This window comes from Centropristis striata, chromosome 9 (assembly GCF_030273125.1).
Source record: "Centropristis striata isolate RG_2023a ecotype Rhode Island chromosome 9, C.striata_1.0, whole genome shotgun sequence".
Taxonomy (NCBI): domain Eukaryota; kingdom Metazoa; phylum Chordata; class Actinopteri; order Perciformes; family Serranidae; genus Centropristis; species Centropristis striata.
In genome coordinates, this window is record NC_081525.1 from 5,897,307 (window position 1) to 6,041,485 (window position 144,179).

At 39.3% G+C, this 144,179-nt stretch overlaps 4 protein-coding genes across 6 annotated transcripts in view; 3 read left to right on the forward strand and 1 right to left on the reverse strand.

Moving 5' to 3' along the window:
* Positions 1 to 5,092, forward strand: part of dab1a (DAB adaptor protein 1a) — a 118,610-nt gene extending 113,518 nt beyond the window's left edge. The window contains exon 17 of the mRNA XM_059340817.1: positions 2,996 to 5,092. The gene's annotated coding sequence lies outside the window, so the exon portion shown is untranslated. The remainder of the gene's footprint in view (positions 1 to 2,995) is intronic.
* A 12,715-nt stretch (positions 5,093 to 17,807) lies between these two features.
* Positions 17,808 to 25,517, forward strand: LOC131977496 (uncharacterized). The gene is made up of 10 exons (XM_059340824.1): positions 17,808 to 17,849; positions 18,222 to 18,256; positions 18,882 to 18,960; positions 19,554 to 19,588; positions 22,611 to 22,686; positions 22,777 to 22,848; positions 22,967 to 22,986; positions 23,697 to 23,733; positions 24,136 to 24,232; positions 24,315 to 25,517. Coding segments are annotated over exons 3-9 (324 nt in total). The 5' UTR covers positions 17,808 to 17,849; positions 18,222 to 18,256; positions 18,882 to 18,958; the 3' UTR covers positions 24,218 to 24,232; positions 24,315 to 25,517.
* Positions 25,518 to 32,304: 6,787 nt separating this feature from the next.
* On the reverse strand, positions 32,305 to 49,931 carry prkaa2 (protein kinase, AMP-activated, alpha 2 catalytic subunit). 2 transcript variants are annotated; one of them, XM_059340821.1, is made up of 10 exons: positions 49,832 to 49,931; positions 46,730 to 46,871; positions 41,605 to 41,698; positions 39,785 to 39,929; positions 38,293 to 38,380; positions 37,139 to 37,363; positions 36,285 to 36,447; positions 35,214 to 35,552; positions 34,996 to 35,122; positions 32,305 to 32,685 (listed from the first exon to the last, which is right to left on the reverse strand). In XM_059340821.1, exons 1-10 carry the CDS (start codon positions 49,929 to 49,931, stop codon positions 32,435 to 32,437), a joined length of 1,674 nt encoding a protein of 557 aa, XP_059196804.1. In that variant the 3' UTR covers positions 32,305 to 32,434. The 2 variants fall into 2 exon arrangements, with proteins under 2 accessions (XP_059196804.1, XP_059196803.1); XM_059340820.1 differs by lacking the exon at positions 49,832 to 49,931 and having other exon boundaries at positions 46,730 to 46,878.
* An 8,303-nt stretch (positions 49,932 to 58,234) lies between these two features.
* plpp3 (phospholipid phosphatase 3) lies at positions 58,235 to 101,421 on the forward strand. Of its 2 annotated transcripts, none has more exons than XM_059340823.1 (7): positions 58,235 to 58,717; positions 80,360 to 80,514; positions 83,399 to 83,491; positions 84,423 to 84,610; positions 85,062 to 85,119; positions 90,756 to 90,932; positions 99,217 to 101,421. In XM_059340823.1, the coding sequence occupies exons 1-7, from the start codon at positions 58,579 to 58,581 to the stop codon at positions 99,343 to 99,345; spliced, it is 939 nt and encodes a 312-aa protein (XP_059196806.1). In that variant the 5' UTR covers positions 58,235 to 58,578; the 3' UTR covers positions 99,346 to 101,421. The 2 variants fall into 2 exon arrangements, with proteins under 2 accessions (XP_059196806.1, XP_059196805.1); XM_059340822.1 differs by lacking the exon at positions 80,360 to 80,514 and adding an exon at positions 80,833 to 80,990.
* The last annotated feature ends 42,758 nt before the right edge of the window (positions 101,422 to 144,179 follow it).

Here is a 144,179-nt window from a genome sequence, read left to right on the forward strand (position 1 = left end):
TCAGATAGACGCTGATGCAGATTATGCAACAGGTCGGGTTTTGGTGTGTTTTTGAAACACAAATTTGCCTTTTTCTTTGCATCTCCACAACATATATCAAAATTGTGACATTAATAGTGCTGTTTAACAATAACTTCTTTTTTAGATTTGTTTAAGTAACAAAATAATATTAGATCAATAATAAAAACAAGCCTTTTTTGTTTTCATCTCCATAACATATATCAAAATTGTGATTTTAATAGTGCTGTTAGACAACAAAATAATAATAAATCAATAATGAATAAATATAAATAACACTGCCTCATTTGAAGGCTTCTCAACAAGCTACTGTAGCTTTAGAACACTGAAAAACAGACTTATGTACTTGAAAAAACATACATGAACATTACTAGAACATTTAAAACGTTTGTGTCACCGTGGGTCCTTATGGGTTAACCCCACTATAGTGTTCAGATAGACGCTGATGCAGATTATGCAACAGGTCGGGTTTTGGTGTGTTTTTCAGCGTGAAGCAGCACTTTTGAATGTCTTTTTTTTTTACCCAGATGCCACCTGTTCAAGTACGAGAGCTGCATTCAGACACAACATGAATCAAATCTTGCTTCATTTGTGCAAATCGGAACATAAAATTGATTTCATTTATTTGTGTTATGCCCACAACCAACCAATGGATAACCCATAAGAACCCAGACCCAGTAATCCTTAAAAAGGAAAATTATGGGGGTTATACCACAGACCAAGTGGACCACATAGAACACATTTCTGATGTTTTAAAAAAAAAATTATACCCCTTAATGTCAAAGATCTGTAATGTGACATAAACGTTATATTGGCCGTTTATGCTATTTATGTATATGATATTTCTTATTTTTAAATGAATAAACTAGATACATTTTCTGCTTACAGAAACACAAATTTGCCCTTTTCTTTGCATCTCCACAACATATATCAAAATTGTGACATTAATAGTGCTGTTTAACAATAACTTCTTTTTTAGATTTGTTTAAGTAACAAAATAATATTAAATCCATAATAAAAACAAATAACCATTTGTCTTTTTTGTTTTCATCTCCATAACATATATCAAAATTGTGATTTTAATAGTGCTGTTAGACAACAAAATAATAATAAATCAATAATGAATAAATATAAATAACACTGCCTCATTTGACGGCTTTTCAACAAGCTACTGTAGCTATAGAACACTGAAAAACAGATTTATGTACTTGAAAAAACATACATGAACATTACTAGAACATTTAAAACATTTGTGACACCCGTGTCACCGTGGGTCCTTATGGGTTAACCCCACTATAGTGTTCAGATAGACGCTGATGCAGATTATGCAACAGGTCGGGTTTTGGTGTGATTTTGAGCGTGAAGCAGCACTTTTGAATGTCTTTTTTTTTTACCCAGATGCCACCTGTTCAAGTAGGAGAGCTGCATTCAGACACAACATGAATCAAATCTTGCTTCATTTGTGCAAATCTGAACATAAAATTGATTTCATTTATGCCCACAACCAACCAATGGACGACTCATTCAATCAACATCTGCTTTAACAGGGCTGCAGTTAGCCATTTTCATTATTGATTAGACTGCTGCTTATTTTCCAATGAATGAATTAGTTGTTTTCTCCATAAAATGTCAGACTTATAATTTCCCAGAGCCTCCTGTGGCCCAAGGCGTGGTTCCTGCACCAAACTGCATAGGATTAGCATAAAGTGGTAATGTCTTTAAATAGGAGACTTGTGGGTACCTATAGAACCCGTTAAGTTATCTTGAGGTCAGAGGTCAAAGGGCCCCTTTGAAAATGTCCGTATTTCCCTAAATATGGAGCATTATTTTACCCCTTTCCCGACAAGATATCATTAAATGTTTGTTACCAAAGGATTTCTTGGGTCTTCTAGTTTCATATGTTTTTCTCTCAAGTGGGATCAGACAGAGCGATTTCTGTGAGTGAAGCTTTTTACACTCCAGTGCTCATCTCCTCAGGTTTTTGCCAGAGCGCCCTGAATGCCTTGAGTTGAAAAATCCTGTCCTCTGTCTACTCTGGGCCTTAAACATTCCCACATAGATGTCTTTACCTCTAAACGTCTAAACTTCATGGGCAGCAAGCAGTGGCAGCAGAAACTGTTGTATCAGATGAAAATTGAAAAAAGGTGGCAGATTTCACTTTTGAGATCCCTCAGAGATCCCTGTATCTGCAGCCAGCTCACATCCTCAGTTTCCATGTGATTCTGTGAACATTAGGTACCGTCTCCTCATGTGGCAGCTACTGGTAGACCCCAACTCTCTGCACAGAGTGAGAGACGTCTCCCAGAATATAATAGGCCAGCCAGTAGACTCCAATCAAGTTGTCTGCATGGCAGATTGAGTGGCTGGCTGTAATTATGTGTACGATAATAACGGGCCCATTGTGAGTGACTGCAGCAGGCTTGGTGCTCTGACTGCAGGGTGTTCCATCATCTGCTGTTGTCTTCCGGCTCAGTTGGGGAGAAATACAGACATGATGACTCATAACTGGTCTTTCAAGGCGCTAGTTTATACCTCTGATTCATACTGGTCCTGGAGGGAGCCCGGAGTGGGAGAGAATATGCATGTGCGCGCGCAATGACACACTCCGACACAATAACTCACACACGCACACATATAAAAAGGTTTCGGCAGTGAGGGGGGACTTTTTCAGTGACTGCTCTGAATGGGGTGAGAGGAGAAATGATTGGACTGCTCCTCCAGAGCGGTGTGCTACTGCCACCTGGTGGTCCCTAATATGGACAGGAAGTTGGAAACCTTTGCAGATCTGGATCGTACTTGTCAGGGCTTGCAGGTGATTCTTGCAGTTTAGACAGTTGGGAGAATGAATCAGAAACTGGGGTCCTCCCTTTTAATTGTGCATGTTTAAATGAACTGCTGAGGACAACCACTGTAAATCAGGTTTATGATTAAGAGAAGTCTGTTTGAAATCAATGATGTTTTTCTCTCTCCTGCACAGAAGGGGAAGGACCCTCTCTACGCCCAGATCAACAAAGGGAAGAAATAAAGAGACACAAAGGAAGACAGACCTGACCAGCACTGAGAGAACCGGAGGAGAACCCTCAGCCCATGCGTGTGTTTGTGCGTGTGTTAGTGTGTGTGCATGTGTGCGTGTCTGGCACATCTCCCTGCCTGGCCAAGCCCTTCTCTCCTCCTCAAGCTAACAACCTCCCAGGAGGAGCCTCCACTCTCCCTCCTCCTCCTCCTCCTACACCTCATGTGCTTCTCCTCCTCTGCAGCCTCTTCTCCTCCTGAGAGGAGAGAGCCCTCTTGGTCATTCACTCCAGGCAGGAGGGATATCAATCACCGAGACGGATCCAGTTCTCCCTCCACTGCGCTGTCTTCTCCTCTCCTCACTTCTCCCTGTGGCGACTCTCACACCCAGCCTTACAGACATAACCTGCTCCTCCTCTCTCTCTGTCTCCCTTCTTTCCTCCCTCCCTCTTCCTCCCCTGTCTTCGCTCTCACACTCCTCCCTCTGCCTCCTGTGTCTGGCCAGAGACTGTGCTGCCAAAGGAGGGACTGAATCAAGCAGTGCCTCCCTGTCTCCGACACACACCCACACACACGCACGCTCGCTCGCCCATCGGGATCAGAACTAACATCTTTAACGGACAGAATCTGCATCTGTTGCGAGGAGATCCCACAGGAGGAGCTAGACTCTTAACGAGCCTATCAGGGATGGCCCGTTACTGGGATCACTGCTTCTGATTGGTTGCTTGGTTGGTTCGGGCGTTGTCTCCCCATTCTTGTGAGTGTCTGCTGGATCACTATGCAGAAACAGACTCTCTGGGAGCTACTCACACACCGACTACACACACATTGTGCATATAGCAATCAGTCTACATATACCACACACACACACACGCACACACACACTCATCTCTCACCCTCTCTAACATGCATACACACAGTAATTTGCCAAACGTCTCTCCTCGCAGACAGACTCACACAGAGGCCAGAGGACCGGACACACTGAGGAATGGACCCTGAGAGGGGAAGCGTTGCAAGTCCAACAGATTCTGTGATCGAACTGTTCATTCTCTATAGCTTTTGTACAATACCGATTTAAAAAAAAACAAAAAAGAAGAAATTGAAAAATGGAATTTTTATTTTATAAGTCAATCAAGCCGCTGGGGTCAGCTCTATAGGAGTTATAGAGTCAACATGGCTTTAAGGCATCTGATCGTTGGTTTGCCAAACTCATTTTGTAAATAATGATAACAACAACCATTCTGTCCACAGGACTTCTGTGCCATAAAATAGGAAGGCTTCAGTTATGCAAACTCTTGACTTTAACCCAAGCAATACCAACATATATTTTCTTTATCCTGTTTTTTCCTACTTTGTTTCATTGACCTCTGATATTGTTTTTTTTATCTTGTGCATGGATGTTGTGAGTCTCTGTCTTAACCTCACTTACTAATCCTGATTCACACCTCGTCCCTTTGGTCTTTTTAAGTCCTTCCCAAACCGATGAGCTTTCTGCAGTTTATGTTAGAGTCGGCCTGTGTATGCACTATAGCCGCCCTGTGTTTCTGCACCGCAAACCTACTCTCTCTATGTTGCAGACACAGTCTAACTCACTCCATCCCATTTCCCCAGAATAGTCTTTCAGATGCAGCGACGCTCTGCCCATCTGTCTGTCTGTTGGTCAGGTGCCAAACTGCTGCTGTCCGAGCGTCTGTGTGTGGACTGCAGCAAACCTCTGCTACAAACTACATCAACTGTGATGCCAATGACTCCCTATTTTATGGCCAGAGTCCCCATGTCACTCGAAAACTCTTTTGGACTATGATGTTGATTAACTTAAAAATTTGACAACTAGAAGATGAGCAAAGAATAAAAAGGGAAACGTTGCTGTTTGAGTACATAACATTTCTAGACCTATTTTAACTTTACCTCAGCTAACAGTTTCTTAATGTAAATTGACACATTATTTTTATCTTTATGAATATGACATTCTACAGTGGGTTTTTAGATGATTTTTTGGTTCTCTCTTGATTTACGTATTCCACCATGTATTACTGTTACAAATAAACACATCCCAAATGACTGATATGTCTATTTATGTGTTGTAATCTGACTTTGCGTGTGTGTGTGTGCGTGTGTGTGTGTGTGTGTGTGTGTGTGTGTGTGTGTGTGAGACAGTGAGCCTAATGGTGTGTGCCAAGCAGAGGTGACCCCCAGTGAGTCTTTAGTTAGTGTAAAGCAAGCGCCACAGTATTTTTGTTGTAATTTAACACGGCTTTAATGGCCTGTCACATACTGCTACACTGGCAGCCTCTAATGCAAACTGTCATAATTAGCAACCTGCTGCAAAACAACAACTTGAGCCTTCTTCTTACTTGCTCCTCCACTTCTCCATATGGAAAAACATACAACTTAATTACACTTTGTTAATTCATATTATACAGGAGAGAGTAGAACCAGTGGTAATCCACTGGTTGCACTTTCAGTTTCATGAGAAGGTTTTTGCCACCACCCTGTGCAGCTGAATGGAATTTTGTTCTTGCTGCTCATGGCATTGAAAAAAAATAATTTGACAGCAGTGTGTATTTCCAAAAACCCTGTCCCAGTTACTGGATAATCCACAAACCTCACAGTCAGCCGTTTTCTTTGGGACTATTCCTCCTGTGAAAGCTGTCAATAGTGAATGTGTGGATTGTCCGGGATCACTGCCACATTATTTTTGGAGTTGCAGTAGAGTATTTGCTTCTTGTTTCCACTACAGTAAGTCCTATATATTAAATTATGTTCACCCACATTGTATATTCCCTATACCAGAATTTTCTGATCTATGTCCAAGTGGAAATGTGTCTTTTTGTAGGTAAACTGACCTTTTAGCATATTTTTTTTAAATCTAAAATCCAGTTTCAAATGGTTTTTAAAGCACCAATGTGCTTCTACACAGACCAGACTGGTGGGTTTCTGTTTATTAATCATGAAAACAGGCCTGTAAGTCTTACAACAACTATTGTATGACTTACTAAGCTCTGACACACCTGCCAGTACAAGCTCCTGTTGGCATTAAGACAAAATATCCTCTAAAAGTGCCTTATGAAGGCTGTGTGCCTGTAGCATGTGGTGTATTTATGTCATATTACAAATGCCTGTTTAAATACTTTTGTATTCTATGTGACAGGCCTGGAATGCTGAAGGACCTCTTTTGTTTCCTTTTCCTCTGTTTACCTCTAAGATTCAACTTAAGCTACAGAGCACACACCGTGTATCTAATGACATATCACCTGGAGACCAACAAACACACGCTGCTTTTCAAAGATTTTACTCTTGCAGTATGAAAAAGATCGAGGGCTGAAAATTTAACAGTTATAAGAAAAACAACTGCAAGGTTTCATGGCGGTGAGTCACATTCACGCGTACGCGCAGTGCCAGCCAGGCGACATTCCTGAAGGATAAAAAAAAAAAAAATCCATGAGCTGTTGAGAGTCAGTGTGTTGCGTTAAATGCTCAGACCCGTTTGACGAGACGGACTGTTTTGTAAAGATGAGAGTGAGTATTCCCACTCGACCTCATTCCTCCACTGAAACCATCTCCTGTGCGCATGGGACGCACACTTGTCTCGATCAGCGCGGAGCAGAAACACGCAGCGAGTTCGGACGCTTCGTTCTAAGTTGTTTGTTCACTTTTAATCGGACACTATGATGATGAGAAGCTGATGAAGAAACTCACTGGAGTTAACTTAGTTGACTGAGACGGGTTTTTTTGTCGTTTCGGTGGATAGTAAAACACAATGGATCAGGTATGTTGACCTTTACATCCTCAAATCTTTCCGTAAAGTCTGTTTAGCGACGATTTATTCTAAAATAACGACACGATACTCGATAAATATGATATTTTAGATTGTCTTAGCAGGTTTAAGTCTACTTCCTGTCAAAATGACATCACATAAATCTATAATAAGCTCTGATTGAGTTTCTGTCTGTGCGTTGAACAAACTCATTTATCCACCAACTATATTTATTATCCAAATTGTGTTGAAATTCAGGCCACAAATCAGATCCATACAGAAAAACAAAAGCAGTGAGTTGTTTTTGTGAACTCAAACATCAGGTGAACATTTAATTTGTTAATTTTGTATTTACCTGGTACTAGTATCAGTCTATTGCGTTGTGTGATTCTTTCATTAGGAGGTCACAATGGATTTTAAGGCCCTGAGGGCTAAGTTCCAGGAGGAAGACCCCCTCCTGAAGCAACCCAAAATCAAACCTGCTCTCCCAGAGAAACCTAAGGTTGTCCCTCCTCCCCAGAGCCCTACTCACTACCTCCCTGCAGGAGCACGCCCTTCTCTGCTCTCCTCCATCAGCCAGAGCCTGGACGGGAAGACGGCCATTGCCCCCAGAGTGGTCTTCAAGGATGACAAGAAGGAGAGCAAGAAGCCCCTCATCTCTAAGAGCAAAGACAAGAGTGAAGGGAAGCTGAAAAAGAATAAAGACAAGACGATGAAAGGAAGTAAAGAGAAGCTCGATGGCGATTTGGCAGATCAGAAGCAGAAGAACGGTAAAGACAAGAAGCTCCCACTGCTTCCTGTAGCAGCCAAGGAGAGCACTGCAGAGCTGGTGCCGGCCACGCCCCCACCTAAACCCACCACATCAAAGAAGAAGGGCTTCATGGGTTTTAGGAAGTCCAAAAGAATGTCAGTGGAGACCCCAGATGATCCCATCCTAGACTCCCCCAGCTCAGCTGTTCCGGGACATGCTCCACTTATCCCAGTCCCGTCAGCGTTTGGTGACGGAGCAGCAGAACCTGAAATCTCTGCACCTAAGGCTCTTTTCCCAAACATCACTATACCTGACTACAATGCTGCGGTGGAAATACCCCCACCCTCCACTATCCCAGCCTCTCCCGCCTTCAACCCACCACCCGCCTTTATTCCTGAGATCCCATCTCCTGTGGTGGCGACCCCAGAGAGTGAAACTCCGGTGGAGATAGAAACCCCCGCCCTGCTTGTCTCCAGGCCTGCCAGCCAAATTGAAATAATCCCAGATCCACCCAGTGCTGCCCCGACCCCTCCACCCGTCTCTGGCCCTCCTCCTCCAGTGGCCTCCACTCCCTCTCCAACACCTCCTGAGCCTGAGATTGCAGCCGAAGCCGCTATAGAGGCTGTGAATATCGCCGCGGTGGAGACGCCTCCTCCTACAGTGACAGACCCTGCATCCATCCCTCCGTCTCCCAAACCGGAGCGCCCCATCTCAGCACTCTCGGCACTCTCCAGGGCCGAGGACATTTTCCCAGCGAGGAAGACTTCACCGTGTGACCAGAGGATCTTTGCTGCTCTGGAGAAAGCGCGCAGGAAGGCCAGGTAAACAACACTTCTTTAGCGGAAGTTGCAAAGCATTGAGTTTTCAGATGATTTGATGATTTTCAATTAAAGTCGACTTTTTTCTTATCTGGTTTCAGCCCGCCAACAAACCCCAGCCCATCCTACTCCATCACCCCACCTCCTGACGAGTTTCCCCCGAGTCCCACCCGCTCTCTCCCAGAGCTCCCACCCATTGACTATGAGGGGAACGCCTACCCGAAACCAGTTAACGGCTTGGACCACAGTAAGTCTGGACTCTTCTCTCTGCTTCTTGTTTCCAACTTTTACATTTTCTTTCACTGAACATGAAATACACAGCAGCATATCTCATCACCGTGGCATCAGGTACGTACAGTGCAGCTACAGAACAGCAGTTGTTGGTATAGGGTTTCTGCTATAGAGAAAATCTGGTATGTATAGAATGGTTTATGCCACAGGGTTGCCTCGGGTGTTGGTTTGGAGAAGCAGCTTTATAGACACACACACACACACACACACACACACAGACACACAACGAGAACAGTCCTGACATTCCTCTGTTGTGCCAGAAACAACTGAGCAGCAGGCAGGGCAGAGCTGCAGAGGTATGTCAGCAATGATAGAGAGGAGGAGCAATGACAGGAGCATGTCCATCATTATGACAGAGAGCTGCAGTGACTGACACTTTAATGTCTGTTAAAGTGACATGAACGGGATGAGAAGTGGGTCTGCTGCTGTTTGGAGTGGCTTCCTTTACACACTGCTTATCAATTGTGCATGTTTGTGTTCATGCATGTATCAATTTTAAATAACTGCATTCTGTTTATCATGTCATTATGTCTGCTGTCACTTAAAGTGAAGAAATACACTTGCATATTTATGCTAACTCTCTGTAGAAATGCTCTTTCATAATGCAAGATGATTCTTTTTTAACACACATCTTGTGCAAATGAAAGTGATTCATTTTAAGGACAGTTTAATGTGAAAACAAGTTGTAACGTATATATTTTGCATTGAAAGGAGGAAAAGTAATCTAATTTAATTATATTACACCTTTCTAGAACACAGTGCTTTACAAGTCAGTTCGAATAAAAGAAATACATTCAATTAAAGAATTGTCTTTAAGAAAAGCAAAGTTACAGAACTAATACAAAGAAGATGTTTTTTAGTGAAGTGTGCTGTACGTTTTTTCATTAAACTGTTCAGGGTTTTCACTTGTAATTGCATTATCTCCGCTCTGCAGAGTTATTTCACAACAACCTCCACACAGTGTTTGACTGGTTTGGTCTGCTCACAAATCAAATTCTTCCACTCAGCTTGCTCTTTCATCCCTCCTCCGCTCTATTTGGAAACCTTCTTCAGGTGTTTCAGATGAAGCGTTTCTTACTTTTTCTTTTTCTTTTGTTAGTGTGGCAAACGTGATCAAACAGGTGTAGCAAAATATTCAGACTGACTTAAACACGAGACACATGAAACAGACTTCATGATGTGAAAATGGTAAAAACAGGTTTTTAGTCGTTGTTTTTGTTACTGGGAGTACTGTAGTGTGTTGTGAAGTGTGTCATATATTCAAATATTAATAACTGTGATCAGAGAATGTGCAGGTATTTGCGAGAAGGAGGAAGAGAAATAAATAAATATTACTATTTATTTATTATATTATATATTATTATAATAATGATGCTGATAAATAAGCTAAATAACTACATACATAATATAAAAAGAGAGTAGGAAAAATAATAATAAAATAAACATAGAAATAAAAAATATAAGTAAACAAATCAGTAAGGGAGGGTTAATTGAGCCCTTTTCTTTTTTTTTCTCTCTCTCATGGGTGTCATTACCAAGACCTGTAAGAGGAAACCAGTCCATTATGATGGAGTTATTATGTTATTGTTATATTTCTTTTCCTTTTAGTGTTAACCCAGCCCTCACCCATGTCACCCACATGCCAGACTGATTCAATAAAACTGAAGTGTTTTTTACTGCAATGTGTTCAAATACTAATCCTGGACTGAAAATGTCTCTCAAACTGCAATATATACAACTACTTATTAACATGTTGTTGTGTTTCGCAGGGCAAGCCTCTCCACTGTTGGAGGGTATCACTGAGGAGGGGTCTGACATTATTCCAGAGATGTTGGTGGTTCCACCTCCTCCCCCCAAGAAGTCCCTCCCAGACCCTGAGACTCTGGGTCCTGCTCCAGAGAAACCAGACAGACCTCCCTCAGTCAACCTGAGTGACTTCATCCCTCCTCCTCTGCTGGAAGATAACGGTGTGGTAACCCTTTATTACACCGTTTATTCTACTTACAGCTTCATATGTAGACTGTAATTTTGTAATATACATGGTAATTGTATTTATGTTTATAATATTTATATATATATAGTAATTTACAATATACATGTATAGGTATTCACAATGTAATATAAATTGTTTATAGTATATGTATATATATAATTATTTATAATATTTGTATGTGACTATATCGATTATTCATATATGTATATACTGACCCGTTAAGGGGTAGGACTAGATACGTTTTTTTACTTCTTCCTACCCCCTTTCGAGCTTGCAGAAAGTGTCTGTTTTTTTCCATTTTTTTGCTTTTTTGTTTTGTTTTTTATTCATTCATCTATTAATATTTAAACTTGTTTTTTTTTATTACCTGCATGTTCGAAATAAAGAAAATCAATCAATCAATAAAAATCAACTTTAAACAACCCTCTAATATTCAAAAGAAGAAAATGCAGGCACTCTGGTGGATTGGTGGAAAAGTTAAAAACCCTTTATTTAACATGGGTGTATACACCGACATGCGTTGGTGTTTTTTATATGCAACCCATGTAAAATAAAGGGTTTTTAACTTTTCCACCAATCCACCAGAGTGCCTGCATTTTCTTCTTTTGAGTTCACTGTTTACCCATTGCAAGAGCACCGGTGTATTTAGGGACACCAGCAGCGCTCCTGTTTGTCTGTTTTTGGAACCCTCTAATATTGTTTCATATTGTTTTTTCTCCTCATCGTCTGCAGAGATCCCTGTTCCTCATGAGTTCTCAGAGACGGACACCACAGATGTCCCAGAGTTTGACGATGTGCCCTCAGGTGCTCACTCTCCAGAGCTGCCTCTGTCTCTGGCTGAGTCAGAGTGGGTCAACGGGGACTACACAGGTCCAGAAACTCCAGATGGACCAAACCTGCCAGAGGTTTATGGTAACGTGCCGTCTTCTCCAGGAGCTCAGGTCAGCACCGGACCGGTGTTTGAGAACGGGTACCAAGATGATCAACTACCAGAATCTTCCTTCGTCTCCGTCTCTCAGGAGCCTCATCCTCTGCCAGAGTAAGACACATGAATAACCCCGCTCTCTCAGATTTCAACTAATCTCTGATAACTTCATTTATAAGTCCTTCCCTCTGACTCAAACAGGGTCCAAGCTGACATGGGCAACGGTGTATATGAGAGTACAGAAAATGTCTATGAGGACATTACTACGTCTGCCACCAAGAAGAAAGGAAAGGGTGACGGTGGCAAGAAACGCAAAGGCCCCCCAAAGAGTAAGGACTCCTTCAGTTAACACATTAGCAATAATAAACGATAAATTAACTACATTTAAATAGCGAATTTTGGTAACGCTTTATATTAAGGTCCTTGTAATAACCATTAATTAACAAGTAATAAGGCCCTTGTAAGTCCTTACAAGAGGCTTATTAACATTATTGTGTGTTTATAAGCTTATATAAGTGTTAATAATGGCATTACAAACACCCATGACCCACCCATTATGTCTTTGCCATGCCTTTATTAATCTTATTTAGTTTGCTTATTGATATTAAAATATACTTTATTGCTCATCTATTATAAGTTAACTATAAGTTATCTATGCTTTTTGCAACTACCGGATCTAAAGCGAGAACAATGCCTTATTACTTGTTAAATGGTTATTAAGGACCTTATTATAAAGCGTTACCCAAATTTCTACTTTACCAGACGATGCACTTTACAATTTCCCTCTATTTCACACACATTTTCATACGCTGATGGTGGCAGAGCTGCTGGGCAAGAAACTGGCTGCAACTTTCAGTGCTTAGTGTCTTGTTCAAAGACAACTGATGATGAATCCCACAACTTTTCTTGGCAAGACCCGCCCTGTGTTACACCCGATTGGTGTGCAGATCAGTCTATGGTGCAGATCGGCAAATTGACAAATCTGTCTACCAGGAAGATTATCGGGTTTCATAATAACAACAGGAAGAGCCTTGGATTGAACTGTCTCCTGTAGAAATTAGACTTTCTTATCACCAGATATAATCACATTAGAATGTTTATATTGATAAGATATCTAAATCACTTAACTAATTAAAACTTTACTGTATTTTCGTATATCTGGCTGTATAATAAGGCCTCCATTTATGTGACATTTAACTAAACTCTCCAGTTCTAGAGATCAAGTTTAACCTATAAGAACCCAGACCCAGTAATCCTTAAAGGAAAATTATAGGGGATATACCACAGAACAAGTAGACCACATAGAACACATTTATGATGGGTTTTTAAAAAAAAATACTACCCCTAAATGTCAAAGATCTGTGATTTGACATATATGTCACATTGGGCGTTTATGGTATTTATGTTTATGATATTTCTTATTTTTAATTGAATAAAATCAACACCTTTTCTGCTTACAGAAACACAAATTTGCCTTTTTCTTTGCATCTCCACAACATTTATAAAAATTGTGACATTAAAAGTGCTGTTAGACAACAAAGTCCATTTCAGATTTGTTTTCAGTAACAAAATAATAATAAATAAATAAATATAAATAACATTGCCTCATTGGATGGCTTCTCAACAAGCTACTGTAGCTGAAAAACACACTTATGTACTTGAGAAAACATACATGAACATCACTAGAACATTTAAAATGTTTGTGACACCCGTGTCACCGTGGGTTCTTATGGGTTAAGTAGTGCAGAACACAATGTGAGATTCTATCTTGATTGTATAAAAACTTAATATTACTGTTTATTGTTTCCACATGTTCTGAGTTGACTTTTTAAACCTCTTTTACATAACTTTGTTTCCACAGATCCGTATGCTGAGGCCCAACAGGAAGCAGTAAGTAGTTTGACTCACTTTTCAAATTAAATTAAATTAAAAACACATTTTTCTTCATGACAAGTGTTGGAGATCCAATGATTTAGAGTGAAATGAAGAAGCCTTATCTCTCTTTCTTCTGTTTACAGAATGAACAGAAAAGCAAGACTGGCAGGTTCGGCAAGTAAGGCCTTATTTTTTTTGACCCACTTCTCTTTTTTATCTCAGTTATCCCCCAGACACTGTTAGCGATGAGAGTTTGGTCCACCATTGTTTCCCTTATAATCTCCTCTGCCATTTAAACACGTCCCTTTCAAACACGACCGTATCCTTCGTTCTCTCCTCCGCAGGATTGATAAGAAAGCCGCGGCAGAAGGGCCAGATGAGAAGGAGCTAAAGAAGAAAGAGAAGCAGCGCTTGGAAAAGGAGAAGAAGGAGCTGAAGGAGAAACAAGAGAGGGAAAAGAAAGAGCAGAAAGAAAAGGAAAAGAAGGAGAATGAGATGAAGAAGAAATTCAAAGTGAGTGATGTTTTTTTGACGGTGAAGGGAGGTATGGAAGGAGCAGCGGGGGAGGGTGGGGTCTACGCCTCGCCATACAAACCTGTCTGGATTCATTCCTCACCGGTGGAAGAGTTGAGCTGAGCAACATGTGCAGGCTCAATGGAATCTGAGTAAACACTGTTTCATTGTTAGGGAATTTTCTGACAAATGATCCATAGACTTCTTTTCTTCTGCAATATATTATATTAACCCTTAATAGGGCACTCATTGAAATACTTGCAAATTCCAAATTTCAAATATTGGAGGATATTACATACAGCCAGAATGTGGAATATGTAGAGGGGGGTAATATTTTGAGAAAAAAGTTTACGAGATTAAAGTGGCAAATCTACGAGAATTTTTTTTTGCAGATTTCTGAGATTTAATATGGCGAATCTGCGAGAATTTTTTTTGCAGATTTATGAGATTTAAAATGGTGAAGCTGCGAGAAGAAAGTTGCTTTTTCCCTACTTTTTTCTCGTAAATCTGTGACTTTTTTTCACGCAGATTTTCCACTTTAGATCTCTTAAATCTGTGACTTTTTTTCTCGAAATATTACCATTTTGGATATCCACTGATGTTACCAAATATGGTTCCTCGCCCGATAAAGGGTTAACATATTATCATATATGATGCCACTTTCTCCAGAGGGTCTTGCAACATCTCCAAACAGAAAGAATAGGACATATTCAAAGAACTAGCAATGCTGTAACTTCACTATTCATGTTCACTCTTACAGCAGGCAGCTGTTCTAAGCATACAAACCGCCTGTTCACTACCTGTCCAGCACCAAACTGCACACAGACACAGTTAGCACCTATCTGGTGAATATAGTGGAGCATTTAGCAGTTAATGAAGCAGATATTTCCCTCAGGAACAAGTGAATGTTGAAGAAAAGGCAGTTACTGTAGGTTTAAACACCAGCAGTAATAGTATATTGCAAACAATGCGTTCCACATCGTAATAAAACATTGATGTCATTAACTGTGAAGCCCTTAAGGATGTTTTTCACAGCACACATTCTTACTTGTCAGAAGGAAAAGAACAGGTGGAATTATTAATGATGTCTCAGTTTAAGAGGACATATTGTGCAAATGTTCTGGTTTATACTTTATTTATTATACTTTATACTTTATGTAGTTTTGGGTTTGTACTTTAAATTTACATGCTTAAATGTTCAAGAAATAGATCTTTTATCTCATACAGTCTGTCTGAATATACAGTACTGTGTAAAAGTCTTGACAGGTGTGAAAAAATGCACTCACTTTGCATTTTGTTAATTGATAAAAATGAACTATTAACATTTCTACTTTTGAAAGCATTCTTATTTAACAGCAGTTTTTTTTTTTTTACACCTGTCTTAAACTTTTGCACAGTACTGTACCTATGTTCAGCCCGTCTGAGTGGCTCCATATTTGTGCCTGTCTCTTTAAGTCCTCCTCCCAAAAAAGGTCTGCTCTGATTGGTCAGTGTTTCCAGGTATTCTGCAGCACTGTAGTGTCATTTTCTACCTATAAATTGTATAGTTGTGACATCACAGCCTAATGAACCTTACCTTTATAGACACCGTTTGTGAATAGAGGCTGTGTGCATTTCTCCCCAAATTGAGCATTTTGATATTTTCCCAGTATTTACTTTATATAGCGGTGAGACAGCACATCTTCCCCTAAGGTGAAATCAGCCATCATTAATGTTATTAACCCTTTATTCGGTGAATAACTATATTCGGTAACTTCAGTGGATATCAAAACTGGGTCCCCATGTGTCTCTGTGAGGTCGTGGAACCACATGGATTTCTTCCAGCTAATCAGCAAAGATCAGGCTACGTCACAGACGTAGATATTTTGAGAAAAAAGTTGCAAATTTACTAGATTAAAGTGGCAAATCTGCGCGAAAAAAAGTTGCAGATTTACGAGAAAAAAGTGGGGGGAAAAAACTACTTTTTTCTCGCAAATTCACCACTTTAAATCTCATAAATGCGCTTTTTTTCTTGTAAATTTGCCACTTTAGTCTTGTCAATTTTTTACCATTAATTTGCAATTTTTTGGTCACAAATTTGAGATTTTTTTCTCACAAATTTGTAACTTTTTTTACCATTAATTCGAGATTTTTTTTCTCTCACAAATTTGTAACTTTTTTTACCGTTAATTTGAGATTTTTTTCTCATAACTTTGTAACTTTTAAAAAAAAAAATACCCCCCTCCCCCGGGTCCGTTTGTTTTTGTTTTTTTTACACATTCTGGCTGTATGTAATATCCTCCAATATTCTCTAGGGTTGAAATTTGGAATTTGCAAGTATTTCAATGAGTGTCCTATTAAGGGTTAATTACACCTGTGACAGAACGTCTGCTGAGAAACCCCTCATAGCAACTACTGTATATGTGAGCTCAATCTTTTTCCGTTTGTGCATTTGTACTTGTGTGAATGTCTGATGTTAACTTGCCTCTGTATTTGTTAGATCACTGGGCAGGAGGAGGCCATGTACCAGGCAACAGTAACTGTAACCACCAAGGGACGTAAGAACGATCTGCCCGTCAACAGTGGCGACAACGTCAGCATCATCAGAACAACCAACTGTCCCAAAGGCAAATGGCTGGCCAGGGACAGCAGCAACAACTGTGAGTTGAAAGCAAAACAAAAAAACTATTTTACTATCAGAAGAAATGTGTTCACCTCAGTGGAAAGATGGTGCATGAAGAAAAGTATTTTTGCATCCTCTTATGCTGCCCTTCAAAGCCTAACTGCAGTAACTACATTTTTGGTCTAAATTGAGTTCTAACTAAAAATGAACTCCTTGATGTCTGTTTGATCTTGTGACAAAGTTTTAGATTTTAATTTTGCTTTATTTCAGAGAAATAATTATATAAAATTTCAGTAACTACAAAATCCAACTCAAAACCAAAGCAGACTGCAGTAACTTCACTTTGACTGTGATACAGTGAAGCCTTGTATTTCTTCATGAAATAGTGAAGACAAGAATAATAGAAATTATAAGTTTATTTGATAGGGAAATTATTATCTAGATTGTGATTAAGTACACACACACACGCACAACCAACAAGAATGGTCTTGTCATATTTTTCATCTTTGTTTTTTGTATTTGTAATATTTGGAGAGTCATGATCTGATTTAGCTTTTACCAGCATTGCAGAACAATGAAAATTATTTCAATTTAGCCTTGCCACACCCCCCCTTTTATAACCCTGGGCCCCCCCTTGGGGGTCACGCCCCCCAGTTTGCGAACCACTGCGTTATGATTTTAAGTCTAAAATAGACAAATCTTTGAATAGAGTTGTTAAACACTTTTAAATACATTTATAACAAAATCAATTTGAAAATGTTTATTCACTGAAAACAAAATATAAAAGCTGAAAGAAGACAACAACATTGTAGTTACTGCACTCTGTTTAAGCATTACCATTAGAACCTTTTACAGCAAAATACGAGTGTCGTAACTACATTTTTGTGGTCAAAGGTCAAATAAATTATCATGATTTTTATCATAAAAATTACATCATCAATACATATAGAAATAAGTGTCATATCACTTACCTACTTATAACCAATTTGGCTGGCCCGTAAAAAAACGTTAAAAAACTTTAAAGCCGTTTTTCTCAGTTTTACCCTTTGTGTAGTTACTGCACTTAGGCTCTGTAGGCTCTGCAGTATACATAGCTAACTATTGAAGTGTAGCTTTTGAACGTGGGTCCCAGCACTGACTGTGTGAGTGTTGCAGACGGGTATATCGCAGTGGATCATGTGGAGCTGGACATCAAGGAGATGTTGGAGCTGGGAAAGAAGGCTGCCATCACCCGCAAGAGCAACGTCAACAACAACAATGTTCCAGAGGAGGAGGTCACCAGCACGGGGAGCAGGTATGTGTGCACAGTGGGCAGCTTATATATGTGTGTATGTATGTTTATATGTGTGTATATGTATGTATGTATATATATATATATATCTATATCTAATTGCACTAATGTACAGTTAGATCTGCATTTATTTATTTTTATTATTTATTATATAATCTATACCTATATATACTGCATTTTTATTCAATTCATTCCTGTATATTTTGCAATATGATTCACAATTACTGCTTAATGCACCTCTGGTTAGATGCTATCTGCATTTCGTTGCTTTGTACTTGTGACATGTGCAATGACAATAAAGTTGAATCTAATCTAATCTTATTCATAACACTGGTAAGTTAAAAGTATGATTTATAGCTCTTTTTCTTTCCTCAGGGCCTCAAACCACTATCCATTATCAGCAGAGAGCTGTAAGTATTTTTTTTTTATTTTTTTATTTTTTTTATTGTTGTTTGCACTTAAAAAAAACATACAATCATAAGGAAATAACAGTACAAGAAACAGTTAAAGAAAATGCAGGAAAGATCAAAAAGCCCAAAGGGCTTATACGCGACCCTCCCTCTTAAACCTATAAGTAACTATACTTTACTTAAATTACATAGCTAGATGAAAATAAAAAATATAAACAAAATATAGACAAAACAAATACAAAGGTGTAGAACATCTGTAGGGATTTTTTGAGCTTGGTCTTAAAAGTATTTTAAGAGGAACATGATTCTGTTAGATTTTTTTATGTCATTCCACAGCACCTTGATAAACAAATGAGAATTTGGCAAAAGAGTTCCTACAGAAAGGAATATGTAAATCATTCTTTCTTCTTGTAAGATGTGCATGATAATGAGAATTAAACTCAAAGTAACTATGAAAAAAGTTAGGTAAAGATGCAGGAAGGCAAATTACTTTATACATAAGAACCCCCGTTTGATACTTATTGACCTCATAAATTGTGAGCAGTTGCAATTTTTCTGTTCTTAATCCTAATAATACCATCAAATGTTAAATTTTTCTACATCTGTTTGATATTGATGCCTTCAGTCACAGACGACAGTGAGGAGTGGACCGCTGATGATGAAGAACTTCATTCTCCTGCTCCCGACACTGTAGATACACAAATGTAGGTAAATGTTAGTTAGTCTAAATCTGCATAGAAATGTTCAGTATTAACACTTTATTTTTAGACCTATCACTGACATTAAAAGTAATCTCTGATTAGTCATCAGGGGCAAAGTATCTTGATAACACTTTACAATAACCATCATTTATAAATGGTAAACAGATAGTTTATTGATGTTTAATCATCATTCATAAACCGTATATAGGGCATTTAGAATGGTCAATACATAATTTATTAATGCTTAACTAACTAGATAATTTATAAATGGCAAATAGATGGTATATTAATGTAAGTTTATAATTAATTTACCATTAACAAATCAATAAATTATAATTAATAGTTTATCAATAGTTTTAGTTGCACTCATTATAACATTTTAAACACCATATTGTTAATGATTTTGAAATGATTCATATACCTTTAAGAAATCGGTTGAAAATATTTAAAGATTAAATATGTATAGCACTTTGTAAATGGCTAATAATTGGTCTATAAACCATCTATAAACATCACTTAGTTGGTTATTGTAAAGTGTTACCAGTAATTTTTCTTAAGACTAATGCCTTGTCTTGTGCATGTCTTTTCCTCTGCAGGAGCCACACCAGGACTCTTTCGATGCCAGATATGGGTAAGAAATTCCAAACAGACTTTTTTCAGCAAGTGTGTGAGACAAATATTTACAGTATTTGTCATGTTGTGTCTCCTCCATGTGTTATCTTGATGAAAGTGTGAAGATACAATAGACAAGTGTTACTATAAGATCCTGATTTTTAGGTCAGATCAGTTGATAATTGGTTTACACAAGTGTAGTATCCACTCACCAGCATCTTAAGCACTAACTTCTGACGAAACGACACTGTAGCCGAGATTATAACCTCCACACCAGTTCATGCAAACACTATTGTAGAACCTGATAATGTAATACATTCCTGATAATGTAATAAAGTGCATTTCCCAATAATGTAATACACTTTTTACCAATAATGTAATAAAGTATAACATTAATGGAAGGTTTTTGATCAAATCAAAGATAGCAGAAAATCCAATATGGCTGAAAACCCCCATTGAGCACGGATTGGCCCAAGGGTTCCAGTGATACCTCGTTTGTGAAAAACGGATGAACGGGTCAAAAGTTAATAAATTATTACAATTATTATTGGGGAATTATTAAATTATCAGGACTTGCTAAATGAAGGCTAACCTGAAAATGTAATAACCTCCCATTAATGTTATACTTTATTACATTATTGGTAAAAAGTGTATTACATTATTGGGAAATGCACTTTATTACATTATCAGGTTTTATTACATTTTCAATGGACTCAATTGCAGATTTTTATTACATTATTGGGAATATATTGCATTATCAGGTTCTACAACTCTTCTCTTTTGTGACATATCAAAACTGGGCTGTGTGTCACAGATTGTTTCTGTAAATAACAAATAAAAGAAGGGTAAAACTGAGCTTTTCCTCTGAGCTCACTCTCAAATCAGACTAAATCAGGGGTTTTACAAACTGTGAGGCATGCCTGATGTGGAGAGAAATGAGGTAGGAAGGTGAAAGGGACAGGTGCACGCTGACATTCTTAAAGCAACAGGCGGTTATTTATTGCAGTTTTTGACCCATTTATTAACACAGTCAGCAGTCTGAGCAGCAGCGGCTGTGACACGCAGCTCATGGAGACAATTATGGGACTTTAAAACTTACTTCTAACTCAGTCAAATCCAAACACACAGATATACAGTACTATACTGTAAAATAAGAATGCTTTCAAAAATAGAAAGGTTAATAATTTATTTTTATCAATTAACAAAATGCAAAGTGAGTGAACAGAAGAAAAATCTAAATCAAATCAATATTTGGTGTGACCACCCTTTTCTCGACACTTGCCCAGGACTTTTGCATAGTGCGTTACATATTTTAAAGTTTTGCATGGTGCGAAAATAAAGCCCTAAAAAAGACAGAAAGCTTACCTTAAAATCATGTCCAGTGACAGCTGTCTGTGCATCCAGTACACTGCAAACAGGAACTGCTTATCTAAATTACCAAAAATAACAAACAAACAGGTTGCAGGCAGCCAGTAACTAATTAACTCACTAGACTTCCTTCATTCCGTCGAGGATCGTTTCTCGAGCATCATTATCTATTATTAAAGAGTAATAATAGGTGCAAAAAGAAATCCATCAATATAACTTTTTTATATTGCACTATAATATATTTATTTTGTCTGATTTTGTCAATGACTAAAATAATCCTGATTCATTCCAGTTGTAAGCATTATATAAGGGCACAATGAGTAGGATTTGTCTGTTGTGGTGTCTAAACACAACATTCAATGTAAGCCTCTCCTCCACGACTCAAAGACAAATATCCAGGGAGTTCAGATGTCTTCGGTCTTGTTAACTAATGCTACCTATACACCAGAAGACTTTGAAAAGATTTGGAAAAGACTCCCGGGAACCTATCAGCTCACACCTGCTCACATCTAAAGTCAAGTGTTAAGAGTTTTTAGTCTCAGACTGAGATTTTAGACAGACGGTGAATCTTGCAGGGAAACTATTTACAAGACTACAACTAGATTCTTTTAGCAGGAGAAGCAGCTTTTGGCTCCAGCTGCTCTAGTGTGTGCAGTGGTTTGTATTGAAAAAAACAACAACAACAACAAGAGGAGAAGACGCCACAAAATTCCCCTCACAAAGCTGAAAAGAGGTTTCTGTTTTTCTGACATGAAAAGTTGACTATTTTACAGTAAAGGTTTTTTATAGTAACAGTAATGAATTCATGATATACATTTATGTACTATTTAATTATAATATGTTTAATTGAATAATTATATTTATCAGCTCTATCAACTTTCATTTAGTTAATCATACATTAATCATCAATTATTTATTACTTATTTATGTATACATTTATTTATACATTTTTACTGGGTCTCCTTACTTTTCTCTTTACTAAGAAACAGCGCCCCCAAAAATCCCGCTTGTGGCTGTAAATATATGACATCACTATATTTTTTATTTAGGACTGAGCTTACTAACATTATTGTGATGTTACTTTTTCCTGTGGAAGTGGTTTTACTTCGACTTAACCATGGAGATGGCGGGAGCGCCGTGACTCCAGTAAAACTCCTAGATTCACTAAAGACTTCCAGTTTTTAGTCTGGGACTGTGAAATTTGTTTTGTGTAAGCCCAGCATAATAGGCATGATATTTGTGTCCAGCTTCCGACTCAGATAACACTGATTTAAGTGCCAGCCAGGCCACGCCCACACAGTTCCTGAACACGACAACATTTAAAGAGAACATAGAGTCAGAGGACAGAGTCTCTGCAGGTACAGACATCACCACACACTTCTAGTGGATCATACCTGATAATTGAGAGAGACTATTCTCAATCTATGCATTGTTTTCAAATGGAAAACGCTACTCATTGTGCCTTTAAAGACTCCCTGACCTCTCAGTCCTGTGTGCATACTTCACCTGGTGACTCACTGCATCACTAGGTGAGCAGGTTGTTTGTGTAAACAGGAAGAAGTGTGTCAGGGCGAGCCGAAGGTTTGGTGACTTCAGTAACAACACCTGGTGATTATGGTATGACTAATGTTGTTGATATTATATTCATCTGTGGAATTTATTTATTTTCTCAGGAAACAACTTACAAGACCTGAGCATAAACCACCAGCACAGTCAAAGTGACATCAGCGCAGATGGCACCCATGCCCAGTGAGTTCACACACATACACACATGCATATATTTATACAGTAGAGTGTGAATATACAGTATAAATACATGTATACTTGTGTTTTGATCAGAGCAAGACATGAGGCACTTCAGAAGTTGGCCACATTTTTCCATTCGCCAAAACCTGCAGAGCCAGCTGCCAGGTAGGCACGGTGCATAAACCTCTGCACCTGCTCTAAACACACACGCACATTATCTCACTCTAACATACACACAGATAATGTGATTTCAATTTTTGCATTTCCTTCTTTTCTTGTACAGCAGCAGTGAACCAGAGACAAGTAAGTGATGCCTGAAAAATCTAAAATCTACAAAAAACTAGATAGAAGTCTTGTATGGAAATGCACAAGTGATGTCTGACATTTTAAAAAGTATATGGTGTGATATAAATGATATATCGTTAGCATCATAGCATATTTGCCTAAGTCATATTTGAACGTTTTCGGAAAACAAGAAAAAACAAATTTTTTAGTAAGCCCATTGGTATTTTTAATTGATATTGTAACAGTAAGTTCAAATAGAAGTGTGGACAAGTTTGCATAAAAAATTAAACACATCGTTTTCATAACAGATAAAAGTGACTTAGGCAGATTATGCCCTGACTAAGGCAATTTTTCTCTTACATAGAAATAATGTAGTTTGGTTTGTATGTAGCGGCAAAAATGCCTGAGTCAAAGAGATGACTAAGGCAGAAAGTGATTTTGGACTCTAACAAGTGTTCTGATAGGGAGAACATAGGCAATAAGGCAGAAAGATGCAGCAGTGGTAGGAGAGTAAAGTTAGGCAGATATCACAATTTGGCCAAAAAATGAGGCAATTATGCTATGAGGCTAACAATATGTAAAATGGTGCGCAAGATGATTATTCCATTTTTATAAAGTTGATAGTATTATAGTATCAATTTCATCATTGAAAAGCATAAAGCGTTTCATGTGTTTGATAAATAGATTTTTGAAACTGAACACCACACTACTCTGTTTCAAAAACTCAGGTCCTGAACCTGTGAAGGAGGAAGCAGCAGCTCCCTTGTAAGTATGCTAATAACACACACGCACACACACACACACACACAAAGAAAAATTCAGAACATGTTGTGCAACCTGTAGACAGACATGTCCTTTTTGCATGGAAAGTGTTGCAGGGCTTGAAAAGAGTGAGAGTTTTAGTCTTTTTGTGTCCCGAGACAGAGAGACAGACGTGGAATCTACTCCTCTACTATCAGGAAGTTTAGTGGGCTTGTGTCTTGGTAGGCGAACGAGTTGGTTTTTCCCTGCGATGGTGTCTTATTCACTGTCAAAATGAGGTCACTCTTTTTAGTCCGTGCTGGTTACAAAATGTGCAACAGTTTCCAGACAACAAAGGAGAATGGACGGTTGTAGAGAAAATGTTGAGTAATTTCAATTTGGTTTGCTTTGTTGTTTTTTTCAAAGGCCTGAAGTTAATTCACCTCCGGAAGTGGAAACGCTCATTTTACCTCCTCCTCCCCTGTATGCTGACTTGACTGTGGAGTAATTATCATAAAATAAGGTAAGTTTGACTCACCTGGACTCTCTTCATCACTCATCAATATGCATGTTACATACTGACGTGTGTTTCCTGTTTGTTTCAGCCGGATAAACAGCAGCCAGGCAGAGGAAATAAGATTCGTCTACATTGTTATTCTTCACACTGTGACCCGTGCTAGTCACATAATACTGTGACAGTATCTTCATCTTCTTGACTATGACCTTATTTACCTGGTGAATGCATTTATGGATCAGTATGATGATGATGATGAAGAGGAGTGAGATTTCTCGACACCATCTCAGCCGCTAGAACTCTTTAAACATTTTTTTTTTGTTAAGCCTCAGTGAAAAACCAGACTAGAACAGTTATCCTGGTGACTCTGAGTGACTTTTTAAACCTTGGACCTGCTGATTCCAGGAGAGGACTTACAAACTGTTGCAGACACAAACACACCCTGGAGGCTTTTGCAGGGAAAATTTCACACCACAAATATATATATATAAGGCACAATAAGTAGGATTTCTTAAAAACAAAAACAGACTCAAACAAATATAATCCCTCTCAGTCAACACGTATAACCCACTAGAAGTGATGTCTGTATTTGCAGAAAAAGTGCCCCCTGCCTGTATTTTCTCTTTGTGGGTGTCAGTCTTTGGGCACTGGGTGTGTAGCCCTCAGACCAGGTGCCAGATCATAAACATCCACTAGAAAATGGCAAACACATAACCAAAAGAAATTGCAAATTTACATACTAAGGTGAAATAGCAAGCTGAAAAAAGCTTGTTCCAAGTGCATTTGGTGCCTGAAACGGTCAATTCTTCCTACTTATTGTGCCTTTAAATTGGTGGAAATAAGAGAAGGACAATGGAAAGGTTGAGACACCATCCTGAGGAGAAACACCGGCAGTGGAGAGAGGGGGAATTGTTTTCTAATCCTTTTCATCCATGCTCCAGTAATCTGTAGTTCTTCTCAGGATCAACCTCCAATCCACCGGGGTTTTGACATTAGTTTACCTGTTACCAGTTTACAGTGTTGGTAGCAAAGGATTGAATAGCATTATAGCTGATAGAAATGACCAAAGTCTTAACGGAGTTTGGGTCTGGTCATCAGAAATAATTATAAACCCTGTGTGTGGCCAGCTCTACCCCACAAGTGATGTGATTTAATTTTTTTTTATAATTCTATACTGCATGCTGGGGTTGGGCATTATGATGACGTATATTGTCAAAACAATAGGAAAATGGGTAACGCTTTATATTAAGGTCCTTATAATAACCATTAATTAACAAGTAATAAGGCCCTTGTAAGTCCTTACAAGATGCTTATTAACATTATTGTGTGTTTATAAGCTTATATAAGTGTTAATAATGGCATTACAAACAGCCATGACCCACCCATTATGTCTTTGCCATGCCTTTATTAATCTTATTTTGTTTGCTTATTGATATAAATATATACTTTATTGCTCATCTATTATAAGTAAACTATAAGTTAACTATGCTTTTTGCAACTACCAGATCTAAAGCGAGAACAATGCCTTATTACTTGTTAATTAATGGTTATTAAGGACCTTATTATAAAGCGTTACCGGAAAATGTCTATCATATATATTTTATTCAGTTTTTATCATTGTGATAGAAAAAAACGATAAAAAAACAGCTGCTGAACTGTGTTACAGCAATATTTTTGTGATTTGGGCGAAGCTTAATGTTCTGATCTTTGCACATGTATGGAGTTTACAAAATAGGCTTTACCATGCAGTTAATTCACAGACTATTTATTTGTGGACTTACTATACTGTATTAGATATAGTTATCAAGATATAATTACCTCTATATCACGATAGAAGCCTTACATTTATAAAACTCTGATTAACAGTTTCCTCCTCCAACTCCAATATTTACCTGTTTGTTGTTCAGTTTTTACAAATGTTTGTATTATTGTGTTTTTTTTTTGTATATGAGCATCTTTTTCTACTTTTATTTACCTTGATTATTTTGTGAAAGATCATTATAGATTTTGCAATTGCTTATGTAACTGCTCTTGTCATCGTATTTAAATGCCAAGCTTTTACCATATTAGGTAAAATAATTATCTTTAATGGCATACCAATAAACAACACAGAGCGTAATCTCATATATAAAATGTACAAATTTTATGGTCGTAGTTGCACCTTCTGGAGAGAAGCATCATCCATAAACTTTATTTTCTTTCTTTTAATTTTTATGGAGCGGATGTGTGGCAGGTGTCACTTTTATTCGCCGCCTTTCCTTCTACGACTTTCCCTCAAGCTGAAGAATAGTAAGTGTTACAGAAAGACAAAGTGATGATCACCCGAGGTCGTTTTCATGTAAAATACTGTTGTTGACATCTAAGGGTGCTTTTTTGACTGGAAATGAAAGAAAAAAAACCACAAAACTAATCCTCTGTGATGGGTCTGTGTGTAATGCTGACAAAGCCTTTAGGACAGGAAGGTTTTTCTTTTATATGTTTGTTTATTGTTTTTCAATAAATACTCATTAAAGTGCAAATCATAACAGCAATATCATGCAGTGCATAACAAGAGAAAATCCAAACCCCAATCAGACAGACAGAGACAGGGAGAGAAACACACTGTCACACTCACACAGAAACACACTCTCATACACAATAACCAGTGTGCACACACACACACACAACACACATACGACACACACAGGGGTATTTAAGGTTACACTAATCATAAGAACCCCTCCACAGATAAACAGAGAGTTGAATACTCACTTTGGTACAACACGTTTAAGTCTGGTTTTGACTCCCCTGGCGTGTGTTTCCCAGCTCTGACACATTAGAGTTTACATGACGAACATGCCACTGGTAGTTGCATACAGTTGTAATGATACAGTACTACATCTGACAGTAAATACTGGTTATAACACGACCCATGACCTCTCCGAGATAGTGCACTTCATTGATCTGTGTTTTTCTATCGTCGTCACGAGCAGCAGAATCAGGAATGGATGCGTAATGTGATCCTGATGTGACCAACGTAGCTCACTATACAGAGGACAGATCATATAAGACACGGCAATAAAGTGTAGTGTAGAGGTTTGACTGAAGAATGTGGATTAGTGTTTATAAAAGCTGTGTGTGCAGTGGCATGTGTCCTGCAGCAGAGAGCACACTTCCTCCCTGACATCAAAGTATATTCACAGACAGAAAGACAACCCTACATAGAGAGATAAGTCGTGTAATAAAGGGTTTCAGCAGAGTAACACACTGTGGCTTTTACTGTTTGAACCAAAAGTCTTCACAACGCTCTTATAAGGCAAAAAAATGACTGACTCCATTTCAAACAATGCAGACGATATGATTCAGAACAACAAACTAAAACCTCTGTCTACATCAAGTTATTGTAGGTCCGATAAAGTTCTCAGTGAATACTAACTGGATGAATATTCTGATGTGAGTAAACCACCAACATGACCAAATTATTCCCATTATTTTGTTAAGTAAAGACAGTTTTATCTCAAATCCCCAGCCCCTTGGCCTTCTGGCAACAACTACCACAAGCCTGCTAAAATAAAAATGATAAATAAAATATTACTAGAATGGCTCTCAGAGAGTGCAGACCTCCGCCAAGGCCATTCATCTTCTCCTCTGATGGTCCCATTTCCCATGTTGGGAAGTTGTTCTTCCGACTTTGCTCTGAATTTAGAGCGAGTTGTTGTTTGTTGTCAGCAATGAACAGAAAAACTCAGATTAAAACACACATGGAGGAGGCAGGGCTTCCCTCTCTGTTCAGAACATCATTACCACACTATATCCTAAATACAATTCCCAGAAAGTTGGGACACTGTAAAATCTAGAATAAAACAAAAACAGAATGCATCAAATTTAGAGTTCAGAGTGACATTCCTATTCATGTTCTTAAAGTGGTGTAGAACCTGATAATGTAATAAGTTCCCGATAATGTAATAAAGTGCATTTCCCAATAATGTAATACACTGCATTTCCCAATAATGTAATACACTTTTTTACCAATAATGTAATAAAGTATAACATTAATGGGAGGTTATTACATTATCAGGTTAGCCTTCATTTCGCAAGTCCTGATAATGTAATAATTCCCCAATATTGTAATAATTTAACAGCAGACCACCCATTACTTGGGTTCAAGTGGTGATACTGTGTATCAACTCTAGCTCAAGAGCTCTAGCGCCACCAACAGGTCAAAGTTGAATGTTTATTAACTTTTGACCTGTTCATCCGTTTTTCACAAACGAGGTATCCATGACAACGAATGCATTCAACAGCTTCTTGAAGTCTAAAGGTGCTTGGTGTTATACTTTATTACATTATTGGTAAAAAGTGTATTACATTATCGGGAAGTTATTACATTATCAGGTTTTATTACATTTTCAATGGACTCAAGTGCAGATTTTTATTACATTATCGGGAATTTATTACATTATCAGGTTCTATAAGCCCCTTTAAGGCGTGATGTGGAAACATTATGGACGCTACAAAGAAGATGTGTTGTATTTTATTGCTCAGAGCTTTTAAACAACAACTTGATAACTGTTTTACAGTATTTCCGTGACAATGGCACAACAGCAAAGGAAAAGGATCATGTGAGCCAAGCGAAGAGTACCAAAACTTTGCCAAACTTTTTAAAGTGTTAAAGCGAATTAATGGGATGTTCACGGAATTTCTCCATTTGGGAACTCACTGTGACGACATATGAATGCAGCAAAAATGGCCTCACGTGTGTTAACACACGTGCAAAATAATGACTGTATCCGCCCTGTGATTTGGACCTGCTCCAAATGGGTTCTTCCTTGGCCCATGCTTCACCTTTCAACAAAGTTTCATGAAAATTGGACCAATAGTTTTTCTGTAATCCTGCTGAAAAACAAATAAACCAAACCAAAAAACATAACCTCAGAAGCAAAGGTTATAATAATAATAATAATAATAATAATATTGGCCATTTTGGTGGTTTCCTAAAGTAGATTGCATACTATTCCTTCTAACCGCTGTTTTACTGAGAAGAGTAGAAAGGCAACCTTCCAGTACTTTCCATTAAAGCAACAATTCAGCTTTAAAAAACTGAGAACAAACCCAAAGAAATAAAAGACAGAAGGATTCATCCGAAGCACCACTTTCACTTTACATTCAGTCTGCAACGATTTAGCAAAACTATCGTATGACAACATCAATAACGATCTGACAGGACAATGCTGAACATTTATAAAAATAGTAACACGGTGGCAACGTAGGACCAGAAACACCATCAGTAAAGCTTGTGTATCCACAACCAGAGTGTGATGCAGTAAAAGTTTTAAAGTGCAGACTGAAACAGAAGAAACACACACAGACAGCAACTTATGTTATGTTTTGACCCTTCGTCACTTTCTACCAACCACTTCTAAGATCCTTCAAACAACGCCAGTAAGAAAACATGTGACACACTCAACTCTTCTGATCTCCCCTACACACACACTGGCTCACACACACTCGTTGCATTCTTTAAGGCAACTGGAGAAAAGGTTTCTGTGGCTTGTACTGTCCTGCAGCAGATACACACCATCTCACAGGGATTTATCATCGATTATCATCATCACCTCATTATCTATTCACCTACAAGGACGCAGGGTTAATTAAGTTTATTACTGCTCAAACGATTAGCAGCAATTTTGAAAATTGACTGACTATGGAGGTAATTCATCAAGGAAATTAAACTCAAGACCTCACATTGGACTCTGATTCCTGATGCACATTTTTTCTATATTTTAGAAGACTTAACCCTTAATAGGGCACTCATTGAAATGCTTGCAAATTTCAAATTTCAACCCTAGAGAATATTGGAGGATATTACATACAGCCAGAATGTGGACTGGAAAAAAGTTGCTTTTTTTTCACTTTTTTCTTGTAAATCTGCAACTTTTTTCGTGCAGATTTGCCACTTTAAACCTCTTAAGTCTGCAATTTTTTTTCTTGTAGATTTGCCACTTTAATCTGTTTGTTTGTTTTTACTCTTCCTGTAAGTCGCTTTGGATAAAAGTGTCTGCTAAATGACTAAATGTAAATGTAAATGTAAATTTGCACCTTTTTTCTCGAAATATTATTTTATCTATTACTCATTTATTACTCATTTTAGATATCCGTTAAAGGCATACTATCCAGGAATAGTCACTTACAGTTTGTTAACACAACCCTCAAACTTGGCCCCTCCTCCCCGGCTCAAAGAAAGGGAAAGCAAACCCCAGATTACAGAGTTTTTCGCCTCGCTGCATTTTAATTTTTTCCATTGTGCCTTGTATTTTTGTAGCTTTGTGCCCAAAGAGTGATGACCAGAAATATTCTGATACATTGATTTTGTTGTTTTTTAAGGAAAACCCTGCATAGTAGACCTTTAATACCTTCCATAATTATAGCCGTATAAATTCCTACACTCTACAAACAGCACATGGCTTCAGTCTTTTTCAGCTGACTACATAACCGACCAGCTGCCATGACTGTCCTCCTGATATCACAGGCCTGCTTGCTTTTTAAAATTAAGATTCTGTGCATGCATGAGTGAGCAGCATATTAACAGTTGCTCAGCTTGTCATTTGTTAAGGACCGAGCTGAAGCGGGGTGCATATTTATGAAAGTTAAAATAACGGTTTTGTGGGTGAAAAATCGAAGGGATATTTACGGTTTGCACAGCATTTCTGAAATGCATAAACATTTTTAGAGAATAAGGAGTTTGTGAAAATCCCAGATGTGAGATTGTGTGTATCTGTGCTTCAACACTAAATGCAGGACTAGTAGGTTCCATGCAGAGTATTACCGCCCCACTATCCTGCTGTCTATCAAGGTTCATTAGTCTTCTATCATCTATTCAAAATTAGCATAAAACTCCACGCTAATGCAGTGCTGAAATAATACAACTATAGTGCCTAAAAAACTATCTCTCAAAAATAAATATGGATCTGATATCTAAATAATAATTATCTTCTTTATGGTGTATAAAGTCTGTTATTTGGTATACGTTAGTCAACCTTTTCAGCTACGTAATATGATTGTAGTATAAATATAATATACATGGATAACAAAAGCTGTTTCTTTACAAACCATAAAAGACCTGAAATTAAATTTTAACCCTCAGACACAGATTAAATGCCAATTTTAACAACCACTGCCTTGATTAAAATATAAAACAAGAACTGACCTCTGATCAGTGTCTGGGGCAAACTCAGCAGGATTTCCCACCTTTTGGTTTAGTGGTGGGTGATGACATTTCAGCAGTTGAGAATAGATTGAAGTGAACTGTGATCCATTGCCTCGCACCAGAGCCTGGATCAGTTTTCACAAGCTGCAGCCTGACGTTTACACTCAAAGACCCCAAAAACTGTGTGAAAACAACAAAAAAAGAAGCTATTGATCTGACTTTCTTCCTCTCTATGTCTCCTTAATCTGAGGTGACAGATATTACACAGCAAAACCGGGAGTGTGAATTCAACTCACAGAGTGTTAAATTTAACACTTTTTCTGAGTTTATATAATTCTCATGGATTCTGAGTTAAAATGACACTTTGAAAAGTGTTAATATTTTAACTCTTTAATAGTGTGAAATATTTGACACCCTTGGTGTTGTTTTATGACACCACATAAGTGCACTTTTAACCCGAAATTGTGTTATTCCTTTTCCTTTTTGTTAATTTTTAACGTACATCTTGTTATTTTATGACACAAAGTGTAATTTCAACACTAAAATCGTGTTATTCCCTTACACTGTGAGTGTTAATTTTTAACATACATTGTGTGACTTTGACACCTTACAGTGTATATTTAACCCTAAAATCATGTAATTTCCTTTCACTAATGTGATAATTAACATTCATGTTTTGTTTTACGATACATTAAAAGTGCATTCTGTCTTTAACCGAACACACAAGTCACAAAATCTGAAAATCAACTCCAACTGAAGTGAATCTAACTCAGGTGTTAACATGTAACAACGCTGGCAGAGCTTTTTGATCACTACAAGTGTTATAACAACTCCAAAATCAACACTCACCAACTCAAAATTATCAACACTGAAAAACCAACACTACAGATTTTGCTGTGTCCAATACCACTGAAGTGGAGATGGAAAGGAGACAGAGAGAGGAAGTCACTCTGAACATCTACACTCCCTACGTCCCGGATCAGCGCAGACATCCAGGTTACAGCGAGGTCAGGAGTCGACGGGCCTCAGCGCGCCAGCGTGGTGATCAGACTGGCGCACATTTCAAAGAAGTCCATGGTGTGTGAGCCCTGACGAGGAGCGAGGAGAGGGTTGCTCCCAGACAGGGATCCCGGCAGGGAGGAGCTGAGTTGTGGCAGATCGATCGCTGGACTTGCGGAGTCGATGCTCAGTCTGGGTCTGTAGAGACCGGCCGTGGAGCCGGACCTCTGAGGGGTGGATGAACCCGATTTAAAGCCCACCGCCTCCATGATGTCATCTGGGGGGTTACACCAGCAGAGGATAGTAGCATCAGCATTCACAGAAGAGTATGTCATAAAGTGTTTATATAATTATTCTACAATTATACAAGAATTGTACTACTGCTAAAATAAATTAGTTTACATTTTTTGCATGTGCATTATGAAATGCATTTACAACAAACTCCTATAATGTCAATAAAGATTAAAATACTCCAAAGCAGAGTTATTATAGTCAACAAAAAGTAAAACTAAAACTAGCAGTGAAAAAAATAATTGGTGACACTTTACAATAACCATCTAAGTGATATTTATAGATGGTTTATAAACCAATTATTAACCATTTACAAAGTGCTATACATATTTAATCGTTAAATGTTTTCAACTAATTTCTTAAAGGTATAAAATCATTAACATACTTAATATGGTGTTTAAAATGTTATAATGAGTGCAACTAAAGCTATCAATAAACTATTAATTATAATTCAATTGTTTGATATTGGTAAATTAACTATAAACTTACATTAATATACCATTTTTTTGCCATTTATAAATGGTGTAGTTAGTAGTTAATATTAATAAATTATGTATTTACCATTTTAAATGGCCTATATACGGTTTATAAATGATGATTAAACATTAATAAATTATCTGTTTACCATTTATAAATGATGGTCATTGTAAAGTGTTACCAGTGTTTATATAATTATTCTACAATTATACAAGAATTGTACTACTGCCAAAATAAATGAGTTTAAATTTTTTGCATGTGCATTATGAAATGCATTTACAACAAACTCCTATTATGTCAATAAAGATTAAAATACTCCAAAGTTGAGTTATTATAATCAACAAAAAGTAAGACTAAAACTAGCAGTGAAAAAAATAATTTTGTTGTCTATAAAAAAATATAAAAACAATGATTAAAAGAAAAAAGACTAAACTAAAAAAAAACTAAAGAGCTGCTACAATTTTTATATTTTTTATAACACTTCAAGTAAACTAAAAACTAAACTGAAATCAAAACTGAAATTACAGACTGCTTCAAAATAATTACTAATACAATTTTCAAAACCATAATAACAGCTCCAAATTTTTTTCGCTTTTAACCAGTCAGGAAAAGTTAAATATCTCAAAAATAGAAGATAACAACAAGCAGAGGGAGAAGGTCACCTCTCCAAAAACCTGGCATCCTATCATTTTGAATCTGTGTGGAGGAAACAGGTTTTGTACAAGTCTATTTAAATCTGTGCCAAATCTTAAAACGTAGGCGAAGACATATGAAAGTGAAAAGCTCTTTGTGCTTGTATTTCTAGAAGAGTAGCCTAAGCAGACTCAAATGGAAAGTCAATGTTTAGGCTAAAACAAGAACCAGACCTGCCACCTGCCACCTGATTTGCATAAACACCTGCTCAGCTGCTTCAAATCCACCAACTCATCTGTGCTATCACCAAAACTAAGGCAGAGCCATGTAGAGTGCTCATTAAAACAGCAGAAAAAGTTGCTTTCATAGTGCTTATGATAGTTGCTTTGATTTGTCTTATTGCCAATTCTAAATTCTGTAGTGGCAAGTGCCATTTTCTTTGCAGCCATCAGTTGGGGCAGCGGCGTAAGGGCTTGGGACTCTAAAAAGCTTAACAAGCTGATTAGGAGGGCTGGCTCTGTGCTGGGGACTGCTGTAGAGTCCCTGCAGGTGGTGATGGAGAGAAAGATGGTACAGAAATTGTTGAGTATTAGGGACAATAACACGCATCCTTTGCACAGTCTAATGTGTAATGTGTAAAAGAGTGTTTTTAGTTGGAGGCTACGGCAGCTAGGCTGCAAAAAGGACAGATTTAAGAATACGTTTTTAGCTACTGCAATTGCACTTTATAATGACTCCCCTTTTAGTAAGGACAGAAGATTATTATTATTATTATTATTATTATTATTTATTTATTTATTTTAAAAAAATATTTATTTAAACTTTAGCTTAAGCTGCCTATACTGTATGTATCAAACTATATATTTGCACACCTGTTTATTAACACACCTGTATATTTGCACACTTGCTGTAACTGTTATCTATGAGTAACAGCTACTAATGCACGTGGACCATCCATTCCACCTCTTCTATACTAGGCTATGTATTCGGGCTCATGTTTTGTATAGATGGAATATGTATGTATACATGTGTTGTGTTGTGTTGTGTTGTGTTGTGTTGTGTTGTGTTGTGTTGTGTTGTGTGTATGTTAGCTGCTGGAACACCTACATTTCTCTGCTGGGATGAATAAAGTATATCTTATCTTATCTTATCTTAAATGTTGTGAGATGAGTTTTGTGTCATTCACCATCGATGCTCTTGAAGTCGAGGAGGTAGGATCTGCTGTCCACCTGGTACAGCTGCAGGCTCATCTTCACCAAGTTTCCCGTTACTGGATTCTTCCTCCGGACCCGCAGGTGATACGGGTTTACCACCTACAATACAAAATAACACACAAGCTCCTTCATATGTAGACCCATGTTTGCACCTGTATGTACAGTATCTGTGTATGATGTATCACATTACCTTCCAGTCAAAGCTGAGTTGTCTCATGGCTCTGTACACTTCAGCCATGATGTCATAAGGTCTGCTCTGACTCCTGATACCAAGGTGCCACTTTGCCTTCTTCACTGCCAGAGGTTTGGGCCGAGTGGTGTTGAGAGCATCCAGAGGACAGCGAGACTTGGGGCTGTCAGCCAGCAGCGGAGGCATCCTCTCTGGGTGGGGTTTGACCCCGGGGGGCAGCGGCATGCCCTCCTCTATGAAGGAGCCCTGGGGAGGGCTGGAGGCCAGGTAGAACTCACTGGCCTGCGTCATGATGCGCCGGTTGTCTATTATAAGGTGATAGGCTACTGCCAGCTGATCCTGCATGGTCAGAGGGAGAATTATTAAAACCTACAACAACTCTAATGTTAGTCTTTTGGCTAGTGTTGATAGCAGCCGGCAACCTCCGGGTCTGAGCAGGGAGGCAAACCAGGAAGTGCCTTAAGCTGCATTCTACCAACAAATTCCAGCAGGGGGTGCTAAGTTTGGCTGCAAAAACATTTCTGTCCATTCATTTCAATGCAAAATGAGAAAACTTCTCACTTGATTTATTACCTCTGAAATTTTTTTTCACTATGGTCTCAATCACTAGTACAAAATCTTCTTCAAGACAATTTCATGTTAATAGTTCAAACAATGGCCCCATTTAGAAGAAAATAGAAGATAAAGAATCGTATGATTTGGGGCGGGGCTACCTTTGATTGACAGGTCACTAACAAGGCGAACTGTCATCAGGAGAGAAGCAGAACAATGCGTATCCATGGCAATGTGTCAATATATAGATAGTTATAGTTATATAGATATTAGAAAAAGGATGGTTACCGGTTTGGTCTGATAACTTTGACCCTTTCATTGTATTTTCACTTAATGACAGTAAAAATGTCTTGTTCAGCGTTTTGGTTGGACTAACAGACACTCCAAGGAGTCGCTGCTCATTTTTCTGAGGTAAGTAACATACATTTTGTTTTTGTTCTTTTGCTAGCCAAAACTAACATCCCATTAAACTGATCAATGCTCATTTATTCCTAAAAAATGAGAATGTGTATAGAGTACCTGTGGATCCCCGCTGTAAAGGCTGGATATAACCTCGGACTCAGTGCATTCAAACTTGTCACACACTTCCCTGACGGCCTCCTCGTCCAGGACTGAAGTATCATACGAGGGGTCCTCAGGGAACAGGTAGCCTGGCAGGTCCTGCTTAAACCACTCATGTTCCCTGTGGAGGACAGAATAGATAGTCAAAGTTATAGCTCTTAACTTCAAAACCAAACCTAATGGTGACTGATTACTCTCTACATGTCACAGCAGTACGTGACATTTAAACTTGAAGCATGAAATCAAACTGTTGTCAAACACAGCAGTGTGTTTGTGTAGTGACACTTCTGATGGGGGACCTTTAACCCTTTATCAGGCAAAGAACTATATTCGGTAACTTCAGGTAATATTTCGAGAAAAAAAGTTGCAAATTTACTAGATAAAAGTGGCAAATCTACAAGAAATAAAGTCACAGATTTAAGAGATTTAAAGTGGCAAATCTGTGCGAAAAAAGTCGCAGATTTACGAGAAAAAAAGTGGGAAAAAAGCAACTTTTTTTCTCCCAGATTCACCGAATAACTTTCTTCAGTCTGTTTTTTAAAAACAATAATCATCTGACAGTGTTAATGAGTTGTAGGCAATGCAGTATTGAGGGCAGAGAAAAAAGCTGCATGAAAATTGTGCCTGGTTGGGACAGTAATCCTCAGCACAGTACAGCCACTGAAGCCTGTACAACACATCACAATCATTTCTCTTGTGTGACCGTGTCAAAAATCAACAGGGAGAAAAAGGAACAAGAGGAAATTAATGAGCCAGAAGATAAAGGCGGGCACTAAGAAGTGTCGCTTGAACTGACAGCGTAGGCTGAGCACCTGATGTCTTTGATGGTGGCTCTCTTCAGAGGGTCCACCTGCAGCATGTGCATGAGCAGCGAGGCCACCGAGCGAGTCAGGTACTCTGGGATGTAGAAGACGCCTCCTCTGATCTTCTTAAACAGCGTGGGGACGTGTTCGTCGTCGAAGGGTAGAGTGCCGCACAGCAGGGCGTACAGGATCACCCCACTGCTCCAGATGTCCACCTCTGGGCCTGCGTAGAGCCTGACACAGTGATGAGAACATGTGACATGTGACAACAACATGCACTGACTGTAACGGCACTGTAGTTTTACCTATATATAAGTCCTGACAGCTTGTTTAAAGGCACAGTTTCTGAACACAGGTTGTCTGAGCGTTTTAATACTTTCATAGTACAGGTACATCTCAAAAAATAAATGAATATCATGAAAAAGTTCAATATTTTCTGCCAATCATTTCAGAAAGTGAAACTCATACATTATATAGATTCATTACATGTAGAGTGAAATATTTCAAGCCTGTTTTTCTTGTAATTTTGGTGATTCTGGCTTTGAGATAATGAAAACACAAAACTCTCAGAAAATTTGAATATTGTGAAAAATTTCAATATGTGAGTCCTGGGTCAGTGGTGGTTTGGGGCCATGTCCTCTGCTGCTGTTGGTCCACTGTGTTTTCTGAAGTCCACAGTCAACATAGCAGCCATCTATCAGGACATTTTAGAGTCTTCATGTGGAGATGCTGGTTTCATTTTCCAGCAGGACTTGGCACCTGCCCACACTGGCAAAGGTACCAAAAGCTGCTTCAATGACCATGGTGTTACTGGGCTGGACTGGCCAGCAAACTGGGCTGACCTGAACCTCATAGGAGTCTATGGGCTGTTGTCAAGAGGAAGGTGAGAGACACCAGATGACCTGAAGGCTGCTATAAAAGCAACATGGTGCTGTAGGCTGATCTCCTCCATGCCACCAAGTATTAATGCAGTAATTCATGCAAAAGGAGCCCAACAAGTATTGATGTATAGAAATGAAGATACTTTTCAGAAGCATGACAATTGTGTTTAAAATATCCTTTTTCTTTTATGATCTTATGTAATATTCTAATTTTCTGAGACATTGAGTTTTGTGTTTTAAGTAAGATATATGATTGTCATTGTAACATGTGATCACACACACCTTCCTGAGATAACTTCTGGAGCAGCGTAGTTGGGTGAGCCGCAGCTCGTCCGTAGGAACTCCCCATCTGACATCATGTTTGACAGACCTGTTGACCAAAAGACACATTAACACCCTTCAGTCTTCACTGACAATAACACAGGCTCATGAAGCAGTATGCTATTGTCATATTATTGCAATTGGAACCTGGTCTCACAGGAATCCGTGAAATAGCCACGGGTTTGCCTAACTCAAAATCCGTGGAATAGCCACGGAATAACTCAAATTTCCGTGAAACTGACACGGATTTCTCTACAATGCAAGTTAATGATTATTCCATGGATATTTTTTCCTATTGGTTTGTTCCAAGTCACGTGACTTTCAAGGTCCCGCCGGTCAGGACAAAAAACATGGCGGACAGTTCACTCATTTTTAGTGAAAAAATCAATATTTTGACTTAGTTTCTGCATAAAAATGGATTTTGACCACATTTCTAGCGAGAAATATATGTTTTATTTTCTAAATATTCACTCAGTGAATGTACAAAATGACTTTGTATGTTGGAATAGCCACGGGATATGACTGTCATTAACTTGCATTGTAGCGAAATCCGTGTCAGTTTCACGGAAATGAATCCGTGGCTATTCCACGGATTCCTGTGAGACCATCTTGTCCAATTGATCCTTTGGTTGAACTACACATGGCCCAGCAGAGGGAGGGTGAGAGTTATAGACTGTGTACACCGCTGATATCTTTATCCTCCTTTACCCGCCAAGACTCTAAGCTCTAAACACAAAGCTGATCTAATTGGATGAGCTTCTCTCTGCCTGCCAGGGCCAAACGCTAAACACCAGACGCACTGCGATCTGCTGACCTTCCCTTTTATCTTTTATCCCTGTGCCTTTAACACTGCCTCTACAGTGTCTGCTGCTCTCAGCCAAAACACTTCTCCTGCTGTACACCCCTCTGCCGCACCCCTGTGATTCCTTCCCTATCAGATGACACTGGGCCTCAAGGCTTCCTGCCAGACATGATATGAGACCTGGCCGTTGCTAGGGGACCTCTCTCCACCACACACACCCTGCTGTGCACAAGGGCCTTCGTCTGTTTGTGAAAATATTTCTCTATTTCATGGCCGATTGCATCAGGCACGGTCTCTCGGCCAATCAGCTAGAACAATTATGCCAAAACCGATAGGAAACTGTGCTCAGTGCGAAATTCATTTTCATCTAATAATGAGGTTAACAGGTGCATGATGGTGATTTCACACTTTTCTACAAGTGTATAATTAGGTGTATAATTACGCTTTGTCCTATAACTCTGCAGCAAATGTTCACTTGTCTCTAATCAAACTGTCCAAGTACTGTAATTCCATTCAGCTCTGCCTCTTTGTCCTTCTTATTCCCTCATAAACATATTCTGTTATACATTCTCTCTTAAATGTCCTAACAATTGTTTTGTCAATCCTTCCATCTCTTCCTCTAACTGTGACTCCGGTCTCTGATGATCCTACCGAAGTCGGCTATCTTGGCGTTCTTGCTGGCGTCCAGCAGGACGTTCTCAGGTTTAAGGTCTCTGTGGACCACCATGTGCCTGTGACAGTAGTCCACAGCTGAGATTATCTGCTGGAAAAGACGGCGAGCTTCTGTGTCCTCCACCTGAAAGACACGATGTGAACGGACATTGGTTGGACTGAGTATTTTTCGGATTGTGTGGAAAGAATGGTGTGTTGTGTTGTTAAGAGCAGATGTATCATGTTCAGGGTTGGTCATGGGGTTGTGATGGCTCAGGGCCCAGGGAAAGTTCAAGTCGGATTATTCTATTAAAATAAACAGAATCCCCAGGAGAGGTCATCTCTATGTAGCGGGCAGTATCTGGACTGAGTGAGTGTGTGTGTGCGTGTGTGTGTGTGTGTGTGTGGGATACCATGCTTCACTTAAAGTTTAAATCACAAATGTTAAATGGTAAACATTGACTGAAAGGTGCAGCTATGATGGTGTGCAAGAACACTGACTGTTGTCAAACTAATTTTCATGATTTATGAAAGTATCCAACGCATTAATTAAGTTTACAGCGAGAGAGAAAGAGATTTTTTTGCAGTGAGGTTGTATGAGGTTCTTATCCATAGGCAGTGTGTAATATATATATATATATATATATATATATATATATATATGTGTGTGTAAATATAAAAATGAAAATGAAAAGTAAAAAGTGACATACATTTTTTTTTCCGTCAGTTGCTGCCCCCGTCCAAGGCAGTGCATAGCTTAGTTTCTCTTCTCCAATCTACTGTAGGTAATAAACTGACTATGGATACATACCCAGTGTTTCTCCTACGTACGAAATACGTTTGCCGTTGCTGAAATTTCACATGATCACTTATATCAATGTGCCACTAATGATTTCTACTTGTACTGTGTGAGCACAACAACACACAACGTTATTTTCGACTTGTTCTGAGTCATCAACGAGCGCATCAAATCCTGTCGGACCCTCTTAGGACATCAATGTAAAAGGTAACGTTCAAGCTAGCGACTTTGCTGCTAGATTAAGCGACTTTTCAGACCCCCTAGCGACAAATCTAGTGACTTTTTCTGGTGTTACTGGAGACTTGAAGCGGCCCAGTCCTCCCGCAGCAGTCTCTCCCAGCTGCAGTCACAGAGCCGGAGGGGACGTTAACCCCTTAGCATCCAGTCTGCAAATCGCGCAAGCGCGAAGTCGCCGCTGGCTGGTTTACAGTCCGTGTCTCTTTTGGGTCACTTTAGCCGGTCCCAAGGCCGGATTAAGGAGGAGGGTTGAAATTGTGACAGAAGATAGTGCACTTGCAGTTCTAAACATTTTTTACGGTGTTTTTACTCACTTTTTGTCTTCCCCACAACATTATTCCTCTCTCCTACAGCGTCCATTACAAGTACATGCACATGGTAAATTATGCAAATTAAGCGATGACTAGCGACTTCTAGGGACTTTTTGGACAGCCAATAGCTACTTTCCTTACTGAGGAGTGAGCAACACTGCTCATGGCCACGGACACAGCAGCACTGCTGCTGAAATTTTTTTTAGGGGAAACAATGCATACCTCATACAACCCCACTTTAAAAAAATCTATCTCTTTAAAAGGCGGAAAAAATACATACTATGGTGCAAAATATAGGTACATCCCTGATTTTAAAAAATGGGCATAAATACATTTAAATAATGTGCATAAAGAAAGTGCTTTGATGTCTCTACAGAGTAAGAGTAAATCCATAAAGTTTTGAAAGAAATCATAAGGGCTTATACAACTTATTGTATTTATAAAGTAACATCAAAGAGATTGAAACGTCTTACCCGTCCATTCTTGCAGATGTAGTCAAATAACTCCCCTCCAGATACATACTCCATCACCATGAAGAAATCTGTGGGTGTGCTTATCACCTGGTACCTTAAACACAAATGAACATATTGTACATTAATTAACACTCGAGCGTCTATTAGATCATATCCCTAAATCCTAATTGAACTATTAACACACCAACAGGCTTTTATATCATCAATAACCAAATGTATTTACTTCAAAACAACCACAGAATAAATAAACAGAAACAAATACACAGAGAGGAGAGGCTAAGCTGTGATGTATGGCTGCTGAGTGCGGGCATTATTTTCATAAAGGTCAGGTATATTAAAATGCAGGCCCAATCTCATGAATGGCTGCTCTTGTGAGATTCGGTACTTTATCATAATCTACTTCATTCCTGTTGAGCCGGGTGTAGCACAACACAGTCAGCACCGTGGGAGAAATAAACACAAACAGAATCACAATTTCTTTCTCTTTCTGTGTTACACACACACACACACACACACACACACACACACACACACACACATTCTAGGAAATCTAAACAGTGAGAGCACTAGAGGGAAATGTTAAGACATTTATTCTAATTCATTCCACTTCATGCTGGATTTGCAAACAGGGATAATATATCACACAGTTGCTTTGCTCAGCCCAGTGTCCATGCAGACAGACAGACTGTGTATCAATCAATCAATACATACAAGAGAAATGTAACACAAAGTGATTCACATAGAAACAAGCAAACACCCTCCATCCACCCATCCCATTAAAAACAAAGCGCCATCTCAACGTTAAGCAGTGAGGAAACACTGGAGGCAGGTTAGAAATGAATATGATAAAATAAATAAAAATAAAGTAAGGTAAGATAAAAATTAAATAAAAACAAAAGTAAATAATAATTACAATAAAAAGTAAAAAAGCTACATAAAAAGATGAAAAGAATAAATAAATAATTAAAAAGTAGAAAGTAGAGCACGATATATATATATATATATATACTATATATATATATATATATATATATATATATAAAAGAGAAAATGTTGTAACACTAAGATGCATGAGCAGAAAAATATTTAAAAATGGTTCAAGTAAAAGCCAAATTAAAAAGATAAGTCTTAAGTTTGCTCTTAAAAATATGAACTGTGTTTGTGCCTAAAATGTGTGTGAATCAAGCTGAACATTCAACCACTAAAACTAATTTTTCTGTTATGAAAGCAAGTAAATAACTACCATTTGACAACTTAATCCAGAAACAATGATGCACTTTACTATTTTTAAAGTTTTTTTTATAAAACAGTAACTTTAATAATTAAGATACCGGTAATCATTATAACTATATTTTAGCACTAAAAATATCAGTTCAGTTAAAGAGCTTCTACATACTGGTGTATTAACCATTACAGAAACACAAAAATGATTTTGGTTACTGCTAATGCTGTTAATTTAGGACAGCTGTGGCACAAACCGGTGGTCTAATAAATGTGCTAAGCATTGTATATGTCAGTGACAGACTGTCCCCACAGTGCTGAAGCTTATGAGCTGAGAGCTCACATATCTGCCGTAGCTCACAGTGGACTAACCCTAACCTAAAAATAACACAGAGATTGTTGAAAGAGACATGGACTGACAAGGAGAAAGAGGCCAGGGAGACAGACGGAAAAGGACTGAAAGAAACACAAAGTCAGAGAGAAAAACACAAGTAGGGCCAAGACACCTGGACGAAGAGAAGGATTTAGTAATGCAGGAACTAAGGCAGCTTTATTGTCTTAACTGAGAAAGCAGAAGTTAAAGTGCATTGGTATGTTTATGTGTTCTCCCTCCTGGGAGCCCTATGGGCATGCTCAGTGCAGCCCAGCTGTAGTAAACAAACAAGAACACGCAGAGCATGCCACAACAGAGGAAACACAACATAGCAAAAGGCCTGTAGAACCTGATTATGTAATAAATTCCCAATAATGTAATAACCCCGATAATGTAATAAAAATCTGCACTTGAGTCCATTGAAAATGTAATAAAACCTGATAATGTAATAACTTCCCGATAATGTAATAAAGTGCATTTCCCAATAATGTAATACACTTTTTTTTTTGCCAATAATGTAATAAAGTATAACATTAATGGGAGGTTTTTACATTATCAGGTTAGCCTTCATTTCACAAGTCCTGATAATGTAATAATTCCCCAATATTGTAATAATTTAACAGCAGACCACCCATTACTTGGGTTCAAGTGGTGATACTGTGTATTAACTCTAGCTCAAGAGCTCTAGCGTCACCAATAGGTCAAAGTTGAATGTTTATTAACTTTTGACCCATCCATCCATCCATTCTCGTCCGCTTATCCGGGGCTGGGTCGCGGGGGCAGCAGGCTCAGCAGGGCATTCCAGGCGCCCCTCTCCCCAGCCACAACGTCCAGCTCCTCCTGGGGGACCCCGAGGCGTTCCCAGGCCAGGCGAGAGATATAATCCCTCCACCGTGTTCTGGGTCTTCCCCGGGGCCTCCTACCAGTTGGACGTGCCCGGAACACCTCTAACGGGAGGCGCCCGGGAGGCATCCTTACCAGATGCCCAAACCACCTCAACTGGCTCCTTTCGACGCGAAGGAGCAGCGGCTCTACTCCGAGCTCCCTCCGGATGTCTGAGCTCCTCACCCTATCTCTAAGGCTGAGCCCAGCCACCCTACGGAGGAAGCTCATTTCGGCCGCTTGTACCCGCGATCTCATTCTTTCGGTCACTACCCAAAGCTCATGACCATAGGTGAGGGTTGGAATGTAGATGGACCGGTAAATCGAGAGCTTTGCCTTCAGGCTCAGCTCCTTCTTCACCACGACGGTCCGGTACAACGCCCGCATCACTGCTGACGCTGCACCAAACCGCCTGTCCATCTCACGCTCCATTCTACCCTCACTCGTGAACAAGACCCCGAGATACTTGAACTCCTTCGCTTGAGGCAGTACCTCTCTCCCCACCCGGAGGGGGCAGTCCACCGTTTTCCGGCAGAGAACCATGGCCTCAGACTTGGAGGTGCTGACTCTCATCCCAACCGCTTCACACTCGGCTGCAAACCGCCCCAGTGAGTGCTGGAGGTCCCGGCTTGATGAAGCCAAAAGAACCACATCATCTGCAAAAAGCAGAGATGCAATTCTGAGGTCACCAAACCGGATCCCTTCCTCCCCCCGGCTGCGCCTTGAGATCCTGTCCATGAAGACCACGAACAGAATCGGAGACAAGGGGCAACCCTGGCGGAGGCCAACAGGGAACGTGTTTGACGTTGTGCCGAGTATGCGGACACTGCTCTCACTTTGGTTATATAGGGACCGGATAGCTCGTAGCAACGAGCCCGGCACCCCATACTCCCGCAGTACCCCCCACAAGACTCCCCGAGGGACACGGTCATAAGCCTTCTCCAAATCCACAAAACACATGTAGACTGGATGGGCAAACTCCCATGCCCCCTCCAGAAGTCTCGCAAGGGTAAAGAGCTGGTCCGCTGTTCCACGGCCAGGACGAAAGCCGCATTGTTCCTCCTGAATCTGCGGTTCGGCAATCGGCCGGAGCCTCCTTTCCAGCACCCTGGAGTAGACTTTCCCAGGGAGGCTGAGAAGTGTAATTCCACGGTAATTGGAACACACCCTCCGGTCCCCCTTTTTGAAAATGGGAACCACCACCCCGGTCTGCCAATCCACAGGCACTGTCCCAGACCTCCACGCGACACTGAAGAGGCGTGTCAACCATGACAACCCAACAATGTCCAGAGCCTTCAGCATCTCAGGGCGAATCTCATCCAACCCTGGCGCCTTGCCGCCGGGCAGCTTTTTAACTACCTCGGCGACCTCCGCCAGGGATATTGATGAGTCTTCCCCTGAGTCTTCAGACTCTGCCTCCTCTACGGAGGACGTTTTGGCTGGATTAAGGAGTTCCTCAAAGTGTTCTTTCCACCGTCTAAGGACATCCCCAGGTCGGGTCAGCAGGTCTCCTCCCCCGCTGAACACAGCTTGGGCCAAGCCCTGCTTTCCCTTCCTGAGTCGCCTGGCGGTTTTCCAGAACCTCTTTGAGGCCGACCGGAAGTCCTCCTCCATGGCCTCCCCGAATTCCTCCCATACCCGAGTTTTTGCTTCAGCGACTGCCACAGCTGCAGCCCTTCTGGCCGAACGGTACCTGTCTGCTGATTCCAGAGACCCCTCGGCCAGCCAAGACCGAAAGGCCTCCTTCTTCAGCTTGACGGCCTCCCTCACCGCTGGTGTCCACCAGCGGGTTCTTGGGTTGCCGCCACGACAGGCACCGATGGCCTTCAGGCCACAGCTCCTACCAGCCGCGTCAACAATTGAGGCTTTGAACATGGCCCATTCGGACTCCATGTCCCCAGCCTCACCCGGGATGTTGGAGAAATTCTTCCGGAGGCGTGAGTTGAAGACCCTGCAGACAGGCCTGCCTGTCTGCAGGGTCTGCAGGGTCTGCAGGCCTAAGGTCTGCCAGACGTTCCCAGTTCACCCTCACTATGCGTTTGGGTTTGCCAGGTCTGTCTAGCATCCTCCCCCGCCACCTGATCCAACTCACCACCAGGTGGTGATCAGTTGACAGCTCTGCTCCTCTCTTCACCCGAGTGTCCAAAACATGCGGCCGCAGATCAGACGATACGATAATAAAATCGATCATCGATCTTTGGCCTAGAGTGCTCTGGTACCAGGTACACTTATGAACAACTCTATGCTCGAACATGGTGTTCGTTATGGACAATCCATGACTAGCACAGAAGTCCAATAACAGAACACCACTCGGGTTTAGATCGGGCAGGCCGTTCCTCCCAATCACCCCCCTCCAGGTATTACATAGTAATACCTGGAGGGGGGAGGTGTAATAACTGATAATGTAATAACTGGTATTACCAGTTATTACATTATCAGGTTTTATTACATTTTCAATGGACTCAAGTGAAGATTTTTATTACATTATCGGGGTTATTACATTATCTGGAATTTATTACATTATCAGGTTCTACAAGGCCCACATTACAACTGCCACTAATTTAACAGAGTGAAGTTATATCTCTGTGACAGCACCGAGCACGGAGTTTTACAATCTGTCAGAAGGATGTGTCGTCTTTCCCTACTTACAGCTTGATAATGTGAGGGTGTCTGAACAGTTTGAGGTTCTGGATCTCCCGTTTGATCTTCCCGACGACATCGAGGCTTCGGATCTTCTGTCTGTTTAGGATCTTTACAGCCACTTTATGGCCCGTCAGCTGATGCACCCCAACTGAAAACAAGAGAATGCAGATATGAAGCAGACAGAGCACACAGAGGTTAACCCTTAATAGGGCATTCATTGAAATACTTGCAAATTCCAAATTTCAACCCTAGAGAATATTGGAGGATATTACATACTGCCAGAATGTGTAAAAAAAAACATATGGATCCGGGGTAGGGGAGTAATATTTTGAGAAATAAATTTACGAGATTAAAGTGGCAAATCTATGAGAAAAATTGTGCGGATTTATGAGATTTAAAGTGGTGAATCTGCGAGAAGAAAGCTTTTTCTCCCACTTTTTTCTCGTAAATCTGTGACTTTTTTCACGCAGACTTGCCACTTTAAATCTCTTAAATCTGCAACTTTTTTTCTTGTACATCTGCCACTTTAATCTAGTAAATTTGCAATTTTTTGGCGAAATATTTAAATTTTTTATTTTGGATATCCGCTGAAGTTACCAAATACACTTCTTCGCCCGATAAAGGGTTAAAAACCACATAGAGGCTTAGGCACAAGATATATGGAGGATGGTTAAAGTTTGATTTGGATTATCTGTTGAACAGCAGGCTTAAACTAGGGATGTCGAGATATACGGATCATCCCAATAACCATGACATTTGAAAAATGTAATACTGAATTAGGGCTGGGTCATATGGACCAAAAGTCATATCCCGGTATATTTAGGCTGAATATCGATATACGTTATACATCCCCATATTTTTATCGCAAAGTGAGAGCAAATGTTCAGTCACAGTCAAATATATGACATGTCACAAGTCGTTTTAATGAAACCGTTTCTTTAAGTGAACATAAATACTGTACACCAACAGGAGTACCTTTTTTTTTTTTTTTTTTAAATCAAAGCTCCATAAAGTTCACATTTAAATAAATAAAAAATATCTTAAATAAAAACAGCCTATGAAATAAAATAGGCCAATCTTTTTCTGAAATAAATATATTTATAAGAGAAAAAAATAACGAACATTACAAAAGAACCAAATATGACAAACCCTAGTAAGGGCAGCATTTATATATAAAGGGGGAAAAAAGAACTATATCGATTTTCCATATCACCTTTAAAAATATATCAACATATTTTTTATATCGATATATCGGCCAGCCCTATACTGAATTAATTTCCCTTTCTCCCTTTTGTATGCTATTGTAGACATCTGTTTACAGACAAAACATACCATAAACAAAGATTAGTTTGACTGGAGATTTTCAAACTTTCTGTAGATATCTTGATAATATCGTTTTCTTCTGCCACAATAACTGTGTTGTTATAATCTGATATTGTGACAGCCCTAGGTTCAACAAAACAGTAAATTATTATTATTATTATTATGATGTTTGCCCTGTGGTTTTAATGCTTGCCCTACCATAGCCCTTGTCTTCTTTCTTTTCTTTTACCTGCTTATTGATTTCTTGTTATAAATATACAAAGATGCCCCAAACAAAATAAGTAGATTAATTATGATTAGAAGATAGATACATTAAAATAAAAGTACAGCAGCAAAGGGCTACATGCAGCTAATTCAGATAATAAAGTATGCATATCAATTTCACTGTTTAGGTGACAACTTAAGTATCAATAACACATATAAGAAGATAGATTTAGATAATAATAATAATAATAATAATAATTAAAGGAAATAAGAAATAGAAATAAATAAAAATAGAAATAAAATAATGTAATATATGTAAACTCCCATATGTAATAGGGTTGTCAAAAGTATCGATACTCAAAAAAGTATTGATACTAAAACGTTGTATCCGGATACAATACTCATTTTCAAAAGTATCGAGTATCTGAAGCTTGTCATAATTCAAATCAAATCAAATCAAACTTTATTTATATAGCGCTTTTCATACATAAAAATGCAACACAAAGTGCTTTACAAAAAAATTTTTGCAGTTTAAAAAATTAAAAAATTAAAAATTGCAGTTTCTTTTTGCACAACTGTTTTTTATTATAAATATTTAACCTGTGGTACTGTTAATTTTAACATGTTGCATTTTTCTTGTTAATAAAAATATTTCTGTTACATTTTGGGGTCTTTGTTTTTATCATTGTGGTATCGAAAATGGCATCGAGTATCGAATATTTTCCTGAGTATCGGTATCGAGTTGAAAATTTTAGTATCGTGACAACCCTAATATGTAATTATTACAATTAGACAAACAACCATTCCCATCAGTAAAACCCAATATAGATTTTTGCGTGGATTTTACTACTTGCTAGGATGCAAAAATGATCTCACTCACTCATCTCACTCAGAATTTACACCTGCTTAGAAATGAAGCCCTGACTTGAGGTGTGTTTAAATACATCCCCCAAGCTGCGCACACCACACACAGCTTTGACTTAAAGCTCACAAGGTCATGCCCGAAAACTAGCAAAGAAAACTGAGATGTTATCCTGTGGCAGGCCTCTCCAGGGAAACTTTACTCCTGTGAAAGCTTTTCCCGACTTACTAGACACTCCACATGGTAACACCGGGAGAAAGTGACAACATTTGAGAGCAGAGACCCGTTTATAAACATTAAGTCAACACTCAGCTCACGCGGTGGGTTTAGGGAAAACTGTAAAGCTTCACGTGCGTCCTTTACTGCAACACGAGGCATATAACCAACATAAACTCCTCCTTGTTTAAATACATAAACGTTAATATGACTGTGCATTTCTTTGTAGCTGTTGTCCTCCAGGTAGTTTCACCTGCCATGGCTGATAACAGTAGCTACAGAGGGGGCTTCGGTGACTTTCAAGCTGGCAGATTCTCGGAGTACATTTACGCTTTAAATCCCTTCCGTCGCTTCCGTTAAACCGGCCAGCTGCGCAAACTGCGCACTGACCGCCGGCAAGTTGAACACAGTCCGCTGAGGGGGGAGGCTACTTCACGTTACTCCAGCTGAAACACGCAAACGCACACGCTAAGGTGGATATTGACAAAAAAGCATGACTTAACTCTTCACTTTCCCGAATGTTCCCACTCCGAGCGTGTCTCCCAGGATGTAGTGGCCGATCTTTACCCTGCCTTCGTGTTTCTGTTGTTGCCGCTCTGCCATCTTCTCCGTTACCAGCGGCTGGGCTCGCGCGGTGCGGCGGCTGTGCTGCCTGCCTGCCTATGGAGCGCAGAGAGGGGCGGGGCACTTCACTCCTGTCACCGCGAGGAAGAGAAGAAGCACCTAAAGCAGGGGTGTCAAACTCTGGCCCGCGAGCCAAATTTGGCCCGCAGTGTAATTTTATTTGGCCCGCAAGGCAATACCAAATTATTATATAATTATTGTACTATAAAAGCTGACCTGCCGGTATTATACGGCGCATTTACTGCTAATACTAGATTTATTATTGTTATTTTATTTTTAAATGTATTAACCTGTTGAAAAACTTTATTTTGATATTTAAATCAGAAGGATGCAAATAGAAAAGAGGCATACGATTTTTATTTAATAAATTAATGACATTGATGTGTTTTTTATTTGAAATTTGATTTTGCATGTCTGCACTATTTAGTTATATATTGTATGTTTATAAGCGTTGCTGGTTCCATATTTAATGTTAAAGCAAAACATGTTTGGTATATATTAAAAGGTTAATTTGTTCAATGTTGGCCCGCGATTTTATTCAAGTTTAAAATTTTGGCCCATTGTGTATTTGAGTTTGACACCCCTGACCTAAAGAGACTCGACCCCGTTAAACACATACTCTCTTTTACTCTCTTTTGTTTATGGTAAACACTGGAGCAGGAAAATGTAACTGTTATTCTGGACAACATATGGCGTAAAGCAGAGCCTGTGAGGCATAACCGGGACTGACAGGGCCGGTTCTAGCCCATTGGCTGCCCTAGGCGATATTGAGATTTTGCGCCCCCCCCCCCTATATGTATTATGCTGTACACTAATATTTGATACATGAACTACAGGCAAGGTAATGGTCTCAGAACATTTTTATTTTTAGAAACTTTGGAACTTTACCAACAACAACTGAATTGAAAATACGAATAAATAAATAAGAAAACACAGATCTTCATCAAATTAAGAATGGCAAAGACTGAAAATAAATAAAATGTAGACATACAAATGCAATAAAAATAAACATAAAAATGAAATTTAAATGTACATTTATATTTGATACATGAACTACATACAGGCAATATAATGGTCTCAACATTTTAATTTTTAGAAACTTTGACGAGTGACGGCACCCATGCACGTATCATATTTTATATAATATAATATTACATTTTCATTCGAAATATGGGTTGGGGCATGTTCATTTAATTCAATGAGGGTTTTATTGCCCATGCTTTTTAAAAAATGTTTCGTTAATCAATGTTGTTAAAACAAAGATGTATGCTTAAGGGCGCCACAAGGGGGCGCCCCCTGCCAATTTGGCGCCCTAGGCAGCCGCCTTGGTGGCCTGTAGGAATAACCGGCCCTGGGGACTGAGACCAATGCAGCGGCCTCTCATATCCACCCTGCACGGCGTGCGTCTCCCACCGACCCGGTGTTATGTCGAGTTTTGCACCCCAGTTAATTACCCAGATAATTAGGCCTGCTGTAATAGTCTAGACGGATTTCAGAAAAAAAGGTCTACTATAAGAAGTGAGAAGCATTTATGGGTACAAGTCAGGAACCGGCCTACCTGACATATCTCAAGGGTGCTGAGTCCCAAAAAAATGGTTCCCAAGCGAAATTTTTAGTTTTTGACCTTCTAATTTGTATATCAAATGGCCACCAAATTGCCCATCTTGCACAGTCATTGGACCATTTCCCCTTAGTTTTTTTGTAAGTAGGCAATCAAAAATGAGCAAATTAAGTTTCTGGATCTATAGTCTAGGGTCAGAGCAAGGATATGGAGGCTCAGTGCCTTTTTTATGTATACATATATGCAAAATACCAACTGGAACATTTAAAAGTGATATTGATTGAATATTTATGTCGGCCTTAAAAAACGACACAAATAATGCTTAATTTCACCTTAAAAGTTGGTATTTTGCATATATATATATATATATATATATATATAAACCTTTTTTTTTTTGATTCAGCACCCTTGAAATAAGTAAAGTAGGCCAGTTCCCGACTTGTACCCATAAATGCTCCTCACTTTCACTTTTTGGACAATTCCGTCTATAAGACACCTAGGGTGATATCAGCTACATTGGGCCACTTTTCGGTAAATCGCTTAGGACAATGACACAATACCATATATGCCTTTTCCATGTGTTTTTATGATTAATAATGACTGTTTCTGATCATTTTATGTTGAAATTATGTAATAAAATATAATTATTTAGGCCCTACAGTTCTTAAAAGGTCGGTTGTGACAACTTTTTTTGCATGAGCAGTTTCAGGTAAGATGGGCCAGTCAAACTGCAAAGGGAAACAGTCATTTATCATACATTTTAAAACACAATTGCATACAGCCACATAACATTTAAACTGCATTAGACAAATTATAGTGCCATTAAAACAAGAACAGCATAGATCAGTGAACTACTACTACTACTACTAGTGTTGGGTCCGAACACTTTGAAATGTAGTCACTTACTACATACAAATTACATGGCAATGTTTCTAATCAATCAATCAATCAACCAAATGCTATTTAAATGGCACCTTTCAGACTAATCCAGTGTAAAACAACAACAACAACAACAACAACAACAACAACAACAACAACAACAACAACACATTTTTAATAAAAAGGACATGGAGACTAATGCATGCTGAATAACAGAATATGAGTGAATAAAATTATAAAAGATAAGAGAATTAAAATAATAATTTAATATAAACCATAAAAATGTGATAATAAGATGCTAATAATAAGCATATAGTAACCCAATCCATTGGATTTGTTTAAAATAATAGGTAATCTAATCTGAATACTTTTGGATTACCTGGATTGAAAATATTGCACAAAAAAAAACAGACACACCCCAAAAAATTTGAGTTCCAAAAAATATAATTTTGTCTCTTTATACATCTTAAAACATGTTCACTGCAAATACAATTTCATTTTGCACATGCAGAATTTACAGCTGGCCCAATAAAATTACACAAAATTGAACAGAAGCTTACTGGCAAAAGCTACACAGTGGCTCATAAAGTTGGAATAAAATGTTGTTTTTTACCTCTTTCCATGAAATGATTGTGACAATGTGATTTGTTCTTGACAGATAAAGGGCATATCTTTTCAAACTTTATTAATCAATCTCTTCCAAACAATGAAAATGAAACCACAATAAACAGAGGATTGGGTCTGAAAACAAAATTATTCCAACTTTATGGGAGACCCTGTATTTGTATGCCGTTCATTTTAAGTTTATTTATCTATCCATACACCATCAATAACACAAACAACAACAAACAGTTATAATTTATAAAACTGAATGATAATAATAATAATAATAATAACAATTGATGTAATAAAGTCATCCCTGACAATGTAAATATATTCTTCTCTATTCATACTTCACATTTCTTTTCAAATGTCAACAGGACTAATTGCAGTTTCTTATTTTAACAATCTCATTACATAATCCAAATGAGCTGACATGTAATCCTCTAATACCGAACCTGAACTAGGACAGGTCTGATTCACCCTACCGATGTAATTAGAGTAGCCTAACTTGCTGTTACCCGCACGTTAATTACATTTGTTGATGCTTTGGGTTATAAATAGTAGGTGATCAGAGCCATATATCATTAGACTGGTCCTTCTAAGAGACAGCACCCACTTTTAGTGAAATGTGGAATAAAATGTTAAAAGAAGAGAAATACATGATTGAGTTCCTGTTGTGTTTGGGTTTGCATCCATAGAGCAGCTATTCTCAACCTTGGGGTCAGGACCTCAATTGGGGTCACGAGATGATTTCTGGGGGTCGCCAAATCATTTTGTAAGTCAGCTCTGTCTCCACATGAACTGTGTTCATGTGTTAATGTATTTTAGTCTTTTTGGTCACTTAATGTCTTTTTTTGGGTGATTTTGTGTTAATGTATTTTAGTCTTTTTGGTCACTTAATGTCTTTTTTTTGGGTCAATTTGTGTGTGTTTTTTTGTCATTTTGTGTCTTTTTTAACCTTTTTGTGGTCATTTTGTGTCTTTTTTGGTCATTTTGTGTCTTTTTTTGATCATTTTGTGGTGAATTTGTGTCTTTTTTGGTCATTTTGTTTCTTTTTTGGGTCATTTTGTGTGTGTTTTTTTGTCATTTTGTGTCTTTTTTGGTCATTTTGTGTCTTTTTTAACCTTTTTGTGGTCATTTCGTGTCTTTTTTGGTCATTTTGTGTCTTTTTTTGATCATTTTGTGGTGAATTTGTGTCTTTTTTGGTCATTTTGTTTCTTTTTTGGGTCATTTTGTGTGTGTTTTTTTGTCATTTTGTGTCTTTTTTGGTCATTTTGTGTCTTTTTTAACCTTTTTGTGGTCATTTTGTGTCTTTTTTGGTCATTTTGTGTCTTTTTTTTTTATCATTTTGTGGTCAATTTGTGTCTTTTTTGGTCATTTTGTTTCTTTTTTGGGTGATCTGAAGTGTCCACTATATCTTTAGCTATGGATTATCAAACCGGTCTGTCTGCTCAGTCATAGTTTTATTGTTATTCTCACAAATAGGTGCATCTGGTATTGTTTACATCTTCACTGTGGTCATATCACACACAGTGCCACTTATTGTGTTGGCCTATATTTCTACCACATCAGTCCCAGATGTTTTAAAAAAAAAAACCAAATTAATCAATATTATTATCTTTATTATTATATTATCTAAAAGCATCGAATTGTTGACATTTTATGTAGCTGAACAGGCTGGTGGAAATTAGGTTGAAAAAGTTAAACTCATGGATGAGTTATAATTAACAAAATTGACTGTGAGTTTTTCATATCTGACCACTAGATGGCAGTGTAGGTTATGTTTCATTTATAGATCTCCAGGAAGCTCTTGAAGCTGCTCCTGATGCTGACTTGTGTAAAAGGCTTGAAAAGCATCTGTGATGCTGGCACATGAATGTTTTCCTAACAAAGTCAGAAAAGAAGCATGAAATCCTGCGCCTTTAAATTGTAAATTGTAGGTTGGAACTAAGGACATTTTCCCAAGCAGGCCCACTCTACTACAATTTTGCTGCACTTTTTATTTTATTCTACTTTATACTTCTACTCTACTACATCTCACAGGTAAATATTGTAGCTACTTTTACAACACTATAGTTGTCTGACAGTATAGTTAGTAGTTTCTTTGCATATTTACATTGTTAATACAAGTTTTAAGTCAACTAATACATAATATATATGATATGGGTTAAGGTTGGGGTTATCATTATAGATTAAGACAGGAGTTCCCAAATTCTCCCAAATAGCATTAGCTCATACACACAGGGCCCCTTTTTTGCTAGATGTCTTTAAAAATGCTTTAAAAGCAGTTTTGTGGAAGGCACAGACCATTACCAGGCCAACAGACAGCTTATGATGTGATGAATTATGTTTTCACATACAGGCAATCAGAAGATATGCATGACAAATAAAATGTTAATATCTTATATATCATCATAAATTATTATTGTTAGTAATTTTATTTATTTATTTATTTATTTATTTATTTATTTATTTATTTATTCATTTATTTATTTAGCATTTCCCCTCTTCTTTTGCTGCCCTGGTGGCCCCGGCCTCCACTTTAAAATAATTGCATCAATCAAACCCAGCAATATATAAAGTAACTCAGCTAAGCTCCACCTTTTCCAGCTGCAATATTCAAATATATAATTCTGAAATGGGCCAATCTGCATAATTACTACACTTTTTGATACTTTAAGTATATATTTATGCCAGTACTTTCAAACTTATTTAAATAAATACATTTAAAAATGCAGGACTTTGACTAAACAAAGTATTTCTACAAAGTGGTATTGGTATTTTTACTTGAGTAACATATCTGGGTATTTCTTACACCACAGCTGACCAGAGCATTTAAAATTCCTACTGATGAGCAGTGGTGAAAAAGTAACTAAGTACATTTACTCAAGTACTGTACTTAAGTATAATTTTGAGGTACTTGTACTTTACTCAAGTATTTCCACATTTGTAATGTCATACTTCTACTCCACTACATTTTGAGGCAAATATTGTACTTTTTACTCCACTACATTTAGCTGACAGCTTTAGTTAGTCTCAGATAATCAGATAATATATTTGGAATATTTAAAACAATCTGAGTGTGGCCATTCTGTATAAAGATTATTTTACTTTGATACTTTAAGTACATTTTGATGCTGATACTTGTTGTACTGCTGTACTTCTACTTAAGTACGTTTTGAATGCAGGACTTTTACTTGTAGTGGAGTGATTTCACAGTGTGGTATTAGTACTTTTACTTAAGTAATACATAAGTAATCTGAATGCTTCTTTCAACACTGCTGATAAGTATGTTTGAAAGACAAATTTAGAACTTAACCCTCTGGAGTCCATCTATTTATTGAAAATACTGTTGAGAAAAAGGAGCCATGCATGTGATGTAAGGACAGACTGAAAGATGCTAAACAGAGACAGAAATGAATACATAGGACAGGGATAGGCAACTGGAGGCTCGGGGGGCGCCTACGGCCCGCACCCTCACTTGAAGTGGCCCTCAGTACAACTACATGCATTTGAGAATGAAATCAAAAGTGCAATTACTTCTTGCAATTAATGTTGGTCTGCTGTTCTTGCATTGAAAAAAAAAAGAAATCACAGTAAGTGGTTATTTTTTATTTGCTTCAAACCTTTTGTATTCCTATTTATACTGCTATACATGCATTTTAGCATGAAATATGTTAATTTACTGCACTGTAAACATATGTAAAATTGCAGTTTCATCATATCTGGTGAAGTGCACTGTCCTATATGTGGCCCTGTGGTAGTGTCTATGAAAAATTGTGGCCCCCTCCAGCATTTAAGTTGCCCATCCCTGACATAGGAAGTTGACAAATATGAACCAAAATCTCCTGGACTCTGAAACGCTCTATCAGTTGTTGTTTTTTAACAATATTTTTTTTATAAATTTTTCACTTTCACAAGTAAAGGATGGTTACATAATATAGTTCACAGAAATAAATAGCAAAACAAATAAACAAGTAAACAAAAAACAAACAAAAACATCAGCTCAGATCAGTATAAATAATACTTGGGGTTACAGTAATAATGTGTAGTCAAGAAATTCCCTGCAGCATGATATTAGAGACATCAGGCTCTACATAATTCAAATAGGGTTCCCACACTTTATAGAATTGGTCTGTTTTTGAATGCAATATATATGTAAGGTATTCTAATGGCACTAGATCAAATACCACTCTTTGCCAGCTTTTAACAGTTGGTACTTTTTCATTAATCCACTGCAATCAAATATTCTTCCTCGCTGCATAGGTAAGAATACAATACAACCTCATATTATGTTTAGATGTTAAGCGCCGGCTTGGGAGACCCAGTATGAGAGACACAGGGTCCATCTCAAGTTCTAAGCCCAATATCTTCTCTATTTCAGATAATACAGTAAACCAGTACACAGTGGTGGAAAGTAACTAAGTACATTTACTCTAGTACTGTACTTAAGTGCAATTTTGAGGTACTTTTACATTATTTGAGTATTTCTATTTCATGTGACTTTATACTTCTACTCCACTACATTTTTAGGCAAATATTGTACTTTTTACTCCACTACATTTAGCTGCCAGCTTTAGTTACTTTTCAGGTCAAAATGTAACATAGAAACTTAAAAAATTTAAAGTCATGAGACATTTTTTTAAAAGTTAAACCTCACAACAGTATATTAAGTGGTTAAAATCAGCCCCATTTAAAAAAAATCAAAGCACTACTTGCATAAATGCATCAAACAAATAATCTAATTATATATTAGATAATACATTACAATGAGTGGGGGCGTGCTGCATAACGAGTACTTTTACTTTTGATACTTTAAGTACATTTTGATGCTGATACTTTTGTACTTTTACTTCAGTAAGTTTTGAATGCAGGACTTTTACTTGTAGTAGAGTCATTTCACAGTGTGGTATTAGTACTTTTACTTAAGTAAAGGATCTGAATACTTGTCCCACCACTGCCAGTACACTTGCAGTTTTGAACATGACCAAAAACAATGAGCTAGAGTACCAATGTCTATCTACGCTCTATCAGTTCAGTGCGCATGTACTACCGTCCCTGACCACCGGGGGCGCTGTGTCCCCGCGCTGCTCTCCGCGCCCTGCTGGTCACCAGCAGTCTGAGAAAGTTTTCCATGCAGGCAGGGATGGAGGTGATTACCCACCGCTAGCAGAGGGAAGAGGGCTGAGCCTTGAAGCTGCTGGGGGAACTTGAAGAGAGCAGGGGGAGGAGGAGGAGAAGAAGGATTGATATAACAAGAGCGACTATCGATGCGCAGCACAATTCTCACTCACTCCAAGTCTTTGAAGCAAGAGCGAACCAGGGGAGCGGGCTTTCCATTCATTTACACTTTTCTGTCTTGAGTCCGCGGCGCGGGTATCGTTCACCACATTTTTTTTTTTTGTAAAAGTGAACACGAGACACCCGCAGATCTGAAACTTTACGAGACCTCCGAGTTTGGGGACTTTGCTTCCCAGTTGAATTGCATGACATTTGTTTTAAGGACTTTTAAGAGCCTGACAGACTTTCTTCACCTACCGCGTAGTAGTGTGGGATTTTTGAGCTGAAACTGGGACTTCTCAAATGCAAAAGTACATGTATGAGAAAGCAATGGCCCAAGAGACAAGGAACGGAGGAACCTCTACGTTAAATAACAACAATGGTGTTGACAACAGTAAGAAGAAGCTGCTAATAGCGCTCGACATCTTCTGTCTTCTACTTGGTAAGTTTATGAATAAGTTTGTTACAGTTTGAATTGTTTTACTTTTTGTGTTTTTTTGCCTCACATCAGCTGATTTGCGCTACAACTTCAAACTCTGAACCCACACACAAAAACAAAACAGCAGGAACAATAAACAGGTTAAACACAACCCGCGCTTTCTAATGATTGGCAGTAAAAGTCTTATCGTTTTAAAAGTGTTGCCTGTTATCTGTCACCATAAGACAACTTAATCTGCAACATCCCCTTATCACCCAGTCCAACACACCACCCCATGCTGCTGGAGCGCGGCACAAAACACTGACAACACTCAACTTTTAAGGCTTTTATTTTGTTAAAAATACACAGTTTATGATTTAAAACCTCATGACATGCATCTTTACAAAATATGCTCGTATTTCAGTCAATAGAAGAGACACTGTGACACTCTGACTGACACGTGTAACTCTCAGCTGAGGCAGCAAGATGAAAATGTTGTCATCACATAATGTATTGATCATTTCAGAGTCCACAGAGCATCAGTGGGGCCGATCGGTGCCTGGGGAATGAATGTTTTGAAGTGTTGTAACCTGCTCTTTTACTGGCCTTTAAATAGCCCGTGACACCCCTCCTGTGCCCTCATAACCTTGTTCATATGACCCTAAACCTTCCAGAGGTGCCATTCCAGCTAGAGCAGTCAAGATGTAGAAATTAAATGTAATAATCGAAGAGTAAATGATTAAACTGTCATCTTTCCTGCTCTGATTGGCTCCAACAGGGAGTTTGTGCGTTTACTTGTTATTCTGCCTGCGTCCAGATTCACTGTGCAGTGTGTTTGTGTGTTGCTTTGATAGCCGGTTTGTTTTTGGCCGTTGTCACTGTAGCCCAGTCCTTTTTAGTTTCTAGCTCCAGCGGCCCCCCTTTCTCTCCTCTTTGTTTTCAATCCCTCCGTCTCCCCTTTCTCTCTTTTAGAAAAGGATTATGGGAGTTGCGCTTAACTTCTACACATTCTCTCCCAGAACCCTGCAAATCCCTGGCCAGCTGCCCCCTGATCACTCCACTTCAAATTACTTTCTCTCTCTCTGGCTCTCGAGCAAGCCCTCTTTCTGCCTCTCTGTCCAGAGGACTGCGTGGAATAATTGCTTAAGCATGTGTTGTGGCAGGGGAATGCCTCTCCAAATCGAACAGAGAGCGATGGAGAGGCAGGACGCGTGGCTGACCAGGCATTAGAGGAGCAGGTGGGAGCCACACCAACAGCTTTATATGCAGAAGCATCAACCAATGTAACAAAATATGCGATATCGCCACACAGGAACAGGATTTTTTATTACTCAGGATGTTACAAATGGTGCACATTAACTCAGATCTGCTTGACAGAAGTTTTTCCACTGGGTTTATATTGGTTTACTCATTAAAGAACCTCAGGCAGAGATACACTGTTTCATCTGCACCCATATAAAATGTAGATGAGCTTTGAGCACATGTGGAGTGAATTTCCTGCATAAACCAACTTCCTTCACTGGTAAGAGCTCCTCTCTGCCATGTAAGGCAAACGCACACACACACACACACACACACACACATATGCATGTAAACACACAGATACACACAATGGTCACACAGAATCTCCTTTGTCATGCTAAACACAATCTGGCTGCTCTGTGGTGATTGGTTGGCCCACTTTAGTGGTTTGGTTGGGGGGGGGGGGTTACAGTGGGTGGAGGGAGGGTTAAAAGAGAAGGAGAAAGGGGGGCTATCAGGGGGTCCTGGACCAGGAATGCGGGTGTGTAGAGGGCTCGGAAGAATGCCCTGTGTGCACATCAGAAAAGGGGAGTGTACACTATAGTGGTTAATGCATAAATATCTCGTTACCTTTAATTAGTTCCTATCTGCCAGCTGGTGCTAAACACACACACAGTGCAGGGACACCTTTCTTTAGGGTGCTCAAAAGTCACACAGCCTCGGGGAAGACTAATGATTCTGTTTGCACAAAGCACATCTGAGGCCATCTCTAATCACAAAATAAAAAAGTCCTTATGTGGCTTCTGCTAAACAAGGCTAATGATGCATAAACACAGCAGGATCAGAATGGTGATTATATACATACACACACACACACACACACACAGTCTGGGCCAGCGCTCAGCTGCTCAGACCAGAGTTACAGCGTACGATTTTGGCAGCTGAGCCCAAGAATCATTTGCTGATTTCACCTTGGCTCGGGTTCCGCTCTTACTGAGCAGCGAAGTTGATTTTGCGACGCTATAAGGAGCACACACACACACACACACACACACACACACAAATGGCATACACTCACTATAAATACACAAACGCCCCCGCAGACTGAGTTTCATTCTTCTCTTTTTCTGTGTCTCACATGTGCTCCAGAACACACCGGTCGAAAGTGGATGTTTATTGTGAAAACACTTTGTGAAGCAACAGCCACTTTAGCCGTAAGGAAAGCATACCACTGAGAGTAACCTCACCTAAACCCAGATTAAGTTTTACACAATGCAAAGGAGATTATACATTGTGTTTTACAATGCATTGTTGTCTGTCTGGGTTTGGAAACTGCCTTGGAAGCCTATAGAATGCTAACTTTTAGCCATTGTGTTTTCAAGGTTAGTAATATGCACGAATTTGAATATAGTCCATGAAAAATGCAGAAATAAAGTGTCATTAAAGATTCATTGCTGTACATTTAGATGTGATGATGAAGGCTTTGAAAGTTTTGGTTTAGGTGCTTAAATTTAACTGTTAAAAGCTGTACAAACACTGAATATAAATATAAAGTGGCGTCATTGACTTTCAGTCATGTCGGCTGATTTAAAAGCTCTACAAAGTCTGTCTGGGTGCAGCTTTAGTGACCAACCCCTCATATTTATGAGGCACAAGATTGCCTTTTTCCATCCGCTTCTCCGATTTCTCGTTATCCGCTCTGATCTGCGATACAGTCAGGTGTTCAGTGACGTGATTTTCCACGAGCGACAGACGCAGAGTTTGTTATTAGCGGCGTGGAGGAGAGTCACCTTTTGGCCTCCGGGGAACCTGCTTCATAACTGGCCCTGGTGCATTAACCCTATATGGCTCTCACACAACTCCTGCCTCTCCATTAGCTGCTATAGCATTACAGCAGTCAGTCACACAGCCCCTCATTAAAGCTGGAGAGGTTTAACCTCTACCTCTCCAGGCCTCAGCCACTTCAATCCTGAGCCGCTCTACAAATATTTTCCAGAATTTCTCAAATTCTTCATCTGGCTGCAGCGCTTTGGCCAAAGACTCTTGATGTGACATCTGGTGCAATTTTGGGAGTGAGTGAACCAGGGGGCACGGTGTGTATGTGTGTGTGTGTGTGTGTGTGTGTATGTATGTGTGTGTATGTGCATAGTGGTGCTCAGGAAAGGGTGGGAAACGGAAAGGTAGTGTCGGTCGGAGGTAGGTGTGGTTGTGAAATGAAATCCTGTCCTTTTTTTTTTTTTTTGCTTCACAGCCCATTTCCATTCTTTCCCCCCTTCCTTCCCTCTCTGTTGCCTCTCCACTTGTCTCTCCTATTCTTAACCGGCTTTGCACTGATGCAGAGAAATGGCATGAAAACACTTTGGTGGCCAAATACTTAAACTCAATGAGATGTGGTTAGTTTAGTGTACGGGTTGTCTGCCTGACAACAAGATAAGCAGTTTTTGCCAAGTGTCTAGCACAAAACTGTAATCAAACAGCAAGTGGGGGAGGCCCCTCACACACCAACCCAAACACAGGCTCCAACCCAAAGCTGCCAACCTTAATCTGAGGGCAAATACTCTCAGTAGTTGTGCATGAGTCTGTCTGTTCAGGGGCTGGAGCTGGCTGAGAAAAGAAATGCTCTGGACTCTAGATGCCAAAAGAGAGAAGAAGAGATCGGATTAAGTGGGGGAAAACCTGCCAAGTCTGCTCTGTGAAGCATCACTAATTTGGGGGCAGTCAACAAAACAGATCCAGGGTTTTTAGAAAGTCCTGAAAGTTTGGAAAATGTTTATATGTTTTTTTCAAGGTTAGGATTATGCTTCAATTTGAATATACTTCTTGAAAAATGCCCAATTTTCAACATCATCTACTGTTTTACCTACACAATCACTCGTGAACCAAAAACTTTTCATATTTGACAAAACGGGTTGCCAGGTTTGCATTGGGCAACCATTTGGACTCATTACTCAATCAGTCAATTTTTCATGCTTTTTTCATGCTGAATGACGTTTTTCAAAGAAAATAATGAACACATGTTCTAATCTCTTAATTTAAAGTGGTGCTTTTTCATAATTCTTTGTGTACAGATAAACTTAACAGATCAACTAATCAATTATTTGACAAAATCTTGAGTGTTCGTCGGCTAAGAATGTCGGCGACAGCCCTATTTAAATATCAGCTGTTTGCTGTTGGGTAGGTTCACTTTATTTCTGGAAAAGATAGGGGTAATTTACAGTAATCCTTTGAGATTAACGTCTGAGTTTAACTACGCTGTGTAGTTATCAAGCTACAATTGCATGGTATCTTAATTTCTCAAAATATAAGGTGACTAAAAATAGCAACCATATTTTCAGTTCTTGCAACCAAAATTGGATGCCTGCCACTTTTAAAACTCAGTGTTTAACGCTCTGAGACAATCTTGTTGGAGCTTGATAAATGCCTGACTTTTATTCTGAAAAAGCTGTACGAACCCCGTAGATCACTTTCTACTTTAGCCCAGAAGGCATCTATTCTATTGAAGACTTGTATTGATGTTGTTTGCATTATCTATGTCCCACTATTGATGCTCTCCATCAGTCTATTCTTCTGTTTGTCTCATAAGGTCAAAGGTCAGGCAGAAAAGAGCCTGATATACAATAAGTGCCTGCAGTGCTCTCTGTATGACATTTCCTGCACTCGCACTGAGCCGAGGGCTCAAAGCAGACATTCAATGGACACGCACAATATATATAACACGTAACGTCAGTCCCAAGATCCAGATCTGACAATAGCGTATGGTATTTATGGCGTGATTACATCACTGTGTGTATGCCTTTGTGTTATCTGCGGCTTCAGGCGGCGGCCTGTGGTGGGCTGTGGTGTGTGTTTATGTTATGGCTGCAGGACGAGGCGAGGTTAGGGCTCTTAAGAAGGTGAGGGAGGTCCTCTGGCAGGAACCATCATTGGATTATGTAATAAGATAAAGATCACTAGATGCTCATGACAACAGTCGTGGCCAAAGGGCGACTCGTCCTTGATGCATGCACGTACTAGGGTTGTCAAAAGTATCGATACTAAAACGTTGTATCCGGATACGATACTCATTTTCAAAAGTATCGATAGTTTACTGTTATGTGTGTAAAGCATAGCCAAGGAAGGAACACTTAAGTTAAGTTTTTTTTTCATTTTTTTTTTTTCAAGCTTGCCTAATATTGTGCACAGCATACAACCTCAAAATATTAATTGTTATTGTTTATTGTATTTATTTATTTTTTGCACTACCTCAGACCTGAAGCTTGTTATCATGGTTCCAGTTTCTTTTTGCACAACTGTTTTTTATTCTAAATATTTAACCTGTGGTTCTGTTAATCTTTACAAGTTGCATTTTTCTTGTTAATAAAAATATTTCTGTTAAATTTTGGGGTCTTCGTTTTTATCCTTGTGGTATCAAAAACGGTATCGAGTAATAATAATAATAATAATAATAAGCTTTATTTGTATAGCACTTTTCTTAACAAAGTTACAAAGTGCTTTACAGGCAAGAAATAAAAACATAGTGGACAACACTACCAACAAAGCAAAGTAAAGTGCAATGCAGACAAGTTGGAATCTCAAATGTCAAAACATAGAAAGTGGCACGAGCTGGGTGAGAAAACAACAACCAAGAGATTAAGTAGTTAAAAAGGCTTTGCGATAAAAGAAAGTTTTCATTAGGGATTTAAAAGAAACTAGTGATGTAGCCTGTCTGACCTCAAGGGGTAGAGAGTTCCAGAGTATCGAATATTTTCCTGAGTATCGGTATCGAGTTGAAAATCTTAGTATCGTGACAACCCTAGCACGTACATCTTACACTGAAAAAAGAACCAACTTAATTGAATTGTTTCATTTGGTAACACCTAAATGAATGAAGTTCTTTAAAATTAATGTAAAATCAATTGTGTTAATCTAACTTATTGAATTCATTTTAAAGAACTTCATTCATTTAGGTGTTACCAAATGAAACAATTCAATTAAGTTGGTTCAACTATTTTCTTTTTTCAGTGTAGTGTGCATTTTTCTGCATATTCTGGTAGTGTTGGCATTGCGGCCGGCCCGTCACTGTGTCACGTTTCTGCTGGTGCATGAGCTAAATGACAAACCCCTGGGGTTTATGTCTGCACAGGGCTGCCATTAGAGGTGTGTGGGTGTGAGTATATGCGTGTGTGTGTCTCATGGGGTTTATGAGGGCGAGGGAGCGCCCAGAGCTGTCATTAGATGGGCTCTATGGCCTGCAGGGTGAAACAGTTTGTGCATATGTATGTCTGCAATGCGCGTGTGGGGAGCATGTGTGAGGCATCTGTGGCTGTGTGTGTTTGTGTGTGTGTGTGTGTGTGTGTGTGTGTGTGTGTGTGTGTCCCATGTGGTTCCCGTGGGCAAGCCAAAGGCATCAGGTCGACTGATGTGACTGTGTCTCTTTATGCTGGTATACAAACCAGACACATTCATCTCCTTTAACCCATCCTAGCAAACAATTAAATTGCACAATAAAAGACAATAGATGAACAACAGCTTGTAGTTTACACTCTTACAATAATAGTGCAGTAAAGCTTCTCCTGTCTCTCTGCACTCTCTGTCTGTGATTATATCCCTCTTAGGTAAACACCATCAAAGTGCTTATTTAGATATAGCAGGATTACTGGGCTGCACCCGGCCATAAACTTTTGTTAGCAGTCATTCTTCCATGTGTTTAAACTGAGCTTTCAGCGGGTGTTGTAAATGAATATTTTGTGGATTTTTTTTTTTGTGGGTTGTGAACTCGTTCATAAACGGCAGATTGTCCATGACGCCCGACTTGAGGTTCCTCATTCCCACACAGCTGTCTTTCTTGAATCTTATGAATTAGCACTTGGTCACTCTACATGGTTAAAGGGATTATTGTTTGAAAACACAACATTCAAACTTAGCCCCTCCTCCTATAGCATATCAGTAGCTTTTGGTATCAGCATATATGTTATGTTGTCTGATATGGGCAGATTTGAAAACTTTTTTTTCACAATATATAATGCAAAAAACGATGCTTGAGGGCATTAGAAATAGTGTTATATTTTTAATTTATTTTTAAAAAAAATCTTAATTTAAATGATCAGCAATTCACTTACACTGAACCTACAGTTCTGATGTTAATTTAGCTATTTATTGAGTTTTTATTCTTTCTTTTTTTCAGTTTTCATCTCTAGAATTGGCAATGTTATATGTTGTATGTATATTTTGTAACTGTAATAATGATAAATATTCTTTGAGGACATTTTGTTTAGGAAAGCAGCGTTCTGAGTACCTTTGCTAAGTTATAGTGGCACAAAATCCAGATAGAAAAGGTATATTTGGAGTTTTATTCACTGCCGCCATATCTGTTACCTGTTTAAAGTTTTCCTGTTTAAAATTGGTGCCGGTCTCAAAAACATGTATAGACTTTACATTTAAAATTTCTGCATAGTACACCTTTAAATGACATGGGGTACTCCTTTCTAATAGGGTTGTCATGATACTAAAATTTTCAACTCGATACTGATACTCAGGAAAATATTCGATACTCCATACCATTTTCGATAGCACAAGGATAAAAACAAAGACCCCAAAATTTAACAGAAATATTTTTATTAACAAGACAAATGCAACATGTAAAAATTGACAGAACCACAGGTTAAATATTTATAATAAAAAACAGTTGTGCAAAAAGAAACTGCAACTATGATAACAAGCTTCAGATACTCAATACTTTTGAAAATGAGTATTGTATCCGAATACAACGTTTTAATATCAATACTTTTTTGAGCATCGATACTTTTGACAACCCTCCTTTCTAAAGGTAACAACAGCTTAAAAGACGAACAACAATGCCACTGGTGTAAAATGTAAATGAGAGCAGCAGCAGCATGATCTAAACAGCAGCGCTTCATCACAGCCAGCAGGCCGAGAGCTGCATTATTCCATCTCTCTGTTCCACCACACTGTCCTCGCTCGGGCCTCCTCCCTGCTGTTACACAGGCCCCTCTGTCTGTCACTTTCTCTTACTACATTTGCCCACTGCAATCCTCTGTATCTGTGTGTGTGTGTGCACATGCTGTGCGCATCCAGAGATGGGGGGTTGGGGGTCAGGGAGATTTCACTGTTTCACTGAGAACAATACCCCTTTTGATGCATCTCAGCGCTCTTTGTCTCGTTAACGAGCACCAATAGGCCGGTGGCAGACAGAAGGAGGATGAAATGGAGGGAGGGAAAAAAGTGAATGAGGTAGAGATGAGAGAGTGAGAGACCCTCCTCGCCGGGCACTCAAGGCCGTTTTTATTATCTGTCAGTGGTTTATAACTGGTGCTGCTTTTAGCAGTATTGTTGACTGGATTGTGGGCTGCAGTGCTTATCTGCTCAGCTGGGCCCAGCGCTGCGTACTAATCAGCTCAGCATCTTTATTGGCACGGGCCTTATCTGTGCTGCAGCCACTGGGCCCTATCCTGTTTACATACAGAGACTGAAGAGGCTCCCTGCAATACCAAACATCATGCAGAACATTCACACTGTTGCTCCGATTTAGCACCTATTGTCTTCAGATACCTACGATGTGTGCGGGATGTTTAAGGAGCAGATGAGGGGAAGGAGTGCAAGAAAAGGAGGAATGTAGTAAGAACATTATCCAGACGGAGGTGTCAGGTTTCAAAGAGAGCCCTCTTCTCCACAGCCGGGCTTTTGTCCCAGGGGGTAATAATGCCATTATGGCAACAACAGAGAAACGCCCAGCCAGCCAGCCAGCCAGCCAGCAACCAGCCAGAGAGCCTGATCTGGCCCCTGGGCGCTGCTCAAGTTTCCCCCTTCACTGGAGCAGCTGTGCGTTCATCTTCCTCTTAGAAATGACAGTGCAGCCGAGCGTTAAGAGACGTCTTGATGAGCTGTGACTGATCTTTTGAAAAGACATTATAAATGTCCGCTAATTGCTAATGTGGACAAAAGTTGATTTCAGTGTCTTCTGATAAGATAAGATGTACCTACAAGCCAACAGCAGCACTCAGAGGCTGCCCTCGCAGGTGCCTGCTGCTGAAAGTCCCCTAGAGAGTGTCCCACCAGATGCCTGTGTGTAAAAAGGGCATTTATTCCTGTGAATAAAATCTCTCTGAGTAAGCACATGCTTCAGCCAGCGGCCCCCCGGTCGCTGCAGCATTCACACAGAGGGGGGAAAAAGGACAGGGATTCACTCTGTGCACCACTCTGCTGACCTCAGCCACTCCTGTGTGTGTGTGTGTGTGTGTGTGTGTGTGTGTGTGTGTGTGTGTGTTTGTGTGCTTTGTACATGTGTGCGACACATCAGCAGCTTGTGGAAACAAAGAGCTGATATCTAGGGCCAAACATCTGTATATGGGTGCACATGTGTTCTGTTCATGCAAATGTATATTTTCCTAAACAGTGATTAGGCGTATGGATAGAGCCTGGGTGGTTTTTATAGAGCACCGTTTGTTTATTTGGATTGCGAGAGCATTTTTTAAAGGCAGTTGTGGTCGACAACTTAAAAATGTTTGAGAAAGGCTTTGCTGAAGTTGCCAGCGCAACCACAGTAATCCACTCTAGCACCCACATAGCCACACACACACACACACATAGGCACACACTGTCACAGATAGAATAGGCAGTGTTACAGTGACATGTGCTCCTGTACGCTACACTATAATCCTACAGTACATCTATGTCACATCCTTCACCTTTGACCCTTGGCCCTGTAGCTACTTCCAGGACCTGTGGTGAACCTCAGCTAACCTATGCACTCTGTTCCCAAATGTCTGGAAGGCCACACATACTCATGGCTTTAGTGACCCACAGATAAAGGGGAACTGTGTGGCCTGACAGCACTGTGTAGTGTTGGATGTGTGACAAATTTCTAAACATCCAAGGCATCTGCCTGGCAGGCTGTATTTAAAACCCCGGAGGTCACAGCCGTGTTTTAGCTGAATGCTGATGAGTGAGTGTGCGCCCTCTAAGATATATATTAAGACTGAGGTTGAGGATGAAAGTACAAGCTAATTTGGAGGAATTACTGTTGAGATAATGCATAATGTATTCAAGTCAAGTCAAGTCAAATGTATTTATATAGCGCATTTACAGACGGCTGAGCCGCACCAAAGTGCTTCACATAAAAGTGCAAAAAGTGCAATAAAATACAGAATTGACAAAGGTAAAAAGAGACTAAACTAAACAAAACAAAACAAACAAACAAACAAAAAAAACACTTTAATTGTATTAACCCATTGGAGCCCGCAACAGAAATATTACATTTTCCTTTTGATGGAAGTGTTCTCTGGACTTGCCGAAATTGATCAAACTATTTGGATGAAAGTGAGTTTTTTTTATCATACTATAGTATGTTTTTGCAATAGACTCCAGCAGCCATAGTACTCAAAGACTAAATAAAGTATGATAAGAAAGAACTAAAAAATCTTCTTCTTTAAGAATAACTAACTGAGCCCAACTGTCAATAACCAAAATAACATTTAGTCAACGGCATATTCATGTGACACATCAGATAAACATCAATGAATTAGCATATGTCGGTCAATACCAATGTTGGGCTGATATATAGGTGCATCCCTACTTATATACATATACTGTATGTATTAGGGCTACGGCTAACAATCAGGTTCATGCTCAATTCATCTGTTGATAAATTCTTGATCTATAAAACTGCAAAAAATAGTGAAAAATGTCCACCCCAGTTTCTGAAAGTCTAGTTGGGTGTCTTGTTTTGTCAGTCAAGGCCCTAAATTATCAAGTTTAATGTGATAAGAAGGAAATTTCCATGTTTGAGAGGCTGAAAACAGCATTTCTGCCATTTTTGCATCATTAATTTAACAGTAACAAATATCAAAATAGTTGGTGAATCCACTAATTGATCAGTCGAATAGTCGCTGCAGCTCTAGCATAACATCCAGTATAGTGTCTCCAAACCTTCAGGATATTTTTCTGCCCATTCACTGTTGCCACGGTGCCAGCTCCCTGCTCACCTGGCCTCGCTCTGGCAGAACAATGTCCAGCAACAAGTGGATCTGGCTCCGAGCCACTCATTCTCTCTGATCCCTTGCTCTTATCAGATACACTCAAACAGCACACACGCTCTCACTGTTCACACACACAAAGCTAATCTTTCTCACACACACACTGCAATTACACTGTGACTTGTTGCCAGAGGAGGGCATTTATCCAAATTAATGGACTAGAGAGCTGCGCTAATGCAAACAAAGACACTCTCTCTGTCTTTCTCTCTCTCTCTCTCTCTCTACACACACACACACACACACACACACACACACACACACACACATGCACAAAATGCTTAGTTTTAGTTTAGTTTTTATTAGTTTTAGTGTTAGTTTTAGTTTTTTTGTAATGGGGTAATTGTTGGGTGGGAGATTAAAAAAATTTGCCTTATCCATCTTCATTATGTATGAAAAAAGTTGACAAAGACGAAAATGAAGAACATTTTCACTATAATTTTAGTTAGTTTTGTAACCACACAATACAGTTTCAGTTAATTATCATTATCATGTAACCTTTAACCCTTAAAACAAAGTCTGAAATCTCAAAAAAGCCTTTAAAGAAGTGAGGACTGGCCGAAATGTCCTCACTCTGTTGGTTAAAAACGTGTTCTGGTCCTCACTATGTAGGAAATAGAAGAACACACACACACACACACACACACACACAGAGTCACACACATATCAAATAACTACAACACAATATCTATGCTGACTTCTTTTTAGTGGTGCAGGCCTCTTCAGATTGTCCTTTAGCCACATAGGTTATGTTGCAGGGTGTGTGGAGCATGAACTGTTAGAAGTATGTCAAAAGTTCTCTCCAGAGACTGTGGATGGCCTGAAACAGACAAGTGAAGGTAATGGATCTGTACTAATGTTGTTATAACAACACACACACGGATCAGGTTGTTTCATGGTTTGAATGTCTGTTCAGATGTTCAGATGGATTGTCATGTAAAGGATTAAAGGACGGGAATACACTTTTGTTATGCACATTGTTGGTTTTGTTCAACTTACAGTCCCAAACCCAAAGATATCACCTTTCCAATGATATATAACTGAGAAAAGAACAACACTCTCACTTCTGGGAATATGGACACAGAATTTCTTTTTAAATAGATAACTGAAAAGATAATTCCATATCGAAGCAGTTCACAATATATTCTGTTGGTTGAGTAATTGTCTCATAAATAATGCTGGTATCTGTACTTCAAGGTATCGACCGACATAATCAAGTAGTATTGAAACTTCTCCAGTCAAATACTTGCAATTAATCAATTTTCTACCCAGATATAAAAAAAAAACTCAACTATTTTTATGTTATTGCTTGCAGCCAATCACCACACACGCCGTAGTGTGTAGAAATATTTCAAAAAGGGCATTAAACTCCATTTTTGTCAGGATCACTTTAAGAGGACTGGTATGGTTTAGTCATTTTTTTAAAATGATACCCAGCCCTAAATGTAAAACGCATTCAGATTGTTTTTGCTGCAACATCTTGTTTTTTTTTTTATTTAAACCAACGTTTCAAATGTTTTCGTAACACAAGCAGCCATACAAGAATTTGGTACCAGAAATTAGGTTTGATAAATGTTCATGGTCATGCTCTGAGCCACCGTCTGTGAGAAAAACCATAGAAGAAGAGAAGACAAAGTCTGATTGATTGACTGGCCAGTGTTTGGCGTCAAGTCCCCCCTCAGCCTCCTCCGCCCTCTTTAACCTTCCCCCTGAATTCCTGGTCCCACTCCTCCTTGTCAGGACGGGTCACATGGTGTGCTTGAGAGACAGGAGGAGGAAATCCTCCATTAGAGCAGACCACAATACCTCTTCCTCTGCCCCGCTCCGCCTCCCATTCACCTCTCACACTGACTCCTGACAGTCCGGCTCGCTCACCATAATCACGATATCATTCTAATTCTGCTCCTGAAAGCCATGAAAGCCCATTAAAATGTCAATAGAGACGCAGAGAGAGAGTCATGGGAGAACGAGAAGCTCACCACTACGGTCTCTGGGGACACGCAGGTGTAGCTCTACAGGGACATTAGTGCCATGTCAAGGGAATTAACCTTCTGTGCCTGAGCTGCCTTAAGAATAGCTATTGTTTCCTGTTCTGGCAAGTACAGTCGGTCTTAGATCGCTGATCCTAAACCTGCAGGACAGACGAACTTTGGACTCGATATTAATGAGTTCTGGTGAAATGCATGAAAATGCAAATCTTTGCAAATTCTATCTGTGCAGCCAGCTGATAAAAACACACTTTTCTTTCCTTTATCTCTGTGGAAATGCTGACTTAGTCGTGGTAGTCTTGCTAATCTTGGAGCTAACTCGCTATACCAAATTTAACCTCTAAAGCCAATCAAACCGGCGCCGGCTGGATAATCTCTCTCACACAAACAAACGCGTGCATGCCATGCACACACACACACACACACACACACACACACACACACACACACACATACAGGCTATGTATACAAAAATATGCGCACAAACATGCATGCAAACTATATATAAACACAAAAACATGCTTTTCTGCCATAATTTCTATGGCATGCAACATGTGAGTGGATTTACAGGAATATATAAGTACAGCACGCACAGAGGCCTCGCCGTGACCTCTGCATCAACCAAAGAAATACCTCTCTCTCTCTTCTTCTATTCACATTCTCTCTCTCTCTATCTGACCTGTGGTAAGTGGTGTTTAGTGGTCTGCAGCAGTTCTCCTGGTAGACTCAAAGAGAGAAATGCATGACAGGATCTGATAAGACAAATAGAACTGTTCCCCCAAACTCGCCAAGCCACCCACTTCGGATGTGTGTGTTTTCTCTCCTGCTGCATTCTTCATATTTCTTCTCTTTCTTCTTTTCTCCATTGAGATTTTTTCTTTAGGCTCCAGTTGTTCTCAGACGCCTGTTTTTTTGCGTTTAAAAGCGGCTCAGTGGCTCGATAGCTCGCAGGGCTCATTGGCTCTAAAAGCTCAGAACACAAAACTTCTGCAGCATGGCAACAACTCAACTCAACTTTATTTATACAACACCTGTAATACAAACATGCATGGTAACATTTTAAATTCAGACCAAAAAATTGAATAAAAAGAGTATACATTGCACTACAAATTAACACAATCAATAAAAGCCAGTAACATAAAATATATAAACATGAGGGAAGATTTTTTTATTTTTTTTTAAAACAATGGTTAAAACTTAAACAGAGGCTATAAAATTACTCAAAAAAGGGCCTTTAATTTTGACCCGTTTCAAATGTTTTTATTTCAGATATTTGGTGTCCTATATATAACTGCCATAAACAAACATGATTAAAAAAAAAAAAACAAGTGTTGGCTACAAAGGACATAGACTTGGATGATGATTTTTACTTTATGCTTTATAAACAAACAAACAAAAATAGGTCAATTTTAAACCAGGCTGACAAAAGTTGAACAATCACCGGGAAGACAGTAAAAAGGTTAAAAATACAGAGAGAGAGCTTGCCATTCTAATTTCCAAAGACACAGTTTACTTTATGGGACACAGAAGGAACATTAAACAGAGAATTGGTGGAGGATCTAACTGACCAAAACACATTGAAACAATGGGTGAAAAATAGTTTGACGTGATGTGAAATTGTTCATTTCCTTTCCTCGGTGTCAGCAGGTTACACTGTAAAAAATATTCTGTTCAATTTATGGTAAAATACCAGCAGCAGTGGTTGCCAGAACTTCACTGTAAAAAATAGTGAGTGGGTTTTCTACTAAACTAAATTTAAATGTAAATATCAGCAAAAAATGTAATTTAGACTAAATATTCCCGTTATTTTTAGGGTAATTGTGTCATTCATCCACACATCATGGCATTTCTCTCATAAATTTACATGAAAATGTTATATTTTTACAGCAAAACGGTGTGTTTCCTAAAGGTAATGACAGTAAAAGTAAAAGTTTTGTGCTATTCTTTGATTTACGGTATTTAAAAGTGTCTACTACGGTGTTATACAATTTTAAATTTCAAGCCCGATTTCCGATGTAATTTGACAGTGTTTTACTGTCATTTCTACAAACATTTTTTACAGTGTAAGTAATAGGGTTGTCACGATTCTAAAATGTTCAACTCGATACCGATACTCAGGAAAATATTCGATACTCGATACCATTTTCGATACCACAAGGATAAAAACAAAGACCCCAAAATGTAACAGAAATATTTTTATTAACAAGAAAAATGCAACATGTAAAAATGAACAGAACCACAGGTTAAATATTTATAATAAAAAACAGTTGTGCAAAAATAAACTGCAACTATGATGACAAGCTTCAGGTCTGAGGTAGTGCACAAAAAAGAAAAATACAATAAACAATAACATTTAGAACAATATTTTCGGCTTTGTATGTTGCTGTTTGGTTGCAGGTCGACTTTTCTCTGCTTCATTCTGGGACTTTAAGAGAGAAAATAACACTTTTCAGTCACCAACATTTATGTAAACTTATTAACTCTATGCTTATGTATACTGACACTGTGTATACTGGGGGTATCGATACTTTTGAAAATGAGTATCGTATCCGGATACAACTTTTTAGTATCAATACTTTTTTGAGTATCGATAGTTTTGACAACCCTAATAAGTAAAGTAGGACTGGTGCTTCTCCATCCATAGTGAGTGTTTGAGAATCCCAGGCGTCCCTGAATGTGACTGACCTCATGACAGAGCTTGTAAAATAGTTGTTTTTTAATTCACTGATGCACCGCAGGCCTTTGCCAACAGCCCGGCCCACCTCTTTCTCTTTCTCCCCTTTCTTTTTTTATCTCTCCGTCCTGTGACACTCCCCCTCCTCTCTCTTCCTCTCTCTCTGGGTCAGCGGGCCCTGTGAAGGTCAGCCGCTCTTTATCCCATCGCCATTAAACAGGTCATATTTCTTCACACGGCCGTTTGCAGACGAGGCTGCTCTGGCTGGAGCTGCAGTGAGCTTTAGCCTGTGCTGAGAGGTTCATGGACTGATTGTGGTATGCCCACATACCAGGCTGTTTTCTGGGAGATGACATGGGGGGTTTAGTACAAAACAGCTTGGCATTTCGAGCCTGGACAGAGAGGCTTTCATAAATTCTCAATTGATAGTGTCGAAGTGCTCAATCGTTCCTTCTCACTTTCTGTCTTTCAGCTGGTTAGCTCTTGAGTTTCCCATGGCGTTCTAAGATCCGTTTATCCTTTAAGCACCAGTTTGCTGTGTGTGTTTGTCTGTGTGTGCTTGTGTGCGTGCGTGTGTGTGTGTGTGTGTGTTCTTGTACTTCCTACATAGTGAGGACCAGAACATGTTTTTAACCAACTGAGTGAGGACATTTTTGCAAAGTGAGGACATTTCGGCCGGTCCTCACTTCTTTAAAGGCTTTTTTGAGATTTCAGACTTTGTTTTAAGGGTTAAAGGTTACATGATAATGATAATTAACTGAAACTGTACTGTGTGGTTACAAAACTAGCTAAGATTATAGTGACATTTTTCATCTTTGTCAACTTTTTCATACATAATGAAGATGGATAAGGCAAATAAATAAGGCAAATATTACTAGCAAAATTTACTGTGACCTCTTTTAATCTCCCACCCAACAAATACCCCATTATAAAAAACTAAAACTAATAAAAACTAAACTAAAACAAAGCACCCCCCCACACACACAACAAAAAAATACTAAACTAAAACTAGCAAACTCACTCTAAAAACCATATAAAACTAACAGAATTTGAAAACAAAAATTCACAACAAGATTAAAACAGAGGGCCCTCACAAAGATAGAAGTACAAGAATGTGTGTGTGTGTGTGTGTGTGTGTGTGTGTGTGTGTGTGTGTTTCCCATGTCTGTTAAGCCCATGACCTCCTTTCACTTCACCTCATTAACATATGAATCCCCCCCTCCACAAGTAGGCCAAAGTGGAGGGAGACGGAGAAAAGGAGGGAAGGAGAAGGAGGAGAAAATGGAAAAGCGGAGCAGAGATTGGCACGAGAGAAAGCATGATCAGAGTTGTTTTCCCCAGCTAAGTGTTTACCCAACACAACTCATTCTGCACATGGACTTCACAGGTGTGTTTAAGGTGTAAACTGTGCATAAGTTCAACCAGGCATTAATACGTTTAAAGACAGAAAACACATATTGCCCCAGTGTGGACAGGCTCAGCAAAGCTCAGCCTGCCTGTTGTGTGGACAGTGTGGTTCTCACTCACCACCAGAGCCCGGCCCGGCCCGGCCCGGCCCTGTGTGGGCCCACCAGCAGCCTGTCCAGCCTGCTGTTTGTGCAGGTGTCTGCTGCAGTGACCAGCCCATCTGCTGCCCTCTACCAACCACTGCAGAGAGAGAGAGGAGAGAGAGAGAGAGAGAGAGAGAGAGGAGGAGAGAGAGAGTGAGAGGAGAGAGGAGAGAGAGAGAGAGAGAGAGGAGAGGAGAGAGAGAAGAGAGAGAGAGAGAGAGAGGAGAGAGAGAGGAGAGAGAGAGAGAGAGAGAGGAGAACGAGAGAGAGAGAGAGAGGAGGGAGAGAGAGAGAGAGACGAGAGAGAGAGAGACAGAGACAGAGACAGAGACAGAGACAGAGACAGAGACAGAGACAGAGAGAGAGACAGAGAGAGAGAGAGAGAGTGAGACCGCTTTGATCACACTGAAACAACAAAACAATAAAAAATTCCTAAAAGTTTTCATGCCATATTTTTATTTATTTATTTATTTATTTGCACTATAAGAAAAGACAATTACAAAAATCAGAAATTAAACAAGAATAGTAAGTGCGGGAGAGGTTAAAAAACCTTATATAGTCTTATAAAAAGCACCTCCCAAGAAATATACAAAAGTTAAATACCATTTAATCTTAATTTAATAAATTTACCACAGCTGGAAAGTCCTAAAAAAAGCATGAAAGTTGCACCTTGAAATGCTAGAAAAGTGCTTAAAGTTGACTTTAAAAAAAGTGTAGAAACCTTAAAATTAGCAGTTGGCAAAAACCCCCTCAACCTACAGATCCATTCAGCAGTTGCTCGGGAGCTTTAGATCATATTGTGTGATCTTTGTCAGCAGGGTATCCCCAGTTGTAATGGAAACTTTAGTTTTTAAGCCTTCTTGTGTTGAAAGTTGAGTTTTAAAGTTCATTCTGACCTTTAAACTGAAAAAAGAGACAGCTATTAAAAATCCCTGTGGTGCAAAACCACACCATAGCATATTTATGTAAAAAAGATGAATCAAATGAAGCAAATTTCCCCCTATTCAGCCTATAGTGTTGACATGGACTTGTTGACACCTGAGACAACACTTTCTTCTTTCAAGTGGGAGCAGCCGTCACAGTGTGGACGTTACAGAGCCTGTGAGAACCTTGAGTGTGTGTCCACAAGAATGCATAAATACGTGTGTTTTGAGATCTTCATGTGAATGTGAACGGTTACTGGTGTGTTTTTCTGAACCGAGCGGTAACGCGATCTCCGTCTCCCGTCACTGGTGAGACAACAGCCGCGGTTCTCGGCCGCATTAGGAACATTCACGAGTGGATTTCTGACTTTGACCCAAATGTCAAACTGCCTGTGATGTGAGCTAACCGCATGGACCGCATGTGGGAGCAGTTTCTGTGCAGTCTGATGTTGAATGTATATGTTGGTGTGTCTGTGTGTGGGTCTTCGGGACGCCTTCGTGTCTTGAGCTCCATCTATTTATGAGCTACAACAGTCGTACATGCACGCGCCAAACATGCTCTCATGCAAAAAATGTTCCAGAGTTGGTGGGCTTAGTTATGTTTTTCTTGGTATTCACACATTTTAAAATTCCCCAAAGGAAAGTCCCAGCCAGAGTTTGCACGCCTGTATTTGTACTACTTTGATTTGGAGATATGTTTTTCCCTTCATCAGAATGTCGAGGTGCATTAGTGCATTTAACGTCTGGCACCGCTTCGTCCATTTGTTGGTGAGGTAGTTTGGACGAAGCTCCTCTAGATCCCCATGAAGGCTGTTATGAAAGCAAAAGTCTCACATGTTGGAAATGCTTTCGAATTTTATTCTTGCTGAGAGTCAGATGAGAATATTGATACCAGCCTCATGTTGTAGCAGGTTCGCCTAGCATAAAAACTTGAAACAGGTGGTGTACTCAGTTTCAAGTGCATTGTAATTTTCCATTAAAAAAACCTAAACCCTACATAACATCCAAGATATGAATAATGCAAAAAAAAATCAACACAATATGAAATATGATAAATTACATAAGCCAGTAAAAGGAGAAAGCAAACAAGTTCTTCATCATAAGAAACAAAATGACTAAAACAACAATATACCTTTCATAAATTGCTGATTTGACCTCGGTCCTCTCCAAAAGTAATAACCTTTGCCTACAAACACCTCACATATCAGTAATTAACATGTTTATCTCATATGTTTTCTAGAATACAAAAAGCTTGATATTGTTACTAGGCTAGCTGTTTTTCTGTCAGCTTCTATGCTAAGCTAAGTCAGAAGTGGGAGCAAGTCTCAAGTCTTTGCTGTCAAGTACCTAGTCCTATATTTTGAGTTCTAAAGAAGTCATAATGCGCTCTTCGTCAAATGTAATGCCATTATAACATCAGAGTAAGTTGCGCTAACTGGTGCTTAGCGACGTCACGTTCGTTCTTCATTGTTCTTTCCTACAACTTGATTGGATGCTGTCTGATTGGTTCAAACAAAGTGGATTTGGAGAATTAAGTGTCGACTTACTGGGACTGAATAGAGTTAACGTGAGTTGATTGAGGACATGAAGAGGAATTAATTGATTCCTGGCAGGACACCTTAAATAACTTTTAAATAAAAGTCACATGACTCATGTCCTCACCTCTGAGCGAAGCTAACTGGCTGCTGGCAGAAACTATATTCAAATGCTTTCTCTTTTCCCCCCACATTATCTTTATTGAGTTTTCAAAATGCTTTCAAAGTATGTAAATATACGGCGATAAGAATGCTCACATCAAAGGAGACGTCAGGAGCAAATAAATTATTGTCCAGCATTCAAATCATCCTTATTTGCAGGTATTTATGAGCAACACTTAGGTGAAAGTACAAGTATAAAAAAGCAACAACAACCAGAACAACAAAGGTTTCTATATCTTATCAAGGGTTAGCCCAAATTATTTCACTATTGTGCATGGTTCAAAAATAAAAACTCAGATGTACAATTCACACAGAATAAAAAGAAATCAAGTATCAAAAGAAAATAAATGATTAGGTCACTGCAAAGGACTAATAACTACGCCTCGTCCGCTTCATCCACATTAGTTCAATCCACACTCTCCATATATTCCATAAAAGGACCCCAAATGTTTTGAAATAGTGATAGTTTCCCCTTTATAATGCAATTAATCTTCTCCATAGGTAAAGTTGTTGATATTTCCTTAACCCAGTTAATACATTTTGGTTTACTGGTACTCCTCCATGAGAGTGCTATGACTCTTTTTTGCAAGCAGTAAACATAAATCCAGGGCAGTGATTATTTTTTCTAGACGTGATGTCTATCAGGATATAAACCTAGAATAAATAGTTTAGGGTCAAAAACTAATGTTATACCTAGTATAGACTCTAAGGCTTGTTTAACCCATTTAGGCCTAAAACGCCTGGAAAAAATGCCTGTAAAACCTATATTTGAGAGCTTATACATGTGGCTTTTATAAGAAGTTGAGTTTATTTGTCCAAACCTTCAATAAAGTTTTTTTTTTTTTTTTTAAATCAACGTTTTGCATTGCAACACTCCCACATGTATTCTGATGCATTTCATTGGCCAAGAGACCAAAAATAGGTGGAAAAAACTACAAATACTACAAAACGACGTATCTGCTTTCCTGGCTTTAATGGGTTAATCTCCTACCAGAACTATTGGACTTTATTGCATTCCCAGACACAGTGGAAGAACGTCCCCTTCTCCTCTCCACCCCTGATACACAGCTCTGGTGTCACATATGTCCTCTTCAAATGTTTTCTATCAAAAATCATCTCAACAGTACCTGGAATGGCACACTCTTCCCCTGTATTCCATACCACCAAAGTTCCCACAATGTTTTGACACAGTCCCCGTGTTGGTGGCTGTCTTTTGTCTCCAGTAATAGACCCCTAGTCCTAAATGTCAGTGTGTATTTGCTCTATCAGGAGGGGGGTCTCCTAATGCTAAAGAATAAACCTTAGCTCTCTATAGCCTGGTGTCACACTGTCAACAGGAGCAGCAGGAGGGGGTTTGCTGAGTCAACAGCCTGATTAATGTTAGCCACAGCTCACACACACCTGTGAAGGACTGTTTAAGTGTGTTTTAATGTGATTTTCTTCCACAGCTTACAGGTAAGTGAGCTTAGCTCCATGTTGCTGTATGACTCCCTGTATTAGGTGTGTCAGCTGCTCTGTATGTGTGTGTGCGTGGGTTCAAATATGCATTCATGTGTGTGTGTAGCTATGCTGCCCAGCCTGGTTCTGCACCGCACTTCTGTTCGCCCATACCAGAGGGGTCTCTACTGCAGTGACTCCAGCCTGAGATACCCCTACAAGAGCAGCACCGTGCCCTCCTCAGTGCTCACTTCTGTTGGGTTGACACTGCCCGCGGTGTCCGTAAGTCCCGCCCCCGCACACAAGGAGCACTTGGACTTGGGGGAGCACTAAAGGCAGAAACAGGGAGGGCTGATGGTTGTGACGTTTGTAATTTCCTGTGTCAGTTGCACCTGATTTTGTAAATCCATCACTGCCTCTACATTAGCCCCGCCCACTTCTGCCATATCCCATGATCCCCTGGTGCCAGCGTGCTCCTTGTGCTCCCCCTGTTCTCCTCCGTTTATGTCCGTGTCACTGACCTGGTGCTTTTATGCTTCTCTTTCTCCTCTCCCTCCTACTGTCTCTCTTTGCTCCCCTCTTTCCTTGTGTCTTTTGTAGCTAGCCTGCCTTTCCTGATCATTGAGACTAGCACCATAAAGCCGTACCAGCGCGGGTTTTACTGTTCGGACGAGTCCATCCGCTACCCCCGAAAAGAGGGAGACACCATTAGCGATGCCGTGCTTTGTGGTGTTGGCATTCTTATTGCCATCTTCTCTGTAAGTCGACCTTTACACCTCCCTTTTTTGTTTGCTGCTTTTTTTTACTCCAATTTAAAGTCACTTCTTTGCACTCTGAGGCACCTTACTCGGATAGACGAGCCTCACTAACATAGCCCCTTCATCCAAAAAAACAAGTTTGAGTGATTTCTTATCATGCAGCGTTTTCTAAAATACTCCAGTCTTTTGCTATAAATGTGCTCTACATGTCCTACCCTTTTCATTCTATAATGTTTTTCTTCGTCATACTTTATTCTTCCGCATCAACTTTGAGTCATCCGAGCCGTTTGTGATGGCTTGTTTTTATTACTTCACTAAGTGGTGGCGGGAGGCCCCCCAAAGCGACAGTTGTGTGTGTTCTGACGCATTCATGCCAATGACCAAGGAGATTTTACAAGCTCCTGGACCTTTCTCATACCTCCTGCTCACATCCCTGCACTCTGACTCCATGCCCTTTCTGCCCTGCACATTACTTCGGGTGAACGTGTCAGCGCTCTCTCCCATGCCCGCAGTTCCTCACTGATAGCCTGAGGCGTCTCGCCATTAAAGTCCTCATTCCCATGCCTCCTGCTCCAGAGCGCCAATGGCTCCAGCGTAGTGGCGGCACATTAGAGTGGGGGGTCAGGGTTAGTGGAAACATGTTATAATGACATATGTGTATGTCAATTAGTGCCACGTGGTCTAGGCTAGATGCTCTTTACAGCCCCCAGACTCTTTGTGGCACAGACCCCTCATAAGTTCCCAGACTGAGACTGAGACGTCGATCCGCCGCCATCAACTCGGTGGGCACACACACACACATGCACACTCGCTGTACCAACTCAGCTCTTCTGCTTATTGGAACCAGGAGACTGTGTTAGTTAGTTCCCTCACATGTTCACGTGTGGGCAAAGCTGGCGTGTTTTGCACAGCTGTGTTTCATTAGTGGCGTCTACTGCCATGCCGACACCATTCCTTTAAAACACACACACACACACATGCAGGCGCACACACATATGCACGTATATGCATGCACTGGTTGCAGATTCCAGTTGGGCCCTCCTGTTTATCTTCACTGCAAGGGAAATCCCAACAGTCCTGCCGGTCAGACGTATCTATGTCTGACAGGCCCAGTTTCCACTGTGAGAAATAAAGTCAGCCAAAGAGTTCAATAAGCATATTCACTGATGATCCAAATAAAGCCATCAGGCACCTATTGCTGTGATCAGAAAGGCCTGAGTATCCATGACAGGCCCTGTCTGCGCTCAGACAGCCACACACACACAGCAATAAACCAAGACAGGGACACCGAGAAGGGGAGGAGAGGTTTGAATGCAAATGCTGACAAGCCAAATAAACTCCTCTGTCCTGTATCAGCCTCCTGTGGTTCTAATCTTAAGCTTAGATCAAAACAATTCATTGACAATAGCACACACACACACACACATATATACGCTGCCATGTTTGTTTCTCCTGGCTGTGAGCCTGCCAGCTGACCACCCAATAGGCAGGATAGGTGTGTTTATCCAGCCTAACAATACACAAACAATACACGTAAATACACAAACATTAAGTATCTGTATTAACTGGATAGGATGTCTGGGAAACGGCGCAGATGTGCACACATTTAGAGCCTAAATGCTGTTTGCATTCACAGTACTGCGTGTCTGCTGGCTCTGAGATGGGCAGGTAAATATTTTGCTGAGAGATTGGGTGAGAAGTTAAAGGCCCAAAGAGTGAAGCCTTGTGTGCAAAGAGGAAGGAAAAGGAGATGTGGTTAGCAGCCGGTCCGTCAGTCAGATACCCCAGGTGGTACAGATATGATTGACATCTCCGTGCCTCCAGGCCTGGCTCGCTGTAAGCCCCCTCAGTGTCGATGAGGTCTTTCCATGGGCCCCAACACGACTTAAAACCTTCTGTCTGGAGTACCACAGGATTCAGGGTTAGCCCACTTGACTTAAGCCTTAAAGCAGACCATTGCCCTGATAGAAATCCTCAAAGTCAGACTAAGCTATTGACCCATGTTTTCCTTTCCCTCGCCTTCACTGTCTCATTATCCTTCATACCCCACATGAAAAGGCCCCATCATATCACTGAGCACAGCATCATTAATAATCTCACATCTCATCCAGACTGCCTGAGGGAAAGGCAGGCCATGCTCATTCTATATGTTTGTCTTTGTGTGACCCTCACTCATTGTGTCTCTCCTGTCTGTCCCTTTACACATCCTTTCTACTCTGTCTGGAATTATATTAGATTTCCTGCATGATACACACTCAAACGTTATCATTTTTTTTCTGCATGGTTATCTGAATTTAAACCCACTGTAAGTCTATAGCATTCAGCAGCATCACATAGCTACAATTTCTCTTTTATTTGTGATTAGTGTTTTGTCTGTTTATCTCAAAAAAATCAATCCTTTCTTTTAGATTGTGATTGGAGAATGCTTCAGGATTCACCAACTACATGAGGGAACCAAGTCTTTTGTGGGGAATCCCTATGTTGCAGCCCTCTACAAACAGGTCTGCTTTCATATGTGTTCAGATTATTGACCATTATCTTAACCCCTCCTCAGGATAGAGATTATTCTATGGTAGTAACTATAGGCATGTCACTGTGTCAGGCTTTTGATTATTATTCAACATGTTGAATTAATGTGAACAAGGCTGTCATAAGAGGGATATTCTGAATATAAATTACAAGGTTGTAATGATACCAACATTTAAAATGTCAATACAATCTACCTCCAAAAATGATACTTGTTAAAGAAGATAACTCCTCAAGTAGCCAATCCATATACCATATTTGGGAAATTAATAATGTGATGGAAACAGATTTCTTTTCTCTAAAGTTGCTCGTTATTTCTCAGGGAGGAAAAGCCTTAATTGTTATGTGTGTGCAACAGCCATTATGTTACTTAAAGTGATTTTTAAAAAATGGAATAATGATGTGGAAATGATAATCCATAATGGATGATGTGCAATTATTAAATCAGGTTGTGTCAGTTGATGGTTTGAAGGCACAAAAATTGCAATATCAAATTACAAAATTTTCCAGATTTAAAATGCATAAAAAGCAACCCAGCATTATTTCTAAGGCGAAGGAGCTTTTCATTCTACATTATTTTGTGGATGAAGTGCAGGGTAAAAAGAGACAGCTGAAAACAAACAAAAATTATTATTTTTTAACTTATTTATAGCTGTTAAAATCAGTGATGTTCATAAGCAAGAAATTAGAAACCTGCTCTTGTCTCCAACTGTCTAAAGAAGAGGACACATTGTTTTAGAGTTTACTATGAATTTCAATGAGTAAATCTGCCACCATTATTGTAAACTGTGAGAGGAAAGCCTGACAGCAGTAACAGGAAGTTAAGGAGACAGGGCTTAGGTAACCATCAGTTACAGAGCGCTGACTTGGTATTCTGTCTAATCATTGATGTGTGTGATGTTGCAGATGGGCGTGTTTCTCTTTGGATGTGCCGTCAGCCAGTCGTTCACAGACATAGCCAAGGTGTCAGTGGGCCGCATGAGGCCCCACTTCTTAGATGTGTGTAAACCAGATTTCTCCACCATCAACTGTTCAGCGGGATACATCACCAACTATACCTGCACTGGCGACGAGAGTGATGTACAGGAGGCCAGGTGTGTGTAAACACCACTACACTACATACAGTATACCAGGGTTCCCACGGTCATGAAATTCCTGGAAAAGTTATGGAATTTAAAAAACTTATTTTCCAGACTTGAAAAGTTATGGAATAAATGGTCTGTTTTGGAAAAGTTCTGGAAATATGGCTATAATGTTTTGTCTAATGTTTAAAATTTAGTCTATAGTTACATTAAATGACATTCCATTACATTAATGTCACCTGAAAAGTCAGAAGAAGATCTCAGAAAGGCAGAGAAATGATCTCTAATGGGTCGTATTGATTCGAAACTAAGTCATGGAAATTTGGTAAAATATCATGGGAAAGTTATGGAAAAGTTTTGAAAATTCATTGGTGAAAAAGTGTGGGAACCCTGGTTTACATGTGCTGTATTAATACAGCTCCTCAACATGAAAAACTGACTGAAGATGATCTTCTCTCCACAGGAAATCCTTCTTCTCAGGACATGCCTCTTTTTCCATGTTTACCATGCTCTACCTGGCTGTAAGTAACCATTAAATGATCTTGCACACACACACACACACACACACTCATACAGGCACACACATGCAGAACACAAAACAATGATTTACAGATTTGAGAGGGAGTCATGAAAAGAAGGCAGGGCTGTGATTTGGGGATTTAGCGCCTGAAGACAAATCGGAGCATTGTTCTTATCCACTTCTCCTCCTCGCTGCATTTATGAAGAGTTTTATTCTCCTTTATACTCCTCCGAGAGACGGATGGGTGCGCTCCACCTGTTTTCTTCAAGAGCAGCTGCGCGTGCACTTCCTGTCCTCTCACATTTCCGTCAAGCTCTCCCTCTCACTCCACCTGTCATGGGTGTTGGGTTGGGCTTAGCACCCTCAAGGCATTTCATGCTTCAAACAGTCTAATTACACACACAGACAATTGCTCATAGCCACCCAATCATCTCCTTCCCCTCCTCTTCCCCTGAAGAGTCAGTGTTTTGGGTCTGGCTGGTGTGGTTACGAGGTGGTCTGGGTTCTCACACTGGGCCGACAGTTGAAGTTGTAGTGTATTGTCGTGCAGTGAGAGCTTGTTGCGGGTATTTCCCAGCCTCTGGGTGAACCTACGGCTTCACTCTGGTCAGACCAAGGAGAAGAGATGAATAAGAAGCGGAGAGGGAACGGACATGTGATGCGTTGAGACCACAGGGTGACACACTAGTCATAGAGCAGTGTTCCAGCTGCGGCGGCTCAGGGCCACAGCCAGAAGAGGCTGGAGCAAACAGTGGAAAAAAAGAGAGAGAAGAGGAGGTTTGTAGCTGATGTTTTGGAATACAAAACCAGCCTGAAACAAAGCCCGCAGTGGAGGCATGCAGAGTGGAAAAAAGGAATCTACGGCATTTTTTGTTTTTGCCAGCTAAAAACAATCATGTGACCTCATGTTTTTACTCGCATAACCTCCCACTCCCTTTAAGTCCACTTAAATAAGTATTCATGTGTTTCTTATGTATCCATAAGGGCAAATGTTACATAATCCCATGTAGACGGATATTGACTGCTTTTTAGGACGACATATTTTCCCAGAAACTATCACGATAAACGATAGTATCGTTGTATCTCTGTCGTTTTAGTTTTATGACGATATTAGAGCATAATTAGTACATCCTTTTCCACAGCAATGAATTTTTAAATCTTGAGAATATTAAACATTGGAATTGAAATGTGGAAAAGAAATATTAAAATATCCTAGATAAATAAAACTTAAAAAACAAAACATTGCAATGAGATAAACATTATGTATTATATTATTTTATTATTAAAATAACATATAAACAGCTGGAATGGCTGCTTAGGAAGTATAGTTTGTTTTTTTTGGCAATTCGTACTGCCTGTCAAACATTTGCAGCATTAATTTAAACACAACACAAAAAAAGCACAAAAAGTCAGGCATGTAAACAACAATATATTGAGTCCAGAAAAAACTATTATGTCCATTTTTATATATTGAACGATAAGTCGATATAGTAATTATCGTGACAGGCCTACATAGACCAATAACAATGAGTGCAAAGATGATGCCTCCAGGTAATATAGAAATAGAATAAGACTAGAATGGATATTTAAATTTAAATCAACATTGCAGGAAGGTCAGAGCAGCATTACTAACTCTGACTGTCACTTCCACTTAAACTGACCTGCAGCAAATTGTAGATACATTCAAGTTAAGTTTTGCAGTAACCATCCAAATGAGCAGTGGACATAGTATGGAGAGCAGCTTAAGGAGTAAAATGTAAAAATGTAATGCTTCATCCAAACACTGCTGTCACAACATAGGAAAGTACATGAGTGACCGCTTTATTTGGCTATTTTTTGAACCAGTGTAGCATTAAAGCATCATGGCTAACAAGCAAGCTAGCTCACTATTTATTAGCATACTTTAATGCTACACCGGCTACAGATATGAGCCTCACAGCAGGCTGTTGTCCAGCTAGAAGGCCCACAGATGTGTTTTATCACCATAAAAACTAACAACATGTCCCCTCTAGGCTAGTATTCTATGTTTAATGCCAGATGATCAATATTTCTATTAAAAGGGAGAGTGGTAGTGATGTTTTCAGCTATACCTCTTGTCAAGAAATCAAACATGTCAAAGGGTTAACGTTAGTCAAAATGTCAAACTATTCCTTTAAATGACAAATCATTCATCAAAATTGTTATTGATTCATTTTCTCTCAGTTTTTTTTTTTTTTGAACAATGTTTTTATTAATTTTCAATAAGAACATACACAACACATCAACACTCACCACACTAGCCACATAATGAAAAGCAGGCAGACCCCGCTACACACACATACACAAAAAATAAATAAAATAAAATGAATAAAAATTAGAATAAAATAAAAAAGTGTGAATATAAAATAAAAATTACAACAAATAATAATATTTTTTTTTTTTAATTAAAAAATTGTTACACTCAATATGCTTACAGATAAATATAATCTACTGTTGCTTGAGAAAGTCCATTAAGTGTGTCCACACCTCTTCAAATTCTTGCACTTTACACTTAATTACGTAGGTTAGCTTTTCTAATGTAACACACATTGCCATTTCTCTAATCCAAGATTGTGTAGAAGATACTTCAGTCTCTCTCCAAGATAATGCAACCATCCTCCTGTCCTGCAGGAGGCCAAAGTTGATCAGAGTCTTACACTTAGAATGAACAGAAAAGCAATCAGGGTATATCCCTAAAATACAAAGTTTTGCTATGCAAGGTACCTGAATACCAGTGATAATTCTTAGAGTGTGGACTCGGACGATGAAATAATTAATGAATCGAAGAGTCATTTCTGCACCACATAGACAATTGTGAGTCTTTCCCTCTTGTTGTTTGGGTGAAAGTGTCATTTCCACAGTGTGGCTGTCACCTCGCTCCCCCTCCAGTCATCTGCTAATTGTTACTCTTTGATTTCAAAACACTTGATTTCCTGCCAAGCGCGCGTGCGACTGATGTGGTTTCGAGCCGAGACATTGCAGCGTCGCAGCCTTCAGAGATGGCACACAGATAACTGGCACAGATGATTCGGCACGCCGTGCTGCTCCACCGCAGCCGCAGAGAACAAGCGTGCGACCTGCTGAGCTATCTCTTGTTTTGTCTAATGTGCACCCATACCATCCAGTAGCAAGGGCCTGGGATACCGCTGCATCTTATTTGTGCCTGCTGTCTATGAGAAGGATGGCGTGTTGTCGGTTAGATAAAACTCAATATGTTTGCTTGTGATACAAGTGGTTTTAACCACAGCTATGCTGTTGTCTCGCAGCATGGTGTGAAGCAGAGAATTGCACGGGAAGGGGGCAAGTGTGTAAAGCGAGACCTTTTATCCTTCTTTCTCACTTTGTTGTGTGTGTGTTTTCTTTTATTGAACACTGAGTCAGAGCGAGAAAGACAGAGGGAGAAGATCTCACTGGAATGAGCTGGATTCCTTCACAAACCACCAGACTTTGTGTCGCTCTTGTCTGCATCTGTCATGGGAATCTGCTGGGACTCCTTTTGTTGTTGTGTTTTATTGTTGTTTTCTTCAGATCTAACTATTTGAGGCACACAATATATTTATGGGAGGACAGCTCGGGTCAGAAAGGCAAATGCCTGAAGTCTATTTAAAGTCTGAGCTGGATTTATAGAGGAGACAGTAAAACTTTTAGATATTTTAAAAGGTCATTAACCGTCTTAATCACTTATCATGACTTGCGTGTTCTCGCTTGTGCTGAATTAGATCTGGACGGGTTATTTGGGTTTACTCACTTCCCTCCAGTCAGATTGTGCCAAGTTGATTGTCAGTTGGTATTTTCAACTGCAGAGAAATGTCAGACAATCTGCATGACCAGTGTATGTAAACGGTCATATGATATGCGTTTTCTGGCACGATTATTTCTGATATGGTGCTCGCAACGCTCGGAGATCAGTTAAAAAATGAAAGCGTTTTAGTATGAATGCAGCTCACTATTTCTCCTACAACCGTCATCAAAGTTTGCATCAAATTCATTATTTTTTTTCAGATGTTGCGTTCATGGCTGCACAGCGTCAGACAAGTAGTACTAGGGATGCACGATATTGGATTTTTTGCCGATATCCAATATGCAGATTTTTTACAACTCATTTAGCCGATTACCGATACTGATATTTTTTCCCGCACAACTAATACCCACAATCAGGGCAAATTTGGCCAATTTCCCAATTGACATAATAAGTAAACATAACCTGTGTTCACTGGGAACATGTGAAAAGTGCAACTGTACAGCACTTAAACCCAAATTGAATAAAACTACATGTACCTTACAGACTGCTGCTTAAATTCAAATTTAAGTTAAAACAGGAGCCCAATATGTGACGACTCAATCTGCACTGTGCAAACAAAATCACAAAAAGTACAAAAAATATAAGCAGCTTCAGTCCCTAATCAGAACATAAATAACTGCACAATTCTATGAGCTACAAACAAGATGCAACAGAGAGGTGATGTGCACCCCATTATTTAATCAGTTCATTATATCTGCAGATATCGGCGTGTTGGCCGATGTCCAATCATTTTCAAGCCAAGATCAGCCGATACCGATAACGTGCCGATAATATCGCGCATCCCTAAATAATACTTATCGGTACTTGTTGCCCGATACCTGAGAACCACTGAGGAGGAAGTCTGAAGTCTAAACATCAGTGCCAGGGAGGAGAGACTGGAAGGGATGGGAGGGATCGCTTCCTCCGCTTCCGTACGGAGAAGAACAATGATTGAGTGTCGTAGAGGAAGTGCCAAGGAGCTCTACGTCCACACCTACAGGGGCTGCTAGTGGACTAGTGGGGGAGGCACTGCGGTCGTCTGTAGGTATTGTTAGCCCAGCTGATTATAAGACACAAGTCTGGGCTGGGTAGACCTTGGCTGAGAGCGGCCCTCCCTGGCCTTCTGTCTCTGGGTGTGAGAGACAGGAAGCTGAGGGTATGAGTGGTGCAGAAACACAGGATGTCTGAGGGACCTCGGCTGATCTCACCACCAAGAGAGACCGTGCATGTATTTACATTTACAGACTGCAAGTGGCCTTGGACCTGCTTGTTCCTGTTATGACTCTTCTTGGTCTTTATCATGACCCCGAAGACGGGTTTTGGCTAGGGGTGGAGTGGTGGGTGCATCCGCTTTGTCTTCTATTTACACTAAGAGAGGGCAGAGAGTTCATCCCAACAAAGTGCTGAAACGTTCATGGCAGGGTATGTATACATATGCATGCATGGGAGTGTGTGTGTGTGTGTGTGTGTGTTTCAGTGGTTCTCTGTGGTCGTGCTGTTTTTACAGCTGGGATGTTGAACCATGAATCAGTCCTGTCCAGGTCTCAGGCAGCAGAGTGTGTGTGTTGTGGAAGAGATTATGTGTTTCTTCGCCGTTCTGGCCGGCCACTTTGATTCATTCTAGACCTCTTAGACAGTAATAATACACATGCACTCACACACAGAAACGCTGCAGGTGTCTACCTCGGTGTGTGTGAGGGTACAGGTCATAACTGGCAAGACAGGAGGAGTGACGGGCGCATTGATAATACATTTTTTCACATTGAATATACACATGAAATGACTGATTTAAGTGTTTTTGTGTCAAATAAATAACCTTTATCTTTTTGTGTCCCCAGTTCTATCTCCAGTCCAGGTTTTCGTGGCGTGGCGCTCGTCTCCTCCGCCCGCTTCTCCAGTTCACCCTGTTGATGATGGCCTTTTACACCGGCCTGTCACGCGTCTCCGACCACAAGCACCACCCGACCGATGTCCTGGCAGGCTTTGTGCAGGGAGCCCTGGTGGCCTACTGCATAGTGAGTGCACACATAACACACACGAGCTGCATGAACATATGATATGAGTAACAATGCATATATCTTCTTGCAACTTAATACTTAGTTGACTGGGGATCCTACAGACCTTCAAATAAGGAGGTTAGCCTCCACATAGCTCCTTCTTTTCACTCCTGCAAAATAGAAATGGAACAGGCAGTGAAGTGAGGAGAATCTGATTCCCTGTAATGAATAACACATTGCCTGGGGCCAGGCCCTTGTTCTTGAGTGTGTGTGTGTGTGTGTGTGTGTGTGTGTGTGTGTGTGTGTGTGTGTGTGTGTGTGTGTGTGTGTGTGTGTGTGTGTGTGTGTGTGTGTGTGTGTGTGTGTGTGTGTGTGTGTGTGTGTGTGTGTGTGTGTGTGTGTGTGTGTGTGTGTGTGTGTGTGTGTGTGTGTGTGTGTGTGTGTGTGTGTGTGTGTGTGTGTGTGTGTGTGTGTGTGTGTGTGTGTGTGTGTGTGTGTGTGTGTGTGTGAATTCATACTCTGCAAACCTTCTTCACTACATTTTGTGACATCGTCGCAGCAGTTGCCAGAAGATTTTCGTAACCTTCATCATTACACTAAGCTACATGGAGCCAAGGAAAATTGAATTCATGTCAAGAGAAAAATGGAGCGAGTGTAAAAAGAGAGAGAGAGAGAGCGAGAGAGAAGATTAGCCTTTGAAAAAGGAATGAGGCTGTTAATTATTTTGGGTTTTTTATTTGGCGGCTCTGGTTCTATCAGCACAGCAGGCCCCTGCTTAACTCTGCTGCCGCTGGGAAATGTATGGAAACACACACTCACACACACACACAAACAACACTTACCTTTCTACACGATCCAAATCATGAACGTGGAAAGGATTAGATTCATAAAAGTTAGCAGGACCTTAGTAGTGGCGCCTTGGCAGACCTGGCACAGCTAAAATGCACACACACACACACAATCGCATGCACACTCACACAGCACAACAGGGCCCTCGGATGCCAGCATTACTCAAGGATCCAAAAAGAACCATGAGCAGAAATCAGTGAGCAATAACAGACTGTAACGCTCTGGCAAAATCAATGCTGCTCCAGCTGGGCCAAGCTCCCAAAGACGACATCAGCTTTGACAAGAAAAAAAAAAGAAAGGAGAAAGTTTTCAGAAACATAGGAGCTTGACCTCTGAATGGGCCGATCTGGCAGGAGGAGCGCAGGGAGGGAAGTGACAGGAGGGAGAGAGGAGCCTTGTCTGCGTCTTGGCTCGGGATGAGCATGGCTTTATCCAACTCAGCTACTCCACAGCCCTGAGAGAGACCGCTCGGCACACATGGACACACTGTTCACATCCACATGCGTGCACACGCCACATATTTACACTATACGTAACGCGCGCGGCGCACGCTCATTTTCAAACCCCTGCCAATCAAGGCGGCGAGGTTACTTTTACAATCCTTGACGCCCAGTCTGATTTGCCCGGTCTTAGTAGAAACACACATCTGTGAATACTTTAGCGCGGCTGTTTCAGCCTCTCAGTGAGCAGCGGAGCAGAAAGGACCTGACAGGAGATGAGTGGAGGCAGGACACAGGAGGTATGGAGCCAGTGGGCTTCAGAGGAGCCAGCAGAAAGCGCTAAATCAAAGTGTGAACATCATTAGATCTGCAGGCTTTATTCTTTTAGATTTAAAGTTTGAAAAGTTAACACTTTGAAACCATGCCTGAGCCAATATTTCTCACTACTCTGAGATGTTCAGAGCACTAACAGTGTTTTAAATGGCTCTGCTTGGATCTACTACATGTTCTTTCGATGCTGGTTATAAGCATGGCTCTCATTTGTCTTTAAAAGTCACTGAGAACACACACACTGTAATAATATGACACAGGTTTTGAGGTTTCAGTTTATATCCTACTCGTTGTAGTAGCAGCTTTGTTATTAGAGAACTTTGTATCCAGTCGGTTTCATTTCCATGAAGCAGAAGCGGTTGATATTTAAGAGCCCCATGGCAGCCTGGGTAATAGTCTAGAGCTGCAACTAATAATTATTTTCATTATCGATTAATACGCGGATTATTTTCCCGATTTCTTGAGTAAACGTTCGGTCTATAAAATGTCTGAAAATGGTAACAAATGTCCATCCCAGTTTCTCAAATTCCAAGTTGATATCTTTAGATGTTTAGTTTTCTCAGTACAAAATCCAAAGGTGTTTAGTTTAATGTGATATAAAACAGAGACAATTACATAACAGTATTAAGTCCCATTCATTAGAGGCTGAAAACTACATTTTCTGCCATTTTTGCATGAAAAATTTACAAATATTTGGCATTTATTTTTCTGTCAGTCAACTTAGTGAGTCAGTGGTCCATGAATCTATCCTAAGTTTGTGCACAGATGGGAAGAGAGAAGTCTCCTAACTCCCTCAGAACACTTGATACAAATGTCTGATCCCAAGAACAAAAGAACACATTGGGTGAATTAGTGGATTTGCATGTCAGTCCCAAGTGTGCTATAATTTTGAATACCGCATGATGACTTATATGGCTTTGTGGAAAAGTGTCTTCCTTTCCCAATGCATTTGAGTAATTGACTGTAAAGAATAGTGTTGTTCCATGACTTTATTGTCACAGCTATTCCAAGTGTCCCTGGGCTACAGTTACCTCTTTAATCCCCCTGAGAGCCAGTAAATGAACAATACAAACCTGGGGCAAGAATGAACACATTTAAATGTAGTGACGTGTCCAACTGCGGCTTCATTGTAACTTAATGGCTGCTTTAATCCCCTTTGTCTGCCCTAACCTTGATGACGGATGGTGTCTGAGTCGGACGAATTAACTGTTTTTAAGAATATGTAGATTATTGTCTGTTACGAGTGAAACACACCAGACTGTCTGAAGGGCTCTGAATCAGAGAATCAAGGAACCACAACAGGAAGTGGTCCGTCTGTCCTACCTGGCACTTCCTATCAGACACTGTGACCTACTTTCCAACATGTGTGGTAATAAAGGTCAAGAGGACCGAATCCAGCAGGAAGCAGCTGTTGGGGAGAAAGCTGGGGCAGCGTTTACTTGTTTTTTTTTGTTTTTTTGAGGTTCATTGTCACAGTGGAGAGGAGTCGGGTCAGGCATTAAAGGAGGAGAGGGCAAGAGGATGCTATCGCTCATATTCAAACACAAGACAATGCACAAACTACAAAAACAAAAAGTCACAAATGTTGAAGCAGCGTCTGTGTGGTCTGTGAACTTATGTACGAGCAGGAAGTCATCTTTTATGACTTCACACGTACAATTTAAGTGTTTGAATTTGTACTTCTATGGACCACACTAGCAGTTAACACGTTTAACCGAAATTACATTTATAGTAAAACAACCAGAGCATGTGATATTTTCTCGGAAATATATTCACAGTTACACATTCTGACCTAGAATGGTGTGAATGCATTTACCCACGTACGGTGTGGTTAGGCTACAAATATATGCATAGTTCATGTGCGTGCAAACATTAATTATTTGATATGCAGAGGGGGTCTAGTGAGTAATTGGTGGTTTTTCTAGACATTTACAGTTCCTGCAAGTAAATGCACTCACTTCCTGTGTGACTCAGCGTCTTTATGTGTCAGGCTTGATATTTTAATACACACAGTTAGCGGGGCAAACTCACACACACACACACACACACACACACACACACACACACACACACACACATATATATAATATACGTAGAAGCCTTTAAAGGTTCTGCTGTTTTTTTTCATGTATAAGTGCTGAGTCTGCATCTCAAAACACAAAGGGCCTCGAGGCTTTGTGTGTGTGTGTGTGTGTGTGTGTGTGTGTGTGTGTGTGTGTGTGTGTGTGTGTGTGTGTGTGTGTGTGTGTGTGTGTGTGTGTGTGTGTGTGTGTGTGTGTGTGTGTGTGTGTGTGTGTGTGTGTGTGTGTGTGTGTGTGTGTGTGTGTGTGTGTGTGTGTGTGTGTGTGTGTGTGTGTGTGTGTGTGTGTAACACAGAGGAAGTGGTGAGGTCGTGATAAGCTTCCTACCACGGCAGGTTCACGGGCGATAGGTTGGAGGTCGGGTGACGCAGCAACATGGACGATGAGCATCCTGGTGGGAAAATAGCCAAGAGCTTTTTTCCATGACGGCAATATGACTCATCACATCATATCGCTCTGCACTCCCCTAATTATATCATGTTTGATATACCAGTACAATGGTGCACTGACTACACACAAAGAGCACTTTTTAAGACTCTGAAAGCAGCTGTGTGTATTCGAGGTATCTATGTACATGTGATGTCATCCATCAGTCAAAGGTTACCAGTGAAGTGGTCTGTAAATGTCAAGCTGGAATAGAAGAGAATGGCTTTGTGTTGATCCCTCCGCTCAGAATGAGACAGTCTTCGTTTTATAAATAGATCACTGACTGTATGTCAGCCACGGCCACAAATATGTGTTTTTCTCAAATAAGAGCACCCTCGCTGCATCCTAAATTCCATACTAACATGCTATTAACCCTTTATCAGGCAAAGAACCATATTTGGTAACTTGAACTTGACATCTATAACAGGTCTCCTCGCTCTCCATGAGTTCATAGAACCACAGGAATCAGTAAATTATACAAGACTCAAGCTTTAATTTATTATCATTGTATTTAAAAAGTATACAACTAAATTTACGTGTCCTTCTCATATATAAGGTGCTTTAAAAAAGACATTCAGACATTACGCATGTGCAATAAGTAGTCCAATAAGATAATAAATAGTTTAAAAGTAAAAAAATAAAGTGGTGATGGATGTAAATGATGTGTTATTGTCTATTTAGGGTTGCTGTGGGAAAGAGACTATAATAAATATAATAAAAAATAATGACTCAATTGACCTCGATTTGCAATATAAAAATGAAACATTTAGCAAAAAGTCTTGTAATATCCTCCAATAACACTTCAGGGTTGACATATTCAATTTTATACTATATCTTTATACTGTGAAATATTACAAACACAAATTGCAAACACAGGACATTTTGCCGGCATTAAATTTCCTACAATCCAATGGGGTAGTGACAAAACATTTGTAACAGACAATGGTGGAGAGCAGTGGTGGAATTTAACTCCATGTACTGAATTAAAGTCCATGTACTCAAGTACTGTATTTAATTACAATTCTGAGGTACTTATACCTAACTTGAGTATTTCCACATATGGAACTTCATACTTCTACTTAACTACATTTTAGAGGCAAACATTGTACTTTTTTTACTCCACTCCATTTAGCTGACAGTTTAGTTACTTTCAAGTCAAGATTTAACCTGGAAAAAGTATGATCAATTTAAATTGATTACACAACTATTCAACTACATAAAAGTATATTTAGTAGTTAAAATTAGCCCTACCTTGGCGATAGTAACATGCTTCTTGCATAAATTCGACAAAAATAATAATCCAAATTTTCCTAGTGGCCACTCTTGGTATTGCAGCAAAATTCCCCCTTTGGCACAAAAAGCATTTTCCCTGTAGACCAATATTATAAAATAGACCTTGAACTGCACTGAAAAAAGAACCAACTTAATTGAATTGTTTCATTTGGTAGCACCTAAATGAATTAAGTTCTTTAAAATGAATTTAAAATCAATTGTATTAATCAAGCTTATTAACTTAATTTTAAAGAACTTAATTCATTTAGGTGTTACCAAATGAAACAATTCAATTAAGTTGGTTCAACTATTTTCTTTTTTCAGTGTGTAAACAGAGTCGATGCCTCTTTTTATTATGAATCTTTGATCCATGGAGGTTTTATATTTTGAAAACTATGCATATTGGGTATATAGTGCCTAGTATATGATTTTGGATGCAGCGTATGTATTTCCTAGTGTGTTTTGGCCCATGAAGTTATCAATATTGTTTTCCCAGAGGAGTGAGTGCACAGTAGGCTCTCTTTCTCAGAGTTTCGTGCTGAATGGCAGCTCGGCCCTCCCTCGCCCTCTCGCTGGCAGCACGGAAGGAAAAGCTGCTGCGCCTGCCAATTGTGTGTGTATTTGTGTGTGTTAGTATGGAGCTAAAGCCACTGTTGCTCATGGCTGACCCCGGACCCTTGTAAGTGGAAACGGTAATCCACTCTTACAGTGGACAGTAGTTTCCATGGTCCCACTTCCTGTCCGCCCCTGTCCGTTTTCCTGTTTGACATATGATGTCATCAGTATCTCAGGAAGAGATTTCTTTTCTGCCTCATTTTTTTTTTTTCTCACATCCTTCGTTTGCCACCAGCGGCTGCCAGAGTGACCTCAGAGTTGATGTAAAAGGGGAATTCACCCCTGGCATCATTTAATAGAGGATTAGCTCGGCTTCACTAAGTTTGATTGTCAGTTTACTATGAGCTATGCTAAGATCACTTCCTTCAGCCAGATTACTCAGTGCTGCTAGTTTGGGATCATACAAAGTGAGCAGAGGGAGTTTCTCATCATGGCACCATGAAGTAATGAAACCCTCCCTTTAACACTTATGCCAGCTTCCCCACAGACACACAGACACCCAGACACACACAGACACACAGACACAGACACACAGACACGTGGGTGCATATTAGCTCTGTTCAGACCTGCTATGTTTTACCCAGATCCAGTTAAGAGCTGCACCTTCCACCTACTATTAAATTATTCTGAAATTTCAGAAGCAAGCAGGTTTGAGCCTGGCTTAATAGCTAACCAGATATAAACAGTGGTTATTTGGTAACTTTGCCTTGGGAGTTGTCTGGCACACGCAAATCACCTGAGATAGGTTAGACATGCAAATTACAACGATGACTCAACTGTCCTCCAGTGTGGCTCATTTAATTAAAACTGCAAAACTGGAGAACGACATCCAACTTTTCATCTCCATGTTTGGTCTGAGCCATCAGATCCTGTCTTTATTTAGTTAGGAGATAATTGTGTCCTTCTGTCCTTCATTTATGAGGACAAAAAAAAGGAACAATATAAATGGATAACCCTAACCAAAAGTATTTAGAATTTTCTCTGTAAAGGTCTTAAAAACTGTCATTAAATTTTGGAAAATTATTAAATCTAATTATGTTTTCAAGGATAAGAAAGTGCTTGTATTAAAATATACAAAATGAAAAAATGCTCAAAATTTCAACATAACATAACATTAATTAAAAAAAAAAAAAAAACGCTGGTTGAATAAACATAGTGTGAAAATACATTAATAAATGTGTGTATAAATTGATTTAGTAAATTTCTTTTTTTTTACAATCACATAATTATACATAAAGGCTTTAAGACTCTGGAAACGTTTGGTTTAGGAAACTTGAAAGTGCTTGAACAGTGCTTCAATTTTGCTCTTAAAAATCTGAATGAAAAAGGTGTTAAAAACCTTTGAATTGAAAAGATAACTTTTTCTCTCAACCTAAAGTTCGACATATTTATGAAACACTGGGAAAGATGGTTGCAGATCATCAGACCTTTAAAACCGGATTTTGTAAAGGGAACAAGCTGAAGAAACTTTTTATTTGATTTCCTTTTTTTGTTTTTTGTTTTTTGGGTCTCCCACTCTATCTCAGTGACATGAATACAACTGAATGATGCTCAACTGCTACAGACATTTATACTTATTTATTAATGTTATGTATTTACTTTTTGCCTCCATACCCCTCTGGATGTAGATAGTTAAATTGTATGTCTTTGTTTTTTCTTTACATATTCATATTATTAAAAGGGAATGGCCAAATGAACATTTGGAACAAGAAGCTATTGATACATAACCCTTGGCTCTGTACAATTTGGATAATAACAACCGTAAATCCATTTGTACTTGTCAACTGTTGTGAAATTTTCTAATAAAAAGATAATTACAAAAACAACAAACAACCTTTGAATTTAGAGTTTTCCGCCCCCCTTCTGCTTCCTCACATGCTCTCTCCTCTCTCTGTGTGTTCTCCAGGTGTTTTTTCTTGTTTTTAAAAATATTTCTTAGTTTTTATCCTTGTGGTATCGAAAATGGTGGAAAATGGAGTATCGGTATCGAGTTGAAAATCTTAGTATCGTGACAACCCTAGTTTAGGAAACTTGAAAGTTCTTGAACAGTGCTTCAATTTTGCTCTTAAAAATCTGAATGAAAAAGGTGTTAAAAACCTTTGAATTTTGAGTTTTTGGCCCCCCTTCTGCTTCCTCACATCAGTTCAGTAGTCCCTTTATTGTCATTGATCAATTAACAAGTACCATTACAACGAAATTGGCCATCATCCTATCCAAACGTATACAACACACACAAACAATCAATATGACAAAGGTAAACACATGCTCTCTCCTCTGTGTGTCCTGCAGGTGTTCTACGTGTCAGACCTGTTCAAGCCCCGGGTGAAGCCGGCCACGCCCCCGCCCTCCCCCATCAAGAAGGAGCTGCTCCCTTCGTCCGACATCATCGAGAGGAACAACCACCACAACATGGTGTGAGAGACTGCCGCGACTTCTTCCTGCGACCGAGGAGCCAATCACAGCGCTGCTCACCTCCCATCGGACAGTAGAATGTAGCGACGAGAGACTGTAGCTGCTCCTCAAACGCCACCCTCCTCCCTTTTTTCGCGGCTCCCAGCGAGGCGCTCTGTGGACTAGGGTGTCAGATTTGAGATTTGCACAGCAGAGTCCACTCTCACTATCCAGACTTATTATTTACCATTATGTTAACTACTAATCAACATTTGAGCCCATCGTTTTGAGCACAAACAGGAAACAATTTGGAAGGCAAAATGAATTAAGAAATTGATGACAGGCAGAGCTGAGGGTGCGGAGGTTTGATGGAAGTGTGACCACAAAAAGGGAAAACACTTGAAGGAAATGAATGAAGGAAAGACACGAAATGAAAAAAAAAAAAAAAAAGACAAACCCCCTGCCTAGGGAGAGAGGGATCTCCAGTGATGCTTCCTCTCTGAACTCTCTGTGGCCTTGGAACGCTGTAGGACAACTACTTCCTTAGCTATGGGAAGGATATTACTGCAATAACTAGCAGCATAGAAATATTAACAGTATAGAAAAATATAACTTATAGCACTGTTTTTAAGTTCATTGTCCATTATCACCACTTGCTGCCTGAGACGTCTAACTGGGAGGAAACTTGATGATGCTGACACCGTGAGACAGACTCCATACCACAATAACAATAACAATAACCCTGTAAGAATCATATACGGATCTTTTCAGGTCTTTAGAACAGGTTTCACTTTCGGAAGCAAGACATCCCAATAAACTCATAAACAATAAACTCAACATTAGGAAGTGAAGCCCTCCAATATCACTCGCCTCTGTCTCCGGATCAGCACGTCACGCTTTTTGCAGTCAGACTCTCAGAGCGGCCTAAACGCGGGATGTTGCATTTCTTGAGGGTTAGATGTAGTAAAAAAAAAAAATGGGGGTGGGGGTGGGGGGGATATTTTCTGTGGAAGGACGGGGAGGCAGATCTTACAGCCTCCCAGCACCTGTATAAGAGGCGTGGCTGTGCCATGCCACTTCCTGGTGTTGGGTCGCCATCTGTTTGGCTTCCTGGACACAGGAAGAAGACGGGTGGTCAGAGTGAAGGGGTGCGGGCTGTCACCGTGGAAAGAGGGTGATGAATTACAGCTAAGCTGGCACATTATTTTTTGGGATGATTTGGGCTCTTTCCGCTGGCAGGGAGGGGCTCTCACCCACCCAATCACTCATTGGCAATGGATGTTTGTCTCTCAGTGTGTGTGTGTGTGTGTGTGTGTGTGTGTGTCCTGTGTGCTTGTACATGTATGTGTGAATGTGTGTGTACATATGTATGAGCGCTGTGAAACCCCCTCTTGATAAACTACGTGTGTGTCAAATGAGACGCACACTCTGTCAGCTGTGCCAAGTGTGTGTGTGTGTGTGTGTGTGCGCGCGTGTGTGTGTGTGTGCGTGCGTGTCAGAGAGCGAGAGAGCAGGTGAGCGTTATAAAAACTGTGGATCTAATATTTTTATTCTCTTTAACCTTGTATGTTTATAGCCTGTCCTGTATAATCACTAACAGTTGTACAGTCCAGGTCCAGAAGCCCTTTTTATTTACAGCCGACTCAGATATCCTCCTCCAACAACACACTCCGCCATGTTGCACATCTTTCTCATCGTATAGTCCGTCCTATCATTTCAAAAAGCCGTTTTCACTCTCTTTTTATAAATATATAAATAATGTATAGATCACTAAAATTAACTCTGTAAGATATTGTTTTCTTAAGATGTTTAGATATATCCACTATGATTACAGACCTGTGTTCTTTACAAAATGCTGCTTAAAAAGCATCGATTGACAGATTTTTGTATCTAGATAACTAAACTATTGTAGATTGTTATAGTTACGTTTGTAATATGCATTCAAAAAAAATACACCCACAATTGTATTAAAATTCAATATTAGTATTTTTGTATTGTCTCGTTTTTTTTGTACAAATACATAGTTGCAATGCCGTTTTTTCTGCTAAATGTACTTAGCTCTAATACATGTGCTTTTAAATAAAAAGCTCATTATGAACACAATTTTGTTTTGTCTTCACTTTTGTGATTGTGATTCAATTTTTGCATTGTTGATGGATTGTAAATATTAATGTCTGGTCCTATAAATGATCCCTTTATTTTTCTCACACACAAGGAAATCTAAAAATTGCAAACAATTAGAAACATCAGTGGTGGGATGGGACAAAGTACATTACAGTTCATAAAGAGATAGCTGGTATCTAAATGTTTAAACAGTGGACAGTTCTTTAGAATGACTCATTTTTTATAGCTGCAAAAAAAATGGATTTAAATAAATTAAAGATAATCTCCTGTTTTCGCATCATTATTGTTCAGTGACTGATAACAAAGAGATGGAGAAATAGTATATAAATATAAAACAAGCTTATAATAAAAGATAAGTAATTATGTGTATTTATGAAGTCAATGAGTTATGTAATAGCATCGTCCAAGTTTAAATTTTAGAAAAAAGAAATACATCTTAATCTCGCCATTCCAGAAGTGAACTGCTCCTGCTCTGTGATTGGATGAACATTGTTTCATTGCTCAGCCAATGAGAGGCGGCGGAGGGCGGGTCCTGCAACCACCCACCTTGGATGGAGCTCCTTAAGTCATGTGACTTGTTTTGTTTAACCCTTTATCAGGCAAAGAACTATATTTGGTAACTTCAGGTAATATTTCGAGAAAAAAGTTGCAAATTTACCAGATAAAAGTGGCAAATCTACAAGAAAAAAAGTCGCAGATTTAAGAGATTGAAAGTGGCAAATCTGCATGAAAAAAGTCACAGATCTATGAGAAAAAAGTGGGAAAAAAGCAACTTTTTTCTACCAGATTCACCACTTTAAATCTCATAAATCTGCACATTTTTTTCTCGTAGATTTGCCTCTTTAATCTCGTAAACTTTTTTCTCAAAATATTATTTTCGTATGTTTTTTTACACATTCTGGCAGTATGTAATATCCTCCAATATTCTCTAGGGTTGAAATTTGGAATTTGCAAGTATTTCAATGAGTGCCCTATTAAGGATTAAGCCACCATCTTGACCAGAAAAATGTGAGCAAAGTCTAAGGTGCCAGTGTTAATTTCAGGCCGTTAGCGCTCGCTGTACCGTTTGAGTCAAAGGAAACTGAATGCTATGTTGAAAAACTTGTTGGATTAAACATTACTGGCACATTTAAAAGCCCTGGAGGTCTTAAAACAGCCAGAATGGACACATTCCAATCCTGCAGTATTCACTCAGCTACACTCTACTATGGAGAGTCCCTAAAATCCCACAAAAGCCAAAATCTGGATTTGTCAATAATATTCAGCTTTGGAGTCAACCAGCTAAAAATGTTGTCATCACTAAAAGAGTAAGTGTTGTCGGTGCCAATCTGTGTGTTAACTTGTATGTAGTGTTACATTAGTTTACGTATTTGAGGAGGATCTGACTACAAAATTAGTCAACCATTGATTAAAATAGTGTTTATTAATATAGAAGCTGCAGAATAAACACTTTTTGCAGTGACCTCCCCATGGCCTTAACTCCTTTAGTATATACAAGACACACACTTAGCCAAGGGCTCAGAAGTGTGTGTGATTTCACACTCTGGCAGACACCAAACTAGAGAAACTGGCATCATTGTGTGTGTGTGTGTGTGTGTGCTAGTCTGCCATAATAGTTTGGGATTCTGACTGAAACACAAAGTGTCATTTTCTCCACCACAGTGTGTTTTAAACTGCCTGAATGACACTTCCTTTCATCTCAGGTGTAAAAAAAAAAAAACACCATGTGTTTAATCCAAAGGCTGCACTGCAATCAGTCACAGCTTAACTATGTCCACAACAATATTCTGCATTTGACACACATTTTGAACTTGTAAACTTCTACAAAAATCTACAATTGTAAGCAGATCTGTGACATGGGCTACAAGTGACTCTTTTTTGGTGTAAGTGTTACAAGACTTCTATAGCATCTGACTTTTTTTGCAACCAGTGATGTCACCTGAAAGAAAGAAAGAAAGAAAGAAAGAAAGAAAGAAAGAAAGAAAGAAAGAAAGAAAGAAAGAAAGAATTATTAGTATTTTTTTCTCACTGAGGTCATAATCAAGTGAGACATAGTGTCATTTTTTCATAGACTTCTATAGCATCCGACTTTTTTTGCAACCAGTGACGTCACCTGAAAGAAAGAAAGAAAGAAAGAAAGAAAGAAAGAGAAAAACAGCCACGGAGCATGTGAACAATTGCTACTTGCTATGTGATCTCAGTGAGTAAAAAGGCAATCACTTAGGCCAATCATTTCACTGATGTTATCATTATAGTGGCATGCATGTTTCCCCTCAGTGTCCTGTAAAGTGCTGTCTTTTATTGACAGTGACAGTACAGCTGGTCTGAGGTCAGTTGTAAAAAAAAAAACACAGCACCAAAGTGAGATTTACGGTGCCTGTGAACAGCTGGTAGGCCTGGGGTCAGCCATGCGTGGCTGTAATAGTGTATGGCCTGCTGCTGAGGCAGAGAGAGGCCCATGTTGTGGTCTTGTTTGGCAGCCGTGGAGCAGAGCGGAGCTGGCACGGAGCCGCCACAGCGAGGCCAAGGCATTACATAGTACGGTACCTCTCTGAGCACGCTGGGTGTGTGTCCTTCATCATCACACAGTGCACAGTACATCCACTCAGCCTGTTTAGTCTCATTTATGAAGCTGGTGTTCCCTTCATCTTTGTGTCCAAAATTCTACTTCCTGTGGGCATGTTGAAACCTCATAGCTCGTTGTTGGTATGTTGGTGATTTTTTTTATATAACTTGGATGGATTATGTCCTTCTCTGTGGGCTGCGAACTTCTTCCACCCTTGTTCCCATAAAAGCCTTTCAAAACCTCATTGGACAACCCAAAAATGCATGATGGTCACATTAAACACAAGGCTGTTCTCCCTGTTTACTTTTTGGAGATACACAGTTTTCACCACACACAAATGGCAAGAAGAAATATGAAAATATGTAACATAATTGAGTAAAACAGCTCATTTAACAAATGTTGAAAGAAGTGAACATAGTCAGGGTGACCATTATGACCACTTTGTGGAGCCTTGGGTTGACATTTTTGTCATCGCCATCATATTTTTTTGGAGCCAGAGGTCACCATGTTTGGAAGAGAGGGTGGAGCTAAGTTATCAGTTAGTGCTAGCTGCCTACCGTGGCTAGCAAAGTGCATCTCTTCAAATTCACTGTGATATTGGGATGCTAATTTTTGCTAGCTAAAAACAGGCTAAAAACAAAATGTATCTACTGGGGGAAAAGGGGGTGTTTTTCTTCAAATTAAGACTAAAAAAGAGATTATAAGGCAACTACAATGTAACTGTGGAAGGGTAAGGTATAAGACGGAAACACGGACCACCCAAAACAAGTTCCTGTTGAATTTATATGTAGACATTGCCATGTGCTGTGGTAGTAGCTCAAAAGGTAGCCATGCCCTTAATTTCCTCTAAATGGGCAATCATTTATAAAATGAACATCATGTTTTAAGAGTTCAAACTAAAAAAGTACTAATGACTACAAAGTCATTAGTATTTTTTTTCTCACTGAGAATAATCAAGTGAGACATAGTGTCATTTTCTCATAGACTTCTATAACATCCGACTTTTTTTGCAACCAGTGATGTCACCTCCCACTGTCCATTAGACATGATGCAGGTCTTCTACGTTGGATTCAAATTTACACACCCAGAGCCTACTTCTTTTATACAGCCTGTGTCATTAAACTACATTTTGATACACTTGAGTATAAATAAATCTTCACTTGACAGTGTCAGCAGCAAGTTAACCCCGTTCTGCTCAACTAGACTTTGTTAGAGATTCCAGGATAATTGCTGTGGAAAAGCTTTCCTTTCTGAGAAGAAGCCCAACAGATTGATAACACATGTGTCCACATGCCATATACTGAAGGACTGAACAAGGACATGGGGGAATATCACACTCCGAAAGGTCTGCAAAAGGTATGTCCCAGGCAGGAATGCAGCAGTTAGAACTGGCAAGTGGGAAAGAGGCTTTTTTAGTTTATATTTAACTTAACGCACTAACTCAGAATCAGCGTGTGTAAAAGTGGTTAGAGTGGCTTTCAGCTGGCGATCCAAAACAAGGTTGACTAAAAGACTTCTCTTCTCGCCATGCAGTGGTTGTAGTCAGAAAGCCCAGAGTGAAATGGCCCACTGGCACATATGATATAAAAAGCATCACGGCATAACAAGAGAGCTACTGTAGGTGGCTCTGGTTTGGCTTGAAAGTTGCAAGTGAGTGCGTGTTAGTGAGAGAGAGATGGAGCTGGGTTGTGGTGAGGGTGGCACCTCCAGGAGAGCTGTCTGGAGGCCTGGAGCTCTGAGGGCCTTTTCTCTGCAGCACAGTCCATGGAGCAGAGAGGCAGCTGGGCCCGGGGAAGCATGCAGGCTGGCCAGAGGAGAGCCAGAGGAGAGCCAGAGGAGAGCAGTCTGGGAAGGGCTCTGAACTTCCTTAACCCTTTATCAGGCAAAGAACTATATTTGGTAACTTCAGGTAATAGTTCGAGAAAAAAGTTGCAAATTTACTAGATTAAAGTGGCAAATCTACAAGAAAAAAAAGTCGCAGATTTTAAGAGATTTAAATTCGCAAATCTGCGCGAAAAAAGTTGCAGATTTACGAGAAAAAAGTGGAAAAAAACATTTTTTTCTCCCAGATTCACCACTTTAACCCTTAATAGGGCACTCATTGAAATATTTGGAAATTCCAAATTTCAACCCTAGGGAATATTGGAGGATATTACATACTGCCAGAATGTGTAAAAAAAACATACAAAAATAATATTTTGAGAAAAAAGTTTACGAGATTAAAGTGGCAAATCTACGAGAAAAAAATGCGCAGATTTATGAGATTTAAAGTGGTGAATCTGGGAGAAAAAAGTTGCTTTTTTTCCCACTTTTTTCTCGTAAATCTACGACTTTTTTCGCGCAGATTTGCCACTTTAAATCTCTTAAATCTGTGACTTTTTTTCTTGTAGGTTTGCCACTTTAATCTAGTAAATTTGCAACTTTTTTCTCGAAATATTACCTGACTCTAACTACCAAATATAGTTCTTTGCCTGATAAAGGGTTAAGGGAAATGGAAGCAGAGGCTCTCAGCAGTCTCCTGTTTACAATATGTCAGTGTCTGTTTTACAGAGTTTGAGCACGTATGAGGTGTGTAGACATAATACGACCCACCTGCAGAACAAAGAGAGGACGAAAAGGGAAACTAGTGTGCAAAAAGAAAGAAAAGAGGAAAGCTCCTAGGTTTCAGTGCTCCACATTCCAAATGCAGATTGAGCTAAAATATGGAGAGAGATGGTGATAGCGTGCATTGCTGTCAAATAGAGAGTCACAGAAGGAATAACTCGACGGATACATTCGGAAAACAGAGCAGCTATTAAATAAATGAGAAGACTGATTTTGTTCAGTATTAACCCAGTTTTTTGTCAATTTACTGTGTTTATGCATATCAGTGATTAAAATAAGGACACGTGGGATGCTGCTATCAGTCAGTGTGTAGGCAGCAGGAGGATTAATACTTAGGATTAATGCCATGTTTTTATGATGATGATCCTGCATGAGAACACTATGTCTTTGTCTCAGCTGGAGAGACATTTTGGAGCAATTTGATATGAATGAAACCTCAAATCCAAATCCAGTGAGCGCAAAATGGGAGTTAGACATCAATCTCATGTTAATTGTGACAGGCTGGATTAACCTATTTCTTGTGGTCAGATTTGAAGGGTTCATATTTTTGCGTGGAACAAATGCAGAGGGAAACCTTCAGGGCCTTCTACGCCTTCAGAGAAGGCCTTAAAAATTCTCAACCAAAAAATATGAGTATTAAATAATATATGTATATTTAAAAAAAAAAAAAAACTATCTCATTTAATTTAATACAATACATTTAATACATTTTCTCTCATCTATGTTCTAAAGTTAAGTTTACTGTCAAGTTCACATCAGCAATGAAAGGGTTACTGTCCTGAAACATGTTATCCAATCAGAATCGTCTGTCTCTATGGAAACCCGGTTAGCTAGCTCAATAATTGGTTAGGACTTCACAAATCTCTGGGAAGGCCAAGCTATGTGTTTTGGTTTGGAGAGTGATGGGAAAATTGACCAATCACGGTTTGATTTTAAGTGGGCGGGACAAAAACAAAAGGTCGTAGGCCTTCTTGAAGTACGAACAGCAGGCAGAGTGGTGAGAGCCGTTGAGAGACAGTTAAATGGTAGAAGACAAGAGCGACTTTGTGGCTAGCTTGATAGCATCGCCTTTTTCAAGGCGGCCTTTCACAGAAAAACTTCAAATAATTAAAAAACGGAAGACCAACTCCAGAACTGGAAATAAAAGAAAAAGTATGAACACTTCATGCTGTTTAGTTAATTTTTTTAAATTTCTTTTGGATTTTTGTGCGTATTATGGAGCCGTTTTGGTCCATGTTTGTAAGTCTTTTTCCCCACATGATTATATTTTCTAAAGTTGTAACAAGCAGGGATGGCGAGACTTTGTGTTTATTAGTTTTAAAACATGAAAAATGCAAAAACAGGTGCCGGTCGGACTACTGACGGCCCAGCTGTAGTGCTCACGGTTCGCCACTGAACAAATGGTAGGTGTAATAATACCAAATAAGTAAAGATTTCAGGCAAGTTTTATCAAAATGTTATAATGTCACTGACAAAATTAAAGTGTGCCATGTAAGCCATCTGTCAATCATACAGTGTTGTAATGTACACCAAATGACACCATAATTTACAAAATGAACACCATGCTGCAATGAAGAAGACTTAAAAAATATCAACTTGGGCCTGAAACTCGTTAATAAATCAAGTGAGAAATTGGGTAATTTTCTCATAGATTCTATACAATCTTACGTCTACTTCAGTTGAGCCGCCCCTTCTGGCTATGAGAAAGAATGCAGGTTCAATTTTGCTTTGGCTTCACTTTTCAGGCCCAGAAGTTCACATTCATTGTCCATATAGAGGAAGAATCCTACTATGTATCCTAGTGGCCCAAAACTTTTCTTCCAGCAACACCAGCAGGCTAAAAATTTAAATTATTAATTATAATGTCTCAACATCTACCTAATTGGCACAGAACTTTATACTGATATGCATGATTCCCAGAGAATTCATCCTAATTTATTTTCGATCCCTTCACTTTTTCCCCTTTAGTGCCACTATATTTGTGGTTTCAGTTACTGGATTGTCATGAGACTTGTTTGACACATTCATGCCTTTAGAAATTTCTTGTTTAAGAGCCTTGTGTCTAAAATGTTACCTCTGCATGGATATAAAAACTAATTGCCCTCTTCACGCATAACAACACTATCCCTGTGTGACATAGTGTCTGTGCATGGGTGGTGAGCTGGATGGAAAAAGAGGGAGAGGAGAGCGAAGGATAGAAAGTTAATAAACTTCACAGATGTTGGCTGCAGGTGGGGGCAACAGGTGATTATGTCATCTTCACATAAACGCTCTCTCTGTCCACTTACTCTCTTTTTTTCTCAAACATCTGCATTTTTCTTCAACATGCTTGCAAAGCTTCATTAACCATCTTCTCTACAAACACTATGTCTAGGTTTATGCTTAAGTTTGTAACCTAAATGCTCTTCTTTTCAATTTGAACAACATAAAAGCTTGCACACAGTGAAAAAAATCAGTTTCCCTGTATGGAAAAGACCCCCCCCCTCCCCCCATCAGGCCCCTCAGGGCCCATATGGAGAAGTGGACAGGTCTGAAATGGAGCGCAGGGATTTGGTTGCTCTAAACTTTTTACACGAGACATGACTTTTACAGATGCAAAAAAAAGTTTTATTGGTTTAATTTTTGTACTGACACAGAGATCATTGGACCGAACATCACGGTTATTACAGAAACATCAAGGGGAGAAACCTAATGACATCTTGACCTTTTTTCAAATGAAAGCACACAAACACACGTTTACACAGTGATCATCCCCACTGATGCAGCCAGACAGGTTAAGCGAATGCAGAGTGGAGATTTCTATTGGTGTCTAGTTCCTTTAAAGCAAAAGATGGAGAAGAAAGGGGAGCGAGGATGAAGGGAGAGCAGTGACAGGTGAGGAGGAAATGGAGTTGGACGACTGCGACACAGGCCTCTGTGATCCTTGAAATGTACAAAATGGAGTTAGGCAAGCATCTCTCTCCCTCTTTCTTCTCTGCCTCCTTTTCTCTTCAAGGTTGCCAAAAGGATTTCTGTCACACAGCCAAAGTTGTTTAAACCCCTGTGGATCACCTGCTCACGCAACCCACAAACACATATTGCTTCCACATGCACGCACATAAACAAAACACATGCACACACACACATTAAGCAGCAGTGCAGAGCCACTTGGAGATTATTGGGAGCAGTGGCGGTTCTACACAGGGGCCTCCAGGGGCCACTGCCCCTGTGAAGAAGCCCTTGGCCCCTGCTGTGGCCCCTGTGTCAAATTAATGACAGAACAATTCTTACCTATTTTTTGTTTTAAGAATATCTCATTGTACACAAAATGAACCCAGAATGTGTACAATAGTTGAATTGTGCAATTTAAGCTTGTGTGTGTATATATATATAAAACAGTGGGGTTTTTTTACACTTTTTGAGGGGGAAAAATTACTCTACTGTAAAATACATTGGCACTGTGTTTGTAACCAAAAAATGCTGTAATATTTATACAAGCAACTGTAATTTTTTGCATTTATTTTTTGTAAAAATACTTTTTCTCACTGTTAAATGTACTAAACACCATATCTCTAACAAAAATATAAAACAAAGTTTCTTACGATGGAAAATCTTTTTATTTTTTACAGAAAGATATGGAGTAAAATGGCAATCTTAAATGTGAAATCAAAAGTGCTAATATAATTTTACCGTAATGTTAGAAAAAGTTGCACTGTATTTATTACAGTAAAGTTCTGGCAACCACAGCTGCCATTTTTTTTACCGTAAAAACAACAGATGTTTTTTACAGTGTAATTGTGCACAAAAATGAGAAATGTCTGTCGTACAAAAATAGTTGTTATTGTTGGTAAGTTTCATTGTTTCAATCAATGTATTTGTATCTTCCAAATATACTTAAATCAGATCTTTAAATAACCTAAAATGAAAGGATTTGAATGCTTAAATATCATCTATGGCGTTTTTTAATGTGCCCCTCTGATTAAACACTGGCCCCTGCTTGGCCCCCACAGTAAAACTGGTCTAGAACCGCCGCTGATTGGGAGTCAGAAATCAGATCAGTCCGTCTGGCTGCGATCCAGAAGCCGCCGCCTGATTTACTGGACATCCATGAGAGTTTGTGTGTGCGTCTGTGGAGCGTTTGTGTATCTGTTGTGTCATCCTGCAGGGAGCCAACTGTGAGCTCAGCACTCGGGGACCATGCATCTGCCTCGCTGACAACGAGGTGAATGTCTGCTCCAGACATTTGGCCCATCCATCGTGCTCATAAAGATGTGATGTTTGCTTGGAGGAATTTACTGGAATATGCGCATATTCAGGTCGAAAGCTGTAATTTGACCATATACAGAAAGTAGGAGTTATAGGATATGATTCAGTTCTGGTATCTTTCTCTGTGGGAGACGGAGGGCAACAGAGGAGAGAGCAGCTTTCTGTAAGGTTTCATAAGGTCAGACAAGTTATGAAATGTGATTTAGGTAAGGAACAAAACTCCCAGAGACCATCCATCAAAGCTAAAGTCTGGTTTTATGTATATGCATATACTGCAGATGTGCACGGATGTTTGTGTGTGTCTCCATTCTGACTCATCCTCAAATCTCTCTGGAGAATGTTGAAATATTTTTTGGATGAACCTCCTCACACGTGATTCAAACTCAGTCTAATCTGCACCGCATTGCTCTCAAATGAGATTCTAATGTCTCTGACCTGAAGTATTTTCATGTACACACACACACACACACCAAGGTTATAATACTTTTGGATTTTTCATTAATTTTAGTTTTAATTTCATTGTCAGTTTTTGTTTTCAAATTCAGTTAGTTTTAATTCGTTTTTAGAGTGAGTTTACTAGTCTTAATTAGTTTTTATTTTCTGGAAAATGCTTAGTTTTAGTTTAGTTTTTATTAGTTTTAGTTTTTTTATAATGGGGTGTTTGTTGAGTGCGAGATTCAATAAGGTCACAATAAATGTTTCCTTTATTTCCTTTGTCTGATCCATCTCAGCCCCAATAACTTTATAAGGTCATAAAAACAGATAGATGAAATAGATTTCATATCAACCAAAAAGGTTTATGTATGAAAAAAGTTGACAAAGACGAAAACTAAGGACATTTTTACTATATTTTTTTTAATTAGTTTTAGTTAGTTTTGTAACCAACAGTTCTCGTTTTTTAAAAAAACTCTTGTTTTTATTTTGATTTCAGTTAACAAAAATGTTTTTTCAATTCTAGTTTTCGTTAACTATAATAACCTTGACACACACACACACACACACACACACACACACACACACACACACACACACACACACATAAACTGCAGGATTGTGTTAGCTGTCAGGCTGAGTAATTCCAGGATTGTGGGGAGCTACAAAGCTTCAGTGACACTGCGATTTGTCACAACTGACAGCTCAGAGACCGCAAGAGAAGGATAGATAGATAGTAACAAGCAGGTTAGCATGTTAACATTTAGTAATTAGCGCTAAACATTAAGTAGCCCACAGTCGAGAGTAATGACATTTTTTTTTGCAGTATTTGGTGATGAATTAGTAGTCATGAAGGCAAGGTTATAATAGTTTTTGATTTTTCATTCGTTTTAATTTCGTTGTGATTTTTTTTTTTTTCAAATTCAGTTAGTTTTAATTTGTTTTTAGAGTGAGTTTGCAAGTTTTCTTCTTTTTGGGAAAATGCTTAGTTTAAGTTTAGTATTAGTGTTAGTTTTTGTTTTTTTTGTAATGGGGTATTTGTTGGGTGGGAGATTCAAGAAAGTCACAATAAATGTTTCCTTTATTTCCTTTGTCTGATCCAATAACTTTATTAAGTCATAAAACCAGATAGATGAAATAGATTTCAGATCAACCAAAAAGGTTTATGGATGAAAAAAGTTGACAAAGATGAAAACGAAGGACATTTTCCCTATAGTTTCAGTTAGTTTTGTAACCACAAAATACAGTTTCAATTAGTTATCGTTTTTAAAAAAACTCTCGTTTTTATTTTTATTTCAGTTAACGAAAAAACATTTTTAATAATAGTTTTCATTATTTTGTTATTTTTCGTTCACAACATTCTCACTGTGTGCAAGTGAAAGTCTTCAATTCAACTATGATATTACAAATCACATTTTTTTGCGGCGGGGCTGAAAATCCAGCAGAGGCAGCGCACCACCTCAGAATACATGTAGGGGAAACAGCATAATCCTTTTTGGTTGATATGAAATGTAATTATTTTGCTCCAACTAAACAGCTGCTGGTTAGTGAACATGCAGGAACACATTGGCAAATATGTTTACTGAGACTGAGATAATAACCTTATTGGGACTAAGATTGATAAACCCATAAAACCCATAATACATTTATTATGACCTTGCACCCAACATTTTTTTCACCCCTTTTCTGTGGTTTGTAATGTGAGTGCTGTATGTGGTAAATCAATAAAAAAAATAAAAAAATGTAAAGAAATTAGCAGAGAGAGAGAGCAGAATGAGAGTGAGGGGTGACAGACAGAAGCAGATGAAAGATACATAAGGGGGGGGGGGGGGGTGACACGGACTGAGAAAAGGCCTTCATGGTAATTTCATGCTCGTCTCTGCTTGGTCCACAGTTTAACTCTATGTTCTGCTCGAAGAGCATTCCCACACTATCATTGTGAAAGTGTGTGTGTGTGTGTGTGTGTGTGTGTGTGTGTGTGTGTGTGTGTTTCTCCGATCTGTGACCCATTGACGAAAATTTCCAACCACAACTCACACGTTTGAGTTACAGGAACCGACTCTCTGGTTTGAATCCCACCACAAACGATTCATCTCCGACTCGTCACAGGACAGTTTCATCCCCCCTGATGTGTGCAGATGCTACACATTGTAAAAGGAAATGAGTCAAACATTGAGAGTAAAGACAGAGACCACTTTCACTTAACATCCACCCCCTGCTGAAGACTTTCACTGAGCTCAGCTAAAGAAATGCTGAGGTGTTGCACAGTGCTGTAAACTGTCCTCAGCCAGATGTTTGTTTGTTGTCTTCCTGAGGACTGGAGAGCAACAAGATAATGTCTCCTTTGAGAGGGAACAATAACTGTCAATGAGTGTTTTACGGCCACTCTGAGACAATGTCAAAGATGTCTTTATTGCCTTCACATGTTGAAGAGCCTCATTCCTAAATGAGAAAGAAAGTCTGCTGCCCAGACAACATAACCGCTGACATACTGACTCTTTGGGAAAACAATTACCTTAATAGCTAGTTGAAGAGTTTTCCTAATGCTAGTTATTTCCTCTGCTGTGTGCTCAGCTATAAATATTTAAGATGCAACATGTATTTTAGATCATAACTGTCACATTATGATAAATAAATGAGACCACACTTACTCCAAATAGCATACTTAGTTCAAGAGGTTTTTCCAAACTAAGACCGGCCTTTTTCTTTCTGTCACAAACAGGATGCAGCTAATTGGTTTGTTTGTGCTGGAATAATAGCGTGCCTCTATCTCTCTCTTTCGTTCTTCAGCTAAATACTCAATGTTTTCTCTGTATTGTTATTGACAGATTTAGTCATAACCATAGACAGGCGTCAATCTCCATGTCTGAGCATGGAGGCCAACCAGGAGGTGCCTTAAGTCTGCAATCCACTGAAAATTCCAGTAGGGGGTGCTAAATTTGGCTGCAAAAAAAAAATCTGCCCATTCATTTCAGTGCAAAATTTGAAAACTTCTCAATTGATTTATTACCTCATAATTTTTTTTCAGGACAACACTATGGTCTCAATCACTAGTTAAAAATGTCTTCAAGACAATTTGATGTCAATAGTCAATAGTAATAATGGCCCCATTTAGAAGAAAATAGAAGATAATGAATCGTATGATTTGGGGCGGGGCTACCTTTGATTGACAGGTCACTAACAAGGCGAGCCGCCATCAGGAGAGAAGCAGAACAATGCGTATCCACGGCAACGAGTCAATAAAGTTATATATAACGTTATATAGATATAAAAGAGGACGTTTACCGGTTTGGTCTCATAACTTTGACCCTTTCACACTGTATTTTCACTTAATGACAGTAAAAATGTCTTGTTCAGCGTTTGGTTGGACTAACAGACACTCCAAGGAGTCGCTGCTCAGTTTTCTGAGGTAAGTAACAAACATTTTGTTTTTGTTTTTTGCTAGCCAAAACTGACATCCCAGTTAATGCTCCAGTTAATGCTAACATGAATTAGCAGCAGCTTCTCTCAGTCAGGTTGAGGTGTAGAGAGGCTGTAGTCAGTGATCAGATCCCTCTCCTCCTCCACAGTCCAGATATGGTCTGATCCGCGTATCGGAAACAAGATGGCGACGCAAGATGGCGACGAGTGTAACGCTGAACTCGATGCTTCCAACGGGCCACAAACCAATGGGTGACGTCACGGTGACTACATCCATTATTTATATACAGTCTATGAGTCATACTCTTCCTACCTACACCCTCAGTGAGCTTGTCACCTGACTGATCGCCTTCATGCTGACTTGAAAATGATTTCAAACGTGTTTGATATTATCGCAAGATGTAACACAATCACCAACCAATAGATGAGCGGGGGAAAGGTCACCGGTTCCAGACCGGCCAGTAAAACGATTTTGACAGGAAAAAGTAACATCACAATAATGTTAGTAAGCTAGTTGGCGGTGCTGTTTCTTAGTAAAGAGAACAGTAAGGAGACCCGTTTAAAATGTATAAATAAATGTATACATAAATAAGTAATAAATAATCGATGATTAATGTAAGATTAACTAAATGAGAGTTGAAAGAGCTGATAAATACAATTATTAAATTAAACAAATTATAATTAAATAGGACATAAATGTATATCATGAATTCATTTCTAAATTTTCCTTTCCTTTATTCTTCCTTATATCTATTTTTACTGTAAAATAGTCAACTTTTAATGTCAGAAAACTGCCCTTTTTCAGCTTTGTGAGGGGCGTTTTGCGGCGTCTTCTTTTTCTTTTTGCTGTTTTTTTCAACGCAAACCACTGCACACACTAGAGCAGCTGTAGCCAAAAGCTGCTCTTCCTTCATTTTGTAAGTTTTTACTAAGAGCATGATGGGAAAAAAATGCTAAAAGAATCTAGTTGTAGTCTTGTAAATAGTTTCCCTGCAAGATTCACAGTCTGTCTAAAAACTCAGTCTGAGACTAAAAACTCTAAACACTTGTCTTTAGATGTGAGCAGGTGTGAGCTGATAGTTTTCTGGGATTATTTTCCAAATCTTTTCAAAGTCTTCTGATGTATAAGTAGCATAAAGCACTTGCTTTGCCCTTGGGCCACTATTTCAATAATACAGGAGGCCACAGGCTATCAAAGGATCTGGATGCATTCAGGCTTGGGCCTCTGTTGGGGGATCCTTCACTGGCACTTTTAAAAATAAATAATCAAGCTATATTTTGATTCATTTTTTACTTTAAAAAAAAAAAACACTCTAGCATGTTATTTATATTGAAAGTACAAAATAATCTATTTATTTTCATTGTGGATTAGGAGATGGTTGGTGGGCCACCTGGCACCCTATCACAGGCCAGATATGGCCCCCGGGACACGAGTTGAGTATTACTGCCCTGAAGCATACCCTGCTTTATCGTCTGTTTTATTCTTAATGGGACCATAATTTACAAAATTAACATCATGCTGTGATGAAGAGGACTTAAAACTCGTGATTAAGACCATGAACTAAGTGTTTACTGATGTAATAAATCAAGTTAGAAGTAGGAACATTTTTTCATTGACTTCTATACAAAAAAAACCCCAAAACGTTTTTTAACAATGGAGTCACCATGAAACAACGTCTTTGAGTTTTAAAAACAACTTGGTAACACTACAATAACCAACTAAGTTATGTTGATAGATGCTTTATAAACCAATTATTAACCATTTAATACATATTTTATCTTTAAATGTTTTCAACCAATTTCTTAAATGTATATGAATCTTTTCTAAATCAAAAACATACTTAATATGGTGTTATAAATGTTAAAATGAGTGCAACTTAAACGATTAATATACTAATAATTGTAATTTAATTGTTTGTTAATGGTAAAGTAACTATAAACTTACGGTAATATACCATCTATTTGTCATTTATAAATGATTTAGTTAGTTAAACATTAATAAATTATGTATTTACCATTCTAAATGGCCTATATACAGTTTATAAATTATCTGTTTACCATTTATAAATTATGGTTATTGTAAAGTGTTTCCAACAACTCTTGTTGTCCACACAATACATGTCCAGTGGAACAAGATAAATGCAATCAGGAGAATCACAAGGTTTTTTTTAGACTCTTTAGTCTCGTGGGCCTTTTCACAGCAGAAATTTATCACAGGACAAAGGAGCACAGGTGTTCCTAACATTAACAATGGTTATGTTGCAACAAATCCGGACAGTGTGACAGTGAGTGTGTGTGCACAATACAAGGACCTTGAAACTAAAGCAGCAAATGGAAATGAGCCAGAATTATATTAATATTTAGCATTTTTCTTTTGTGACATGTCAAAGTATTGTATTGAAGCCCTTTTTTCTTTGAGCGAACATGTTACACGTACCAAATACATCCCAATATTTATTTACTTACATTACAATTACTCACATTTTATCAGTCTTTCATCACCACACAGGCAAGTTTTTCTTATTGGGTTCACTGAACATCTCATTTCTGACCACTGAGAAAAACATCTGTGATCATGAATCATGTGTGTCATGATTTTTAATCTTGAAAGGATTAATCTTCCTATGAATGTATTCTTGAAGTTTTCATCTTCATGTAGACTTATATTACTGTCAAGGGAGTACAAGGAGAAATATTTAACCCTCTATGGTACGCATTATGATGCCAGTTAGGAAAAAAATGTTTGGAGTGTTTTTTTGTCTTAAAATAAACTAAATAAACATAATCTGAAGAAATTTTATAATTCCTTTTTTTATCTTTTATTTTTATTGTTATGGTACAATGTTGCCTGTTGTATGGTACAATGTTGCCCATAACGGGGCACAAGTGAAAAAGAGTTTTTGTTTCAATTTTAACATAATTTATTTAATAAACATGTGTAAAAGATTCAGTAGTTTCAACAGGGTATAATACATAACATTTTAAATTAAAAAAACATTATAAAAGGAACTTTTTAACCGGTTTCTTGTCTGACTGTTGCCTGTAGGCAACATTGTACCATTGAACCAGCGACCCATTGAAATGAATATCTTCAACAGTCTAAGTGTATGAAACAAAAAAAAAATGAAGGTTTACTCATCTATCAGTAGGAATATTTTTTTCCAGATGGAAAAGGGCCATGAAATGACATTTTGAGTGATATTTTGTGGCGCAAAATGGCAAAGCTGTTTCCTTTGAAAAAGTCTGCAAAATAGGGTTTCAATATGGCCTCCTGGAGGTCATGTGACAAATCAAAGCATTGCTATTGGTTCCCTAGACTCTTCCCTCTTTTTTAAAGTATCGCATCACTCAAAAACATATATTGTAGAAATTTGACAGGCCAAAAATGGGTATGTTGCCTGAGGGCCACACCGTACCACAAAATATCACTCAAAATGTAATTTTCTGGCCCTTTTCCATCTAGAAAAAATATATTCCTACTGATAGGTGAGTAAACCTTCATTTTTTTTAGTTTCATACACTTGGACTGTTCAAGACATTCATAACCCTTTCCTTCACTGAAACTAGCCTGGCTAACACCAGACCTAATCTCATTGGAGATTAGGTCTGGACACCTGCCGTTCATTTCTCTGTAGAGGAGGTGTGGTTTACGATCCTCCGGAGCCGTTTATTGGTCGCTTAGAATGTCTATCAAAGCGTCTGTAGGTAGCTCTTAGCCAATCAGATCAGTTATACCAGATGACGTAGCAGAGCTACAGAAATGGATGTTTGTTGTGTGTGTGTCTGTGAGAGAGTGTTGTTTGCTGCTTTGCTCCTCCAGTTCTCGCTTTCTGCAAGATTATTTATTTTCATGCTTTATTCCCCCTCATGTCATTCAGCCACACACATCAACTGATTTTATGGGCAATAAACAAGCTGCTGCGGGTCTCTGGGGGCTCCGCTGTCCCCCGGCTCGTAGCCAGATCACCGGCGGTGACCGGTGGTCTCGCTGGCTCGGCGTTACGTAGCGCCGCTAGCCGGCGCTACCGGTGATCTGGCTACGAGCCAGATCAGGGGACAGCAGAGCCGCCGAGAGACCTTTCGCCTTTCAACTTTCGCTCTAAACTATTTAAAACACCATCTACAGCTAAAGAGAGTTTCGCGTCTGCAGCAGCCATGTTGGATCCGTAAGAAAACTACAAGCTTCCGTCTGGCGAGTAGTACGCGTCATCGTCTTGCCGTCCCTCCCCGCTCGGTGATTGGATCCCTAAAACAGGGCTAAGAAACCTCTCTGGTTGCCAGACCGTCTGGAGGTACGAAATTAAATTCGAGCGCACAAGGCAGTCTGGGAATACCCAGGCTACACTGAAACACCAATAGTCAACACATTTCCATGAAAACTTGGACTAATATCCCACAATACAATGCCTCCCCCTGCATTATGTCTTCAGTGGAAGACTCACTCATCCATTGTTTTGTTCCATGGAAAAGCAAATCACCTGAACTCCAGCTGTGAAGGCATTCCACTTCCAGTCGTCACATCTGCAGTCTGCAGAGTTTCAGGGCTCACACTTGAGTGGATATCAGCGCTCTCATAGGCCTGCTGTCTTGTGTAAAGGGAGTGATGCAGGACTCAGCAGAAGAAGGACAGAAGAAAGCAAGAAAAAGATGGTGTAGAGGAAGGAAAATAAAGGAGAAAAACAAGAGGTAAACTGTTGGGAGGTGTGGCGTCACATCTTCAAAGGATCTAAAGTTTCATGTTTTGGAACTTCAGCGTTATTAAAGCAGGAAAATGTGCAGATTTACGAGGTGTGACAGATCTCTCCCCTCAGGGCAAGATGTGGATAGGAGACTTAAAACGGGGCATGCAGGGGTTACATATTGTTATTTCCCTCCTCCTCTTCATCTACCTTCAACACACTCCTTTAACTCCTCTTCCTCCTGCGTCCCACTCCTCATCATCCCCACATCTGGTTTCAATCTCAGCTGAGATTACAGACGTAAGCACTGCATCAACAACAATCCCCCCCTCTTAACTCTGTCTTCTTGTTACGCTGTGTTGCTCATTTCCAGGCAGTCCTGAATGACTGATTTGGTTTAGCAAGAAGTGGGGGATTTTAACCTTTTTTTAAATTATTTACCCATTTAATCCCACCGGTCACAATAGTGACCGTAAAAATATTTCTTACTTATAAGGCTCTATTCCTGCAGAATATGTCAAACAAAGCTGCTCCTCCTCCCATCACATTGGAAATGTCCAAAAATGGAAATGTATATATATAGTTGTAGTTGTTGGTATAGTTGTATATTTGATAATGTAGGCCAAAGTCACACTAGAATCTTATTCTAGTGGCAATGTTGGAGACTACCAGTAACAGAACTCTACATTTGTTAATAACTGGAAAGGGAAATATAATATTTTTTATGACTGCATAGGAGAAATATGTTAATGTGGTTTATAAGTCAAATAAAAAAATCAAAATTACTATATATATACTACCGGTCAAAAGTTTTAGAACACCCCAATTTTTCCAGTTTTTTATTGAAATTCAAGCAGTTCAAGTCAAATGAACAGCTAGAAAGGGTACAAAGGTAAGTGGTGAACTGCCAGAGGTAAATAAAAAAAGGTAAGCTTAACCAAAACTGAAAAATAATGTACATTTCAGAATTATACAAGTAGGCCTTTTTCAGGGAACAAGAAATGGGTTAACAACTTAACTCTATGGAGTCTTGGGCTATTTTGTCCATTTTTGAATTCTTTTCATTCTTTCAGTGTCTTTTGGTGTCTTTTTTTTGTCATTTTGCGTCTTTTTTTAGTCCTTTAGTCCAACATAATATGTGATTTTGAATCTTTTTTTTAACTTTCAAAACACTATCATGCTCAATAAAGAATTTTAAATGTTGCAAATGTGCATTAATTTCAGAGTAGACTGAGACATTAAACTGCATCATTTTCAATTAAATTCTGGAAAAGTTGGTGTGTTCTAAAACTTTTGACCAGTAGTGTATATAAATTCAGTTATTCTGGTAACTCTGAAGAATGAGACAGCCTGATGGGTAAATGGTTGATACAACATCTTATCCCACCAGTCATTATTGTGACCCAACATAAAACACACTTTTTCACCTATTTTTTTCCATGAAAGTCTTTTAAACTAATGGTTGATTATTTCAAAGGAGTACTAATGACACATGATTTGGATATTTTCATGTCTGGGAAAAATTAAATGGGTTAAACTAACTCGTAAGCAAAATAACCTGATTAACCTGATTCAGACTGAGCATGAGAGCAAAGATTGTGGGTGATAAACAGCAGGACACTGACCATGACTTCCAGAGGTGAAAGGTCAGAGGTCAGGATGCAGGAGATCATGTGTTAGAGGTCAGAGGTTAACAGGTAGCACAGAGCACTAGAGGATGAAAGTAAAGAAGTTGTTTATGGCTGTGGAGAAGGAGGACACAGAGAGGGCATCCTTCTATCTGGCGGGGGTGATCCGTCTGTCTGGGCTTCCTGCTGGGACCAGCTCCTCCTCTCCTCTCCGGCTCTGTCTATTATCTGCCGTCTGTCTGTTTGTCTGTCTGTTTCTGTGTATGTTTTGGCATTTGACAGCGGGGTTTAGTGACTCTTGTTAAGGTCAGCAAAAAAACTCCAAAGGATTGTCACCAAATAAAACCATCCAAAACAAGCATGGAACAGATTAGAGCTTTTAACGTGGGATTTTCCAAAGAAATGCAGTTTCCTCAGAGAGGTAATATTTTCAATATTGGTGCCTACTCACCACATGGTTTCAGATTCACTGTGAGAACTTAGTGACATTCTTCAGCTGGCTTTTAATAGCATGAAAAACACTGGATCTTTCATTTCCCATAATGCAACTTAACCCTTTATCAGGCAAAGAACTATATTTGGTAACTTCAGGTAATATTTTGAGAAAAAAGTTAAATTTACTAGATTATAGTGGCAAATCTACAAGAAAAAAAGTTGCAGATTTAAGAGATATAAAGTGGCTAATCTGCGCCCAAAAAGTGGCAGATTTACAGGAAAAAAGTGGGGGAAAAGCAACTTTTTTTCCTCCCAGATCACCACTTTAAATCTCATAAATCTGCATTTTTTTCTTGTAGATTTGCCACTTTAATCTTGTAAACTTTTTTCTCAAAATATTATTTTTGTATGTTTTTTTTACACATTCTGGCAGTATGCAATATCCTCCAATATTCTCTAGGGTTGAAATTTGGAATTTGCAAGTATTTCAATGAGTGCCCTATTAAGGGTCAAAGTGGTGAATCTGGGAGAAAAAAAGTTGCTTTTTTCCCACTTTTTTCTCGTTAAGTTACCAACTGCCTTATTAGACTTCATACACAGAGCTGATTTCTTTGGGTCCATCTTATGTCTGAGTTCAGGTGATATCTGGAGGCGATGCAGTAATTAAAATTGTGATTCCTTTGCTCTAGTACATATGGAAATGTTGTTAGCATGCTCCCATGTCCGCCTCCATAGCTTCGTCTATTGTCACCCTGAGATCCTGAGCCCATTTTTGCAAAATTGTATTGTTAGTCGTATTGGACTTATAAAAGGCCTCATCTTTTAAAACATTTTTTTTTATTTAACCTTTATTTAACCAGGAAGTCCCATTGAGATTCAGAATCTCTTTTTCAAGAGAGACCTAGCCAAAATAGCAGCCAAAAATCAACAAAAGTGCCAAAAAACAACAATATTTACAATAAAACAATTGCAATATAACACAATATTAAAACATAATGAGCCTGATTAAGAAAAACAAGCACATGTCTCTATCACCACAGTCTTGATGGTAGCTTTAAATTCATTGATTGATAACAGACTTTCTAGTTTAAGCTTTTTCTGTAGATTGTTCCATTCCCAGGGTGCTGAGTAAGAGAATGCAGTTCAGTTGAAAGTTCAGTTCAGTTGATCTTCTTACTATAGCTTTATTGTTATGTATTTTGTATAGTAGTTGTTCAATTGGTGACATTTCCAGAGTAAATGTATGCCGAATTGGATTCTGTATAAAAAACACATTCCTTTTTTTTAAATGTGTTTACAGATTGAACGTGAAGCAAATGTTTGTCCGATATGAACTGACTCTCAGGGATCCTGGGACAGCTTGTGTGACAGTTCAGGCTCTGACTGATTTGAAAACTTACTCCGGTTTACAAATGTTTACATGCAAACCCCACTTTCTTTTCTTACTCCAGTCTCTTGCAGCTTTGGGATAAGCCTCGATTTGCTTTCTCAAGTTGAAACATTTCTTACACTGACTGACCACTCTTCACCTCAGTTTATACATCCTGGAGCAAATTTGGGTAACACTTTACAATAACCATCCAAGTGATGTTTATATATGGTTTATAAACCAATTATTATTAACCATTTACAAAATTCTATACATATTTAATCTTTAAATGTTTTCAAGCAATTTCTTAAAGGTATAAGAAACATTTTGAAATCATTTACATACTTAATGTGGTGTTAAAAATGTTATAATGAGTGTAAAGCTATTAATAAACTAATAATTATGTTTGTTTATGGTAAAGTAATCTATTTGGCATTTATAAATTATAGTTCAACATTATTACATTTTCTATTCACCATTCTAAATGGCCTATATACGGTTTATAAATGATGATTAAACATTAATTAACTATCTGTTTACCATTTATAAATTATGGTTATTGTAAAGTGTTACCCAAATTTGTTTCTGTTCGTGTCTTTTCATTGATTTTATATGCAATAGGGTCACCTTTACAGTTACTAATCAGCATGTCTAAAGTTGAGTTTATAGCAGCATGATTTCTGATGTCTTAAAATAAAAAACATGAGAACATTTAATCCTTTATCGGGCAAAGAACTATATTTGGTAACTTCAGTGGATATCTAAATGAGGTCCCCATGTCTCTCTGTTTGGTCGTAGAACCACATGGATTTTTCTTCCAGCTAATCAGCAAAGATCAGGCTACGTCACAGACAGTGACACCATGACATCTATAATATTTCCAGAAATGATTTTTTACTAGATTAAAGTGGCAAATCTACAAGAAAGAAAGTCGCAGATTTAAGAGATTTAAAGTGGAAAATCTGTGCGAAGTCACAGATTTACGAGAAAAAAAGTGAAGAAGGCTACTCACAGATTCACCACTTTAAATCTCATAAATTTGCACATTTTTTCTTGTAGATTTGCCACTTTAATCTCGTCAACTTTTATACCATTAATTTGAGATTTTTTGGTCACAAATTTGTAACTTTTTTACTGTTAATTTAAGATTTTTTTGGTCATAAATTTGAGATTTTTTTCTCACAAATTTGTAACTTTTTTCTCAAAATACATATTCTATATACATATTACACATTCTGGCAGTATGTAATATACTCCAATATTCTCTAGGGTTGAATTTGCAAGTATTTCAATGAGTGTCCTATTAAGGGTTAAATGTGGTTCTGGATAAATGGTTGACAAACTGATGGACTTTGAAGTTATGAAGCTGTCTGCATAAGAACAGAATCAGGTGTGTGTGTGTGTGTGTGTGTGTGTGTGTGTGTGTGTGTGTATGCGGTTCCAGGGGTCCCTGGGTTTGTGCTGATGCTGACAGGGGAAAGGTTCAGAGTGTGTGTCCAGGTTAGGGCTCAGGTCCAGCTGGGTAACGTCCTGTTTCTCTCCCTGCTGGCAGCAGCTGTGGTCACAAACCCACAATCCTTCATTCACACACAAGCATGCAGTTTCTATATGCAGAACTCAGCCGGAGCTCACGTCTCTTACCTACAGACAGAGAGAGGGACAGATGGAGAGACAGAGAAATGTACCGACTCAGAGCCGCCTTAAACTCAGGTAGAATATAGGCCAAGTCCCAAGGAGAGAGAGAGAGAGATGTTTTTATTTTTTATTTTTTCTTCTTCTTTGTTGGGACGGTTAGATTGAATGAATGATAGATTGATTGTAATTCAATGATTGTAAATATTGCTTTCTTTTATTGTTATTAGTTTTTCTTTTCTTTTAAAATGAATGATATAATTATAATAATGTATTGTAAATATTGCTCTCCTTACTGTTATCTTTTTTTTTTTCTGACGCTTGCTTTGGCAATACGTACAGTGTTACGTCATGCCAATAAAGCCAATTGAATTGAATTGAATTGAATTGAATTGAGAGAGAGAGAGAGCAAGAGAGAGAGAGAGAGAGAGAGAGAGAGAGAGAGAGAGAGAGAGAGAGAGAGAGAGAGAGAGAGTTGTAATTTCTTTATATTTAACATTCACAGAAGCACCATTTATACAGCATGACTGTGAGTGTGAAATATGGACGTGATCTGCAGTGAGCCTGTTGAGTCTCATGGCTCAGAGTGATTTAAACACATCTCAGTGTCACTGGCTTTTTGTAACAGCTGCTATAAAACAAGATAGCAGCAGATTGTCTGAACATAATGCCTCTCCAGACAGTTCCTCTCAGCTTATGGTAATGCTTAAATTGTTGTATAAATCTGTCTGTATGGGTGTGTTCCTGTGTGTGTACAAAATGTACTGAATGAAGGGTCATATAGGGTTTTTTATATCTATTTTTTATACTATTGTTTGTCAGTCAATAGCAGAACATCAGCAAGTGTTGACTGTTGTTGTCCTGCAACAGGGAATGCAGTGCGAGCAAACAAACCACCAGAAACCCCTAAAAATGCCAGCGGACACCCTGGAATTGAAAGAATATGCTGCCATGTTTACTATGTTTACTGTGATTCTTTCCTGATGTGTAATCTCCCTTTTGTTCTAACAGCCATGGTAGTGTTCAGTGGGCAGGGGCGAAAAAATAAAAAGGGCACATTCTGCACAACGCGCAAAATGTTATGATGCATCATGTATGATGAAAAAGTCCTTGTTAGAGCCATTTTGTATATTGTGGAGAAGCTGATTTGATTCATAGTTCTTTATTGAGGTTGTAGGAATGCCTATTGGTTAGTAGTAACTGCACTCTTCTTATTGGCTGAGATATGTGTAACGTCATAATTGCGTACTTTGTTTTTATTAGGATTATGGAGACGAGGAGAGCACACTAGTTTTTGACCGTGCTCATAATTATTATTATTTTTTGTTCAGTTTATTGTTTGTCATGCTTTCAATAAACCATAAGAAAGAAACTGTGGAATTTTTTTCGGCTTAAGACATGCATCAACTACATCCTCACGCTCCATAATTGAAGTGTGCGTTTTAAAAGTAAAACTAGACGGAGCCACACCTTGATTAAGATTCTCATTAAGTTAAAAGGAGATCCAGATCAAAGTAATAAATGATATGGTATTGACAATTAAAACCATCAAACCGAACCATCTAGGGGGGTCTTGGGGCATGATGTAATATCGCGCAGACAGACTGACCAGGCTGAGAACAAAAGGACAGAAAGCAGGAGTCTGGATTAGGCAGACAGGTAACATGTAGACAGGTTACAGAGGCTCAAAAACAATGATCGAAAACCAACTATGATCTGTGGCTGATGAGGGCATGAGATGCAGGTGAGGAGGTGGGGAAGGAGGAACAGGTTGTCACACCGTGGTGAGGTTGTGTCTTATTTTGTGTTCTGGTCTCGTTATTTCCTGTTTTATTTTGAAATAGTAACTCTTCTGTCGTTTCAGGTCACTTGCTCTTCCCCGTGTGTCCTCTGTCTGATTGTCTTCCCTAATCACTGATTGTGTTCACCTGGTGCTCCCTTCCCTCCATGTGTTCAAATACTCTGTGTTTTCCTTGTCTTGTGTTTGATCTTGTCGTCTTACCAGCCCGTGCTCTATAGTTCTTGCCACAGCCATAGTTTGCCCTGCCTCGCCGTCTTCAGTTTTTCCTCGTAAGAGTGATTTTTCTTTGTAACTTTATAGCACAGCGCTAGTATTTAGTTTGATAGTTTTTAGATTGCCGTTTTGTTTTCCTCCGGTTGGAGTGATTTTGTGTTCATTCATATTTTCCCCATCGTAGTCTTTCCTCCAGGTTTTTTGAGTGTTCCCCTCGTTTCTTAGATTAGGACAGGTTAGTTTATTTTATCAGTGTAATTAGTTTTATAGTGTTTTTCCTCCTTTGGGGTGACTTTTCTTTTGTACGTCGCTTTGGATAAAAGTGTCTGCTAAAATGACATTGTAGCATTGTAGATCTCACAGCACAGCATCAGGAGATTTTGTAGCACTTTTTATTTTTTCTCTGTTTGAGGATTACTCTCGCTGCATATCCTGAATAAAGTGACTTTAACCCTTTATCAGGTGAAGAACCGTATTTGGTAACTTCAGCGGATATCCAAAATAAAAAATAAAAGTATTTTGAGAAAAAAGTTGCAAATTAACTAGATTAAAGTGGCAGATCTACAAGAAAAAAAGCCGCAGATTTAAGAGATTTAAAGTAGCAAATCTGCGTGGAAATAAGTCACAGAGTTATGAGAAAGAAGTGGGGGGGGGAAAGCAACTTTTCTCGCAGATTCACCACTTTAAATCTTGTAAATCTGAGACTTTTTTTCGCACAGATTTGCCACTTTAAATCTCTTAAATCTGCAACTTTTTTTTCTTGTAGATTTGCCACTTTAATCTAGTAAATTTGCAACTTTTTTCTCGACCCTATTTTGATATCCACGGAAGTCACCAAATATAGTTCTTTGTCTGTTAAAGGGTTAAGTGCACCTGCTCTGCGTCTGAGTCCTGCCTTGAGCCCGGCCTGACACAGGAGAGCAGATGGGTGGGGCAGTCAGCTGATGAGGAGAAAGTCTGAGGGCATCAGGTGGATGGATGGAAAATGTCAGTGATTATCTGGAGTGGGGAATAGAGACAGACTGTTTAATTCTGTCCCTTCTCATGTATTGAATGCATTGGACTGATTTACATACAGTAATTACATTTTAAAAAGGCCATATAAATGATTGATAATGATGATAATCAGACCTCACCCTGACAGAAGAGTTTGATCTCATACATATCTATGACGCTAAACATTGTTTTTCACACAGCAGATAGTGTTCAGTAATTAAAGAACTTCACTTGTGTGCCCATCAATGACTGACACATGAAACCACTTGGCTGTGAGTATTCGTACACTAAGTGTTTCCTGTCTGAATCGCGGGTTGCCGCAGAGCAGCTGGAGAATGTGCGGACAGAGACTGAGGTTTACTCTTAATTGGGTCTGGTAATCCTTCTGTTTATGGCCTTATTATAGTAGGAGGAGCTGTCAGTGCACATTCCTCTCAACTGTGTGAGTGTGTTGTGTAAGACTGCTTCACTGGAAGTGGAACTTTCCCAATGCAGCATCAGTGCACTGTTGACAAAATTACAAGAACATGGATAAGATCTCAGCTCTGCACTGAAACCTACCTCAGTTCTGGTGTTGTATATGATACAGGCATATAAGAAAACAGTTACATAATTTGGGGTTTGTGACTTTTAGACAAACAAAACCAGACAATTAAACGTATTAAGGCCCACCTGCCCGCGAGAGGGTAGGGCTAGTGTTAGGTCAAAAAATTGTTTTGTTGATGTCTCAGCTTTCCAGTCATACCCAATTTATACAATTTTAGGAACCCCAGCGTGCAGAAATATTCAAATACATCAGTTTTACAACAGGCAAAAGGTGAGAAAAACACTGCATGTTTGCAGTAATGCATTTTCCCCCAAACTGCATGGGATTAGCATAAAGCAGACCTGGGCATTGGGCGGTTCGCGGGCCACATCCGGCCCATTGGCTGTCCTTGTCCGGCCTGCGTGAGGTTACCCAGAAATTAGTTCAATACAACCGCAGTGCTTTTATTTTGAAGGCGGTTTACATATATCTGCATCCATACTTGTAAAGAAACGCGTTCCACAAAATACACTGAGTTACCTTGGTACCTTGTCAAAAACACGTATTGCTTTTTGCATAAAGTTAATAAATTACTGGTTTACTGTAACATAACATACATGTATTTACATACATTTACTGTTTATAACATACATGTTCTATATTGTTTTTGTGGTTTGAATGTAGCATTCCTGGCTGAATGATGGCACTCATTATTTTCTGTTCGTTTTTCATTTTACTGTTCCACCTGTTATTTCCTGTAATTACCTTTCAAAATTAAAGCACCTGTTTCACACTGGACGGCACCTTTTCAAAATAAAAGCACCTGTTTCACACTGGACGGCACCTTTTCAAAATAAAAGCATCACAACATCGATAGAAAATTTACAAACATGAAAAACAAGCTATATAATACATAATATATTTTCTTTTGAGCTTCATTTAGCCCCCTTCTCTACAAGAAGACATGGCTGGTACCAGTGGATTTGTTAGGTCTTCTATGATACCAGTATATCCACTGTATCATTAAAACTGAGCCCGCTAAAGTCTCTGAAAGACCGTCTAGGTAGGAGGGCCTGAGAGGGGGTAGATAAGCTTCATTAAAAGAAAAAAAATCTGGATCACTAATATCTAAACCCTTTGGCATTGGTGTGTTTCTTGCATCAGTACCGGTAATTTGTGTTGATATGCATTCAAAACATGGACAATCATTTCTTATCTTTCACTCAGTAGGACACAGAATCAGTACGGACACAGACAAGACTATTCCCTGTATGACTTCACCACTCCTGAGACCAAAGCTACTCCATATAAGGAGGCATTTGCACTGCAATCCTCTGCAGAACATAATGCACACAATTTGATAATTCAGTGTTTAACACATTTATTTAACCTGTCAGCTCACTGTGCGCTATCAGTGTGTGCATGCACTTGTGTCTGTGTTACAGTGTGTGCATGCCTGTGTGTATGATGGAGAGCAGAAGGTTGTTTCTTCTGGGACTCAGAGCCTGGGAAAACCATGTTCACCCCTCTGTGTTTCTCTGGCTTCACTTACTGTATGTCTTTTTGTATTACACCAAGTTTTCACTGTAATTTTCACACACTTTCTCCTCACTGCTCCCTGTTTGAGAATGCTACGCTCGCTCGGTGTTAAATTAGAGCTGGCACAAACATGCTTTCCCAACACTGAGGCTTAACTGAGGCGCCCTCTCACATAGTTAAAGAGAGGTAGAGGAAGAATAGATGAGATGGGAGAGGGAGAGTGAAAGAGAGAAATGTGGTTCTCTAGTTTCAGAGAAATGTCTGCTGTTATTAATGATGAGGAGAAGATGGGTTCCTCTGAGAGCTGATGGAGGTCGGGGGGCAGAAAAGGGTCTTTGGTTGTCATCCAACATACACACAGTCATACAGATGTCAGCTATTCCCAATTTACTTAAAGCCACTCTAGATTTGTCTAGAACACAACAATATAATGAAAAGTACAGGCCAAAGCGAGTGCATCCTAATGAAGACCAGACAGGCAAACGAATACCCTGATATGAACTTGGAAGTCCAACAACAGCAGCACTGTGCTGGTCATCTAATGAACACGAGGCTGACATTCAAGAGGTAAAGTAAGGCCAGTAAACTCAGGAGAGCTGCCATGTTCTGTGGAGTTCTCTGGAAGAGCCGCAGCTAAGGTTATGACTGTAAAAACACCAAAAAAAGCAGGAATCCCACACATTGTTGGTTTCAGTTTTAGTTACCGCCTGGCCTGATAATTTTCCAGTCTGATGACGGTCATTTAGACCTCCAAGTCTCCACTGTGTTCACTTTCCAGCAAGTGTCATCATGTTGACTTATCTGCCCCCATTCAGTGTGCAAGAAAAGTTAATCTTCACTCTGAGCAACACCAAAAAAATACTCAAGCAGATACCAGGAGGAGTGCAGCACATGGGGATTTTCTGTTTTTTGCAAGAGTAGAATTCCATTTGTATGATGTTTTTATGTCTGCACTTGATCTGAGAGTAGAAAAGAACGACACTGTATCAACACACTCAGCAAACCACTTTCTTTCTCCGTCTCCCACACACACACACACACACAGACACATACTCTGGAATGTCACTGACATTGTGTATTTGTTCATACAACAGAAACCTATAATTTAAATGAAAGAGAAACCTCTCAGAGGGCTGTAAATTCACACATCATCATCCTGTGGGCTTTATCCAGGAGAAGACACAATAGCTGTGGTGGAAAAGTTACTAAGTACATTTACTCAACTACTGTTCTTCAGCACAGTTTTCACTCGAGTATTTTCATTCTATGCTACTTTATGGTTCTACTCCACCACAATTTACAGGGGAATGTTGTACTTTACTTCTCTTTATTTACCTGAAAGCAATACGTTTGAGGTTCTTTTTGCATATCATTTATTTTCATGCAAACATTAAAAAAAATCAGGGCACCCTGGCGGCCAAATGGGTAAAAAGTGCCACTTTTAATAAAAAAAAAAAACCTGCCATTAAAAAGCTTCTTTTTCCAAACTTCTTGTGTAGCAATCGTCTCATTCTCTCTTCAAGCATGGGTGCAAGTAACACATCATATTTTGTCTAATTACTGCAATAAAATATTTTTGGTGTGTACTTACTCTGTCGCTCTGCTTGTACTTAAGTGTGTCGTTTGTCACAACTACACATTTTGCGAGTATGTTGCTTTCACAGTGAAAACAAAAGTAAAATGAAACATTTATGATAAACCATCATTGACGTTAGCATTATTGTAAAAAAAAAAAAAAACTGAAAAAAAAGGTTGCATTTCTATTAATTAGCCTTATCATCACTGATTTATTGCACCAATCCGCAGGCATGCCAACTATAACAAACACACCTACTATTCTTCTGCGTGACCAACAGGTGCAAGCTAAAAGCTAAAGCTTAAATGCTAAATGATAACATGCTCATGGTAGATCTTCCAGGAGACTTCTGCGTTCACTGAGGTATGTGTGGACTCTGTGCTGAGACAATAATCTATCTCAGCTCAACATGTTTGGGGACTTTGAGGAGCTCAAACACTGCAAAAAAAGAAAAGTTGTGAACTCAAAATTTCAAGGCAAAAAACTTTAGACGATTAAACTAAATATTTTAAGTTTTGTTTTTGAGTTTGCTCAACTCTGAATTCTGATTTATAACTTATAATTTTACATTGTAATAACTTTTAATCCTTACTTCTGCTAACTTCTGAAATGTGCTGAATTGGCACAATTGTAACACCGCTATGAAATGTCAGCTAATGTTGCGACCACAATTTTGAGTTAGCATTGATACACTAATGGCTACTCTTGTAGCTGTAACAAGCAGCGCCGCTAGCATCAGTTAGCCGCTAGCATCAGTTAGCCGCTAGCATCAGTTAGCCGCTAGCTTTCGCTAATGACCGAATTTCACCGCTTTCCCGCATTTCACAACAAAGAAATAAGAGTTAGCAGAACTATTGTCCCTTGTTGTGAACCCCAACTTAAAGATATAAGTAACAACAACTCACAAACTTGTTTTTGAGCAGACAACTGGCTTCCTTTGTTGTGCTAACTTACATTATTGCCCTAAATGTCAATAATTTATATTTCCAAGTTTTTTCCAACTTAAATCACTGTTTTAGGCAAAAAATACAAGTTGGCTTTTTTTTTGCAGTGAAGGGACAGAGACATTGGGACTGGATACAGTGGGACAGAGAGGCTGGGTGGACTGGAACTAGCACAGAAGTTGACCCTGGTGTTGACTGTGGAAGACTTAATGAAGACACAGAGCCCTTCCGACAGGTGAGTACAACAAACTTAATGTAACTTTCGTAGCCAGAGGAATGTGTGCACAATGCCATGTGCAAAACGATGCTCACCTTTGGCTATAGCCAGATTTTCAATATGGAACTGTCATCTTTGGCTCAAACTGAAGATTATGAGCTTGATAAGTTTTTTTTCTATAGTTTTATATAATATTTCTTCTAGAGTTGGCGATATTCATAAATTCATAAACTGCTGGATCATTTTTGATGAGAATTTATTTTGTCTTTTTTTGGGATGTTGTGGGTGATATTTCAAAATAAAGACATGGAAAGCCCCAGTATCTTATTTTGCAACTTTCCCCTTTGTTTCAGGATACTGCCTGCCAAATTTCATACTTGTATGACTATTTATGTAATTGTAGTACCTTAATATTTGCATTTCAATATAAATAATTTCATCAGAAACTGCAAAAATGTGGTTTTTGGCCCCCTGAGACGTTGGGGGAGCTTGTTTTCAACTTGTGATGGTCTGAGGTATAGATTAACAGGAAATAATAGTGAAAACAAGGTAGCAGAAAACATCCTGAGGGCTGGTCCTGGCTCCTGGCCTGTGTGATTGTGGCTGCAGCCGCTGTGGTTATATTGTTTGTGCAGCTCTGGGTTGTCTGAGCTGGTGATGTTTTCTTCTGCTGATGAGAAGAGTCAGGCTGGTTTTTGTTTATTGTCTGAGTTTTGGCATCTCTCTAAGGATGGTGGTTACATATTATTGATAATTAGCTGTATGAACAGGCGGCAGAAAAATATTTGTACCTTCTGTAGAAAAATCAATATGTTGTTCTATCAAATACCATCATCATCATATAACTACAATAAAATGCACAGTTACCTTTACTTAGTACATTTTAACTGAGCATTTTTATACAAATATTTTTTCATATACTGTTGTAAAAATGTCTAAACAATCTAATGATACTCTATCCATTCCTGCTTTCAATCTACAGACGCTCTTTTCAAGGGGATTTTTTTAAACAACTTGATGTAAATTGAAACAGCTTGAAATACTTGTTGCACTGCAAAAATATGAATTCTTTGAGGAAATTATTGGCAGAAATGTCTTTATCAGATGACAAATTTAACAGCCCATTTTCAAAAGTGGTTAAAATCAGTTCACACATGACGTGATAAAACTGTAACCCATAATATCGAGCTTTATAGGCTACTTAGAGGCCATTCTGCATGATGAGCCCCCCTTTGTTACTATAAGTACATTTTGTGGCTAAGACTTTTACATTACATTACATTACATGTCATTTAGCAGACGCTTTTGTCCAAAGCGACTTACAATAAGTGCATTCAACCTGAAGGTACTAGACATAGACCACAGGAATCAAGTAAGTAAGACTTCTCTCCTAAGAGAATTTGAATTTGGGACTTTTACTCGTAGGCACTTAAGAAAACGATCTTGTACTTGTTGTATCACTGCAGAATAATGCAAATATAATTTGTAATATGGTCATCCTTCTTTCATAAATGCAGAAACAGCAAGAACAGAGCCCTGTTGCTACTGTAACACGACATCCAGTAACCCTCCTGTATATTTCATGTCTCAAGTGTTCTGGTGAAAGAGCTCTGCCCCTTTCCTGACCTGTCACTGGTGAACGGTATCACACTACCAGGAAAACTCTGTGGAATCATTCAGAACCCCGCTGACTACTATACCATGGTGCACCACAGTCATCCAGCACACGGCTATCATTTCATGCCTACATTTTTAAAAGCCAGACTGTTTATGCCATCTGCTAAATCAGTTTAAGCTTCATCCTCCACCTGCATGTTTACTGCGTTTCCTGGAGCCAGGAGAGTCTGATGTAGGCTGAGGCTTTGGATGTGTCCGTCCTGCTCTTATGTTATCCTGATGACAGTGACTCGGTGTTGTGGTTGCCTGTTTTCTGGATCAGTGGAGCTGGTGAAATGCCTTAAAGCCACGCTCCCTCGGTTTTGGTTTATTTAAATGCTTATCAGTTTGAGAGTAAACCACAGGGCCGTGAATCATGAGTGTGAGTTATCACGTCTGAATCATTTCTGTGGTTTATGGTCATAAGATAAGGGGGACGTTTGGAGATAAGAGGATGAGTTGTGGTCAGGTTTATTTTGTTTGCACGGCCATTCATTAGCAAAGTTACCCTGCTTTCCGTTTACCCCTTTAATCTGTGTGACCTTTCACCTCATTTGGGTCAAAGGTCACAGCTAAAGGGTTTGTATCATATGACCTCCTGTTTGCGGAGGAGCCTCTCCAGAATTGGTTGTGGAAATAAAAAATGTGATTATTTATTTAAAGCAATTTTTTTGGCCTTGTTTTATCGTGGTAGAGAGGGAGACATGCAGGAAACGGCTCTAAGCTGGACTCGAACCCGGGCCCGCTGAGTTGCAAGGACTAAGCCTTAATGGTATGCACTCTACCGGTGATCCACTGGGACGCGTGATTATTGCATTGTAGTCAATATGCATGTTTTTGAAAGCACCTGAAGTTAAAAAAAAAAAAAGAGAGAGAGAGAGAGAGAGAATGGAGAAAATGTACCTCCGAATACAATCTGCACAAGAGAAGAAAATGTAAAACCAGTTTGTAACTCCTGCTGGGATTTCATGTGCACAAACACACATATCACACTCTGTCCATGTATGGGTAAAATATGAGAGGTGTGTTAGAGGTGAGTGATAATTTATTAGAAACACATGCTGTGCTGTTCAGCTGCACACTCCGCTCCACAGGTCTCTGTCTCATTTACTCCTTCGCACCTCTTTGCCCTCTCACTTCTTTATCTGCGCTGCTGCCAAACTCTAAGATATTTCTTTTCTTCTTCTTCTGTCGTCCCCCTCCTTTACTTTTCCCTCTTTCAGTCTGGGACTGCAAGGCCTACATGGTAAATCTTCTTGCACTCGCTGCACAGTATCACTCTCCTCCTGCTTTCAGTCCATGCATTAGATCAGTGGTTCAGAGATACCCCATCATACCTACTACTGAGTTACTACTACTTGAAATGAAGCTGAATGTTTTTATCCAACATTTATCCATTACTTTTAGCTTACCTTTTTAACAAATAACATTACTTTTAGCTAATGTTATCAACAGTATTTCAACTATTTATCCATTAACATTACTTTTAGTTAATCATTTAAACCAGTTACCCATTCACATTACTTTTGGCTAGCTATTTCAACTCTTTAGCAATTAACGGTACTGTTAGCTAACTATTTCAGTTGTTTACCCATTAATGTTTCTTTAACTAACTATTTTATCATCTTTTTCATTACTTTAAGCTTATTATACTATGCATTAGTCCACTTTAAACCATTTCCATCGTTTATCTATTACTTTTAGCCAATCATTTGAACTTATTTACTATATATTAATTACTTTTAGCTGATGTTACCTGTTCAGCTAAACTTCTATGCTTGCTTTCTAACTAGTTTTCACACACTCTTGCATAACATGTATTTGACCTGTGTTGTATGTGGATATTCTTAGCACATACCCCCTGGAAATCTGAAGTACCCCCTGGGGTACATGTGGCCCTGGTTGGGAAATTCTGCATTAGCACCATAAAGCTGCAGCAGCTCAAGTTTCTGTTGTGTTCTTACCATCAGTAACCCGAACGACAGACCTTTATAAAATACTCACACGCTCCTGCTTAGCATTTTCCTCCCTATCTCACTCTAAATCCCACATTTCCTCAATCCCTGTCTTTAGTTATCTTGCTATAAATCAAAAACACATCATTTCCCAATCTTAAATAGATTTCGTGGATGAAATACGTGCACATTCCCCAAGGTTAACGTGGCCTCTGGACGTGATTTTCATGGTAAAACCCCCCAAAACAAAACAGATGTAACTTTTTCAAGTACCAATGTGATCGTATACCATATACAATTTAATGGCATTGAGGTGAAAGGTCATAAAAGTAGGTTAGGTGTGTGATGGCTGTTGGATCGCAGAGAGAGGTGATGAAGGATGCTTGAGTGGAGGTGGCAGCAGGGTTGTTTTTCACCACCTCTCCCTCGTCCGGCCTTCTCTCCAGAGCTCAGCGGGAATATTACACACCCTGTCTGCTGATCCACATATCACACATTCCTGTGTGAATAAAGAGAGGGGGGATACGGAAAAGGGGAAGCAAAGACAAGGAGAAGGAGAGGGTGATTTGATACAGACGAGTGGGCATTGGTGGTGGAGAAAGAATGAGGATGGCATGCTGTGCACAGGAACACATAATTCAACCAAAAGAACTACAAATCAAGCTCAAAACTGACACACGCCCAAACAGGTGATGTGATCCATTAGTCACTGTGTGTATGCATGTACAGTATGTGCTTGTGTATCCATCCGGAGCCCATATTTAGAGCTGTACAGTATGTGTGTGATGCTTGTGTCCTTGTGAGCTCTGTGTGTGTATATTTTACTTGGCAGAGGCCCACCACTTTGGGAAATGAGGGCTGGTGACTGGACATATGAGGTCACTAATGAATATACAAGTAAAAACGTCACACATACATAATCATGGACATACTCACATTACATGATGGAAGTCCATGAGGTTTCATCATATTGTTCTTCACCAGAATTGTCTATAACTTCCATCTAATTTAATGACAAGATGACATTTTGGGCTGTTTGCTTGGCAAGAGTTAGAATTAAAATATAAACAATGTATTATTGGTGAGGTCGTATGGTTTGAAGGACTTTGTGGACTGAAAGTAACCCTTCCTCAAACCACAATATGTCATTTTATCACAGCTTCATAGAGTGCTGCAGGGACTTTTGTAAACCAGCCTGGAACTTAGCATCAGCCTGGTCCCTTTGGATTCCCTTTGGGTTATTGCAGAAAATAAGCACTGTGGCAAGCAAGAGTTTATGATACTTGAATCATTTACAAACACCACTGTTGTTTTTGTGTAAATGCTAACTTTTTGTTAGGCTATAAACAAACTACACCACGGTCTCGTGACTTTTCTCGTCACCACTAAGCTGAAGATGATGTTTGATGTCCCTGACAACCTCTGTAGTCTCATTTAGACATTTGTTATCAACCACTTATTTTTAATACATAAAAGCTTCAGACTGCTGTATTTACTGACATATTTTATGTCGTAGAACAAAACTAGAAAAGCTTGTGTTAACTATCGACCTTATTTCAGGCAGCTAAAAAAACCTCATTAAAAAACGGATTGACCTCAAGAGAAGTGAACCAGAAGTGCACAAACTTATTTCCGCGTTTTTAGATCACTCCTGCAGCACTTTATTGCAGACATTGGAAAGTGGTATCAATCTTCTTGTCTCAGTCTTTGCAAGGAAGCAAATACGCATAGTGTGCTTAAGTGTTCAATTATTCCATTATGGTCCTGCTGCACAAAGACTGGAACATCATTGAATATAGATGTCCTGTCAACCAACAATAAAAGGCTTGAATACACACAGTTGTGTGAGGCCATCAACCTCTCAAAATCTCATGAATTTATGAAATCCTATTATGTTGTCTGCACCCTCCCGTGTTATCTTTTCTAATTAGCTGGCGGAGGTTCAGCGCGCAAGATGTCAAAGTTCATCCCCCTCACACCCAAGACCACTAATCGAGATTGAAAATTCCACTCAACTATTATTATTTATGAAGAAATTAATCTTTGGTCCGAGAGGAAGATTGCTTCTGGTGGTTTCATATGCACTTCCTGGAAATGAGGCGGGGGAGATGAGTCAAGTGATGAAGAGAGGATACGGAGGAGGGTGACATAAGTTTAGAGAGTGAAGAGCGCAGGTAACGGCGCTGTGGTAATAGGGGTGTTTCCATTACAGTCCAATACCTGAAATGAGGCGGGTCTCACTCACCGAAACGCCCCTAATTTGAATATGAGCTGTCCGGAGCGGTCGTTTGACCTGACTTGTTTTGGCCCTGTAGAAGAGCAGGGCTGTTTTTCCCCCCTGAAAAAAGCCTGGTTGCTGATTGAATAGAACGCTAAGCAGGATGTGACGTAGTACTCGATGCCACAACAACACACACCATTTGTAAAAGCCGCGACGTAGCGAGTAGTCACAAGAGACAATAGACATAAGCCCCTTTCATAGTGTGGTCCCGCAAATCCCCGCTATATTGCTGGAAAGATCTGAGCTCTTCACCTTAGGGCGTTCATAGTGATCCCGCAAAGGTGTGATTTTCTGCCTTTTCATAGTGCGGTCTGGCGTCGCAGAACGAGGTGCACAGTGCTAATAGGCTAACAGTTAGCTCTTTAGCAGTACAGTGTGTATGTGCTGCTGCTGCAGGTGTTCACTTGGAGATCTCTGTTTGTTTACAACAAGCACCGGACACTCTGTGCACAGTTAGCAATGCTGGTTAATTCATGATCACGATGTTTATTATCAGTGGAGACGCTGCGCATAATTAGCCATGCTGGTTTGTTTATGATCAGCGGCTGACGTTGTGCACAGTTAGCGACGGCGTCCACAGTTGCGTCTCCCGTGTTTAATCCAGGGCTTGAAGACCTCCACGGTGCCGGAAATCCAGCTCAGAATTTTTTTGGTGTTTTTTTTTTTTAATCATGTTTAAAAAAACAAAACACCAAAAACTCTTAGTTAGTTAGATCTGGATATGACCGGTAGAGGGCAGCATTATGGTGGATAGCGTAGCCTATAGCCTTCCGGAGAAGAAGAAGAAGAAGAAGACGCATCCGTGAGCGTGCTTTAGACCCAGGTTGTTACTATTTTTCAAGAAAGTAACTAGAGACAAATCCAGCATCTCCTTCTTACTCCTCTTAACGAGCCCCTAACGAGCCAGAGGCCGGCTGGTTAAAAAGAGGCGCCGTTAGCGGCAGTTAGCTACAGTTAGCTCTGTAGCAGTACAGTGTGTACGTGCTGCTGCTCCAGGAGGTGTTCACTTAGAGATCTCTGTTTGTTTTACAACATAGACTGTTTACAACAAGCACTGGACACTCTCTGCACTATTAATCCGTCATGTATGTGATCACGGATCACGGTCGAAACTGTCGCTAAGCGATTATGGCGTGGCCTGAGACTTCCCCGACGGCCACTCTTCCCCCTAAAGGACACACAGCTAATATCATGAACAGGACGACTATCAGAGATCAACAGGGCATCAGTGGGAGTGAGAGTGCTGCCTGTCTGCTGGACTACAATCAGTAAGAAATTTCATTACAGATATGGTAGGTGGACGTTATCAGGGCAGGAGAGAAAGTCACAGAGAGCAGACGGGAGGGTAAATGAAAAGAATAACTCAGTGTGACCTGTGACCCCGCCTCACTGTGAGTGCAGGAAGGGTGCGCTCGGTGCGTCAGACCTTACACAGAACGCCGTCACTCACCCGCTCCAGTCAGCTTATCTTCCCTCATGCTAAATGATCCCATTTCCACAGGAAAACACTGAGACATAGAGAGGGAAAGAGAGATGGAGAGAGAGAGAGAGACAGAGAGAGAGAGAGAGAGAAAGAGAGGCGTGTCAACTTCTACAAACTAACAAAAATTCAACCCTGTTTTTGGAGTGTTGGGCTCATTTCACAAGTGGTGGAGGAAATAGTTGGATTTTTTACCGTAGTAAACGTAGCTTTGTGCACAGTGCAAGTATTCATTATGAAGAATAGTCCCACTTATCCATAATAATGTATCCATAAATCACTTTTCATTACTTAGTGTTTCATTTATTGAATGAATAATCTGAAAATCTGAAAAGTAAAGTGATCAAACAAAGTTATTACAGGGATGTTTTTGGCAGGAAAAATGACTCAAACGATTAACAAGTTGACAATTAATTTTCTGTTTATTGATTAATGGACTTCTGTCTGTATCTTAATTTGAAAAGTAACTAAAGTTCCAAAATAATTAGTGCAGTAAAAAGTATAATATTTCTCTCTGAGACGTAGTGGAGTCAAAGTAGAAGTATATGTACACAATGGAAATACATCAAAATTGGACCTAAATAAGGTACTACAATACATGTACTAGTTACTTTCCACCACTGCATATCACACTGTATGAACATTGATATAAGAGTGGACAGAACTGGCAGTATAGTGGGAGAAGAGTGGAGGATTTTGATTTGGCCGAATGAGAAAATGAGTGGGATGTTAACAGATCATGAGATTTTCATTTCCATGCAGTTCTGGTGGGTGGACGCCAGTGTTATGGTGCTATGGATCAAGGGACTGTGTGGGTGGAATAATGAATTGCACAAAACGAGTGATAATCTCATCCTGAGGGGGTAGGATACAGGGATTTCCTGTTTACCTAGTAAATTTTGGAATCAAATCTTGGTAAAAGACATTGGATAATTACGGAACAACTGGATTAAACATGGAACAGATGAGCTTTTTTCCCCCTCAGCTGTACATTTTTAATTTTGGGTTATGGAAATTTTGTTTTCAAGCAAACCTTGAGATAGACACAAATATGAAAAGAAAATGAGAAACGTGTATTATTTTTGGATCTGCTCAACATTTAAACACTTTTAGCTTTTGGAGCGGGGATGAAGGCCATCACACACTCTCTTCCTGTCTCCAACTTCCTGTTTCCTGTGTTCTAGGAAATGAGACGCACATGTGTTTTATTTATCCATCAGAGAATGTGGAATATGTTTCTAACTTTAAATATGGTTGTAATCCTGGTCGCCGCCTCAGGCTAATAGCTGGACACCATTCACTTGTTAGCTGGTGTCAGACAGGATATGAATCCACCGCTGACTCACTGATCAGCAAATATCAAAGTATTTTTGTAATCTTCCAGACTGAACATGTTTATGACTCCACACTTTCTTTATTTTGACTGTTGACACCTACACAGTATAACTCACAGCACATACTCTGACACATGCTGCTACCTGCCATGCTTTCCCTTCACACAGAAGTAGCTATTAATAGAAGGCTGTTAAACACTTACACATTTTCTCCGTTTAGTTTTGACTTTGATCATTAATAGACACAGCCAGTATAGCACAGTGTTACCAAACACAGAGGGAAATTCCACTGGCAGTAATTTTAAATTATTTTTTTGTCTAACAATAGAAAGGTCAGAAGGTATTGGACTCAAATTGAAGCTTATGAATTTGGGAAGTTTTCTATATACAAGCAAGGTGGTGATATTCACCATTAAGTGCTGGAAAATAATATTTTTTTTATGCTAATTTGTCAAGCAGACTGATTTTTAGGGGGATGTTGTGGTATTTTCAAAATATAGTTATTTTGCTATTTTCCCCTTTGTTTCGGGATACTCCCTGCCAAATTTCAACAAAAAGCATCCTGAGGACTTGGCTTACAGGTGTGTTATGTCACTCTAGTGCAAATTTTATCCACTCTTTGAACTCAAAGATAAGGCAAAAAGCCCTCATGGTTTAAAGGGGACTCATCATTCCCATTTTAAGGATCTACTTGTACTTGGGTTTGTACTAAAACATGTTTTCATGCTTTTATGCTCAAAACAAACACATTTTTTTGTCTGAATATACTCTGAAACGCTACGTTTTGGCGCCTGTCACTTTAAGGCCCCTACCGATAAAGCCCAGTTTGGTCTGATTGGCCAGTGTTTCTGGGTTTTAGGCATCAGAGCATTAACCAGGATGTGACATCACAACCTTAAAGAAGTCACAGGCACAGTTTCTAAATACAGGATGTTTTTTTCCATGGTGTTTTAATACATTCACAGTATTTATACAGTACCTAGACATGCTTTATTAGTTTAAAAAATACATGGAATTCTCACTTTTTTACAATATGGGACCTTTGAGTTGAAGCTGCGACTGAACTGATTCCTTGTCTGCAGGAACTAACTCTTTTCTTTTTCCATTAGCTCTCAGCTTGTTTTTGTTTTCCACTTTGGTGAGCACTTTCGCCTCACAGCAAGGTTCAAATCGGGCTTGCAGTTCCTCTTTGTGGAATTTGCATGTTGTCTCCGTGTCAGCGTGGTGCTTTCTCCGGCTTCCTCCCTCAGTTCAAAGACCTGCGGCTTAGGTTTAATTGGTGACTCTTAAATTGCCCATAGGTGTGAATGAGCATGTGGTTGTTTGTCTCCATGTGTCCAGGGTGTTCCCAGCCTCTCGCCCAATGTCAGCTGGGATCAGCTCCAGCCCCCCACAACCTGGGTTCGGATAAGTAGTTAAGGATAATGCTTGGATGAATTAACTTTTGGTTCACTCTTGTTGCTCTCATCAGCATTGTTTCCATGGCACTATAAGAAGATATTTCTTGAGAAACAAGCTCCAAAAGACTACTTTACACTGCCTGCCCAACACAAAACTGCAAACAGACAGTTAGCAACTAGTTGGTGAACATAAGTAGAGCATTTTGCAGCTCAAGAGTCAGTAATAATAATATTTCTCAGGAGTTGGTTGAAATCCAACTAGAGCTGAAAGCTGAGTGGATATTGGACTTGTAAATGAGTGCTAAAGTTGCTATGTATCTGCTGGCGGTGTAAATAAGCAACAAGTGTGTTTACAGCCTGTTTCTGTTTCCCCGAAGTGGTCACAACAATCAAGTTTAAGCGGAGCTTATTTTGTACTATTTCAAAGTGGTGAGAAACACTTTTGCCACTTGCCTCATTTGATGTCAACGTTCTCATGACGACATTATAGATTTCGGGTACACCACGTTTTATGGTCCCAAAATTGAGGCTCCAGCGGGGAGGAGGGGAGGGGAGCAGGGTTTCTGAGGGATCGACGCCAGATTAAAGTCCTCACAAAGCACTGTGTTGGAGATGAGTTAGGATCCTCAGTTTGATTGCGGTGGCTAATAGGCTCATGACTCCAAGACTGTCAGAATAAAAGCCTCTGATTGATTGAGACAAGGGGAACCACATGCTATAAACACAACACACCCAGAGCCATAAGCTCACTATCACACACACAATGTACATGCAGGCCACACTGTGACTCACATACACATGCACACACCAAGGTTATAATAGTTTTGGATTTTTCATTAGTTTTAGTTTTAATTTCGTTGTGAATTTTTGTTTTCAAATTCAGTTAGTTTTAGTTAGTTTTTAGAGTGAGTTTTCTGGTTTTAGTTTAGTTTTTATTTTTTGAAAATGCTTAGTTTTAGTTTAGTTTTTATTAGTTTTAGTGTTAGTTTTAGGTTTTTTTGTAATGGGCTATATGTTGGGTGCCAGATTCAAAGAGGTCATAATAAATTTTGCCTTTACTTCCTTTGGTTTATCCATCTTAGCCCCAATAAGGTTATTAACTCTTACAGTTCTGGGTGTTTTGAATTTTGTTTCGAGTGTAGACATCCAAGTCTCAGTAAACATATTTACCATGTGTTGCATGTTCAAATAGAAACACTGAATTATGAATGAAAAAACGAAAACTAAGGACATTTTCACTATAATTTTAGTTTGTTTTAGTTAGTTTTGTAACCACGCAATACAGTTTCAGTTAGTTATAGTTTTTTTGAAAACTCTAGTTTTTATTTTTATTTCAGTTAACGAAAATCTTTTTTCAATTCTAGTTTTCGTTATTTCGTTAGTTTTCGTTAACTATAATAACCTTGGCACACACATGAGACATGCTCTCTCACACACGCATGCTGAGATTGTACAAACACAAACATGCTTGCGTTTTTTGACAGTGGAACGTCTCATAGTTGATGGCAGGATTCTGCTTCCCACAAACACCGCAGCACGAAGCCAGCCTCGTCCCCGGCCTCCATCCGCATACTGTGAGGAGTCAAGAGGAGACAGGCTGGAGCTCTCAAGAGTGTTTAAGAACCTCTAAGACCCCTGACTCTGGTTGGACGGGGACTCCATCCACATACAAACAACAACAACAACACCAGTGGATCTGAACAGATCAGAGCTGGCTTCTGAGACGGGGTTCACTCACAGTCCTCTGAGCTTCACACAGAGAGACACAGAGAGGCTGAGGGAGGAGTGGTGGGTTTGGAAGATTATAAT

Coding starts and splice junctions, on each gene's coding strand:
- plpp3 (XM_059340822.1), top strand. CDS start 58,579: ATGCAAAAGTACATGTATGAGAAAGCAATGGCCCAAGAGACAAGGAAC. Junction 80,991..83,398: donor TTCTTATTGCCATCTTCTCT/GTAAGTCGACCT, acceptor CCTTTCTTTTAG/ATTGTGATTGGAGAATGCTT. Junction 83,492..84,422: donor TTGCAGCCCTCTACAAACAG/GTCTGCTTTCAT, acceptor GTGATGTTGCAG/ATGGGCGTGTTTCTCTTTGG.
- LOC131977496 (XM_059340824.1), top strand. Junction 22,849..22,966: donor CCTGCAGAGCCAGCTGCCAG/GTAGGCACGGTG, acceptor TTTCTTGTACAG/CAGCAGTGAACCAGAGACAA. Junction 23,734..24,135: donor GAGGAAGCAGCAGCTCCCTT/GTAAGTATGCTA, acceptor TTTTTTTCAAAG/GCCTGAAGTTAATTCACCTC.
- prkaa2 (XM_059340821.1), bottom strand. CDS start 49,931: ATGGCAGAGCGGCAACAACAGAAACACGAAGGCAGGGTAAAGATCGGC. Junction 39,930..41,604: donor ACATCTGCAAGAATGGACGG/GTAAGACGTTTC, acceptor CGTGTCTTTCAG/GTGGAGGACACAGAAGCTCG. Junction 32,686..34,995: donor CGACTTCAAGAGCATCGATG/GTGAATGACACA, acceptor GTAACCCCCCAG/ATGACATCATGGAGGCGGTG.